At 44.3% G+C, this 144,179-nt stretch overlaps 1 protein-coding gene across 1 annotated transcript; it reads left to right on the plus strand.

Annotated features, from left to right (window-relative positions):
• The first annotated feature begins 3,852 nt into the window (after positions 1-3,852).
• On the plus strand, positions 3,853-101,134 carry LOC143773620 (carboxypeptidase A1-like). Its single transcript, XM_077261019.1, has 11 exons — positions 3,853-3,930; positions 37,672-37,753; positions 82,102-82,236; positions 85,258-85,356; positions 87,453-87,554; positions 87,783-87,881; positions 88,018-88,128; positions 88,952-89,042; positions 94,865-95,064; positions 96,318-96,402; positions 100,861-101,134. The coding sequence occupies exons 1-11, from the start codon at positions 3,866-3,868 to the stop codon at positions 101,046-101,048; spliced, it is 1,257 nt and encodes a 418-aa protein (XP_077117134.1). The 5' UTR covers positions 3,853-3,865; the 3' UTR covers positions 101,049-101,134.
• The last annotated feature ends 43,045 nt before the right edge of the window (positions 101,135-144,179 follow it).

The following is a 144,179-nucleotide window of genomic DNA, read 5'->3' on the forward strand; positions in this document are numbered from 1 at the left end:
TGTTAATTTGCCTCCAACACTTTTCCTTTCATTTTTTCCCCATTATGAAGATAGGGGCAAAATTGTTTGGTGAATTGGAAAGCGCGGGGTTAAAATTTCACCTCACAACATAGCTTTGACGCTCTCGGGGCCCAGACGTGTGACTGTGCAAAATTTTGTGCCTGTAGCTGCGACGCCTCCAACACTTTTCCTTTCACTTTTTCCCCATTATGTAGATAGGGGCAAAATTGTTTGGTGAATTGGAAAGCACGGGGTTAAAATTTCACCTCACAACATAGCCTATGACGCTCTCGGGGTCCAGACGTGTGACTGTGCAAAATTTTGTGGCTGTAGCTGCGACGGTTCAGATGCCAATCCCGGACATACATACATACATACATACATACACACACACACACATTCAGCTTTATATATTAGATATATATATATACACTCACTGGCCACTTTATTAGGTACACCTGTCCAACTTCTTGTTAACACTTAATTTCTAATCAGCCAATCACATGGCGGCAACTCAGTGCATTTAGGCATGTAGACATGGTCAAGACAATCTCCTGCAGTTCAAACCGAGCATCAGTATGGGGAAGAAAGGTGATTTGAGTGCCTTTGAACGTGGCATGGTTGTTGGTGCCAGAAGGGCTGGTCTGAGTATTTCAGAAACTGCTGATCTACTGGGATTTTCACGCACAACCATCTCTAGGGTTTACAGAGAATGGTCCGAAAAAGAAAAAAAATCCAGTGAGCGGCAGTTCTGTGGGCGGAAATGCCTTGTTGATGCCAGAGGTCAGAGGAGAATGGGCAGACTGGTTCGAGCTGATAGAAAGGCAACTGTGACTCAAATCGCCACCCGTTACAACCAAGGTAGGCCTAAGAGCATCTCTGAACGCACAGTGCGTCGAACTTTGAGGCAGATGGGCTACAGCAGCAGAAGACCACACCGGGTACCACTCCTTTCAGCTAAGAACAGGAAACTGAGGCTACAATTTGTACAAGCTCATCGAAATTGGACAGTAGAAGATTGGAAAAACGTTGCTTGGTCTGATGAGTCTCGATTTCTGCTGCGACATTCGGATGGTAGGGTCAGAATTTGGCGTAAACAACATGAAAGCATGGATCCATCCTGCCTTGTATGGAGCATCTTTGGGATGTGCAGCCGACAAATCTGCGGCAACTGTGTGATGCCATCATGTCAATATGGACCAAAATCTCTGAGGAATGCTTCCAGCACCTTGTTGAATCTATGCCACGAAGAATTGAGGCAGTTCTGAAGGCAAAAGGGGGTCCAACCCGTTACTAGCATGGTGTACCTAATAAAGTGGCCGGTGAGTGTATATATATATATATATATATATATATATATATATATATATATATATATATATATATATATGTTATTTTTTACAAAAATAAAGATTATTATTATTACATTTGAAAAATTACAAAAAGGAAGGTGGGCCTATGCAAAATTTTGGGTACCTGCTTGCTTAGTACCTAGTAGCACTCACTTTTGAAAGTAGCATAGCTTGTAAATGCCTTTTGTAGCCAGCCAAGAGTCTTTCAATTCTTGTTTAAGGGATTTGATTTTCACCCATTCTTTGTAGGAAAATTATTTTTCCTGTGAGATTACTGAGTTGTCTTGCATTTACTGTAATTTTGAGGTCTAGCCACAGATTATTAATCAGGTTCAGATCAGGGGATTGTGAGGGTCATTGTAAAACCTTTACCTTGCACCTTTTGAGATAGTGTATTGTGGATTTTGACGAGTGTTTAGGATCATTATCCATTTGTAGAAGCCATCCGCTTTTCAATTTCAGCTTTTTTTTACAGATGGTGTTATGTTTTCATCAAGAATTTGTTGAAATTTCATTGAAGTCATTCTTCCCTCTACCCGTCAAATGTTCACTGTGCCATTGACTGCAACACAACCCCAAAGCATAATTGATCCACCCCATGCTTATTGGTTGGTGAGATGTTCTTTTCCGGAAATTCTGTGCTCTTTTTTCTCCACACATACCTTTGATCACTGTGGCCAAAGAGTTCTATTTTAACCTCAGCGGTGCACAGGACTTGTTTCTAAAATAATCCAGGTTTGTTTAGATGTTCTTTTGCATACTTATGATGCTGAATTTTATTGTGAGGACGCAGGAGAGGGTTTCATCTGATGACTCTTCCACAAAGGCCATAATTGTGCAGGTTTTCTGAATGGTAGAACAATGTACCACAACTCCAGAGTCTGCTAAATCTTTCTGAAGGTCTTTTGCAGATGTTCTGATTTGCCTCTCTAGCAATTCTACGAGCAGCTCTCACTGAAAGTTTGCTTGGCCCTCCAGACCTTATCTCCTTATCTTGATTGCCACTTCTCCTGTTAACTGCCATTTCTTAATTTCATTTAAAACTGAGGAAACGGAAACTTGAAAATGCTTTGTTATCTTCTTATAACGTTTTCCTGCTTTGTGGGCCTCCACCATTTTCATTTTCAAAGTGTTAGGCAGTCGCTTAGAAGAACCTATGGCTGCTGTTTTTTGCACAAGGTGAGAAGAGGCGGGGTTTTAGAAAGCTGGGAAATTTGCATCACCTGGCCTTTCCTAACTGTGATAGTGAACAAGCCATAATCCTAATAGGCTAATTAAGGTCTGAAACCTTGGTCAAAGTTATCTGAGCACACAAATCTCCAAGTCTACCCAAACTTTTGCATTGACCAATTTTCCTTTTTAATTTTTAATATGTAAAAAATGACTTTTTTCCCCCTAAAATACAAAGGAAATGTGTCATCTTTAACTTTAGGCCTTTTCAAGATCATTTCATCTGCAACTTGCTTAACTGTTCACAATAACAGTAATTTTGACCAGGGATGCCCAGACGTTTACATGTCACTGTACATATTTGGTGTGGATCTTCAGCATAGATTTACAGTTGTGTGAAAAAGTGTGGGATGGCTAGGGAATTTGAACTCAGCTTCCCAAAAATGTGATTCATGTTTTAAGGGGGGAATCACTTTTTTCACACAGGGCCCTGTAGATTTGGATTTCTTTTTCCCTTAAAAATAAAGACCTTAACTAAAAACTGCATTTTGTGTTTACTTGTGTTGTGTTAGTCTAATATTTAAATTTGGTGATCTGAAATATTTGATTGTGATGAACATGCAAAAGAATACGAAATCAGGAAGGGGCAAACACTTTTTCACATGACTGTACATAATAAAAATCCACAGTAATATAGTGTCAGCTAACGAGAGCCCCTATTACTAGCTAAGACTCTTTTCACACACCCCTCGTGTTTCATCTATGATTAGAGAAAAAGAATTCCTGCGGAAAACAGATCAATTACAAACAGATGCATCTGATGGAGAAGGGTCCCATTAACTAAAATAGAGCGCAGCTTGCACTTGGTCTGTAACTAGACACAAAACCGGAATAAGATGAACCCTATTTTAGTTAATGAGACCCTTCTGCTTCAGTTTGCATCTGTTTTGCAGCGGATCTGTTCTTCATATGAAATCTGTTTCTCTGAACCTAAAACGCAACTGAGAAATGGAACTCATAAATGCAAGTGTGAATAGAACCTAATGTATTTTCAGCAGTTAGCAAATGTGTAGACACCTCAGATCTGAAAATCACATGGTCAGAGAGTCTCTAATCCAACGTAAATACACATATTACACATGAATGATTATGTAGATCATCAGCCAAGTAAGTGTGAAAGAACAGATGCCTTCTGTGAACAACGGTATTATCTATCATATGTAGCATGGCTGATGCCAGGACATAATTAATGACTATTGATATAAAAAGTCCTTGGTTAAGTCTCGCACTAAGCAATATAAATTCTCCTATACCTAGTTCTGTTGGTCCAAATACTAGACAAAATGAAGATTTTGATTGTTTTCACAATTTTCTTTGCAGCTGCCTGCAGCCAAAAGACTTTTGTTGGGTAAGTCCTCTTTTTATTTCAATAAAATCTTATTGCCAGTTGTAATGAAAATTCTTATTGGATTTTCTCATATTACTTATATGCATTGCATGCACACATTTGTTCTTTTCTGGTAGCAGATAGGTTAATTGATCAATAAATTCTCATCTATCAGAACCTAATGAGATATTAGATATTATGGAGGCACTCAATGTCCAAGACATGCTTTTATGGGAACAGTTTCTTATATGGCATTTGATGAAATATTCCACAACGGTTTCTCTATCAAACCAACAAGTCCTCAATCAGTAAGAATGCCCATAAACGAGGGCCAACACTTCCTACTAGTTTAACAATACAACCTTATTCTTCATGCACCATATTCAAACACAAGGAGCAAGAAAAAATCTCTGGAAGTTGACACAAAATTATCATTTTTTTTTAAACTACAATAGTTTATTAATTTATTCAAGACATGATAAAAAATGTTCAGGAGTATAATAAATACTGGAAAAACAGAGGTTGAAAGACTAATAGCAGATATGGCAAACAATTTCAAATATCAAAGCATAATACCAAATGGCAACCAATTAATAAATGGCAAATTATATGAATAAATTAAATATTAAATACTAATATCAAAATATTAATTAAAGTGCATAGTGCCAAGAAATTGTTTGTAGTATACCGTAATTATTACATTAATGCCATTAATATCACAATTGGGCTCTAGGTGGTGCTGTGACTCTCAAGAAAAGAGAAAAAAATAAAAAAAATAAAATGCATATATGCCAACATCTAGCCAAACACATCTATACCAGCGTTTTAAGTACAAATCTATATGTGAATGTTTAAATTATGCATATATTATAAGGTGCAGTGTCCAGTCCAAATAAATACATGTTGCTGTTTATAAATCAAGCCAGATCGTGTCCTGCAAAGTAGGAAATACAAGTGGCTGATATGATTAATGAATGGAATTTTTAAACACCGCAAATAATTACCTGTAAGAATCAAAGTCCGCTGAGTGTGTTGGTATTAGGACCTAAACCTCTCGCCTCCACGCGCACGTTTCGCCGCCCTGCTTCTTCGGGGGGCGTGAGGTTAATTGATCAATAAATTCTCATCTCTCAGAACCTAATGAGATATTAGGTTCTGATAGATAAGATTGCCATTGCAACATTTTGCCATTTAAAGGATGGAATTATTTTTATCTCAAGTCAGTTCTTCACAGACTTGCATGCATTTTCCTTACTTTGTGTTTAGAAGTCTTGATCAACACTGCAGAGCTGTATGTAGCAAGTCTTTATGGAGGCACACAATGTCCTAGATATGCTTTTATGGGAACGGTTTCTTATATGACATTTGATGAAATATTCCTCAACGGTTTCTCTATAACAACTCCATGCACGTTAGAGTAAAACTACTTTCACACATCAATGTGACACATTCTAGGACAGAACAAGGACCCATCAAATTGAATTGATACATATACAAGTTAATTTTGAAAACAGATCTGTGTACCCAATCTGTGAAACTCAGAGCATATCCTATTGTCATCTGTTTTGAAGATCAGACTCAGCCATTAAAGTGTAAGGGAATCGGTATTGGAACGGTGAAACACAGAAGACATACTTTGTACTTCAGTGTTTCATCCATTTTTAAAAATCCATTTAAAAGTTAAAGGGGTTGTCCAGGACTTTGACAACCCTTTCTCATTCCCCATGTTTGGCCACATTAAAATAAAAAAGCTTATACTCACCTCCTGTTTCAGTGGTGTCGGCTGTCGCTCTCCCGCGATGCGATGTTCTCCAAGGAGTCCCCGGATCCAAAATGGACGCGGGGCTCCTTCCGGGTCCTGAAGTGAGGTGGCTTCCTGGCGCCTGCTGAGAAAAGGCGCTGGAAAGCCTCCTGCACTGCCTGTCAGATCACTGATCTGACACAGTGCTATGCAAAGTGTCAGATCAGTGATCTGATGTAATATAGTGATGTCCCACCCTGGGACAATGCTAGAAAGTAAAAAAAAATAAAAATCCCCAAATAAAGAAAAAAATAAATAAATATTTTCCAATAAATCCATTTTTTCATGTAAATAAAAAAATCAATAAAAGTACACATATTTGGTATCGCCGCGTCCGTACCGACCCACTCTATAAAACTATCCCACAAGTTAACACTGCAAAAAAAGAAATAAAAAACGAAGCAAGCAACAATGCTTTATCATCATACTGCCGAACAAAAAGTGCAATAAAATGTGATAAAAAAGACGGATATAAATAAACATGGTACCGCTGAACACGTCATCTTGTCCCGCAAAAAAAAAGCTGCCATACAGCATCATCAGCAGAAAAATAAAAGTTATAGCTCTCAAAATAATGCGATGCAAAAACAATTATTTTTTATATAAAATAGTTTTCATTGTGTAAAAGCGCCAAAACATAAAAAAAAGAAAGAAATGAGGTATCGCTGTAATCGTACTAACCCGAAGAATAAAGCTGCTTTATCAATTTTACCACATGCAGAACGGTATAAATGCCCCCCCTAAAAGAAATTTAAGAATTGCTGGTTTTTGTTCATTCTGCCTCCCAAAAATCGGAATAAAAAGGGATCAAAGAAAGTCATGTGCCAGAAAATTGTATTAAAAAAAAAGTCAACTCGTCCCGCAAAAAAAACAAGACCCCACATGACTCTGTGGGCCAAAATATGGATAAATTATAGCTCTCAAAATGTGGTGATGCAAAAACTATTTTTTGCAATAGAAAGCGTCTCTTAGCGTGTGACAGCTGCCAAACAAAAACCCGCTATAAACAGTAAATCAAACCCCCCTTTTTCACCCCCTTAGTTAGGGAAAAATAATAAATGAAAAAAAAATGTATTTATTTCCATTTTCCCATTAGGGTTAGGGTTGGGGCTAACAATAGGGTTATGGTTGGGGCTAACGTTAGGGTTAGGGTTGGGGCTAACGTTAAGGTTAGGGTTGGGGCTAAAGTTACGGTTAGGGTTGGGGCTAAAGTTAGTGTTGGGGCTAAAGTTAAGGTTAGGGTTGGGGCTAAAGTTAGGGTTAGGGCTGGGGCTAAAGTTAGGGTTAGGGTTGGGGCTAAAGTGAGGGTTAGGGTTGGGGCTAAAGTTAGGGTTTGGATTATGTTTACGGTTGGGGTTAGGGTTGGGATTAGGGTTAGGGGTGTGTCAGGGCTAGGGGTGTGGTCAGGGTTATGGTTAGGGTTGGGATTAGGGTTAGGGGTGTGCTCAGGTTAGGGGTGTGGTTAGGGTTATGGTTGGGATTAGGCATAGGGGTGTGTCCAATCTCAATTCTAGCCAATTCTGCGTTGAAAAAGTAAAATGGTGCTCGTTTCCTTCCGAGCTCTGCCATGGTTCCCCCATATATATGGGGTATCAGCGTACTCAGGACAAATTGGACAACAACTTTTGCAATTCAATTTCTCCTGTTACCCTTGTGAAAATAAAAATTTGGGGGCTGAAATATCATTTTCGTGGAAAAAAATATATTTTTTATTTTCACAGCTCTGCGTTATAAACTTTAGCGAAACACTTGGGGGTTCAAAGTTCTCACAACACATCTAGATAAGTTCCTTGGGTGGTCTATTTTCCAATAAGGGGTCACTTGTGGGGGTTTCTATTGTTTAGGTACATCAGGGGCTCTGCAAACACAACGTGACGCCCACAGACCATTCCATCAAAGTCTGCATTCCAAAACAGAGCTCCTCCCCTTTCGAGCTCTGCCATGCGCCTAAACGGTATATGGGGTATCTGTGTACTCAGGACAAATTGGACAACAACTTTTGGGGTCCAATTTCTCCTGTTACCCTTGGGAAAATAAAAAATTGCGGGCTAAAAGATCATTTTGTGGAAAAAAAAAAGATTTTTTTAATTTTCATGGCTCTACATTCTAAACTTTAGTGAAACAATTGGGGGTTCAAAGTGCTCACAACACATCAAGATAAGTTCCTTAGGGGGTCTACTTTCCAAAATGGGGTCACTTGTGGGGGGTTTCCACTGTTTAGGCACATCAGGGGTTCTCTAAACGCGACATGGTGTCCGATCTCAATACCAGCCAATTTTGCATTGAAAAGTCAAACGGCGCTCCTTCCCTCCTGAGCTCTGCCATGCGCCCAAACAGTGGTTTACCCCCACATATGGGGAATCAGCGTACTCAGGACAAATTGGACAACAACTTTAGGGGTCCAATTTCTCCTGTTACCCTTGGGAAAATAAAAAATTGCGGGCTAAAAGATCATTTTGTGGAAAAAAAATGATTTTTTTAATTTTCACGGCTCTACATTCTAAACTTTAGTGAAACAATTGGGGGTTCAAGGTGCTCACCACACATCTAGATAAGTTCCTTAGGGGGTCTGCTTTCCAAAATGGGGTCACTTGTGGGGGTTTCCACTGTTTAGGCACATCAGGGGTTCGCTAAACGCGACATGGTGTCCGATCTCAATTCCAGCAAATTTTGCATTGAAAAGTCAAATTGCGCTCCTTCCCTTCCAAGCTCTGTCATGTGCCCAAACAGTGGTTTACCCCCACATATGGGGTATCGGCGTACTCAGGACAAATTGTACAACGACTTTTGTGGTCCAATTTCTCCTGTTACCCTTGGTAAAATAAAACAAATAGGATCTGAAGAAAAAATTTTGTGAAAAAAAGTTAAATGTTCAATTTTTTTTAAACATTCCAAAAATTCCTGTGAAGCAACTTATGGGTTAACAGGGTTAATAAACTTCTTGAATGTGGTTTTGAGTACCTTGAGGGGTGCAGTTTTTAGAATGGTGTAACTTTTGGGCATTTTCTATCATATAGGCCCCTCAAAGTCACTTCAAGTGTGAGGTGGTCCCTAAAAAAAATGGTTTTGCAAATTTTGTTGTAAAAATGAGAAATCGCTGGTCAATTTTAACCCTTATAACTTCCTAACAAAAAAAAATATGTTTCCAAAATTGTGCTGATGTAAAGCAGACATGTGGGAAATGTTATTTATTAAACTTTTGTATGATATGACTCTCTAATTCAAGGGCATAAAAACTAAAAGTTAAAAAATTGCAAAATGTTCAAAATTTTCACCAAATTTCCATTTTTTTCACAAATAAACGCAAGTCATATCGAAGAAGATTTACCAGTATCATAAAGTACAATATGTCCTGAAAACAGGCTTCGGGGTGAAGGGGCTAATGGAAAGTGAGGAATTGCATGCAAATAGTAGCTGTGCAAACTGTTTTTACTTTTTTTATGTAGTATTATATTACAAAGTTCACTTGCACTGAGCATTTTTGTACTTGATGGTTAGCACAGAGCAAAACTGTACATTTAATTCTGATTAGCAAGTGATATTATGGTACTAGCGTTGGTTTGTTGGGTATGTAACCTTCTACCACCAACTAATGGATACGATCAATTGCTTTACAAGCTATTAGGAACATGAAAGACCATGCTAGCCACAGTCCTACAACAGCATCTGTAGCTACAAGTGTAAGGGTACTGTCACACAGTGCAATTTTGATCGCTACGACGGTACGATTCGTGACGTTCTAGCGATATCGTTACGATATCGCAGTGTCTGACACGCAGCAGCGATCAGGGACCCTGCTGAGAATCGTACGTCGTAGCAGATCGTTTGGAACTTTCTTTCGTCGCTTGATTACCCGCTGACATCGCTGGATCGTTGTGTGTGACACCGATCCAGCGATGTGTTCGCTTGTAACCAGGGTAAACATCGGGTAACTAAGCGCAGGGCCGCGCTTAGTAACCCGATGTTTACCCTGGTTACCAGCGTAAACGTAAAAAAAACAAACAGTACATACTCACATTCCAGTGTCTGTCCTCCGGCGTCTCAGCTTCTCTGCACTGTGAGCGCCTGCCGGCCGGAAAGCGAACACAGCGGTGACGCGGTGACGTCACCGCTCTGCTTTCCGGCTATGGTGCTTACACAGTGGAGAGAAGCAGAACGCCGGGGGACAGACACCGGAATGTAAGTATGTACTGTTTTTTTTTTTTACGTTTACGCTGGTAACCAGGGTAAACATCGGGTTACTAAGCGCGGCCCTGCGCTTAGTAACCCGATGTTTACCCTGGTTACCCGGGGACTTCGGCATCGCTCCAGCGCCGTGATTGCAACGTGTGACCGCAGTCTACGACGCTGGAGCGATAATCATACGACGCTGCGACGTCACGGATCGTGCCGTCGTAGCGATCAAAATTGCACTGTGTGACAGTACCCTAAGTCTTGTGAGAGCACATGCGCCTCCTCAAAATTTTTCCTTGTCGTCTCTTCTATAAGCACTCTTTCTCTGTTAGTGACCGAAGCCCTACAAAGATCCCATAGAGTGAGCTGTTTAAAATGTGTTTTCACTCTTTTTTTCCCTCAAAGGTGGCAAACACAGTGAATAATAGTAGTAATAATAATAATAACAATAATAATAAAGAGCAGAAGAAAAAGTGCTGCTTTTGAGATCAGTGCTTTCCTTCAATCAGGGCCAGACTATGATGGCAAGTTGGTCAGTAGCCCATAAAGGGGATTGTTTAAGACAAACACCCATGGTCTGTAGCCCCCATAAAGAGATGTTTGTCTGTTCTTGCATCTTTTCTGCTGGCTTTACTATACTCCAACTTGATATGAAATGGAATTCAGAGGTAGTCAGAGTAAGCTCCAGATCCAGAGGGTCAGAGTGGGCAATTTATACTTTGCGGAGATTTACGTATATACTCGAGTATAAGCCGACCCGAGTATAAGCCGACCCCCCTAATTTTGCCACAAAAAACTGGGAAAACTTATTGACTAGAGTAAAAGCCTAGGGAGGAAAATGCAGCAGCTACCGGTGAATTTCAAAAATAAAAATAGATGCTCCATACCGTTCATTATGGCCCCATAGATGCTCCACATAAAGCTGTGCCATATATAATGCTCTGCATCGTTCATTATGGTCCCATAGATGCTCCACATAAAGCTGTGCCATATATAATGCTCTGCACCGTTCATTATGGTCCCATAGATGCTCCACATAAAGCTGTGCCATATATAATGCTCTGCACCGTTCATTATGGTCCCATAGATGCTCCACATAAAGCTGTGCCATATATAATGCTCTGCACCGTTCATTATGGTCCCATAGATGCTCCACATAAAGCTGTGCCATATATAATGCTCTGCACCGTTCATTATGGTCCCATAGATGCTCCATAGAAAGCTGTGCCCTATATATAATGCTCTGTACCGTTCATTATTGCCCCATAGATGCTCCACATAAAGCTGTGCCATATATAATGCTCTGCACCGTTCAGTATGGCCCCATAGATGTTCCATATAAATCTGTGCAATATATAATGCTCTGCACCGTTCATTATGGCCCCATAGATGCTCCACATAAAGCTGTGCCATATAGAATGCTCTGCACCGTTCATTATGGCCCCATAGATGCTCCATATAAAGCTGTGCAATATATAATGCTGCTGCTGCTGCAGCAATAAAAAAAAAAATGACATACTCACCTCTCTTGCTGCCCGCAGCTCCTCAGCGTCCCGTCTCAGCGTCCCGTCTCAGCGTCTCTCCGCACTGACTGTTCAGGCAGAGGGCTACGCGCACACTAGTATGTCATCGCGCCCTCTGACCTGCACAGTCACTGCAAGAGGACGGGAAGACAGAGCGGCGCCCGGTGTGTGGAACGTGGACAGGTAACTATGACATACTTACCTGCTCCCGGCGTCCCTGGCTCCTTATCCTGGACAGCTGGTCTCCGGGTGCCGCAGCCTCTTCCTCTGTCAGCGGTCACCGTTACCGCTCATTAGAGAACTGAATATGCGGCTCCACCCCTATGGGAGTGGAGTCCATATTCATAACTTTAATGAGCGGTCCCACGTGACCGCTGAACAGGGGAAGAGCTGCGGCACCGAAGACCGTGGGACGGGCAGGGGGAGCGCCAGGAGCGCCGGGACTAGGTGAGTATGCGACAGTCCTCTCTCCCCCTCACCCGCCGACCCCACCGCCGATCATGACTCGAGTATAGGCCGAGAGGGGCACTTTCAGCCCAAAAATTTGGGCTGAAAATCTCGGCTTATACTCGAGTATATACGGTAGTTTTCCTTGCCACAGCTGCATGATTTGTGGCTACTAGACAGCTTGATTACATGTGGGGATTCCCTAGCAACCAGGCAACCCCACATGTACTCAGGCTGGCTAGTAGCTGTAACTCATGCAGCTGCGTCAACAAAAACTAAATCTCTGAGCAATCACAAATACTCGGAGACCACCAGAGCAACGACTATATTTGCTCATCACTATTAAACATGCTTTGCTTCTATTAAGGAATTTCACTATCAGAAATAGATCTCATCTCATTGCATTTAAAACAAAGATGTTGATGTACAATATTGTTTAAGACAGTATATAATCATTCAGCCAAGGCCTGTATCCAAATGGAGGACAAAGACACCTTCCACTATAGCACAATGATTCTCCAAGATTAATGATTCATTGCTTATGCAAGATCTCAACTTGTGTGTACATGATCATCTTAATAGTTACTACAAGTCCTTTGTAATCCTGTTAGAATTTCCATCCTCTACAGCAGGAGTGCGCAAATAATTTTCCCTGGGGGCCACATGAGAGATTGTTACTGTTGTCGAGGCCTGAACCAATAGGTTGAAATTAATTTTGCTCAATATTAATATTAACATATTAATTATAATAATTTTATATTAATAATAATTGTATCACTTAATATTGATCTGAATTTAGTATGCTGACATTCCCCTATATATCGTAAGAGCCCACAGACAGCTCCCTACATACAATTTAAGCCCCCACATAGTCCCCTGTATATACAGTATGAGTCCCCACATAGCCCCCTGTGTACAGTGTGAGCCCCACAAAGCCCCTCAAATCCGCTGGCTCAAGACCACATGGACCAGGAATCATCCCACCGAACACCCTTTCTCCTTTTACTGTGGGCATAATACTACTCAGATAACACAGGGTAAGGGTAAAACAGTGTGGCAATACTTTATTAAAACATGAACAGACAATAACACATAGAACAATCCCAGCAAAATACCCAAGATGGTGCAAAATTACAGAGTCCCACTCTTCCGCTGACTCACCGAGATTAAAGCAGCTGCGACTTCCATGGACAACTACCCCACCTGTGGCACACACAATTAAGAGGTAATGATAAGCTTAGGAAGCTGACATTCCATTGAGGTTCAAGGCCAGGTGACCAGAAGGTCACAATCTGGCTTCTTCGAACATCTCCATGGAGCCAGGTGACCAGTGGGTCCCAATCCTGGCTTCCTCAAACGTATTCGTGGGTTCAGTGATGGTCAATGGAGCAGATATGCATTCTTCCAGCTGGGCCATGGTCCCCTAAGCTGGCATCCTGTAGAATATCTGTGTCCCTCGTGATGGAGCCATGATGTTCTGGCAGTTATCCTGTTGAGTGTTCCTGGCTGTGGTTTTGTAAAGAGTCTCTGCTTCTCTATTCTCTTAATACAGGGGCATATATCCCCCTTCATCTAGTTATTATTATTTATTATCATAGCACCATTTATTCCATGGCGCTTTACATATAAAAAGGGGTATACATAATAAAAAACAAGCACAGTAATCTTAAACAATACAAGTCAAGTCAGGAGAAGAGAGGGCCCTGCCCATGACGGGTCACAATCTACAAGTTCACAACTGTTGTCTTTCAGGCCATCATCCAGAGGTCAACAGGAAGGTGAGATAAGATTAACTCACATTTTTTGAGTATTTAATCAATTTGCATAGTTTTTCCTCCTCTGTTTTGCAAGGCAACAAGCCACAGGGTCCCACACAATGGTCAATAAACATAGTATCAAACATTCATTGTTCAATGACCCTGCATCCCTATCTTGCAAAGATGACAGACAATAATCTAGAGTAGCTGATATAAAGATGCAAACATCAGCCATTCAAAAATATATAAAAAAAATAATCAACATTTAAGACTCGTATGACAACAATCTATGGCTCTTGACCAACTGAAGAACAAACACATAAATTCAAAAGTCAACATAAAGATAACATTCTATGCCTCCTGGCTAACTGAAAATAGACATCTGGATAATTAAGATTAAATGCTGTGTCGTCACACCCTCTATAAACAGTATGAGCCCCCACATAGTCTTCTAAATACAGTATGAGATCCGCACATAACCTCCATATACAATATGAGCTCTCCCATATTCTCCTACATACAGTATAAGCTGTAACGAATGGAAATGGAGGCACAGATGTAGAAGTTCACATTCGTATTTATTGAAGTTAAATGTGGAACCACTAGACCACGGTCCGGGGGGCTCCGAAGGGGGCGTTACTGCGTGAGCCCCAGACACCCATAGTAAGTCCCCTCGAACAGGGGCAGAATGGTATGCCCAGAGGACACGGGTGCTACCTTCAGTTAGTCCCCATACTCGTGGCGGCTGTCCCAGTGGAACAGATAGACCAGCAGGGTTAGTGGATGCTGCAAAGCTGACCGGTGTTCAAGTAGAAGCTGGTACCGGGAGTACTGGCTTAGACTGGAAGAGTGGCAGGCAGACTGGTGGGACTAGATGGGTCCAGCGTAGATAGTGCGGATGCAGTCCAGAATAACCGGGTAACAGATAGCAGCGGATCTGTGGAAACAGACAGTGTAAGCGGAGTGCTTGACAGATACTTCAGACACAGAAGCACACATAAACAGGAACCGGAAGTAGCAACAGTGAATACTTGTTGCTTTGATGCCCTCCCTATGGTGGAGGAGCTAGAAATAGTAACCAGCCACACGCTATTGGTTAGAGACAACTTTTGGAAAATGCACACTGTCTCTTTAAGAGACCGGGAGCGAGCACGCTTGTGCAGCGCCCCAGAGTCCTGGTCGTTGCAGTACTGTGGCTTCGCCACTATGGGGAGCTATGGTACGTCTGATGGCACTGAAGGAGTTCATCGGATCAGGTATCACAGACACCAATACATTTCACAGCCGGGCCTCCGGGGGGAGCTAAGGGTGCTATTCATTAGGCCACTCCCCACCATAGTGGGTAAACTGGGGGTCAGGCAGGAAGTTAGATCAGAAAGCTGACTGGGTTGGAACCAGGCAACACCTTGTGGCAGAGGGTGTTGTGGGGGAAGATACAGTAGGGTCTCTGTCAGGGGTGGGATCCTGACAGAGGCTTGGCAACAAGAAAGAACGTAACGGGACCGCGCCTGCTCCGGGTAGCGGCGGAGCCCAAGGAAGGATTAGAAGCGAGATAGATTGTGCTGAGTGAGAAACGAGATCACGCAAAGGAGAAACACCAGTAGGAGTCGTGTTGTGAGACCGAAGCAACATCCTACTGAGGCGCACTACCGGTGGCCGGAACGCCGAGGGAGTATCATAACATTCAGCTTCAAGCAATACTCCAAACAGCGGCAGGTGTTGTGAATTTACCTTTTGGCTCCCTCTAGTGGTTACTAGTGATTTGACTCTGGGTATGTCATTCATCCCTTGTATGCTCACCTGGGTCGTTAGGTCAGGGGTGTTGCTATATAAGCTCCCTGGACCTTCAGTTCAATGCCTGGCAACGTTGTAATCAGAGCTAATCTGTTGTGCTCTTGCCTACTGATCCTGGTTCCTGCTAAATTAAGCTAAGTCTGCTTTCTTGCTTTTTGCTATTTGTTTTTGTTTGCATTTTTGTCCAGCTTGTACATAATCTGTATCCTAACCTTGCTGGAAGCTCTAGGGAGGCTGGAGTTCTCCCCCCGGGCCGTTAGACGGTTCGGGGGTTCTTGTATCTCCAGTGTGGAATTTTGTTAGGGTTTTTGTTGACCATATAAGTTATCTTACTACATTCTGCTATTAGTAAGTGGGCCTCTCTTTGCTAAACCTAGTTCATCTCTGTGTTTGTCATTTCCTCTTACCTCACCGTTATTATTTGTGGGGGGCTTGTATCCGACTTTTGGGGTCTATTCTCTGGAGGCAAGAGAGGTCTTTGTTTTCCTCTTCTAGGGGTAGTTAGTCCTCCGGCTGGCGCGAGACATCTAGCGACCAACGTAGGCATGTTCCCCGGCTACTTCTAGTGTTGGCGTTAGGAGTAGTTATATGGTCAACCCAGTTACCACTGCCCTATGAGCTGGATTTTTGTACGTCGCAGACTTACTTGTTCCTCTGAGACCCTCGCCATTGGGGTCATAACAGTTTGCCAGGCCAGTATTAAATGTTAAATGCATTGCAGAAGCGGGATTATAAGAAAGAAAGTTCTGAGTTTTTTTTTTCTCTCTCTCATTTTTTTTTTTTCTTTTCCCCTTTACCTCTGAGTGGCTTGTGTTTGCTGCAGACATGAATGTCCAGACCTTGATTACAAGTGTGGACCAGCTTGCTGCTCGTGTGCAGGGCATACAAGAGTATGTTATCAGAAATCCTGTGTCAGAACCTAAGATACCGATTCCTGAACCGTTTTCCGGAGACCGATTTAAATTTAGAAATTTCAGGAATAATTGTAAATTGTTTTTGTCCCTGAAACCCTGTTCATCTGGAGACTCCGCTCAGCAAGTAAAAATTGTTATTTCTTTTTTACGGGGCGACCCTCAGGATTGGGCTTTCTCGCTGGCGCCAGGAGATCCGGCATTGGCTGACATTGATGCGTTTTTTCTGGCGCTCGGTTTGCTTTATGAGGAACCCAATCTTGAGATTCAGGCAGAAAAAGCCTTGCTGGCGATGTCTCAGGGCCAGGACGAGGCTGAAGTGTATTGCCAAAAATTTCGGAAATGGTCCGTGCTGACCCAGTGGAACGAGTGTGCATTGGCTGCTAATTTTAGAAATGGCCTTTCTGAAGCCATTAAGAATGTGATGGTGGGTTTTCCCATTCCCACAGGTCTGAATGATTCTATGGCCCTGGCTATTCAAATCGACCGGCGGTTGCGGGAGCGCAAGACCGCAAATTCCCTCATGGTGTTGTCTGAACAGGCACCTGATTTAATGCAATGTGATAGAATCCTGACTAGAAATGAGCGGAAAATTCATAGACGCCAGAATGGCTTGTGTTACTACTGTGGTGATTCTACACATGTTATCTCAGCATGCTCTAAACGTCTTACTAAGGTTGTTAGTCCGGTCGCCATTGGTAATTTGCAACCTAAGTTTATTCTATCTGTAACTTTGATTTGCTCACTGTCATCGTATCCTGTCATGGCGTTTGTGGACTCAGGTGCTGCCCTGAGCCTTATGGATCTGTCATTTGCCAAGCGCTGCGGATTTGTTCTTGAGCCATTGGAAAATCCTATCCCTCTTAGGGGTATTGATTCTACGCCATTGGCAAAAAATAAACCGCAGTTTTGGACACAGGTTACCATGTGCATGACTCCCGAACATCGGGAGGTAATACGTTTTCTTGTTCTGCATAAAATGCATGATTTGGTTGTTTTGGGTTTGCCATGGTTACAGACCCATAATCCAGTCTTGGACTGGAAGGCTATGTCAGTGTCAAGTTGGGGCTGCCATGGAATTCATGGAGATTCCCTGCCCTTGTCTATTGCTTCTTCTACGCCTTCGGAAGTTCCGGCGTATTTGTCTGATTATCAGGATGTCTTCAGCGAGTCTAAGTCCAGTGTACTGCCTCCTCATAGGGAATGTGACTGTGCAATAGATTTGATTCCTGGCAGTAAGTTTCCTAAGGGGAGACTGTTTAATCTGTCGGTACCTGAACATACCGCGATGCGTTCATGTATCAAGGAGTCTCTTGAGAAGGGGCATATCCGTCCTTCTTCTTCCCCTCTTGGTGCGGGATTCTTTTTTGTGGCCAAAAAGGACGGATCTTTGAGGCATTGTATTGACTATCGGCTTTTAAATAAGATCACTGTCAAATTTCAGTATCCTTTGCCGCTGTTGTCAGATTTGTTTGCCCGGATTAAAGGTGCCAAGTGGTTCACCAAGATAGACCTTCGTGGTGCGTACAACCTTGTGCGCATTAGGCAGGGCGATGAATGGAAAACCGCATTCAATACGCCCGAAGGTCATTTTGAGTACTTGGTGATGCCATTTGGGCTCTCTAATGCCCCTTCAGTTTTTCAGTCCTTCATGCATGACATTTTCCGGAAGTATCTGGATAAAGTTTTGATTGTTTATCTGGATGATATTCTGGTTTTTTCTGATGATTGGGACTCGCATGTGGAGCAGGTCAGGATGGTTTTTGAGATTCTGCGTGAAAATTCTTTGTTTGTAAAAGGCTCAAAGTGTCTCTTTGGTGTACAGAAGGTTCCCTTTTTGGGGTTCATTTTTTCCCCTTCTGCTGTGGAGATGGATCCAGTCAAGGTCCGAGCTATTCATGATTGGACTCAACCCTCGTCAGTTAAGAGTCTTCAGAAGTTCTTGGGTTTTGCTAATTTCTACCGTCGTTTTATCGCAAATTTCTCTAGCGTTGTTAAACCGCTGACGGATATGACCAAGAAAGGCTCTGATGTAGCTAACTGGGCTCCTGCTGCCGTGGAGGCTTTCCAGGAGTTGAAACGCCGGTTTACTTCGGCGCCTGTTTTGTGCCAGCCTGACGTCTCACTTCCCTTTCAGGTTGAGGTGGATGCTTCGGAGATTGGGGCAGGGGCCGTTTTGTCGCAGAGAGGCCCTGGTTGCTCTACTATGAGGCCTTGTGCCTTTTTCTCTAGGAAGTTTTCGCCGGCAGAGCGAAATTATGATGTGGGCAATCGGGAGTTGTTGGCCATGAAGTGGGCATTTGAGGAGTGGCGTCATTGGCTCGAGGGTGCTAAGCATCGTGTGGTGGTCTTGACTGATCACAAAAATCTGATGTATCTCGAGTCTGCTAAACGCCTGAATCCTAGACAGGCCCGCTGGTCATTGTTTTTCTCCCGTTTTGACTTTGTGGTCTCGTATTTACCAGGTTCTAAGAATGTGAAGGCCGATGCTCTGTCTAGGAGCTTTGTGCCTGATGCTCCTGGAGTCGCTGAACCTGTGGGTATTCTTAAGGAAGGAGTTATCGTGTCTGCTATTTCTCCAGATCTGCGACGTGTGTTGCAGAGATTTCAGGCTGGTAGGCCTGACTCTTGTCCACCTGACAGATTGTTTGTGCCTGCTAGATGGACCAGCAGAGTCATTTCCGAGGTTCATTCCTCGGTGTTGGCAGGGCACCCGGGAATTTTTGGCACCAGAGATCTGGTGGCCAGGTCCTTTTGGTGGCCTTCCTTGTCAAGGAATGTGCGGTCAATTGTGCAGTCCTGTGGTACTTGTTCCCGAGCTAAGCCTTGCTGCTCTCGTGCCAGCGGGTTGCTCTTGCCCTTGCCTGTCCCGAAGAGACCTTGGACACACATCTCTATGGATTTCATTTCGGATCTTCCGGTGTCTCAGGGCATGTCTGTCATCTGGGTGATATGTGATCGTTTCTCCAAGATGGTCCATCTGGTTCCTTTGCCTAAGCTGCCTTCCTCTTCTGATCTGGTTCCTGTGTTCTTCCAGAACGTGGTTCGTTTGCACGGCATTCCTGAGAATATTGTGTCGGACAGAGGATCCCAGTTTGTTTCCAGGTTCTGGCGATCCTTTTGTGGTAGGATGGGCATTGATTTGTCGTTTTCGTCCGCTTTCCATCCCCAGACTAACGGACAAACGGAGCGAACTAATCAGACTCTGGAGGCTTATTTGAGGTGTTTTGTCTCTTCTGATCAGGATGATTGGGTGACCTTCTTGCCGTTGGCTGAATTTGCCCTTAATAATCGGGCTAGTTCCGCCACCTTGGTTTCGCCATTTTTCTGCAACTCTGGTTTCCATCCTCGTTTTTCCTCGGGACATGTGGAGCCTTCTGACTGTCCTGGGGTGGATTCCGTGGTGGATAGGTTGCAGCGAATCTGGAGTCATGTGGTGGACAACTTGAAGTTGTCACAGGAGAAGGCTCAGCGTTTTGCCAACCGCCGCCGCGGTGTGGGTCCCCGACTTCGCGTTGGGGATTTGGTATGGCTGTCTTCTCGATTTGTTCCTATGAAGGTCTCCTCTCCCAAATTTAAGCCTCGCTTCATTGGTCCTTACAAGATATTGGAAATCATTAATCCTGTATCCTTTCGCCTGGATCTTCCGGTGTCGTTTACCATTCACAACGTATTTCATAGGTCCTTGTTGCGGCGGTACGTTGTGCCTGTGGTTCCTTCTGCTGAGCCTCCTGCTCCGGTGTTGGTTGAGGGCGAGTTGGAGTACGTGGTGGAGAAGATCTTAGATTCTCGTCTCTCCAGGCGGAGGCTTCAGTACCTGGTCAAGTGGAAGGGCTATGGTCAGGAGGATAATTCCTGGGTGGTCGCCTCTGATGTGCATGCGGCCGATTTAGTTCGTGCCTTTCACGCCGCTCATCCTGATCGCCCTGGTGGTCTTGGTGAGGGTTCGGTGACCCCTCACTAAGGGGGGGGTACTGTTGTGAATTTACCTTTTGGCTCCCTCTAGTGGTTACTAGTGATTTGACTCTGGGTATGTCATTCATCCCTTGTATGCTCACCTGGGTCGTTAGGTCAGGGGTGTTGCTATATAAGCTCCCTGGACCTTCAGTTCAATGCCTGGCAACGTTGTAATCAGAGCTAATCTGTTGTGCTCTTATCTACTGATCCTGGTTCCTGCTAAATTAAGCTAAGTCTGCTTTCTTGCTTTTTGCTATTTGTTTTTGTTTGCATTTTTGTCCAGCTTGTACATAATCTGTATCCTAACCTTGCTGGAAGCTCTAGGGAGGCTGGAGTTCTCCCCCCGGGCCGTTAGACGGTTCGGGGGTTCTTGTATCTCCAGTGTGGAATTTTGTTAGGGTTTTTGTTGACCATATAAGTTATCTTACTACATTCTGCTATTAGTAAGTGGGCCTCTCTTTGCTAAACCTAGTTCATCTCTGTGTTTGTCATTTCCTCTTACCTCACCGTTATTATTTGTGGGGGGCTTGTATCCGACTTTTGGGGTCTATTCTCTGGAGGCAAGAGAGGTCTTTGTTTTCCTCTTCTAGGGGTAGTTAGTCCTCCGGCTGGCGCGAGACATCTAGCGACCAACGTAGGCATGTTCCCCGGCTACTTCTAGTGTTGGCGTTAGGAGTAGTTATATGGTCAACCCAGTTACCACTGCCCTATGAGCTGGATTTTTGTACGTCGCAGACTTACTTGTTCCTCTGAGACCCTCGCCATTGGGGTCATAACAGGCAGGACAGTCAGTTTAAGGCGGGCTGTCTAACCTAAATCACCTATGCAGTCTTGGGGGGCAACCTGTGGAGAGGGGCGACTCTAGGGTCCCGGAAGAGCTCCGAGCCTACCCGTCAAACGGGTGCCGTCCCAACCAGAACATCAGGGAGGGACGGAGGATTAGCAGAACATCATCTAATCGAGTTGTGAGGGAACTTAAGAAACAGACACAACAGTTGTGGGGGACTTTCCGTAAGCACAGCAGGGAAGGACCACAACACATAGTGCTAGAAGGAAGGCACCGATTTCCACCTGTGAAGAGAACTCTGGAGGTGCCATTGGACCGGCCGGACTTGCGCAGCCTGGTGAACCGTATTCCGGACTGAGGACTCAGAGATCTTCAGTAAAGAGGTAAAGAGACTGCAACCTGGTGTCATCGTTAATTACTGCACTGCACCACTACAGCGTCACCACCATCATCCATATTTATTATTCACTGTACGCCCCACGGCAGGGTCACGGACCGGGGCCTAGCCGCCGTGACAACCCCAGAGCAGAGACTCACAGGCCTGGTACCGGGTACCCCTCGGCCCTGCGGCAGTGGGGGCGCTGCAACTTGGCGTCACGAACAGGATCTACTTAAGCCTGAAGAATCAGGTCATGTGTGCCTAGGAACTGTGATTTACTGTACTTTATTGAGAGACTGTGTGCTGCGCCATTTACCGCCAAAAATCCGCCGCCATTGCAGCGCTGAGGAGAGCGCAGGAGAAGAGGAGGGGCGTGGAGTAGGCGTAGGCAAGCTGGAGAGCGCGAACAACGATGGCCGCCCAGTCTAAATATTTCTGTGTCCTGCGGACGTGTCCGTCAACAGCCGAGGTCCGCCTCCTGATCCTGTTTGGAGGGTGGAGACCATGGAGACGGGGCCGCCCACGAAAGAGACCGCGGGAAGAAGACATTGGAGAGGAGATAAAGATGGCGACGCCGGAAGCACCGCATGGGAATGATCAAACTCGGAGAGAGGCTGGACAGCCCGAGGTGGCCCAGGGTACGCCGTCACTGCGGGAGCTGACCCTTACAGAGCCAACGATGGGCCGACCTCCCCGGCCGCCGTCGGAAGAGTGTATGGCCGCGGCCGAAGCCCGGCGGATCGCTGCCCGCCTGGAGGCAGATGCCCGCGTGGTCGCTCGGCTGGGCCAGCCCACGGAGGTCTGCTTGTCTCCAGTGTCCCCTGCTCCTCCCAACCCGGTCGCGGCTGAAAGTGCGCTGCAGACACAAGGCCTGAAGCTCATGCCCGAGGCCGAACACCTGCGGCGCTTGATGGCTGCATGGCGAGCCCGACCACAACCGGTAACCCAGGTTGACCTAACCACCGTTGCGGAGGCCCCCTTGTCCCACTGGGGTGTAGTGGTCTCCTTCAACCCCCGACATGGACGCGGGGTTATACAGGAGATTGGGGAGCCGCTACAAGTCCACGTGGACCGGGAGGAGGTGGAGCCCTGCGGAGGAAGATTCCCTCGCGACCTGGAGCCAGGTGATGCGGTAACGTACACCAGATGGAGGAGGGCTACGGGAGAGGCTGGCTGGATGGCGCGGGGCGTCCAGCGGTGGGTCGCACTTCAAGCCGCTGCCAGAACATCAGAGGATGAATCTCCTACTAAAAAAACCGCAGAACCTGGCCCTGAAGAACAGCAGGGAACCCAGACTCACCATGTACCTTGGGGGCGTGCCGGAGCCTCGGCGAAAAGAACATCCCGGCGAGGGATCCTGTCGTTGTTGGGGCGGGACCCGATCCTTGAACCGGCCGGACGACCCGTTGGTCTGGTGAGGCCCGGGAGGAAACTACCCTCCCCGAAAGACGAGTAAGCATAATTGCTTTATTAATATGTAAATAGTTCTTTGACTGTGTGTTCGTTTCCTGATTTTGCTAAACCCGTTTAGGGTTAACTCTTTAGGGGATCCTTCTGTTGACTCGGGATCCCTATTGTTTTGTTTTTGTTTGTTTTCCAAAGTTTTTGCACAAGTTTCTAGTTGAAAAGAACTGCTGAAATCATGAACAGTGCATGATCCGAACTTCTTGTACATAGTTTTCACCTTATTAAAGGCGCTCCCTACTGGTTTTACTTAAAGAAGGACTCTTTGTGAAGATACCACACTGGAACCTTTGCTGAGTATGGACTGGTAGCTTGAGAAGATACACTACCTCACAGAGACTTGTTCCCCTCTTAAAGGGGATGTTCATTTGTTGCGCCTAAACCGTGATATTGCTTTAAGACTGGAAGCAATAATGTCTTGACCAAAGAACGTGATGATAATGTTTACATGAGAAAGTTATATGTATTTGACTAGTTAAATTGTGAAGAAATACTGATGATGTTCTCTAAGAAGAAGAAGTGAAAGATAGAAGGAGGATACAGTGGGCCCGTAGGGATAGACGTGGTGTCCAGCATGCATGATAGAAAGATAATGAGAAGGCTTAATGTTCAATAGGAAATGTTTTGATAAAGTTGATAGATAGTTAGGATAGAAGGTAAACCCCGAGTCCTCATAGGAGTCATGTAGAGATGGCTCAGTGCTCTTAAACTGAAAGTAATGTTATGTTCTATACTGTGTATAGTAGTTGAAAAGGCAGTAGGCCCTGGCTGAACGGGGCGGTCCTGTAACCGAAAGGAGAGGCAGAAGGTCTGGTGCCGATAGGACAGGCGGTCCTGCAGATCTAAAGAAGGAGAATGAAAAAGTTAAATTACTTTATAATGTGATTATAGGAAGGTCTTTAGTGGATTCAGAGTGTATGTCCTTAAAGGCAATGTTAAATTATTGTTCAACAATTTTGCACTTAGTAGAATACCCGGTTGGGTAAGAAGAGTTATTTATAGCATGTTGCTATGATATTTAACCATGTTTGTAACGTTCAAGTGTCCTTACCTCCCATAAAGGGAAGCCTGTTCAAGTATACTTATTGTTATTGCACTCAACAAAATTGTTTGTCTTTTTGCTAACTTGTATTGTTGTTTTCTTCCCAGTCCCGGAGTACTGTGTTTAACCAGGGGGGAGTGCAGCGCCCCAGAGTCCTGGTCGTTGCAGTACTGTGGCTTCGCCACTATGGGGAGCTATGGTACGTCTGATGGCACTGAAGGAGTTCATCGGATCAGGTATCACAGACACCAATACATTTCACAGCCGGGCCTCCGGGGGGAGCTAAGGGTGCTATTCATTAGGCCACTCCCCACCATAGTGGGTAAACTGGGGGTCAGGCAGGAAGTTAGATCAGAAAGCTGACTGGGTTGGAACCAGGCAACACCTTGTGGCAGAGGGTGTTGTGGGGGAAGATACAGTAGGGTCTCTGTCAGGGGTGGGATCCTGACAGAGGCTTGGCAACAAGAAAGAACATAACGGGACCGCGCCTGCTCCGGGTAGCGGCGGTGCCCAAGGAAGGATTAGAAGCGAGATAGATTGTGCTGAGTGAGAAACGAGATCACGCAAAGGAGAAACACCAGTAGGAGTCGTGTTGTAAGACCGAAGCAACATCCTACTGAGGCGCACTACCGGTGGCCGGAACGCCGAGGGAGTATCATAACATTCAGCTTCAAGCAATACTCCAAACAGCGGCAGGACAGTCAGTTTAAGGCGGGCTGTCTAACCTAAATCACCTATGCAGTCTTGGGGGGCAACCTGTGGAGAGGGGCGACTCTAGGGTCCCGGAAGAGCTCCGAGCCTACCCGTCAAACGGGTGCCGTCCCAACCAGAACATCAGGGAGGGACGGAGGATTAGCAGAACATCATCTAATCGAGTTGTGAGGGAACTTAAGAAACAGACACAACAGTTGTGGGGGACTTTCCGTAAGCACAGCAGGGAAGGACCACAACACATAGCGCTAGAAGGAAGGCACCGATTTCCACCTGTGAAGAGAACTCTGGAGGTGCCATTGGACCGGCCGGACTTGCGCAGCCTGGTGAACCGTATTCCGGACTGAGGACTCAGAGATCTTCAGTAAAGAGGTAAAGAGACTGCAACCTGGTGTCCTCGTTATTTACTGCACTGCACCACTACAGCGTCACCACCATCATCCATATTTATTATTCACTGTACGCCCCACGGCAGGGTCACGGACCGGGGCCTAGCCGCCGTGACAACCCCAGAGCAGAGACTCACAGGCCCGGTACCGGGTACCCCTCGGCCCTGCGGCAGTGGGGGCGCTGCACTTGCGACCTAAGAACCCTGCCTGGGAACCTGCTGGCCGCATGCCAGGAAGCAGAAGAGGAAGGAGGGGCAGGGGCTGTATTCAGACAGCATGGAGCCGGCACAGAGCGGGAGGCTGAACGGAGACCTCTTGGAGGTACAGGAAATGGACCGGGTGTAACATAAGCCCCCAGATAGTGGTACCAGAGGGCGAGGGCATGGTGTGGTCCGTGGGCCACTGTTTCAGCCATTTGGCTGTCTTGGTCTGCTGGCCGGACTGGAACAGCCAGAGGGTCGGATGTGACCCATGGGCCAGAGTATGCCCAGCTTTGCTCTACAGTCTACTTGACTTTTCATTGAGATTCACCAGTTGGCGTTACATTTAGTAGAAACATTCTGATTGATAGATATTGTATGGCTTCAATCACTTCTTCTGCCCCTAAGCTGTCAGTTAAGGGGCAATTCTGTCCAGCTGCCAAAGATTACTGACCTGGCTGAGGTATCAGGTCATGCAAATTGGTTCATACCTACTCTATTGTCTACCTTTATTTTTAGACTTTTACTTAGTGTATTGCTTTGTAATAATTTATATATTGGCTTGATGTTGTGTGGCTCTCTTTGTATTCAGACCTTTTATAATAGTAAATAAAGAATAAAAAACTGCATTTTTAATAAAGATATACTATTAAAATCTAGTTACACACATGGGTGTGTTGTCAAATTTTCAGACCATATCAGAAGATGTAATACGCGAACACACATCACTATGTTGTAACTTGTACGTATCTTGAGATGCCTTGAGTGATGCAGATGACTTCATGACAGAGTGGAGGGATGTACTGCAGGAGGGGACAGTGGGGCAATATACTGCAGGAGGTATGTGAGGAGCTTTGTAGTGCAAGAGGGGGGTGAATAGCAATGTATGAAGAGGACAAAGAGTGATGTACTGCAGGAGGGAGTTAAGGAATGATGTACTTCAAAATGGAGCCAAAAATTGTACTGCAGGAGGGGGCTGTGGATCGACAGGAGGGTGCTGGATGGAAACATATATAGAGGGCTGAGAAAAGAGAACTACTACATTTTGGCACTGTATATCAAGGAAGCTGAGAGAAGTGATGTACTGCAGGAGGGTATTACATATAGAAGTGCTATAGAGTGATATACTTCAGGGGTTGTATATAGATGGAGCACTCCTCTTCATGCTACTTACCGGAGATAAGCCCTTGTGGGCTGGAAGACACCATTTTCCTGACGATAGTGGAAATCAATCATTCATTTAGCAGTATTATTCATATTATTCATTAAATAGTATTCAGATTGCTGAGAGCTGATGTTGGTGTGCCACCTCTGTGTGTGTCTGGTTGTGTAGCACTGATTATGTACTTAATGTGGTTAATTACTTAATTTGGCAAAGTAGTGCTCTAGATCTTGGTACGCAGGTTATGGCAATTGATTTAGTGAAATATATGTAAATAAACAACTGGGGTGCATTTTGTTGAATGTTATTGCAGCGCTCCAGAGTGCTGGTCGTTGCAGTAATGTCGCTCTCCCACCAGGGGGAGTGATGGTACATCTGATGGTACTAAAAGAGTTCACCTGACCAGGTATCACAGTCACACACTACACTTCACACTCCGGCCACCAGGGGGAGCAAAAAGTTCTATCTATTAGGCCACTCCTCACACTCGGGTAAAACTGGGGGTTGGATAGGAAGTTAGTCAGAAAGCTACCTGGGTTCGACCCAGAGAAGACCTGTCAGGCAGACAGGGGGAGAAGCAGGAACATCTGAGCTGCAGACAGAGGTCCCTGTCAGGGGTGGGATCCTGACAGAGACATAGCAAGAGATAGAACGTTACAGAGCTGCGCCTGCACCTCATTGCGGCAGCATCCTAAGGAAGGACAAGAAGCGAAGTATATTGTGGAGAAGTGAGAAACGAGATCACAGCACAAGGAGATAATACCAGGAGGAGTCCTGCCTTAAGATCGGCAACATCCTTCTGAGGCCCGTAGCCGGTGGCCGGAACACCAAGGGAGTAATAGGCTCTACGCATTACTTCAAACAGCGGCAGGACAGTTAATTCCAAGTTGGCTGCCCAACCTTTAACCTAATGAATACAACGGAGGCAAATTGTGGGAGAGGGGCGTCTCTAGGGTCCCTATAAAATAGCTCCAGGCCTACCCCGTCATACGGGTCATCCTATCCATACCATCTGGGGGACGGAGAGAGAATATCAGAAACAGACACGACAGTTGTGAGGACTATCCCGTGGTGCTCAGCAGGGAACTACTACAACACACAGGCGCTAGTAGGAAGGCTACTGATTTCCACCTGCAAAGGGAACTCTGGATGTGCCTTCGGACCGGCCAGTCTCAGCCAGCCCTGTTAGCAGTGCTCTGGATTGTGGACGCTGAAGTCTACAGTAAAAGGTAAAGAGACTGCAACCTTGTGTCCTCATTATTTACTGCGACTTACACCATCATCATCTACCTTACTGGGAAGCCCTGAGGACATACTTCACCTGTGGGAAGGTATACCATCTAGCTGCCATAACATCACCCCAGCGGACCCCTCAGCAGCGTCGGTCATCCTGACCGAACACCACAGGTGGCGTCACGAACACTTGACAGACTAAACCTTTATTTGGGTGCCCCTTAGCAGGGCCACTGACCGGGTCGGGCCACCGTGACATCCCCAGAACCGAGACCGAGGGACCCGGTACCGAGTACCCCACTGCCCTGCTCCTGGGGGCGATCCATTATTATAACCGGGGGGAAAGGGATCATTAATAATTTAATAATAATTATTTAATAATTCAAATAGCAGCATGTTTCCTGCATTGAGCAGGGGTTGGACACAATGACACTTGAGGTCCCTTCCCACTCTAAAGGTACCTTCACACGAAGCGACGCTGCAGCGATAGCGACAACGATGCTGATCGCTGCAGCGTCACTGTTTGATCGCTGGAGAGCTGTCACACAGACCGCTCTCCAGCGACCAACGATGCCGAGGTCCCCGGGTAACCAGGGTAAACATCGGGTTGCTAAGCGCAGGGCCGCGCTTAGTAACCCGATGTTTACCCTGGTTACCAGCGTAAAAGTAAAAAAAACAAACAGCACATACTTACATGCGTCCCCCAGCGTCTGCTTCCTGACACTGACTGAGCTCCGGCCCTAACAGCACAGCGGTGACGTCACCGCTGTGCTTTCACTTTCACTTTCGGGCCGGCGCTCAGTAAGTGTCAGGAAGCAGACGCTGTGGGACGCATGTAAGTATGTGCTGTTTGTTTTTTTTACTTTTACGCTGGTAACCAGGGTAAACATCGGGTTACTAAGCGCGGCCCTGCGCTTGGTAACCCGATGTTTACCCTGGTTACCGGTGTAAAATATCGCTGGTATCGTTGCTTTTGCTTTCAAACACAACGATACACGGCGATCGGACGACCAAATAAAGTTCTGGACTTTATTCAGCGACCAGTGACATCACAGCAGGATCCTGATCGCTGCTGCGTGTCAAACGAAACGATATCGCTATCCAGGACGCTGCAACGTCACGGATCGCTAGCGATGTCGTTTCGTGTGAAGGTACCTTTACATTCTGTGATTTTATGTTTCCACTGTATAAGTAGAAATTAAGAGCAGACTTCTTGTTTGTTTGTTTTTTGCAGACATTTACAATAAGTATACCATTTGTGATTCATTTCTAATGATACAGCAGAAAGAGTCTGTCAGTTTCATAAATGAAGTGCTAGTAGTCGCACCTCAGACACACACTACACACACTGAGTTCTACATAAGACCGAAGCCTAAGGATGGGCCGCACCACTCATGGGCCAGTACTCTGTGCTTACCCCCAGGGCAAAATTTGCCAGCCAGCCTCTGGAGACATGGTGTAAATTGTACATGCAAAAATGCAGATTGTAATATTTGATAAAATATTTTATCATGCAGCAATTACTAAAAAATTGTTGAGGAATCAATGTGTTTCTCTTCATTTTATAGCAGGTTCATCCATCAGGGAACCATAAATTATAAAAATCCAGTGGACAGCAAAATATATAATTACAAAGTGTGAGTGGGATAATGCAGGTTATACACAGATGTATAAAGAGAAAAATATATTTCTCCAAAAGAGATACAATCCCTTAAGGCAATATACCTATTGCATGTTTACCCTTTCTGTAGAGCGGCCCAATTTTTCCTGTTTTTAAGTAGAAAAGTATTAACATAGTTTTCTTCGCCAAAGGTGTCCACTATCACCCTTATTGTTCGCTTTGGTTGTGGAGCCATTGGCAGAACATATTCAACTAAATAGCAAGATTAAAGGTATTCATGCTAGCTCTCGTCAATACAAGATTTGTTTGTTTGCAGACGATTATTTTATAATTTTCAGATCCAATGAATTCCATTAGAGAGGAATACACCATACTAGAAAAGTTCTCAAAAGTGTCCTACTATAAAATAAATGCAGAAAAATTCAAACATTTTACAGTATAATATAGATAACCAACTTTAAGAGATTATAAAAAATGAAAGTTAATATAAATGGCAAAATGAGGATATTACATATCTAGGTATTTATCTTGTTAAGCCCATTAATAGTGTTATATTACATAGTTACATAGTTATTAAGGTTGAAGGAAGACTTTAAGTCCATCTAGTTCAACCCATAGCCTAGCATGCCCTAACATGTTGATCCAGGGGAAGGCAAAAAAAACCCATGTGGTAAGAGTAAGCTCCATCATGGGGAAAAAAATTCCTTCCCGACCCCACATACGGCAATCAGACTAGTTCCCTGGATCAACGCCTTATCAAGGAATCTAATATATATACCCTGTAATATTATACTTTTCCAGAAAGGTATCCAGTCCCCTCTTAAATTGAAGCAATGAGTCACTCATTACAACATCATACGGCAGAGAGTTCCATAGTCTCACTGCTCTTACAGTAAAGAATCCGCGTCTGTTATTATGCTTAAACCTTTTTTCCTCCAGACGTAGAGGATGCCCCCTTGTCCCTGTCACCGGTCTATGATTAAAAAGATCAGCAGAAAGGTCTTTGTACTGTCCCCTCATATATTTATACATTAACATAAGATCACCCCTTAGTCTTCGTTTTTCCAAACTAAATAGCCCCAAGTGTAATAACCTATCTTGATATGGCAGACCCCCCAGTCCTCTAATAACCTTGGTTGCTTTTCTCTGCACCCGCTCCAGTTCAGCTATGTCTTTCTTATACACCGGAGACCAGAACTGTGCACAGTATTCTAAGTGTGGTCGCACTAGTGACTTGTATAGAGGTAAAATGATGTTCTCCTCATGAGCATCTATGCCTCTTTTAATGCATCCCATTATTTTATTTGCCTTTGTAGCAGCTGCCTGACACTGGCCACTGAATATGAGTTTGTCATCCACCCATACACCCAGGTCTTTTTCATTGACGGTTTTGCCCAGAGTTTTAGAATTAAGCACATAGTTATACATCTTATTACTTCTACCCAAGTGCATGACCTTACATTTATCCCCATTAAAGCTCATTTGCCATTTATCAGCTCAAGCTTCTAGTTTACATAAATCAGCCTGTAATATAAAATTGTCCTCCCCTGTATTGATTACCCTGCAGAGTTTAATGTCATCTGCAAATATTGAAATTCTACTCTGAATGCCCCCTACAAGGTCATTAATAAATATGTTAAAAAGAAGAGGGCCCAATACTGACCCCTGTGGTACCCCACTACTAACCGTGACCCAGTCCGAGTGTGCTCCATTAATAACCACCCTTTGTTTCCTATCCCTGAGCCAACTCTCAACCCACTTGCACATATTTTCCCCTATCCCCATTATTCTCATTTTATGTATCAACCTTTTGTGTGGCACCGTATCAAAAGCTTTTGAAAAGTCCATATACACTACATCTACTGGGTTCCCTTGGTCCAGACCGGAACTGACCTCTTCATAGAAGCTGATCAAATTAGTCTGTCATGATCGGTCCCTAGTAAACCCATGCTGATACTGGGTCATGAGGTTATTCCTCTTCAGATACTCCAGTATAGCATCCCTTAGAATGCCCTCCAGGATTTTACCCACAGTAGATGTAAAATCTAGAGAAATTGTATAAAACCGTTCAAGAGGACATTGCTCACGATAATAAAACAGACTTTAACTGATTAGGAAAAATAATAACTTTTAAAATGGTAACTTTACCTAAGATTCTATATTTATTTAGAACTATTCCCTTAAAGAGAACCAGTCAGTAGGATTTTGCTAAGTTATCTACAGGCATTGTCAGGTTGGCAGTGTTAAAATGAATAAAATGATACCTGAGATGAAGAAATCCATCTTGTGGTTCTTGTGTAATCAGTGTTAGAAGTTTTCAGTTAATGATAAGCTTGGCTCCAGGGCGGGACTGTAGGCAGAGTCTTACCTTCCTGCTCTACGTCAGAGAAACCAAGGAAACACCAGTCCACAGGCCACTCTGAAGCACAAATATGTTCCTCATCATAAAGACAGAGACAGAGACTGTGCTTCAGGGTGGGACTGTGGGCAGGTCTTTCCTTGGTTTCTCTGGCTTACAGCAGGAAGATAAGACTTTGCCTAAAGTCCCACCAAAGAGCATGGGCATATCATTAGCTGAGAACTTCTAGCACTGATTGCACAAAAACTACAAGACGGATTTCTTCAACCCAGGTATCATTTTAATCAGTAGGTATCATTTTAATTAGTTTATCACTGCCAACCTGACAATGCCTGTAGCTTACTTAGCAAAATCCTGCTGACAGGTTCGCCTAACGTATCCATAAAAAATGATTCAACAAGATTCAGACATTAATAAATATTTTTGCGTGGAGCAATAAGAAACCGAGAGTTTCTAAAACAATTTTAATTAAAAGCAAAAATTGAAGTGGTTTTAAACTACCTAAAATATTTTGCTATTACCTTACAAATCTAATTAAGGAATCCCAGAAATGGTTAGTCAATGGCACAAACACTAGTTGGGTGGTTATTGAAACTTTTTTTCAATAATAACTCTCCACTTAAATTATTATTAATAAAATATATTAACATTAAGCATACTAAAATCCTACCATACCAAACTATTTGCTTTTAATGGCATGGAAAAGTTTACAAAATGTACAAAATAAATTGAAATTAAGTAGATATGACCAAATAAAAAATATAAATCTTTCCTTTTTAGTTTTTATGAATAATTATTCCTCATTCACAGAAAGACCTAGGAATTACAATGATTAAACATTTACATAATGGAACAAATTTTGTTTCATTCTAACAGATTTTAAAAAAATATAACGTTCCCTATAACGGATATAATAGGTTATTAAATATAAGAAAAGAGATTGTGGATCTGCTTAACTAAAAAAAAATGTAACTACAGAACCTATTAGAATCCTGCTCAAAACTCAAAAAATAAAGTGCTATTGTCAATAAAGAATATCTATGATTTATTTTATGATGACACAGCTATGATTAAAACAAATAATATAAATAAATGGGAAAAAGAGCTTAAATTTACAGCTACTATGGAACAGCGGAAAAACAGTTTTAGACTTCCTTATGCAGCTAATTTATGTTCGACACTGCACGAATGTGGGTATGTTCACACGGTCAGTAAACACTGCGGGTTGGACACTGAGTACATCGGCAGTGTCCAACCAGCAGCAGCCAGATGTTACAGCACAGTGGATGGAATGTCCGTCTCCATAAGCTGTGAGCGTCGGTACACGCATAGTGGGCATGGGATTTCAAGAAATCCCATGTCCACTATGCTTGTACCGACGCCTGCAGTTTATCTGCGGAAACGGGCATGCAGCGCATCTTCAATGAACACATGCGAACATGTGCTGCATCCAAAGCGCTGCCAATTACTGACCATGGGGACGTACCCTAACGCCTAATAGATTGACATAAGCATATAAAGAACAATACCCTCTATGTTGGCGAGGATATGGAATCACGGGATATATACATAAAATTGTTTGAGATTTAATAACCTACAAAATGTTCTCCACTATTTTGAATTTCCCAAAAAGACAAACATGAACAACCAAAAAAAAAATGCTTTCAAGTCAAGATTATCTTTGCATGATCAAAATAATACTATTATAGAAATGCATATAAAGGATAACCAAATAAATAAAATAAAGTTTATTAAATACTTACAAAACAGTATATGGTACATATACTGTACATGGCAAGATATCTGTTAAAACAACAAACCAATCAGGATACAGATGAAAACATGATAGTATTAGATAAAATACATTCCCGGAAGGAAGAGACAAAAAGGTCCCCCAAAGAGGTACTACCCCGACTAATATATAATATACACAAAACGTTGGTACAAGCAATATTGAATGTAAAGCACCATGGAATAAATCATGATATAATAATAAATAATAATAATAATATTGACTAGCCATAAAAAGTTAGATCACATTGTATGACAGTAATAATGCAAACAAATATAAATCATGGTATATGGGAAATTACCTGGGCATCATATAATATGGATCTATATATAAAAACCATGTCCTGATTAGAATTCTAATCATAAACAAAGCAGATGTCATATACATACTGTATATAATGCATAGAGTGCCATTTTTGGGGGGATTGTCCTAATCTAAAAAACACATGGAATGACATAGCTTCACTGATCCACAATTAAAATAATTATTACCCCTAATCTTTTTAGTGGTTAAGAATTTAGTTGAAATGGAAATTGACAAATTCCTTCATTATCTGAAGCTATTGAAAAAGTACCTCTACATAGGCTATACAAACTTATTTATGCCATAAATAATGACGCTGCCCAGATATCAGAACAAACAGAACAGTTGGAATAAAAAATGTTCTCTTCGAAAAGAACCTTGAAACAAAATCAATACATGAATGTTAACTTACACGTTATTTCCCTTTTTCTGTTAACTATGATGCTAGAAACTATTTATATGATGTACTATTGTTCTATATCTTTGAATATGCATATACTTTATTTTGTTACTTTAGGTGTCCCTTAATTTTATTTTAAATAAAAATAAATAATAAAATAGTTTCCTTCATCTACTTAATTTTATGGTTTTGAAGTTTGACATAGGATCACAAATGTCCTAAGGTACTAGATTTTTTAGGTATTTTCTTGTATCGATCTGTGTATTGGGATGTAAAAAAATTACGGGAATCTCAAATGTTATTATTGTTTTTTAAATTAAATATTCTATAGTTTTTACATTTGACTATTGTAAAAGCTTCCAATAAAAGTTATTGGATTAAGAGACAGAATTCCCATACTGACACAGGAAATCTGACATGTATGACAAGTGGACGTTAAAAATCTGACCTTGCATCATCGAGTTGTGACCCAGTCTCTCGCACTTGCCCTGATTGACTGGGCTGTTGGTGGTGTTTCACTGCACCTCTCAAATGATAATTGTTATTTGAGAGGTGAAGGAAAGATAATGAAAGCAGTAAATTGAGCAACCGTGGAAATCTCTTTTTTATAGAATGTGTGAGAAGTTTGGTAATATATAGTTTCAGCAGGGACTCACCTGGTGACTATGGACTCACCTGGTGAGGTGTATTCTAAGCTGTAATGAGCAGCAAGGATCTGAGCCATTGAGGTAGTAGAGTGCGTCTTTATGGATTAAACGTGGATCAGCAAGGGCCAGGACAGCAGAGTATGCAGGATGGCCAACAATCATACTATCAGTCAGTGGCGGCATGGGGTTCCAAGTGTATTGAAGCAAATCTGCGCCCAGTGGCCGGGAGTATGTATAACGCATACATACCCTCCAGTCCCCAGTCAAAAAAACGCTGAGGGGATGCATGCGCTGAGGGGATTCATTAAGTCTGCAGACTTATCGATGTGGACCGGACAACCGTTTTAAATGAATCTATTATCTCCTTTATATGCAGTAAGACACAAAAGATAAAGGAATAATTTAAACAGGAGACAAAAAAGCAGACGTTGCCGACTCTATACCAAAGCTGTTGACTTTCTTTTTACCTGTTTACTGTGCAAAAAGCATTGCAGGAATTGTTAATAATTTTTTTTCTTTAAAATCTTACTGAGAACTCCAATGTTTTCTTGGTGCCTTGCATATTTTCATGATTCTCTAGGGCTGATGGGGAATTTGCAGTCACATTTGCTTTAGCAAGGAAGTGGGCAATTCATTTTCTCATGAGGTCATAAGAGAGACCGTAACAGTTACAGAGAGCAGAGCCAATACTTTGAAATTTTGTTCAATATTGTCATTAAGATATTATTATTTATTTGCATTAATTGTATTGCTTATTATTGAGATCAAAACCATAATTTACTGATTGTTATCAAGGTTATAAAAATGCAGTAAATCATACTGCTCTTGTTATGCGGCCCTTGTGCTATGATCAACATCTTCCTCCAAAATAGTATGATGTCCTCACTGCCTCCACACAATGTATGACACCCCCATAGTAAGCAACATAGTATAATGTTCCCACAGTCTGCACACATATTATGATGGTCATACAGCTCCCCACATAGTATACTTGAAACCTCAGCCCCCGATATACATTATGATAGCCCCACAGACCCTCAAAAACCATGATACTAAATAAAGGTTGATGGCCCTCACCAAACATGTATGCTTGCACAGTCCCCACACACAGTTTGATCTTTAAAAGCCTCCCCCGAGAATATGATGGCTCCCACACCTCCCTACCCAATATGGCACCAACATCCCCCAAAACAGTATGATGGCCCCCACAGCCCCTATAGTCCCCCCACACAATATGATCCCCCACTGCCCTCAAACACAGAATCATGACCCCCACAATATGATCCCCCACAGCCCCTCAACAGAATAATGGCCCTCACAGCACTATCAACACAGTATGATCTCCACAGCTCGGCAACACAAAATGGGGACCCCCACAATATGATCTCCCACAACCTCCAACACAAAATGAGAACATTCACAGTATGATTCCCCACAGCCTCCAACATAGAATGAGGACCCCTACAGTATGATACTCCACAGCCTCCTACACAGATTGAAAACCTCCACAACCTTCCAAAACAGAAGGAGGACCCCCATAGTACGAGAATCATAACCACCCAATATAGAATGAGGACCCCCTCAGTAGGATCCCCCACAGCTTCTAACATGGCATGAAAGCCACCACAACCCTCTTAAGCATAATGAGGACCCCACAGTATTATCCCTCACAGACTCCGACATGGAATGAGAACTCCCAGAGTATGGTCCCCCACAACCCCACAAAACATTATGATGTCCCCAACAGTCCCAAATGCATAATAGTGGCTGCACGTATTCCTCCTTCAAGTGAATACCCCCAAAAAACAAACACACAATACTCATCTCAACTCCGATTCCCCCAGCGTGCTGCTTGGCTCCGGTATTTGCCCTGCAGAGTGAGGCTTCTCAGCAGGTGCAAACTAATGACATTGCCGTGCTTGCTTTGGTGACACACTTAGTCACACAGGCAGAATGGTGAAAGACATAGTCAATGGATCCTTCCTCCACCATTATATTCACTGGTATCTGCATCCCGAGGATGCAGAGAGCAGTGAAATTAAGTCATCGGACTGAGGTTGGTAGGGTGGCCGCAGCATGCGACTCGTGAACCAATGATTACAGCCCTTTTGCTGTCCCCTTTCGTGGGCCTGATACGAACAATCCCCAATCCCCACAGTTTTAAGCGTGCCCTAAAAACTCATTTGTTCAAATTGGCCTACCGCCTCAACGCATTAACCTAACTATCCTTGTGTGGCCTATCATTAAAAAAAAAAAAAAAAAAAAAACATAATCAGGTTCCTCGCATCATGTTCTCATACACTTCATGCAGTTAATAGCCCTCTGTGTCTGTACTGCTACATACTTAGGCTGTTATCTGGTTCATGCAGCTTTACATGAACACCCGAGCCTTACACTATGGCTGGTCCGAATAACTAAAGCAATTGTTACCGTCCACCTCTCGTGTCTCCCCTTTTCCTCATAGTTTGTAAGCTTGCGAGCAGGGCCCTCATTCCTCCTGGTATCTATTTTGAACTGTGATTTCTGTTATGCTGTAATGTCTATTGTCTGTACAAGTCCCCTCTATAATTTGTAAAGCGCTGCGGAATATGTTGGCGCTATATAAATAAAAATTATTATTATTATTATAACAGCCAAAGGGCCAAATATGGTCTGCAGGTTGAAGTTTTCTAAAGTCTGCTTTAGCAGATAACGGCTACTACAGTCTTTAATTTTCCAGGTGAATAGAGAGGCCGTTATCTATTACCCAATGGCTTTCGCTAGTGGCCTATTTTATCCCTCTATGTACAAAACAGCAGGTTATAGACTCTCTATTTTACTATGTTTCTATTCAACATAGAATCTATGTCATGATATGCTTCCAGATATGTAACATACTATTCAAAATATTTGTATTTTCTGGGAACATAGAGATCAGGTTCTACGCGCTTATGTCAAAGATGAAACACAATTGGATATATTAAGAGAATTGGAAGCCATGAAGCATTTACAGGTACCTACTATGACCTTTATTACAAACTATATAGAATTAATTGTGCAGAACTGGTGCAAAAACAGGAATGACCAGCAGATGTCAGTTCAGCAATTCCTGCTTTATCTAAATCCTTTTCTGTGTTCATCTGCATTTCTAATGTGTAATGTTCAACATGTACATGCATATATTACGGTACCTATTTGTGACAACCTTATATTTGCAAAAGATGATTATGTATTTCAAGGGCACTTATCATTAGTATTTTTGCCTCCTAGAAAATTGCAGCATAATTAATTACTTTATTTATTTACTCATCAATCTACAGTACAGTCATGAGAAAAAGTAATTCCATGGTTTTATGCATGAGGACATAATAAAATAACATTCGGTCCTTAGAAGGTCTTAAAATTAGGTAAATACAACCACTGATGAACAACAACTCCTGAAAAATTGCATGGCGTAATTTATATAACATAAATTAGGCCAAAATGCAGAAGCCGTTTGTGAAAAATCAAGTGCATCCCATGAATCAATAGCTTGTAGAACAAAGACCGTCCATTATTATACGGTAATGCAGGAGTCGTTTTTATTGGATATTGCCATGAGACTGGCCCTCCGCTGGCATGGCACAACCCCCAGATGAAGGCTGATTGCTGAAACGCATGTCAGGTCTGGCACCATTTCATTGTGATAGGACAAGCGATGGTTATGCAGTTTTTCATTGTTTATATGTTGTATTCTTGATTAACCAATATTATTTACTATTGTTCTAAATAAAATATCTTGTAATTTAGGCATGTTATGAGGTAGCAAGTATATAATATAATAGGAAAAATATTATTTCTCATCTACAGTGGGTAAAATAAGTATTTGATGCACTTCTGATTTTGCAAGTTATCCCACCTACAAAGAATGGAGAGGACTGTAATTTTTATCGTAGCTACACTTCACTTGTGAGAAACAATCTAAAAACAAAAAACAAAATCACATTGTATTATTTTTAAATTTTTAAATAATTCAATTTCATTTTATTGCGTGAAATAAGACTTGATCACCTACCACCTAGCAAGGATTCTGGCTCTCACAGATCTGTTAATTTTAACCCCTTCACCCCCAAGGGTGGTTTGCACGTTAATGACCGGGCCAATTTTTACAATTCTGACCACTGTCCCTTTATGAGGCTATAACTCTGGAACGCTTTGACGGATCTTGGCGATTCTGACATTGTTTTCTCGTGACATATTGTACTTCATGTTAAAGGTAAAATTTATTCGATATAACTTGCGTTTATTTGTGAAAAAAATGGAAATTTGGCGAAAATTTTGAAAATTTTGCAATTTTCCAACTTTGAATTTTTGTGCCCTTAAATCACAGACATATGTCACGCAAAATACTTAATAAGTAACATTTCCCACATGTCTACTTTACATCAGTACAATTTTGGAACCAAAATTTTTTTTTGTGACGGAGTTATAAGGGTTAAAAGTTGACCAGCAATTTCTCATTTTTACAACACCATTTTTTTTTAGGGACCACATCTCATTTGAAGTCATTTTGAGGGGTCTATATGATAGAAAATACTCAAGTGTGACACCATTCTAAAAACTGCACCCCTCAAGGTGCTCAAAACCACATTCAAGAAGTTTATTAACCCTTCAGGTGTTTCACAGGAATTTTTGGAATGTTTAAATAAAAATGAACATTTAACTTTTTTTCACACAAAATTTATTTCAGCTCCAATTTGTTTTATTTTACCAAGGGTAACAGGAGAAAATGGACCCCCAAAGTTGTTGTACAATTTGTCCTGAGTACGATGATACCCCATATGTGGGTGTAAACCATTGTTTAGGCGCATGGCAGAGCTTGGAAGGGAAGGAGCGCCATTTGACTTTTCAATGCAAAATTGACTGGAATTGAGATGGGACGCCATGTTGCGTTTGGAGAGCCCCTGATGTGCCTAAACATTGAAACTCCCTACAAGTGACACCATTTTGGAAAGTAGACCCCCTAAGGAACTTATCTAGATGTGTGGTGAGCACTTTGACCCACCAAGTGCTTCACAGAAGTTTATAATGCAGAGCCGTAAAAATAAAAAATCATATTTTTTCACAAAAATGATCTTTTCGCCCCCAATTTTTTATTTTCCCAAGGGTAAGAGAAGAAATTGGACCCCAAAAAATGTTGTGCAATTTGTCCTGAGTACGCTGATACCCCATATGTGGGTGTAAACCATTGTTTGGGCGCATGGCAGAGCTTGGAAGGGAAGGAGCGCCATTTGACTTTTCAATGCAAAATTGACTGGAATTGAGATGGGACGCCATGTTGCGTTTGGAGAGCCCCTGATGTGCCTAAACATTGAAACTCCCTACAAGTGACACCATTTTGGAAAGTAGACCCCCTAAGGAACTTATCTAGATGTGTGGTGAGCACTTTGACCCACCAAGTGCTTCACAGAAGTTTATAATGCAGAGCCGTAAAAATAAAAAATCATATTTTTTCACAAAAATGATCTTTTCGCCCCCAATTTTTTATTTTCCCAAGGGTAAGAGAAGAAATTGGACCCCAAAAAATGTTGTGCAATTTGTCCTGAGTACGCTGATACCCCATATGTGGGTGTAAACCATTGTTTGGGCGCATGGCAGAGCTTGGAAGGGAAGGAGCGCCATTTGACTTTTCAATGCAAAATTGACTGGAATTGAGATGGGACGCCATGTTGCGTTTGGAGAGCCCCTGATGTGCCTAAACATTGAAACTCCCTACAAGTGACACCATTTTGGAAAGTAGACCCCCTAAGGAACTTATCTAGATGTGTGGTGAGCACTTTGACCCACCAAGTGCTTCACAGAAGTTTATAATGCAGAGCCGTGAAAATAAAAAATCATATTTTTTCACAAAAATGATCTTTTCGCCCCCAATTTTTTATTTTCCCAAGGGTAAGAGAAGAAATTGGACCCCAAAAAATGTTGTGCAATTTGTCCTGAGTACGCTGATACCCCATATGTGGGTGTAAACCATTGTTTGGGCGCATGGCAGAGCTTGGAAGGGAAGGAGCGCCATTTGACTTTTCAATGCAAAATTGACTGGAATTGAGATGGGACGCCATGTTGCGTTTGGAGAGCCCCTGATGTGCCTAAACATTGAAACTCCCTACAAGTGACACCATTTTGGAAAGTAGACCCCCTAAGGAACTTATCTAGATGTGTGGTGAGCACTTTGACCCACCAAGTGCTTCACAGAAGTTTATAATGCAGAGCCGTAAAAATAAAAAATCATATTTTTTCACAAAAATGATCTTTTCGCCCCCAATTTTTTATTTTCCCAAGGGTAAGAGAAGAAATTGGACCCCAAAAAATGTTGTGCAATTTGTCCTGAGTACGCTGATACCCCATATGTGGGTGTAAACCATTGTTTGGGCGCATGGCAGAGCTTGGAAGGGAAGGAGCGCCATTTGACTTTTCAATGCAAAATTGACTGGAATTGAGATGGGACGCCATGTTGCGTTTGGAGAGCCCCTGATGTGCCTAAACATTGAAACTCCCTACAAGTGACACCATTTTGGAAAGTAGACCCCCTAAGGAACTTATCTAGATGTGTGGTGAGCACTTTGACCCACCAAGTGCTTCACAGAAGTTTATAATGCAGAGCCGTAAAAATAAAAAATCATATTTTTTTCACAAAAATGATCTTTTTGCCCCCAATTTTTTATTTTCCCAAGGGTAAGAGAAGAAATTGGACCCCAAAAAATGTTGTGCAATTTGTCCTGAGTACGCTGATACCCCATATGTGGGTGTAAACCATTGTTTGGGCGCATGGCAGAGCTTGGAAGGGAAGGAGCGCCATTTGACTTTTCAATGCAAAATTGACTGGAATTGAGATGGGACGCCATGTTGCGTTTGGAGAGCCCCTGATGTGCCTAAACATTGAAACTCCCTACAAGTGACACCATTTTGGAAAGTAGACCCCCTAAGGAACTTATCTAGATGTGTTTTGAGAGCTTTGAAGCCCCAAGTGTTTCACTACAGATTATAACGCAGAGCCGTGAAAATAATTTTTTTTTTTTTTCTCAAAAATGATTTTTTAGCCCCCAGCTTTGTATTTTTACAAGGGTAACAGAATAAATTGGACCCCAAAATTTGTTTTCCAATTTGTCCTGAGTACGCTGATACCCCATATGTGGGGGGGAACCACTGTTTGGGCGCATGACAGAGCTCGGAAGGGAAGGAGCGCCATTTGGAATGCAGACTTAAATGGATTGGTCAGCAGCCGTCACGTTGCATTTGCAGAGCCCCTGATGTACCCAAACAGTACAAACCCCCCACAAGTGACCCCATATTGGAAACTAGACCTCCCAAGGAACTTATCTAGATGTGTTTTGAGAACTTTGAACCCCCAAGTGTTTCACTAAAGTTTATAGCGCAAAGCCGTGAAAATAAAAATTCCTTTTTTTTTTTCACAAAAATGATTTTTTAGCCCCCAGTTTTGTATTTTCACAAGGGTAACAGGATAAATTAGACCCCAAAAGTTGTTGTCCAATTTGTCCTGAGTACGCTGATACCCCATATGTCGGGGGGAACCACTGTTTGGGCGCATGACAGAGCTCGGAAGGGAAGGAGCGCCATTTGGAATGCAGCCTTAAATGGATTGGTCTGCAGGCGTCACGTTGCATTTGCAGAGCCCCTGATGTACCCAAACAGTACAAACCCCCCACAAGTGACCCCATATTGGAAACTAGACCTCCCAAGGAACTTATCTAGATGTGTTGTGAGAACTTTGAACCCCCAAGTGTTTCACTACAGTTTATAATGCAGAGCCGTGAAAATAAAACATCTTTTTTTTCCCACAAAAATGATTTTTAGCCCCCCAAATTTTTATTTTCCTAAGGATAACAAGAGAACTTGGACCCCAGAAGTTGTTGTTCAATTTGTCCCGAGTACGCTGATAACACATATGTTGGGGTAAACCCCTTTTTGGGCGCACGGGAGAGCTCGGAAGGGAAGGAGCACTGTTTTACTTTTTCAACGCAGAATTGGCTGGAATTGAGATTGGACGCCATGTCGCGCTTGGAAAGCCCCTGATGTGCCTGGACAGTGGAAACCCCCCAATTCTACCTGAAACCCTAACCCAAACACACCCCTAACCCTAATCCCAACGGTAACCCTAACCACACCCCTAGCCCTGACACACCCATAATTCTAATCCCAACCCTAATCCAAACGTAAATGTAATCCAAACCCTAACCCTAACTTTAGCCCCAACCCTAACTTTAGCCCCAACCCTAACTTTACCTCCAACCCTAGCCCTAACCCTAACCCTACCCCTAACCCTAACCCTAAACGTGACTGAAATACGTGGCACTGAAATACGTGGCACTGAAATACGTGGCACTGAAATACGTGGCACTGAAATACGTGGCACTGAAATACGTGGCACTGAAATACGTGATACGTGGCACTTAAATACGTGGCACTGAAACACGTGGCACTGAAATACGTGGCACTGAAATACGTGGCACTGAAATACGTGGCACTGAAATACGTGGCACTGAAATACGTGGCACTTAAATAAGTGGCACTGAAATATGTGATATGTGGCACTTAAATACGTGGCACTGAAATACGTGGCACTGAAATACGTGGCACTGAAATACGTGGCACTGAAATATGTGATACGTGGCACTTAAATACGTGGCACTGAAACACGTGGCACTGAAATACGTGATACGTGGCACTGAAATACGTGGCACTGAAATACGTGGCACTGAAATACGTGATACGTGGCACTTAAATACGTGGCACTGAAATACGTGGCACTGAAATACGTGGCACTGAAATACGTGGCACTTAAATAAGTGGCACTGAAATATGTGATATGTGGCACTTAAATACGTGGCACTGAAATACGTGGCACTGAAATACGTGGCCCTGAAATACGTGGAACTGAAATACGTGGCACTGAAATACGTGGCACTGAAATACGTGGCACTGAAATATGTGATACGTGGCACTTAAATACGTGGCACTGAAACACGTGGCACTGAAATACGTGATACGTGGCACTGAAATACGTGGCACTGAAATACGTGGCACTGAAATACGTGCAACTGAAATACGTGGTACTAAAATATGTGGCACTGAAATACGTGATACGTGGCACTGAAATACATGGCACTGAAATACGTGGCACTGAAATACGTGGCACTGAAATACGTGGCACTATGACTGTCAGAAAATGTTCATTAAACGGTTAGGGGTAGAGTTAGGGTTAGGGTTTGGATCCCTTTATCACCTTGATGGTGGTGGGTGGCTTTTCAGTGTGTTTTCTGTTTTTTTCGATAAAAATGCATGCGTTTTTAACGCAAACAAACGCATGTGCTTAAAAACGCAAGAAAATACTGCAGGTTGTATTTCTGAAAATGAACGCATGCAGAAAAAAACCGCATGCGTTTGAAAACGCGACCAAACGCGTACAAAAAAACCGCATGCGTTTTCAATGTTAAATATAGGGAAAAAACGCATGCGTTTTTTTGTGCAAAAAACGCTGCAGACAAAAACGGAAGTGTGAAACCAGCGACGCTTTTTATAGCAAAAAAGTTTTTGCGTCTCCACATTTTGAGACCTATAATTTTTCCACATTTGCTCCACAGAGTCATGTGAGGTCTTGTTTTTTGCGGGACGAGTTGACGTTTTTATTGGTAACATTTTCGGACACGTGACCGTTTTTGATCGCTTTTTATTCCGATTTTTGTGAGGCAGAATGACCAAAAACCTGCTATTCATGAATTTCTTTTGGGAGAGGCGTTTATACCGTTCCGGGTTTGGTAAAATTGATAAAGCAGTTTTATTCGTCGGGTCAGTACGATTACAGCGATATCTCATTTATATCATTTTTTTTATGTTTTGGCGCTTTTATACGATAAAAACTATTTTATAGAAAAAATAATTATTTTGGTATCGCTTTATTCTCAGGACTATAACTTTTTTATTTTTTTGCTGATGATGCTGTATGGCGGCTTGTTTTTTGCGGGACAAGATGTCGTTTTCAGCGGTACCATGGATATTTATATCAGTCTTTTTGATCGCGTGTTATTCCACTTTTTGTTCGGCGGTATGGTAATAAAGCGTTGTTTTTTGCCTCGTTTTTTTTTTTTTTTTCTTACGGTGTTTACTGAAGGGGTTAACTAGTGTGGCAGTTTTATAGGTCGGGTCGTTACGGACGTGGCGATACTAAATATGTGTACTTTTATTGTTTTTTTTTTTTAATTTAGATAAAGAAATGTATTTATGGGAATAATATTTTTTTTTTTTTTTCATTATTTTGGAATATTTTTTTTTATTTTTTTTTACACATTTGGAAATTTTTTTTTTTACTTTTTTACTTTGCCCCAGGGGGGGACAATACAGATCGGTGATCTGTCAGTTTGCATAGCACTCTGACAGATCACCGATCTGATTGAAGTGCAGGCTGCTTCACAGTGCCTGCTCTGAGCAGGCGTCTGTGAAGCCACCTCCCTCCCTGCAGGACCCGGATCCGCGGCCATCTTGGATCCGGGTCTGGAGCAGGCAGGGAGGGAGGTAAGACCCTCGCAGCAACGCGATCACATCGCGTTGCTGCGGGGGGCTCAGGGAAGCCCGCAGGGAGCCCTCTCCCTGCGCGATGCTTCCCTGCATCGCCGGCACATCGCGATCATGTTTGATCGCGGTGTGCCGGGGGTTAATGTGCCGGGGGCGGTCCGTGACCGCTCCTGGCACATAGTGCCGGATGTCAGCTGCGATATGCAGCTGACACCCGGCCGCGATCGGCCGCGCTCCCCCCGTGAGCGCGGCCGATCGGCTATGACGTACTATCCCGTCGGCGGTCATACGGGCCCACCCCACCTCGACGGGATAGTACGTCAAATGTCGGGAAGGGGTTAAAAGCCCTCCTACTCTGCACTCATTATCTTTATTAATTGCACCTGTTTCAACTCGTTACATGTATAAAAGACACTTGTCCACACACTCAATCACACTCCAAACTCTCCATCATGGCCAAGACCAATGAGCTGTCCAAGGACACCAGGGACAAAGTTGTAGACCTGCACAAGGCTGGGATGGGCTACAGGACAATAGGCAAGGAGCTTGGTGAGAAGGCAACAACTGTTGGCACAATTATTAAAAAGTGGAAGAAACACAAGATGACTGTCAGTCTTCCTTGGTCTGGGGCTCCATGCAAGATCTCACCTCTTGCGGTAAGGATAATTCTAAGAAAGGTTAGATTTCAGCTCCAGAACTACATGGGAGGACCTGGTCAATTACCTGAAGAGAGCTGGAACCACAGTCGCAAACATTTTTTTTTTAGATTCTGTCTCTCACAGTTGAAGTGTAAAGAATAAAGAATAAAGAATATATTTTTTTACTTTTTTTCATATTTTCTAATTTTTATCCAAATTAATAGGGGGAGGATCTGCAGTACTGTTTTTTGATCATTGAGGTTTATGGTCACTCGTATATGTACAGCTGTCTTAGGGTATGTGCACACAGTGGTTTTTTCAAACTGATTCTGCCTGAAAACCTTCTGTAAAAAACAGTAAAAAACCCCATAAAAAATAATGAACATATGCAGTGCAATGCCAAAAGTCTTGTGCATTTTTTGAGTCTTTTGTAACTTCTTTTAACTGCTTCAAGCTTCAAAAGTCATGAAACAGAAAGAAAATTGACCTGTCCATACTTAAGCGTCTTCTGCCAGTATTTTGTATATGAAATTAAAAAATAAGACACAAGAGCCAAACAACAGCAAAAAGAACAAAAAAGAAGAAAAAAAAAAGCGTCACGTAACGAACTGTCTTCTGCTTCAAAAACTCAGTGGCCATGTTGGCATCTAAAGGACATTGTGTGCGTATACCCTTAAGATCTCACCACAGCATTTCAATTTGGTCTGGACTTTGACTGGGCAACACCTCATAGATATGATGGTGTACTTGATATCATAGCCCTGCTGCATGGCCCAGTTTTGGCCAAACTTTAGCTTTGGATAGATGGCCTCACATTTTACTCTAGAACACTTTGGTACACAGAATAGTTCATGGTCAACCCGATCACTGCAAGGTGCCCACTTCAGATGGCTGTAAAATTCATCAAGGACTGACACTCTAATTTTGACAAAGATGGCGGCTGAGGTGGCGGAGAATGGCGCCAAAATGGGAGGTCACTGCTGTGCCTGCACCCTTCGATGGCGTGACCTCGCAGAAATGGCACGAAGATCCTTCAGGCGGCGCCTCCGGGAATGCGCCGAAGACACCTAGCCCCAGGCTTACTGAGACGACTTGAAAGAGAATGGGAGGAGCTTCTAGGAAACGACCCCACCATGGAATGGGTGGGGCCTGGAAGAAAACCTTGCGTGCAGCTAGACCACATTGGATGGAGATGGTGGCAGGAGGACGTAAGAACTCGGCCCGCCATACAGTGGGAAGAAATCGCAGAGCACCCCACTTACCAGCACCCGGAGAGTTCTTCAGCGCAGAGTCGGCAGCTGGCAAAGTCCTCTTCACGTTCTCTGGAGCTGGAACATCTTGCGGAGCCAGCGGTGCGCTGCCAAGAGGAAGAACCTCGTCGCCCGGTACCAAGGTTGTTAACTCAGTGGGGACCGGAAACAGCGACTGACTGCCTCGGAGGAGCCCGTGCCGGAAGTGAAGGCTGAGCCGGAACTTCAGTCAACATCGGAGTGCACAGCTGCAATCGCGGAGAGATACAGCGACTGCGGGAAGGGTGTGGTCAGGAAACAATAGCCGGAGGTGATGAGTACCCCTCAATCCTTGACCCCGGAGGGCTGGACTCCCCCTCCGCCTCTCGGCCCTGGGGCCCGGTCCATGCCAATACCATCCGCCTCGGGTGACTATTCCTTGAATGTGGGGTTGGGGGCCCCAGGATCTACACCTGCGCTTCGGGCGCCAGAAGGGGATTGGGTCTCCTTCTACAAAGAAGATTGCCCTCGGGGCTATTATGCAGTAGCCGTGACCCTGTGCACCCCAGAGGAGGTGCAACAACATGAGGGATCGAGCTTGGTCTAATCAGACTCCCACAAAGTTTTTGTTCTTCAAGCCCCCTACTGCAAATTGCTTCTTTGGGGCAATCCGTGGTCTCTGCGGCTGCAGAGCCACCCTCATCCCAAAGTTGAAGATGGAATTAACAGGACAGTGATATTTGTGGTGCTGTTGCACAATATATAAAAAATATATATATAAAGGACTGCTCCGCGTCCTTCCGGGCAAAGGAGAAGCCCCTGATGTTTTCTCCCAGAGGACTGGGGAGTTGTGTGGTCAGAAATGGCCACAAGGACATTTGTTGTTTTTCTCTTGTGTGTAAATATATTTGTTTCTAATTCAGAGGACTGCGAGCTGGATGTCTTCTTTTTATGGAGCCTATGGACTCTTGTTTTTGTTGCACCTTTTATGCCCCTTCTGCTGGAAAGCAGGACTTCTACTAAAAGTACTGTGTTTTAAGGTACAGGAGTACCACATTCAAGGAAAGGGGGGAGCCAAGAACATCTAACTCATACTGAGTTCTTTATTATATTTACAGTTTTTTATATTATGCATATATATTAAAGTTTGCAATGGTTGGGGAGAACCATATTGAAAGAAAGGGAGAATGTGGGGGAAGCTGCACCGGACAGAGAGACTTCTGCACCATTCTGTGACCGAGACAGAGTCCACGAGACCGTTCTGCTGACCATTGAGGAGGCCCCGCTCAGTATTACCCCAGCGGTGCACGCTGAGTGCTGGACTGCGCCTGCGGCTGTGACTGCTGAACTGTGTGCTTCACCCGCGGCCTTGATTACTGAGCTGCGTGCTACATCAGCTGTGCCGCGAGCTTGCTCCTGAACACCATCTCGTACCAGGACCAGAAGACCACGCGGCGAAGGACCCAGAGAATTCGTCACCGTACAGAGACAGTGTATTTCCTGCCTACGAGACTGGATTGGAGACTTCTCGCGCCGCCTGCTGCGCCACCGAGCGATCTTCCAGTCGCCTTCTTCCAGGACCCTAAGACTGATAAGTTGAACTCTTCCTTCCCCCTTATTGTTCTTCCCTGCACCTGTGAATCCATATTTTTTACCCCCCCCTGCTTTCACCTATATACCACCTGTGCGGAGAGACATTGCCACCTCTATAGTTTTGGTAAAATATACTTGTTAACCCTTGTTCTGCCTCCTGTCTGTCACTGCATCCTATGCACCTGCTAGCAACTTACACTTGGCGTAGTCGGCAGGATTCAGTCCAATAGCATGCAGGTGGCAGACCAAGCAGTAGAGGGTAGTCCCACGACCAGCATTTCACTGGGATCCATGTTGAGTAATTTGGCAAAATTCACGGGGAACAACACTATGCTGTGGAGCTGGACTAAGCGCATTAGGGGCATGATGAGAATACACCCAATGACCCCTGCACTGTAGACTGAGGTGGCAATCATGGCACTGGATGGGGAATTTTGTGAATTCCGTTCTCGGGCTCCCTCCTGTAGTCGTGAGTGGTACTTTGTGAGTTCTGTTCTTGGGCTCCCTCTGGTGGCTTTGAGTGTTACGGCTGGTCTGTAGCTGGACTCCAGCTGCCTCGTTTCCTGCTAGGCTTGCTGCCTATTTAACTCCACCTGGAGCTTTACTTGTCGCCTGCTGTCGTTGTATTCAGTACTGGTTCAGATCTCTCTGGGACTTCCCTTGTGACCTGTCTCCCCGTGGAGAAGCTAAGTTTATGCTAGTCTATTTTTGCTCATTGCTATTTGAAAATGTTTCTCAGTATATGATGAGTTCAGTCCAGCTTGCTTATATGCTATTTGATTGCTAGCTGGAAGCTCTGGGGTGCGGAGTTGGGCCCCTCACATCGTGAGTCGGTGTGGGGGTCTTTTTGTATTCTCTGCGTGGATAATTTTTGTAGCATTTTATACTGACCGCACAGATTCCTTGCTATCCTCTGACTATTTAGTTATTAGCGGGCCTCATTTGCTAAAACCTATTTTCATTTCTATGTTTGTGTTTTCCTCTTAACTCACCGTAATTATTTGTGGGGGCTGCTCTCACTTTGGGGAAAATTTCTCTGAGGCAAGTGAGGCTTTGTTTCTCTCTAGGGGTAGCTAGTTTCTCAGGCTGTGCAGAGGCGTCTAGGCCGAGTTAGGAACGCTCCACGGCTGCCTATAGTGTGTGTTGACAGGATCAGGATTGCGATCAGTAAAGTTCCCACATTCCCAGAGCTTGTCCTATTTTTTGGTTTACCTATCAGGTCAGTTCATGTGTTCTTACCACCAGAACCATAACAGTACAGCAGGCCAGTAAAGTGTTAATGCATCGCAATAGAGGGATAAGAGAAGCTCTGAGGTTTTTTTTTTTCCTCTGCAGTGTATTTAGCCTCTCTCCTCCCCTTAATCTCTGGGTGGTTCAGGACTCAGCTGCAGATATGGACATTCAAGGTCTGTCCTCTTGTGTGGACCAGCTCGCTACAAGGATACAAAGCATTCAGGATTATGTAATTCACAGTCCTATGTCAGAACCTAAAATACCAATTCTTGAGCTGTTCTCTGGAGATAGGTCTAGGTTTTTGAATTTCAAAAATAATTGCAAATTGTTTCTTTCTCTGAGACCTCATTCCTCTGGTGACCGTGCTCAGCAAGTTAAAATTATAATTTCTTTGTTACGTGGTGACCCTCAAGATTGGGCATTCTCCCTGGCGCCAGGAGATCCTGCATTGCTAAATGTGGATGCGTTTTTTCTGGCGCTTGGATTGCTTTATGAGGAACCTAATCTAGTGGACCAGGCAGAAAAGATTTTGCAGAGGTTTACTGTCAGAAGTTTAGGAAGTGGTCTGTGCTCACTCAATGGAATGAGTGTGCCCTGGCAGCGATTTTCAGAAAGGGTCTTTCTGAAGCCCTTAAGGATGTTATGGTGGGGTTCCCCACGCCTGCGGGTCTGAATGAGTTAATGTCTTTGGCCATTCAGATTGATCGGCGTTTGCGGGAGCGCAAACCTGTGCACCATCTGGCGGTGTTTTCTGAACAGAAGCCTGAGTCTATGCAATGTGACAGGATTCTGACCAGAATTGAACGGCAAAATAACAGACGTCAGAATGGGTTGTGCTTTTACTGTGGTGACTCCACTCATGTTATCTCTGACTGTTCTAAGCGCACAAAAAGGTTCGCTAAGTCTGTCACCATTGGTACTGTACAGCCTAAATTCATTTTGTCTGTTACTTTGATTTGCTATCTGTCATCCTACTCTGTTATGGCTTTTGTGGATTCAGGCGCTGCCCTGAATTTGATGGATTTGTCATTTGCCAGGCGCTGTGGTTTTATCTTGGAGCCATTGCAGTTCCCTATTCCACTAAAGGGAATTGATGCTACGCCATTGGCCAAGAATAAGCCTCAGTACTGGACTCAAGTGACTATGTGCATGACTCCTGCACATCAGGAGGTTATTCGCTTTCTGGTGTTACATAATTTGCATGATGTTGTCGTGTTGGGTCTGCCATGGCTGCAGGTTCATAATCCAGTCCTGGATTGGAAAGCAATGTCTGTGTGAAGTTGGGGTTGTCAAGGGGTACATGGCGATGTTCCTTTGGTGTCAATTGCTTCTTCTACTCCTTCTGAAGTCCCTGAATTTTTGTCGGATTACCAGGATGTATTTGATGAGCCCAAATCCAGTGCCCTACCTCCTCATAGGGATTGTGATTGTGCTATAAATTTGATTCCTGGTAGTAAGTTCCCTAAGGGTCGACTTTTTAATTTATCTGTACCAGAACATACCGCTATGCCGACTTATATAAAGGAGTTTTTGAAGAAAGGGCATATTCGTCCGTCCTCGTCATCTTTGAGTGCAGGGTTCTTTTTTGTGGCCAAGAAGGATGGTTCTCTGAGACCCTGTATAGATTATCGCCTTCTAAATAAAATCGCGGTCAAATTTCAGTACCCTTTGCCTCTGTTGTCCAATCTGTTTGCTCGGATTAGGGGGGCTAGTTGGTTCATCAAGATAGATCTTCGAGGAGCTTATAATCTTGTGCGTATAAAGCAGGGCGATGAATGGAAAACAGCATTTAATACGCCCGAAGGTCATTTTGAGTACTTGGTGATGCCTTTTGGGCTTTCTAATGCCCCTTCCGTGTTTCAGTCCTTCATGCACGACATCTTCCAAGAGTATCTGGATAGATTTATGATTGTGTACCTGGATGATATTTTGGTCTTTTCTGATGATTGGGAGTCTCATGTGAAGCAGGTCAGGATGGTGTTTCAGGTCCTGCGTGCCAATGCCTTGTTTGTGAAGGGCTCTAAATGTCTCTTTGGAGTCCAGAAGGTTTCCTTTTTGGGCTTTATTTTTTCCCCTTCTACTATCGAGATGGATCCAGTTAAAGTCCAGGCCATCTATGACTGGACTCAACCTACATCAGTGAAGAGTCTTCAGAAGTTCTTGGGCTTTGCTAATTTTTACCGTCGCTTCATCACTAATTTTTCTAGTGTGGTTAAACCTTTGACGGATTTGACTAGAAAGGGTGCTGATGTGACGAATTGGTCCTCTGCGGCCGTTGAGGCCTTTCAGGAGCTGAAACGTCGGTTTTCTTCGGCTCCTGTCTTGCGTCAGCCTGATGTCTCCCTTCCCTTTCAGGTCGAGGTTGATGCTTCTGAGATTGGAGCAGGGGCTGTTGTTGTGAATTTGGTTTCTGGGCTCCCCCGGTGGTCACTGGTGGTACTGAACTTGTGTGCTTCATCGCCTCTGTTCACCTGTTTCCATCAGGATGTGGGAGTTGTCTATTTAGCCTTGCTCCTCAGTCATTTCTATGCCGGCCAACAATGTTACCAGAAGCCTTTCTGTTGCATGTTCCTGCTCCTAGACTACTATCAGCTAAGTTGGACTTGTAGTCCTAAGTTTGTTTTGCATTTTTGTTCCAGTTCTCTGTGTTTGAATATTTCTGAGGCTGGAAGCTCTTGTGAGCTGAAATTGCCACTCTGGTGTCATGAGTTGATATTAGAGTCTTAAAGTAATTTCAGGATGGTGTTTTGAAAGGGTTTTCAGCTGACTGTGTAGTTCCCTTTTCTGTCTTCCTACTATCTAGTAAGCGGACCTCAATTTGCTAAACCTATCTTCATACTTCGTATGTCAATTTCCTCTAAAATCACCGACATTATATGTGGGGGCTACTGTCTGCCTTTTGGGGAAAATTTCTCTAGAGGTAAGCCAGGTCTGTATTTTCCCTGCTAGGGTCAGTCAGTTCTCCGGCTGGCGCTGGGCGTCTAGGGATAAAACGTAGGCACGCTACCCGGCCACTGTTAGTTGTGCGGTAGGTTTAGCTCACAGTCAGCTCGAGTTCCCATCTTCCAAGAGCTAGTCCTTTTGTATGCTTTACTACGGTCTCTTGCCATTGAGAACCATCACAGTTTGGCCGGCCAAGGGTTAAAATAATTGGCAGAAGAAAGGAGAGAAAAGAAGTCTGCAGAGAATTTTTTTTTTTTTTTTTTTCCTGAGTTTGTTCATTAGTTGATTCACTAGCATCTCTGCTTACTGCAGCCTTCATCTCTCTCTCCTTCTAATCCTTGAATGGTTCTGATTTCACCTGATGAAAATGGATTCTCAGAGTTTAGCTACAGGTTTGAATAATCTCGCTATGAAGGTTCAAAGTTTACAGGATTTTGTAATTCATGCTCCTATATCTGAACCTAGAGTACCTTTGCCTGAATTTTTCTCCGGGGATAGATCTCGCTTCCAGAATTTCAAACATAATTGTAAATTATTTTTGTCTCTGAGATCTCGCTCCACTGGAGATCCTGCACAGCAGGTCAGGATTGTAATTTCCTTGCTCCGGGGCGACCCTCAGGATTGGGCATTTGCTTTGGCACCAGGGGATCCTGCGTTGCTCAATGTGGATGCGTTTTTCCTGGCTTTGGGGTTGCTTTATGAGGAACCTCATTTAGAGATTCAGGCTGAAAAAGCCTTGATGGCCCTGTCTCAGGGGCAAGATGAGGCTGAAATATACTGCCAAAAATTTCGTAAGTGGTCTGTGCTTACTCAGTGGAATGAGTGCGCCCTGGCGGCGAATTTCAGAGAGGGTCTCTCTGATGCCATTAAAGATGTTATGGTGGGGTTCCCTGTGCCTGCAGGTCTGAATGAGTCCATGACAATGGCTATTCAGATTGATCGGCGTTTGCGGGAGCGCAAACCTGTGCACCATTTGGCGGTGTCTACTGAGAAGGCGCCAGAGATTATGCAATGTGATAGAATTCTGTCCAGAAGCGAATGACAGAATTTTAGGCGAAAAAATGGGTTATGCTTCTATTGTGGCGATTCAACTCATGTTATATCAGCATGATCTAAACGTACTAAGAAGGTTGATAAGTCTGTTTCAATTGGTACTTTACAGTCCAAGTTTATTCTATCTGTGACCCTGATTTGCTCTTTATCGTCTATTACCGCGGACGCCTATGTCGACTCTGGCGCCGCTTTGAGTCTTATGGATTGGTCCTTTGCCAAACGCTGTGGGTTTAATTTAGAGCCTCTGGAAGTTCCTATACCTCTGAAGGGTATTGACTCCACGCCATTGGCTAGTAATAAACCACAATACTGGACACAAGTAACTATGCGTATTAATCCGGATCACCAGGAGATTATTCGCTTCCTTGTGTTGTATAATCTACATGATGTGTTGGTGCTTGGATTGCCATGGCTGCAATCTCATAACCCAGTCCTCGACTGGAAAGCAATGTCTGTGTTAAGCTGGGGATGTCAGGGGACTCATGGGGACGTACCTTTGGTTTCCATTTCGTCATCTATTCCCTCTGAGATTCCGGAATTTTTATCTGATTATCGTGACGTTTTTGAGGAGCCTAAACTTGGTTCACTACCTCCGCACAGAGATTGCGATTGTACAATAGATCTGATTCCGGGCAGTAAGTTTCCAAAGGGTCGTTTATTTAATCTATCTGTGCCTGAACATGCTGCTATGCGGGAATATATTAAGGAGTCCTTGGAAAAGGGACATATTCGTCCTTCGTCATCTCCCTTAGGAGCTGGTTTTTTCTTTGTATCTAAAAAAGATGGCTCTTTGAGGCCGTGTATTGATTATCGGCTTTTGAATAAAATCACGGTTAAATATCAGTATCCTTTGCCACTGCTTACTGATTTGTTTGCTCGAATAAAGGGGGCCAAGTGGTTCTCTAAGATTGATCTTCGTGGGGCGTATAATTTAGTGCGAATTAAGCAGGGGGATGAGTGGAAAACCGCATTTAATACGCCTGAGGGCCATTTTGAGTATTTAGTAATGCCTTTTGGTCTTTCAAATGCCCCTTCAGTCTTTCAGTCTTTTATGCATGACATTTTCCGTGAATATTTGGATAAATTTATGATTGTGTATCTGGATGATATTTTGATTTTTTCGGACGACTGGGACTCTCATGTCCAACAGGTCAGGAGGGTTTTTCAGGTTTTGCGCTCTAATTCCTTGTGTGTAAAGGGTTCTAAGTGCGTTTTTGGGGTTCAAAAGATTTCGTTTTTGGGGTACATTTTTTCCCCCTCTTCCATTGAGATGGACCCTGTCAAGGTTCAGGCTATTTGTGATTGGACGCAACCCTCTTCTCTTAAGAGCCTTCAGAAGTTTTTGGGCTTTGCTAATTTTTATCGTTGATTTATAACTGGTTTTTCTGATGTTGCTAAACCGTTGACTGATTTGACTAAGAAGGGTGCTGATGTTGCTGATTGGTCCCCTGCTGCTGTGGAGGCCTTTCGGGAGCTTAAGCGCCGCTTTTCTTCCGCCCCTGTATTGCGTCAGCCTGATGTTACTCTTCCTTTTCAGGTTGAGGTCGACGCTTCGGAAATCGGAGCTGGGGCGGTTTTGTCGCAGAAAAGTTCCGACTGCTCCGTGATGAGACCTTGCGCGTTCTTTTCTCGTAAATTTTCGCCCGCTGAGCGAAATTATGATATTGGTAATCGGGAGCTCTTGGCTATGAAGTGGGCTTTTGAGGAGTGGCGTCATTGGCTTGAGGGGGCTAGACATCAGGTGGTGGTATTGACCGACCACAAGAATTTGATTTATCTTGAGTCTGCCAGGCGCCTGAATCCTAGACAGGCGCGCTGGTCGTTATTTTTCTCTCGGTTTAATTTTGTGGTTTCTTACCTACCGGGTTCTAAAAATGTGAAGGCGGATGCCCTTTCTAGGAGTTTTGAGCCTGATTCCCCTGGTAATTCTGAACCTACAGGTATCCTTAAGGATGGAGTGATATTATCTGCTGTTTCCCCAGACTTGCGACGGGTCTTGCAGGAGTTTCAGGCGGATAGACCTGATCGTTGCCCGCCTGGTAGAATGTTTGTTCCTGATGATTGGACCAGTAGAGTCATCTCGGAGGTCCATTCTTCTGCGTTAGCTGGTCATCCTGGAATCTTTGGTACCAGGGATTTGGTGGCTAGGTCCTTCTGGTGGCCTTCCCTGTCGCGAGATGTGCGAGGTTTTGTGCAGTCTTGTGATGTTTGTGCTCGGGCCAAGCCTTGTTGTTCTCAGGCTAGTGGATTGTTGTTATCTTTGCCTATTCCGAAGAGGCCTTGGACTCACATCTCCATGGATTTTATTTCTGATCTCCCTGTTTCTCAGAAGATGTCTGTCATCTGGGTGGTGTGTGACCGTTTCTCTAAGATGGTCCATTTGGTCCCCTTGCCTAAATTGCCTTCCTCATCCGAGCTGGTTCCTCTGTTTTTTCAAAATGTGGTTCGCTTGCATGGTATTCCGGAGAATATCGTGTCTGACAGGGGAACCCAATTCGTGTCTAGATTTTGGCGAGCGTTCTGTGCTAGGATGGGCATTGATTTGTCTTTTTCGTCTGCTTTCCATCCTCAGACTAATTTCCAGACCGAGCGAACTAATCAGACCTTGGAGACTTATTTGAGGTGTTTTGTGTCTGCGGATCAGGATGATTGGGTTGCCTTTTTGCCCTTGGCGGAGTTTGCCCTCAATAATCGGGCTAGTTCTGCCACCTTGGTTTCTCCTTTCTTCTGTAATTCGGGGTTTCATCCTCGTTTCTCTTCCGGTCAGGTGGAGTCTTCGGATTGTCCTGGAGTGGATGCTGTGGTGGAGAGGTTGCATCAGATTTGGGGGCATGTGGTGGACAATTTGAAGTTGTCCCAGGAGAAGACTCAGCATTTTGCCAACCGCCGTCGTCGTGTTGGTCCTCGTCTTTGTGTTGGGGACTTGGTGTGGTTGTCTTCTCGTTTTGTCCCTATGAAGGTTTCTTCTCCTAAGTTTAAGCCTCGGTTCATCGGCCCGTACAAGATATTGGAGATTCTTAACCCTGTGTCCTTTCGTTTGGACCTTCCTGCATCTTTTTCTATTCATAATGTCTTCCATCGGTCATTGTTGCGCAGGTATGAGGTACCGGTTGTGCCTTCCGTTGAGCCTCCTGCTCCGGTGTTGGTTGAGGGTGAGTTGGAGTATGTTGTCGAGAAGATCTTGGACTCCCGTGTTTCCAGACGGAGACTTCAGTATCTGGTCAAGTGGAAGGGCTACGGTCAGGAGGATAATTCTTGGGTGACAGCCTCTGATGTTCATGCCTCCGATTTGGTCCGTGCCTTTCATAGGGCTCATCCTGATCGCCCTGGTGGTTCTGGTGAGGGTTCGGTGCCCCCTCCTTGAGGGGGGGGTACTGTTGTGAATTTGGTTTCTGGGCTCCCCCGGTGGTCACTGGTGGTACTGAACTTGTGTGCTTCATCGCCTCTGTTCACCTGTTTCCATCAGGATGTGGGAGTTGTCTATTTAGCCTTGCTCCTCAGTCATTTCTATGCCGGCCAACAATGTTACCAGAAGCCTTTCTGTTGCATGTTCCTGCTCCTAGACTACTATCAGCTAAGTTGGACTTGTAATCCTAAGTTTGTTTTGCATTTTTGTTCCAGTTCTCTGTGTTTGAATATTTCTGAGGCTGGAAGCTCTTGTGAGCTGAAATTGCCACTCTGGTGTCATGAGTTGATATTAGAGTCTTAAAGTAATTTCAGGATGGTGTTTTGAAAGGGTTTTCAGCTGACTGTGTAGTTCCCTTTTCTGTCTTCCTACTATCTAGTAAGCGGACCTCAATTTGCTAAACCTATCTTCATACTTCGTATGTCAATTTCCTCTAAAATCACCGACATTATATGTGGGGGCTACTGTCTGCCTTTTGGGGAAAATTTCTCTAGAGGTAAGCCAGGTCTGTATTTTCCCTGCTAGGGTCAGTCAGTTCTCCGGCTGGCGCTGGGCGTCTAGGGATAAAACGTAGGCACGCTACCCGGCCACTGTTAGTTGTGCGGTAGGTTTAGCTCACAGTCAGCTCGAGTTCCCATCTTCCAAGAGCTAGTCCTTTTGTATGCTTTACTACGGTCTCTTGCCATTGAGAACCATGACAGGCTGTCTTGTCACAGAGAAGCTCTGATGGCTCGGTGATGAGACCATGTGCTTTCTTTTCTAGAAAGTTTTCGCCTGCCGAGCGGAATTATGATGTTGGTAATCGGGAGTTGTTGGCAATGAAGTGGGCATTCGAGGAGTGGCGACATTGGCTTGAGGGAGCCAAGCATCGCGTGGTGGTCTTGATGGATCACAAGAATTTGATTTATCTCAAGTCTGCCAAGCGGTTAAATCCTAGACAAGCTCGCTGGTCGCTGTTTTTCTCCCGTTTTGATTTCGTGGTTTCGTATCTTCCGGGCTCAAAGAATGTGAAGGCTGATGCCCTTTCTAGGAGTTTTGTGCCTGACTCTCCAGGAGTTTCTGAGCCGGCTGGTATCCTCAGAGAGGGGGTGATTTTGTCTGCCATCTCCCCTGATTTGCGGCGGGTGCTGCAGGAATTTCAGGCCGATAGACCTGACCGTTGTCCACCGGAGAGACTGTTTGTCCCGGATAGATGGACCAGTAGAGTTATTTCCGAGGTTCATTCTTCGGTGTTGGCGGGTCATCCTGGGATTTTTGGTACCAGGGATCTGGTGGCCAGGTCCTTTTGGTGGCCTTCCTTGTCGCGGGATGTGCGTTCCTTTGTGCAGTCCTGTGGGATTTGTGCTCGGGCCAAGCCTTGCTGTTCTCGTGCCAGTGGATTGCTTTTGCCTTTGCCTGTCCCGAAGAGGCCTTGGACGCACACTTCCATGGATTTTATTTCGGATCTTCCAGTCTCTCAGAAGATGTCTGTCATCTGGGTGGTTTGTGATCGTTTTTCTAAAATGGTCCATTTGGTGCCCTTGCCTAAGTTGCCCTCCTCCTCTGATTTGGTTCCGCTGTTTTTTCAGAATGTGGTTCGTTTCCATGGTATTCCGGAGAACATTGTGTCTGACAGAGGATCCCAGTTTGTGTCCAGATTTTGGCGGTCCTTTTGTGCTAAGATGGGCATTGATTTGTCTTTTTCTTCGGCCTTCCATCCTCAGACCAATGGCCAAACCGAACGAACTAATCAGACCTTGGAAGCTTATCTGAGATGTTTTGTTTCTGCTGATCAGGATGATTGGGTGACTTTTTTGCCATTGGCTGAGTTCGCCCTCAATAATCGGGCTAGTTCTGCTACTTTGCTTTCGCCTTTTTTTTGTAATTCTGGTTTTCATCCTCGTTTTTCCTCAGGTCAGGTTGAGCCTTCTGACTGTCCTGGGGTGGATTCTGTGGTGGATAGGTTGCAGCAGATTTGGAACCACGTAGTGGACAATTTGACGTTGTCAAAGGAGAAGGCTCAGCGCTTTGCTAATCGCCGTCGCTGTGTGGGTCCCCGACTTCGTGTGGGGGATTTGGTATGGTTGTCATCTCGTTACGTTCCTATGAAGGTTTCCTCTCCTAAGTTTAAACCTCGTTTCATCGGTCCTTATAAAATTTCAGAAATCCTCAATCCTGTGTCGTTCCGTTTGGACCTCCCAGCATCTTTTGCCATTCATAATGTGTTCCATAGGTCATTGTTGCGGAGGTATGTGGTGCCTGTGGTTCCTTCTGTTGATCCTCCTGCTCCGGTGTTGGTCGAGGGAGAATTGGAGTATGTGGTGGAGAAGATCTTGGATTCTCGTATTTCGAGACGGAAGCTTCAGTACTTGGTTAAATGGAAGGGCTATGGTCAGGAGGATAATTCCTGGGTTGTTGCCTCTGATGTCCATGCTGCCGATTTGGTTCGTGCCTTTCATTTGGCTCGTCCTGATCGGCCTGGGGGCTCTGGTGAGGGTTCGGTGACCCCTCCTCAAGGGGGGGTACTGTTGTGAATTCCGTTCTCGGGCTCCCTCCTGTGGTCGTGAGTGGTACTTTGTGAGTTCTGTTCTTGGGCTCCCTCTGGTGGTTTGAGTGTTACGGCTGGTCTGTAGCTGGACTCCAGCTGCCTCGTTTCCTTCTAGGCTTGCTGCCTATTTAACTCCACCTGGACCTTTACTTGTCGCCTGCTGTCGTTGTATTCAGTACTGGTTCAGATCTCTCTGGGACTTCCCTTGTGACCTGTCTCCCCGTGGAGAAGCTAAGTTTATGCTAGTCTATTTTTGCTCATTGCTATTTGAAAATGTTTCTCAGTATATGATGAGTTCAGTCCAGCTTGCTTATATGCTATTTGATTGCTAGCTGGAAGCTCTGGGGTGCGGAGATGCGCCCCTCACATCGTGAGTCGGTGTGGGGGTCTTTTTGTATTCTCTGCGTGGATAATTTTTGTAGCATTTTATACTGACCGCACAGATTCCTTGCTATCCTCTGACTATTTAGTTATTAGCGGGCCTCATTTGCTAAAACCTATTTTCATTTCTATGTTTGTGTTTTCCTCTTAACTCACCGTCATTATTTGTGGGGGCTGCTCTCACTTTGGGGAAAATTTCTCTGAGGCAAGTGAGGCTTTGTTTCTCTCTAGGGGTAGCTAGATTCTCAGGCTGTGCAGAGGCGTCTAGGCCGAGTTAGGAACGCTCCACGGCTGCCTATAGTGTGTGTTGATAGGATCAGGATTGCGGTCAGTAAAGTTCCCACATTCCCAGAGCTTGTCCTATTTTTTGGTTTACCTATCAGGTCAGTTCATGTGTTCTTACCACCAGAACCATAACAGGGGAAGTCAGGGATTCAGTCATGTTGCGGACCCCCAGATACCGAGATACCTTCAGTAAGGTGTTGCAAATCCTAGAAGAGACTCACGGAGATCCACAGACGTAGGGGAACTGAGGACATGTCTCTTTGGCTGAATGCAGAGGGAGGGGGAGACTGTAACCCAATATATGAATGCCTTGCCGGAGTTACACACTGCGATTGTTAGGAAGGATGGTATGGGAGTAGGCCCCATGGACATAATGTTACGAGACCTCTTAGAGACGGGTTTGTGGGACATGCTGACGAAACAGGCCCTGCAAGAGCGTGTGCGGGTAAACCCCTGTTATGACCCCAATGGCAGGGGGTCTCAGAAATAAATACCAAGTCTGCAAACACAAAAAAACAGCTCATAGGGCAGTGGTAACTGGGCTGACCGTATATCTAATCCTAACACCACAAATAGCAGCAGCCGGGGAACGTGCCTACGTTGGTTCTAGACGTCTGGCGCCAGCCGGAGAACTAACTAACCCTAGAAGGGAAAAGATAGACCTTTCTTGCCTCCAGAGAAAAGACCCCAAAAGTTGGATACAAGCCCCCAACAAATAATAACGGTGAGGTAAGAAGAAAAGACAAATGTAAGAATGAACTAGGTATTTAGCAAAGAGAGGCCCACTGACTAATAGCAGAATATAGTAAGATGACTTATACGGTCAGCAAAAACCCTATCAAAAATATCCACGCTGGATATTCAAGAACCCCTGAACCGTCTAAAGGCCCGGGGGGAGAATACCAGCCCCCTAGAGCTTCCAGCAAAATCAGGAATCACATTTAGTACAAGCTGGACAAAAAATAAGAGCAATGCAAATAACCAAAAGACAAGGAAGCAGGACTTAGCTTAATTTTGCAAGAACCCGGACCAGCAGACTGGAGCAAACAGAAAGAACTGATTACAACGATGCCAGGCACCAGACTGAGCATTCAGGAAGTTCATATAGCAACACCCCTGGACTAACGACCCAGGTGAGTGCCAAACTGAGGAAAGACAATCCCAGAGTCATATCACTAGTGACCACAAGAGGGAGCCAAAAAAGTCTAATTCACAACAGTACCCCCCCTTTAAGGAGGGGTCACCGAACCCTCACCAAGACCACCAGGGCGATCAGGATGAGCAGCGTGAAAGGCACGAACTAAATCGGCCGCATGCACATCAGAGGCAACCACCCAGGAATTATCCTCCTGACCATAGCCCTTCCACTTGACCAGATACTGAAGCCTCCGCCTGGAGAGACGAGAATCCAAGATCTTCTCTACCACGTACTCCAACTCGCCCTCAACCAACACCGGAGCAGGAGGCTCAACAGAAGGAACCACAGGTACAACGTACCGCCGCAACAAAGACCTATGGAACACGTTGTGAATGGCAAACGACACCGGAAGGTCCAAGCGAAAGGACACAGGATTAAGGATTTCCAATATCTTGTAAGGACCGATGAAGCGAGGCTTAAATTTAGGAGAGGAGACCTTCATAGGAACAAATCGAGAAGACAGCCATACCAAATCCCCAACACGAAGTCGGGGACCCACACCGCGGCGGCGGTTGGCAAAACGCTGAGCCTTCTCCTGTGACAACTTAGTTGTCCACCACATGATTCCAAATCTGCTGCAACCTATCCACCACACTCTTAATGGCTTCAGAAAGGCCATTTCTGAAATTTGCGGCCAGAGCACACTCATTCCACTGAGTAAGCACGGACCATTTCCAAAATTTTTGGCAATACACTTCAGCTTCATCCTGGCCCTGAGAAATAGCCAGCAAGGCCTTTTCTGCCTGAATTTCAAGATTGGGTTCCTCGTAAAGCAATCCGAGCGCCAGAAAAAACGCATCAATATTCGCCAATGCCGGATCTCCTGGCGCTAGCGAGAAAGCCCAATCCTGAGGGTCGCCCCGCAAGAAAGAGATAACAATTTTAACTTGCTGAGCTGAGTCTCCAGACGAACGGGGTCTCAGAGATAGAAACAATTTACAATTATTCCTGAAATTCCTAAACTTAAATCGGTCTCCAGAGAACAGTTCAGGAATAGGTATTTTAGGTTCAGACATTGGACTACTGGTAACAAAATCTTGTATGCCCTGCACACGAGCAGCAAGCTGATCCACACTTGTAATCAAAGTCTGGACATTCATGTCTGCAGCAAGCATAAGCCACTCAGAGGTAAAGGGGAGGAAGAAAGAGAGGAAAAAAAAAACTCAGAATCTCCTTTCTTATTATCCCACTTCTGCAATGCATTAAACATTCAATGTGGGCCTGGCATACTGTTATGACCCCAATGGCAGGGGTCTCAGAAATAAATACCAAGTCTGCAAACACAAAAAAACAGCTCATAGGGCAGTGGTAACTGGGCTGACCGTATATCTAATCCTAACACCACAAATAGCAGCAGCCGGGGAACGTGCCTACGTTGGTTCTAGACGTCTCGCGCCAGCCGGAGAACTAACTAACCCTAGAAGGGAAAAGATAGACCTTTCTTGCCTCCAGAGAAAAGACCCCAAAAGTTGGATACAAGCCCCCAACAAATAATAACGGTGAGGTAAGAAGAAAAGACAAACGTAAGAATGAACTAGGTATTTAGCAAAGAGAGGCCCACTGACTAATAGCAGAATATAGTAAGATGACTTATACGGTCAGCAAAAACCCTATCAAAAATATCCACGCTGGATATTCAAGAACCCCCGAACCGTCTAACGGCCCTGGGGGAGAATACCAGCCCCCTAGAGCTTCCAGCAAAATCAGGAATCACATTTAGTACAAGCTGGACAAAAAATAAGAGCAATGCAAATAACCAAAAGACAAGGAAGCAGGACTTAGCTTAATTTTGCAAGAACCCGGACCAGCAGACTGGAGCAAACAGAAAGAACTGATTACAACGATGCCAGGCACCAGACTGAGCATTCAGGAAGTTCATATAGCAACACCCCTGGACTAACGACCCAGGTGAGTGCCAAACTGAGGAAAGACAATCCCAGAGTCATATCACTAGTGACCACAAGAGGGAGCCAAAAAAGTCTAATTCACAACAAACCCCCAAATGACTTTCCCTGAGGTAGGGAGTGAAGCACGCGTGCGTGAACAGGAGCAGGGGGTGACAGTACTGGTGGGGAAGGTTCAGAGCATGGAGATGTCCGTAAACACAATTACTGAACCCCAATGGGTGGAAGAATTAAGGAGAGAACTTATGAGTATAAAGGGAGAATTGGCCGACATAAAGAAGAAAGCGGAGGCTATTAACAATCCACCAGGGGACAGAGAAGGCCCAGAACCTCGCCTGTCATGATCTCCATGGCCAGAGAACTAGCATAAGCCTCAATAGGAACAAGCTCTTGGAAGATGTAACTGTACTGACCATGAACTAAACCTACCGCATCATCTAGAAGTAGCCAGGTAGCATGTCCTACTTTTTATCCCTATATGCCCAGCGCCGGCCGGAGAACTAAATAATGCTAGCAGAGGGAAATATAAGACCTGACTCACCTCTAGAGAAATGCCCAAAAAAGGAGACAGAAGCCCCCCACATATATTGGCGGTGATATGAGATGAAACAACAAACGCAGCAGGAAAATAGTTTTAGCAAATTTGAGGTCCGCTTTCTAGATAGCAGAAGACAGAAAGCATACTTTCATGGTCAGTAGAAAACCCTAACAAAACACATCCAGAAATTACTTTAGGACTCTGGCATTAACTCATAATACCAGAGTGGCAATTCCTGATCAACAAGAGCTTTCCAGACACAGTAACGAAACTGCAGCTGTGAACTGGAACCAAAATACAAAAACAAAACATGGACGAATGTCCAACTTATCTAGTAGATGTCTGGGAGCAGGAACAAGCACAGAGAGGCTTCTGATAACATTGTTGACCGGCAAGCATCTAACAGAGAAGCCAGGTTATATAGCGACACCCAGATCTAATCAGAACAGGTGAACAGGGAAGATGATGTCACAAGTTCAATTCCACCAGTAGCCACCGGGGGAGCCCAGAATCCAAATTCACAACAGTACCCCCCCCTCAAGGAGGGGGCACCGAACCCTCACCAGAACCACCAGGGCGATCAGGATGGGCCCTATGAAAGGCACGAACCAGATCAGAGGCATGAACATCAGATGCAGTGACCCAAGAATTATCCTCCTGGCCGTATCCCTTCCACTTGACCAGATACTGGAGTCTCCGTCTGGAAACACGGGAGTCTAGGATTTTTTCCACAACGTACTCCAACTCACCCTCAACCAACACCGGAGCAGGAGGCTCAACGGAAGGCACAACCGGTGCCTCATACCTGCGCAATAACGACCGATGAAAAACGTTATGAATAGAAAAGGATGCAGGGAGGTCCAAACGGAAGGAAACAGGGTTAAGAATCTCCAATATTTTATACGGACCGATGAACCGAGGCTTAAACTTAGGAGATGAGACCCTCATAGGGACAAAACGAGAAGACAACCACACCAAATCTCCAACACAAAGCCGAGGACCAACACGACGGTGACGGTTGGCAAAAAGCTGAGTCTTCTCCTGGGACAACTTTAAATTGTCCATCACCTGCCCCCAGATATGATGCAATCTCTCCACCACCGCATCCACTCCAGGACAATCCGAGGATTCCATCTGACCGGAGGAAAATCGAGGGTGGAACCCCGAATTACAGAAAAACGGGGACACCAAAGTGGCAGAGCTGGCCCGATTATTGAGGGCGAACTCCGCCAATGGCAAAAAAGCAACCCAATCATCCTGGTCAGCAGACACAAAACACCTCAGATATGTCTCCAGGGTCTGATTAGTCCGCTCGGTCTGGCCATTAGTCTGAGGGTGAAAAGCAGACGAAAAAGACAAATCTATGCCCATCCTAGCACAGAATGCCCGCCAAAATCTAGACACAAATTGGGTTCCTCTGTCAGAAACGATATTCTCAGGAATACCATGCAAACGAACAACATTTTGAAAAAACAGGGGCACCAACTCGGAAGAAGAAGGCAATTTGGGCAGGGGAACCAAATGGACCATCTTAGAAAAACGGTCACACACCACCCAGATGACAGACATCTTCTGAGAAACAGGCAGATCTGAAATAAAATCCATCGAGATGTGTGTCCAAGGCCTCTTAGGAATAGGCAAGGGCAACAATAATCCACTAGCCCGAGAACAACAAGGCTTGGCCCGAGCACAAACGTCACAAGACTGCACAAAGCCTCGCACATCTCGTGACAGGGAAGGCCACCAGAAGGATCTTGCCACCAAATCCCTGGTACCAAAAATTCCAGGATGACCTGCCAATGCAGAAGAATGTACCTCAGAGATGACTCTACTGGTCCAATCATCAGGAACAAACAACCTATCAGGCGGACAACGATCCGGTCTATCCGCCTGAAACTCCTGCAAGGCCCGCCGCAGGTCTGGAGAAACGGCTGACAAGATAACTCCCTCCTTAAGAATACCTGTGGGGTCAGAGTTGCCGGGTGAATCAGGCTCAAAACTCCTAGAAAGGGCATCCGCCTTAACATTCTTAGAACCCGGTAGGTACGATACCACAAAATTAAACCGAGAGAAAAATAATGACCAGCGCGCCTGTCTAGGATTCAGGCGCCTGGCGGTCTCAAGATAGATCAAATTTTTGTGGTCAGTCAATACCACCACCTGATGTCTGGCCCCCTCGAGCCAATGGCGCCACTCCTCAAACGCCCACTTCATGGCCAAAAGCTCCCGATTCCCAACATCATAATTCCGCTCAGCGGGCGAAAATTTACGGGAAAAGAAGGCACAAGGCCTCATCACGGCGCAGTCAGAACTTTTCTGCGACAACACTGCCCCAGCCCCGATCTCAGAAGCGTCGACCTCAACCTGAAAAGGAAGAGTCACATCAGGCTGACGCAACACAGGGGCAGAAGAAAAACGGCGCTTAAGCTCCTGAAAGGCCTCCACAGCATCAGGGGACCAATTAGCAACATCAGCACCCTGTCTAGTCAAATCGGTCAATGGCTTAACGACATCCGAAAAACCAGAAATAAATCGACGATAAAAGTTGGCAAAGCCCAAAAATTTCTGAAGACTTCTAAGAGAAGAGGGCTGCGTCCAATCACAAATAGCTTGAACCTTGACAGGATCCATCTCAATGGAAGAGGGAGAAAAAATATATCCCAAAAAGGAAATTCTCTGAACCCCAAAAACGCACTTAGAACCCTTGACACACAGAGAATTAGACCGCAAAACCTGAAAAACCCTCTTAACTTGCCGGACATGAGAGTCTGTTGTGAATTTGGATTCTGGGCTCCCCCGGTGGCCGCTTGTGGAATTGGACTTGTCATCCTCTTTCCTGTTTCACCTGGTTCCATCAGTAGTGGGTGTCGCTATTTAAGCTCATTTCTCTGGTGGTTTCTTGCCGGTCAACAATGTTATCTGATGCCTCTCAGTGCTTGTTCCTGCTTCTAGACAACTACTGATAAGTTGGACTTTTGTCCATGTTTTGTTTTGCCTATTTGTTCCAGTTCACAGCTGAAGTTTTGTTACTGTGTCTGGAAAGCTCTCGTTGATCAGGGATTGCTACTCTGGCGTTATGAGTTAATGCCAGAGTTTAAGGTGATCTCTGGATGGTGTTTTGTTAGTGTTTTTCTGCTGACCATGAAAGTATACTATCTGTCTTCTGCTATCTAGTAAGCGGACCTCAAATTTGCTAAGACTATTTTCCTGCTTCGTTTGTTGTTTCATCTGAACTCACCGTCATTATATGTGGGGGGCTACTGTCTTCTTTGGAATATTTCTCTAGAGGTGAGCCAGGTCTTATATTTCCCTCTGCTAGCTATTTAGGTCTTAGGCCAGAGCTGGGCATCTAGCGATAAATAGGAAATGCTACCTGGCTATTTCTAGTTGCGCGGCAGGCTTAGTTCATGGTCAGTATAGTTCCATCTTCCGAGAGCTTGTCCCTCTATAGGCTTGCTATGATCTCTGCCTGCAGAGATCATGACAGTTTGACCGGCCAATAAAGTGTTAAAGACCCAGGTTGAGAAAGGAGAGTTATAAGAAGTCTGCTGGAATTTTTTTTTTTTTTTTTTTTTTTCCTTCAGTCTGCCTTGCTGCAGTCTTTTTTCTCTCTCTCCTCCTAATCTCTGTATGCTCTGTGTGCACCTGACAATAATGGATCTCCAGAGTGTAACTGCGGGTTTGAATAATCTCATCACGAAAGTACAAAATTTACAAGATTTTGTGGTACATGCTCCGGTATCTGAGCCGAGAATTCCTTTGCCGGAGTTCTTCACAGGGAATAGAGCTAGCTTCCAGAATTTCCGAAATAATTGTAAGCTTTATTTGTCCCTGAAGTCTCGTTCAGCTGGAGACCCTGCTCAGCAGGTTAGGATTGTGATTTCCTTGCTCAGGGGTGACCCTCAAGATTGGGCCTTCTCATTGCCAGCAGGGGATCCTGCGTTACGCGATGTGGATGCGTTTTTTCTGGCCTTGGGCTTGCTTTATGAGGAACCTCATTTGGAACTTCAGGCAGAAAAAACTTTGATGGCACTATCTCAGGGGCAAGACGAAGCTGAAGTTTTCTGCCAAAAATTCCGTAAATGGTCTGTGCTTACTCAGTGGAATGAGTGCGCCTTGGCGGCAACTTTCAGAGAAGGTCTCTCTGATGCCGTTAAGGATGTTATGGTGGGGTTCCCTTTGCCTGCAGGTCTGAATGAGTCCATGACAATGGCTATTCAGATTGATAGGCGTCTGCGGGAGCGCAAACCGGTGCACCATCTGGCGGTGTCTATGGAAAAGACGCCAGAAAGTATGCAGTGTGATAGAATTCTGTCCAGGAGCGAGCGACAGAATTTTAGACGGAAGAATGGATTGTGTTTCTATTGTGGGGATTCTACTCATGTTATATCAGCATGCTCTAGGCGTACAAAGAAGCTTGATAAATCTGTTTCCATTGGCACCATTCAGTCTAAGTTTATTTTGTCTGTAACCCTGATTTGCTCTTTGTCATCCATTGCCACGGACGCCTATGTTGACTCTGGCGCCGCTCTGAGTCTTATGGATTGGTCTTTTGCCAATCGTTGTGGTTTTGATTTAGAGCCTTTGGAGACTCTTATTCCTCTGAAGGGGATTGACTCCACCCCATTGGCTAATAATAAACCACAATACTGGACACAAGTAACCATGCGTATCAATCCGGATCACCAGGAGATTATTCGTTTCCTGGTGCTGTATAATTTACATGACGATTTGGTACTGGGATTGCCATGGTTGCAGTCTCACAACCCAGTCTTGGACTGGAGAGCAATGTCTGTGTTGAGCTGGGGATGTAAGGGTATTCATGGGGACGTACCTTTGGTTTCTATTTCGTCGTCCATTCCCTCTGAAGTCCCTGAGTTCCTCTCTGATTATCAAGACGTCTTTGACGAACCCAAGCTTGGGTCGTTACCTCCGCACCGTGAGTGCGATTGTGCCATAGATTTGATACCGGGTTGTAAATATCCAAAGGGTCGTTTGTTTAATTTGTCTGTGCCGGAACATGCTGCTATGCGGGAATATATAAAGGAGTCTTTGGAAAAGGGACATATTCGTCCATCTTCTTCTCCCTTGGGAGCTGGGTTTTTCTTTGTCTCAAAAAAAGACGGCTCTTTGAGACCATGTATTGATTATCGGCTTCTGAATAAGATCACTGTTAAGTATCAATACCCATTGCCATTGCTTACTGATTTGTTTGCTCGTATAGAGGGTGCTAAGTGGTTCTCTAAAATTGATCTTCGTGGGGCGTATAATTTGGTGCGGATCAGGCAGGGGGATGAGTGGAAGACCGCATTTAATACGCCCGAGGGCCACTTTGAGTATTTGGTCATGCCTTTTGGTCTTTCTAATGCCCCTTCAGTTTTCCAGTCTTTTATGCATGATATTTTCCGCGATTTTCTGGATAAATTTATGATAATATATCTGGATGATATTCTGATTTTTTCTGATGACTGGGACTCTCATGTCCAGCAGGTCAGGAGAGTTTTTCAGGTTCTGCGGTCTAATTCTTTATGTGTGAAGGGGTCTAAGTGCGTTTTTGGGGTCCAGAAAATTTCCTTTTTGGGGTATATTTTTTCTCCCTCTTCCATTGAGATGGATCCCGTCAAGGTGCAAGCTATTTGTGACTGGACTCAGCCCTCCTCTCTTAAGGGTCTTCAGAGATTTTTGGGCTTTGCCAACTTTTACCGCCGATTTATTGCTGGTTTTTCGGATGTCGTTAAACCACTGACTGATTTGACCAGACAAGGCGCTGATGTTGCTAATTGGTCCCCTCATGCTGTAGAGGCCTTTCAGGAGCTTAAGCGCCGTTTTGCCTCTGCCCCTGTGTTGCGTCAGCCTGATGTGAATCTGCCTTTTCAGGTTGAGGTTGACGCTTCGGAGATCGGAGCTGGGGCAGTGTTGTCGCAGAAAGGTTCCGACTGCTCCGTCATTAGGCCTTGTGCCTTCTTTTCTCGCAAATTTTCGCCCGCAGAGCGGAATTATGATGTTGGGAATCGGGAGCTTTTGGCCATGAAGTGGGCGTTTGAGGAGTGGCGCCATTGGCTCGAGGGGGCTAGGCATCAGGTGGTGGTATTGACTGACCACAAAAATTTGATTTATCTTGAGACTGCCAGACGCCTGAATCCTAGACAGGCGCGCTGGTCTTTATTTTTTTCTCGCTTTAATTTTGTGGTGTCATACCTACCGGGTTCCAAGAATGTTAAGGCAGATGCCCTTTCTAGGAGTTTTGACCCGGACTCTCCTGGTAATTCTGAACCCACAGGTATCCTTAGGGAGGGAGTAATTTTGTCGGCCGTTTCTCCTGATCTGCGGCGGTCCTTGCAAGAGTTTCAGGCGGATAGACCGGATCGTTGTCCGCCTGATAGACTGTTTGTTCCGGATGATTGGACCAGCAGAGTCATCTCTGAGGTACATTCTTCTGCATTGGCAGGTCATCCCGGAATTTTTGGTACCAGGGATTTGGTGGCAAGATCCTTCTGGTGGCCTTCCCTGTCACGAGATGTGCGAGTCTTTGTGCAGTCATGTGACGTTTGTGCTCGGGCCAAGTCTTGTAGTTCTCGGGCTAGCGGACTGCTGTTGCCCTTGCCTATTCCTAAGAGGCCTTCGACACACATCTCGATGGATTTTATTTCAGATCTGCCTGTTTCCCAGAAGATGTCTGTCATCTGGGTGGTCTGTGACCGTTTCTCTAAAATGGTCCATTTGGTTCCTCTGCCCAAGTTGCCTTCTTCTTCTGAGTTGGTTCCTCTGTTTTTTCAGAATGTTGTCCGATTGCACGGTATTCCTGAGAATATTGTTTCTGACAGAGGTACCCAATTTGTGTCTAGATTTTGGCGGGCATTCTGTGCTAGGATGGGCATAGATTTGTCTTTTTCATCTGCTTTTCACCCTCAGACTAATGGCCAGACCGAGCGGACTAATCAGACCCTTGAGACATATCTGAGGTGTTTTGTCTCTGCTGACCAGGATGATTGGGTTGCTTTTTTGCCATTGGCAGAGTTCGCCCTCAATAATCGGGCCAGTTCTTCCACCTTGGTGTCCCCGTTTTTCTGTAATTCGGGGTTTCACCCTCGATTTTCCTCCGGTCAGGTGGAATCCTCGGATTGTCCTGGAGTGGATGCGGTGGTGGAGAGATTGCATCACATCTGGGGGCAGGTTATGGACAATTTGAAGTTGTCCCAGGAGAAGACTCAGCGTTTTGCCAACCGTCATCGTCGTGTTGGTTCTCGGCTTTGTGTTGGAGATTTAGTGTGGTTGTCTTCTCGTTTTGTCCCTATGAGGGTCTCTTCTCCTAAGTTTAAACCTCGGTTCATCGGCCCTTATAGAATATTGGAGATTCTTAATCCTGTTTCTTTCCGTTTGGACCTCCCTGCGTCCTTTTCCATTCATAACGTTTTTCATCGGTCGTTATTGCGCAGGTATGAGGTACCTGTTGTACCTTCAGTTGAGCCTCCTGCTCCGGTGTTGGTTGAGGGTGAGTTGGAGTACGTTGTGGAGAAAATTTTGGACTCTCGTGTTTCCAGACGGAAACTCCAGTATCTGGTCAACTGGAAGGGTTACGGCCAGGAGGATAATTCTTGGGTCAATGCATCTGATGTTCATGCTTCTGATCTTGTTCGTGCCTTCCATAGGGCTCATCCTGGTCGCCCTGGTGGATCTGGTGAGGGTTCGGTGCCCCCTCCTTGAGGGGGGGGTACTGTTGTGAATTTGGATTCTGGGCTCCCCCGGTGGCCGCTTGTGGAATTGGACTTGTCATCCTCTTTCCTGTTTCACCTGGTTCCATCAGTAGTGGGTGTCGCTATTTAAGCTCATTTCTCTGGTGGTTTCTTGCCGGTCAACAATGTTATCTGATGCCTCTCAGTGCTTGTTCCTGCTTCTAGACAACTACTGATAAGTTGGACTTTTGTCCATGTTTTGTTTTGCCTATTTGTTCCAGTTCACAGCTGAAGTTTTGTTACTGTGTCTGGAAAGCTCTCGTTGATCAGGGATTGCTACTCTGGCGTTATGAGTTAATGCCAGAGTTTAAGGTGATCTCTGGATGGTGTTTTGTTAGTGTTTTTCTGCTGACCATGAAAGTATACTATCTGTCTTCTGCTATCTAGTAAGCGGACCTCAAATTTGCTAAGACTATTTTCCTGCTTCGTTTGTTGTTTCATCTGAACTCACCGTCATTATATGTGGGGGGCTACTGTCTTCTTTGGAATATTTCTCTAGAGGTGAGCCAGGTCTTATATTTCCCTCTGCTAGCTATTTAGGTCTTAGGCCAGAGCTGGGCATCTAGCGATAAATAGGAAATGCTACCTGGCTATTTCTAGTTGCGCGGCAGGCTTAGTTCATGGTCAGTATAGTTCCATCTTCCGAGAGCTTGTCCCTCTATAGGCTTGCTATGATCTCTGCCTGCAGAGATCATGACAAGAGTCCCAATCATCCGAAAAAATCAGAATATCATCCAGATACACTATCATAAATTTATCCAAAAAATCGCGGAAAATATCATGCATAAAGGACTGGAAGACTGAAGGGGCATTAGAAAGACCAAAAGGCATCACCAAATACTCAAAGTGGCCCTCGGGCGTATTAAATGCGGTTTTCCACTCATCCCCCTGCCTGATCCGCACCAAATTATACGCCCCACGGAGATCAATCTTAGAGAACCACTTGGCCCCCTTTATGCGAGCAAACAAATCAGTCAGCAACGGCAATGGGTATTGATATTTAACCGTGATTTTATTCAAAAGCCGATAATCAATACATGGTCTCAAAGAGCCGTCTTTTTTTGACACAAAGAAAAAACCGGCTCCTAAGGGAGATGACGATGGACGAATATGTCCCTTTTCCAAGGACTCCTTTATATATTCTCGCATAGCAGTATGTTCAGGCACAGACAGATTAAATAAACGACCCTTTGGGTATTTACTACCCGGAATTAAATCTATAGCACAATCGCACTCACGGTGCGGAGGTAGCGAACCCAGCTTGGGTTCTTCAAAGACGTCACGATAATCAGACAGGAACTCAGGGATTTCAGAGGGAATAGATGATGAAATGGACACCAAAGGTACGTCCCCATGAGTCCCCTTACATCCCCAGCTCAACACAGACATAGCTCTCCAGTCAAGGACTGGGTTGTGAGACTGCAGCCATGGCAATCCTAGCACCAAATCATCATGTAGATTATACAGCACCAGAAAACGAATAGTCTCCTGGTGATCCGGATTAATACACATAGTCACTTGTGTCCAGTATTGTGGTTTATTATTAGCCAATGGGGTGGAGTCAATCCCCTTCAGAGGAATAAGAGTCTCCAAAGGCTCTAAATCATACCCACAACGATTGGCAAAGGACCAATCCATAAGACTCAAAGCGGCGCCAGAGTCGATATAGGCGTCCGTGGTAATAGATGACAAAGAGCAAATCAGGGTCACAGACAAAATAAATTTAGACTGTAAAGTGCCAATGGGAATGGATTTATCAAGCTTTTTAGTACGCTTAGAGCATGCTGATATAACATGAGTAGAATCCCCACAATAGAAACACAACCCATTTTTCCGTCTAAAATTCTGCCGCTCGCTTCTGGACAGAATTCTATCACACTGCATGTTTTCTGGCGTCTTCTCAGTGGACACCGCCAGATGGTGCACTGGTTTGCGCTCCCGCAGACGCCTATCGATCTGAATGGCCATTGTCATGGACTCATTCAGACTTGCAGGCACAGGGAACCCCACCATAACATCCTTAATGGCATCAGAAAGACCCTCTCTGAAAGTAGCCGCCAAGGCACACTCATTCCACTGAGTAAGCACAGACCATTTACGGAATCTTTGGCAGTAAATTTCAGCTTCATCTTGCCCCTGCGATAGGGACATCAAAGTTTTTTCTGCCTGAAGTTCCAAATGAGGTTCCTCATAAAGCAAGCCCAAGGCCAGAAAAAACGCATCCACATTGCGCAACGCAGGATCCCCTGGTGCCAATGCAAAAGCCCAATCTTGAGGGTCGCCGCGGAGCAAGGAAATCACAATCCCAACCTGCTGTGCAGGGTCTCCAGCAGAACGAGATTTCAGGGACAAAAATAACTTACAATTATTTCTAAAATTCTGAAAGCTAGATCTATTCCCTGAGAAGAATTCCGGCAAAGGAATTCTCGGCTCTGATACCGGAGCATGAACAACAAAATCTTGCAAACTTTGTACTTTCGTGGCGAGATTATTCAAACCTGCAGTTACACTCTGTAGATCCATTATAGACAGGTGAACATAGAGCCATTCAAAGATTAGAAGGAGAGAGAAAAAAAAGAAAGACTGCAGCATAGACAGACTGGCAAGTGATCCAATTAAGAGCACAGAGAAAAAAAAAAAAAAAAAAAACTCTCAGCAGACTTCTTATTTCTCTCCTTTCTCAGCCAAGGATTTTAACCCTTTAACTGGCCGGTCAAACTGTCATGATCTCCATGGCCAGAGAACTAGCATAAGCCTCAATAGGAACAAGCTCTTGGAAGATGTAACTGTACTGACCATGAACTAAACCTACCGCATCATCTAGAAGTAGCCAGGTAGCATGTCCTACTTTTTATCCCTATATGCCCAGCGCCGGCCGGAGAACTAAATAATGCTAGCAGAGGGAAATATAAGACCTGACTCACCTCTAGAGAAATGCCCAAAAAAGGAGACAGAAGCCCCCCACATATATTGGCGGTGATATGAGATGAAACAACAAACGCAGCAGGAAAATAGTTTTAGCAAATTTGAGGTCCGCTTTCTAGATAGCAGAAGACAGAAAGCATACTTTCATGGTCAGTAGAAAACCCTAACAAAACACATCCAGAAATTACTTTAGGACTCTGGCATTAACTCATAATACCAGAGTGGCAATTCCTGATCAACAAGAGCTTTCCAGACACAGTAACGAAACTGCAGCTGTGAACTGGAACCAAAATACAAAAACAAAACATGGACGAATGTCCAACTTATCTAGTAGATGTCTGGGAGCAGGAACAAGCACAGAGAGGCTTCTGATAACATTGTTGACCGGCAAGCATCTAACAGAGAAGCCAGGTTATATAGCGACACCCAGATCTAATCAGAACAGGTGAACAGGGAAGATGATGTCACAAGTTCAATTCCACCAGTAGCCACCGGGGGAGCCCAGAATCCAAATTCACAACACTCGCCGTGACTCCAGAATGTTTCGCCGGCAGAGACTGCTCACTTGCTTCAACTGCGGAGAGAGCGGACACATTGCGCAGGAATGCACCTGTCGAGGAAGAGTGGTGTCTCGTAGCCCATTAAACTAGAGGGCTCTGAGCTGGGGGGACGCTGCCCAGAGCCAGAACAGGTGAGGAAGAGTAGTGGAAGTCCAGCAAGTTTAGTGTCAACATGCCCTCTGATATGGGCTGAGATGGACGGTCGTGCAGTGCAATGCCTAGTAGACACAGACTCACAGGTGACAACGATGCCAGAGACTTATTTCCAGCGACATTTTCCCAGAGCAAAACGGCCTGAGTGGGGCCCTGTGATAAAGTTAATGGCTGCCAACCAACTGCCCATCCCAGTCACAGGGGTGGTATGGATGCAGGTGTCTATTTGTGGGAAAGACCTGGGACAGAAAGGTGTGATACTGACCCAGGGAGAAGTGAATAACGGACACACCATTACCTTGGTGATGAACATGCTAAAGGAGTTCGGCAGCCTTCTCATTGGAGAGCCTTCTAATGAGACTCTAAAGCAGTGGGACCCACATACCCCCAAAGGAGAATTTTTCAACAGCTGGCATGAGTGGCTCAAGTACAAGAGTCTGGCCATTAGGGAGGAGTGCTCGGAAAAGTGATTGTCCCTGTATCCACCAAACTTGTTCTTCCACCGGGACAAAAGGTGCTAACTTGGCTTGTCCATGCTCGTGTCCCCTTGGAGGGGGTTGAGGTCCAGATTGAACCATCTCTTCCAGAACAATTACCTATGGGACTCCTAGTAGCGCATACCTTAGCGATTGTACAAGAAGGGATTGTTCCTGTATGGTGCATTAATTTAGGAGATCAGGACATTACCATAGTTCCCAAAAGGCCGGGGTAGTGAGTCCACCCGAAGAAATGATATCCCCCCAAATGGTGCAACTGGAAATACAACCAGGGAACCCCTGGACTGTCAGTAAATTCCATTTTGGTACCGGAGCCTCATTACATCAAAGAGAGCCGACCCATACTGGAACAAATGCAGGCCGAGCTGACCGAGCTTACACACACCCAGGTGAAGCAGGTGGAAGCTCTGTTGGGGCAATTTAAAGATGTCTTTGCTCACCACGAAGATGATTTTGGCTACACCATGGCCATTATACATAAAATACCGAGTGGGAATACCTTGCCCATAAAAGAGCGTTACCGACAAATTCCACCACAGCTGTACCAGGAAGTGAACAACATGTTGAACCAGTGTTGCAGGCTGGCGTAATTAGGGAAAGTCAGAGTCCGTGGGCTGCCCCAATTGTGCTTGTGCGGAAGAAAGATGGAACCTTACGCTTTTGTGTATATTATCGGAAGCTCAATGCCTGTACCGTGAGAGACTCATATCCATTGCCCAGGATTGAAGAATCCCTGTCTGCACTGGGAAAAGCCAGATTCTTCACTAAATTAGTCCTCACCAGTGGATACTGGCAAGTACCCATGTTGGAACAAGATCGGGCAAAGACTGCCTTTATTCTGCCCATGGGGCTGTACGAGTTCAATCAAATGCCGTTAGGCTTAACCAACGCTCCAGGAACTTTTCAACGTCTCATGGAGAGGTGTCTGGGAGATTTAAACTTTGAATCCACGCTCATCTACTTGGACGACATTATAGTCTATGTGGCTTCATTTGCGGAACACCTACAGCGCTTAGAACAAGTGTTGGACTGCCTTCAGAGACACGGACTAAAAGTGAAGCCTCAAAAATTACATTTGTTTTGCACACAGATTGAATACTTGGGTCATGTCGTTTCCGCTGAAGGAGTGGAGCCCTCCCGAGAAAAAGTCACCGTGATACAAGACTGGCCCATTCCAGAGACCGTGAAGGATGTCGGGGCATTCCTGGGACTGACCAATTATTGCAGACACTTTGTGAAGAATTTCGCTCGATGAGCAAAACCTTTACTGGAGCTGTTGAAAGGAGTACCTTCAGGTGCTAAGAACTGGAAGATTTGTTGGAAGAAATCTCAGGAGGAGGCATTTCAGGATCTCAAGAGAGCATTCACAGAAGCTGCTGTATTGGCTTTCTCTCAACCGTTGATTCTCCACACCGACAGAAGCCTGCTGGGACTTGGGGCTGTGTTGTCACAGATGCACGACGGAAGAGAGTGATCGCTTACGTGAGTTGGTCCATTCACAATTCTGAGTGTAATCCGGACAACTACAGCTCCTTTAAGTTGGAGCTGCTGGCATTAGTGTGGGCTATGACGGAGAAATTTGCAGAGTATTTGTCCGGCTCTGAAGTATTGGTGTGCACTGACAACAGCCCGTTAGCACATCTGGAAAATGCGAGACTGGGGGCTTTGGAGCAGTGATGGGTGGCCAGAATGGCAAAGTTTCGATATAGGATTGCCTATAAAAGGGGAGCAGAGAACACTGATGCCGATGCTCTGTCCAGAAGAAAAAGTACTAAGCAAGAGTGGGACAGAAATGAAGAGCTGTAAGATGAAGAAGTCCCTAAATTCTTGAGACCCACCAGGACGATGGTGGCAACACAGGAACAAATACACTCTTCGAACCAGGAAGGCATTCTGGGATGATCCCGGGATGAGTGGGTTCAAAGGCAACAGGAAGATAGCGAACTAGTCTTGCTAAGATGGTGTGTGGCTTCACAAAAACTCCCCAGTTCAGCAGAAAGGGGTACTCTGTCTCCAGAGACGCTACGGATTCTTCGACAGTGGGAACAACTTTTGATGAAGAATGGACTACTATATTGAAAAGCACAACTACGGACTGAGCTGAGTGTGACCTGGCAAGTCGTAGTTCCAACAGCGCTGTTACCCCAGATTGCCATTGCTGCGCACGAGCAAGGAGCCCACTTTGTTCCAGAAAAGACCTTTCAATGGTTACAATGGTTCATCTTCCACCCTCATTTGAAAATAAAAGTGGAAGAGGCCTGTAGGACGTGTCAGACATGTGAACTGGCTAAGCCGCCAGAGCAGAGAGCTCCCGTCCAGTCCATTGTAACCTCCCCCCTCTAGAACTCTTGATGATAGACTATCTGACCATTTTTCCAGCCCATCAGGACTATGAGCACTGTCTGGTGATGGTGGATCATGTTACAAAGTTTGCCGTGGTGACTCCGACTCGGGACCAGACAGCAGAGTCCGCTGCGTATGCAATCTGCAAGAACTTCATCCAACTCTATGGATGTCTGAGGAGGATTCACTCTGATCAAGGAGCCTGTTTCTTAGGGAAAGTAATGGATGAGCTGCATCGCATGTACCGGATCGACAAGTCCTGCACCACACCTTACCATCCTCAGGGTAATGGCACCTGTGAACGGTTTAACCATACGCTAATTCAGATGCTAAGAACCTTAGAAGAAGATCGAAAAGCCCGGAGGCCTGAAAACGTTTCTGAACTCATGTGGATATATAATAATCGAGTACATCGGACCATGGGATATACGCCTTACTTCCTTCTGTTTGGCCGAGATGGAAAAGGAATCACTGAGTTGGTATTGGATCCAGAAGAGAACTACCCACGGACGGGGGTGTCCTCCTGGGTTCGGGAACATTGACATCGTTTGCAAACCTTACACCGGTTGGTCCAGATGAGACTACAGGAGTTAGAATATGCAGAGAAGACATCATCTGGAACAACAGAGTTTCAAGTTGGAGACTGTGTCTTAGTGCGGGAGAAACGTCCTCGGGACAAGCTGGAAAATCGTTGGGAGAAAGACCTGTACTGGGTGAAGAGATGAGTTAGTCCTGAGGGACCTGCATATGAAGTCCAGCCTGAGAGAAAAGAGAATGCTCCCACTCGAACTCATCACCGGAATATGCTCTGACCCTGTCTGTCTAAAAACCCTGTACAAGCGGAAGAAGAGTCCGAGACCCCAGAGACAATCCACACACCGGTAGAAGAGGAAGAAGAGTGTGATGAATTAAGTCCCGGGGCCCCCAAAGGGTTGAAATCGGGGAATACAGGCTCATCCATGACTCCTCCCCTACGATCAGATTCTGCTCCGCAAGAGGACTTCACTACTTCTTCTAATCTGAGGCGCTCCAAACGAACAATGGCTGGCAAGCCCCCCAATCGTTATGATAGAGAAAATTTTATCTGGCAGCAAACCACACAGAAGGAGAAAAGACAGCCATGTATTCCTCAAAGAACCTCGCCCATGGAATGGCGAGCAAAAAGAGAGTAGGGAAATGGACCGGGCTAACGGTCACCCTTGTTCTGCCTCCTGTGTGTCACTGCATCCTACGCACCTGCTAGCAACTTACAGCTGCACTATGCTGTGTGTGGGGGGATACATTATACTGTGTATGGGAGGCTGCACTATACTGGGTTTGGGGAGGCGGCACTATACTTTGTGTTGGGAGGCTGCACTATACTCTATGAGGGGGCTGCAGTATACTCAGAAGGGGGCTGCATTATACTCTGAGAGGGCTGCATTATACTCTGAGGGGGGTTGCGTTATACTCTATCAAGGACCATAGGGAATGCATTATACTATATGTACTATATGGGACCTGCATTATACTGTATCGAGGACTATCTGTGCCCATCATTCTTCCTCAGCCGTAGTAAAGAGGCCAGGAAACAAGCGTTGAATGACTTCATTAATGTCGATCACGTCATTTAACGGCCTGAACTCAGTGCATGTAAATACAACAGACATGTTTCTTTGTGATGGTGCAATATGTGAGAATTTGGGGCCCCACTTTAAACTTTTGCCCAGGGATCCACTTTGTCTAAAACCGGCCCTGCCATGGATATGGGGATAGATGATCACTTCTTTTCTTTGGACAACCCCTTTATAGTTTATGGGAAGGTCAACCTCCTTTCATATGTTAGTAAGTTACTTATCTGTTGCTTAAAAAAATAACAAGTTTAAAAATTCCTCCTGGTACCAGAAAACCCAAGGTACATAATTATGGTGCTTGAACCCTCCTAGGTTCAAGCAACATATTGTAATCCGATTTCTTATATTTTATTATTCTTCTCCGCGTTTTCCGATTTAATGCGGCCCGAACCGCTCGGCGCAGAGACCCCGTTCAGGCGGCGTTTCGAAGGCCTCGGTGGGGACAGGTGTGCTATGACTTTTATAGTCGATCTGATATGTAGATTTTATTTAAATCGCATTTAAAAAAAAAAATTCCCATAGGAAATAATGGCGAACTTTCCATTACTCCCAACTTGACCTTCCAAAGATGGCAGCTATGCAAATGTACGGTGTCCATTTTAGGACATGATCATTTATCAAAGTCAAACATCAGAATAAAGTGACTATGACACCCTCTCGTCCCGTGTGTGAAAAGTAAGTGCCCCCCCGGCCCCGTGTGTGAAAAGTAAGTGCCCCCCGGCCCCGTGTGTGAAAAGTAAGTGCCCCCCCGGCCCCGTGTGTGAAAAGTGAGTGCCCCCCGGCCCCGTGTGTGAAAAGTAAGTGCCCCCCCGGCCCCGTGTGCAAAAGTAAGTGCGCCCCCGGCCCCGTGTGCAAAAGTAAGTGCGCCCCCGGCCCCGTGTGCAAAAGTAAGTGCGCCCCCGGCCCCGTGTGCAAAAGTAAGTGCGCCCCCGGCCCCGTGTGCAAAAGTAAGTGCGCCCCCGGCCCCGTGTGCAAAAGTAAGTGCGCCCCCGGCCCCGTGTGCAAAAGTAAGTGCGCCCCCGGCCCCGTGTGCAAAAGTAAGTGCGCCCCCGGCCCCGTGTGCAAAAGTAAGTGCGCCCCCGGCCCCGTGTGCAAAAGTAAGTGCGCCCCCGGCCCCGTGTGCAAAAGTAAGTGCACCCCCGGCCCCGTGTGCAAAAGTAAGTGCGCCCCCGGCCCCGTGTGCAAAAGTAAGTGCGCCCCCGGCCCCGTGTGCAAAAGTAAGTGCGCCCCCGGCCCCGTGTGCAAAAGTAAGTGCGCCCCCGGCCCCGTGTGCAAAAGTAAGTGCGCCCCCGGCCCCGTGTGCAAAAGTAAGTGCGCCCCCGGCCCCGTGTGCAAAAGTAAGTGCGCCCCCGGCCCCGTGTGCAAAAGTAAGTGCGCCCCCGGCCCCGTGTGCAAAAGTAAGTGCGCCCCCGGCCCCGTGTGCAAAAGTAAGTGCGCCCCCGGCCCCGTGTGCAAAAGTAAGTGCGCCCCCGGCCCCGTGTGCAAAAGTAAGTGCGCCCCGGGCCCCGTGTGCAAAAGTAAGTGCGCCCCCGGCCCCGTGTGCAAAAGTAAGTGCGCCCCCGGCCCCGTGTGCAAAAGTAAGTGCGCCCCCGGCCCCGTGTGCAAAAGTAAGTGCGCCCCCGGCCCCGTGTGCAAAAGTAAGTGCGCCCCCGGCCCCGTGTGCAAAAGTAAGTGCGCCCCCGGCCCCGTGTGCAAAAGTAAGTGCGCCCCCGGCCCCGTGTGCAAAAGTAAGTGCGCCCCCGGCCCCGTGTGCAAAAGTAAGTGCGCCCCCGGCCCCGTGTGCAAAAGTAAGTGCGCCCCCGGCCCCGTGTGCAAAAGTAAGTGCGCCCCGGTCCCGGGTGTGGAAAAGTAAGTGCGCCCCGGTCCCGGGTGTGGAAAAGTAAGTGGCCCCCTGGTCCCGTGTGTGAAAAGTGCTGCTGTAAAGCTGGCAGCGCTGTTCAAGCACCATGTATTTCCTTCAGGAAATGCCCATCTAGTTTTAAATGTGTTCCCCAAAATGATAGATTTAATAATATTATCATGAAGTAACTTCTTTTCCTTTAGGTTGATTACTGGCGCAGTCCTTCAATTCCTGATCTACCTGTCGACATGATGGTTCCTAATGCCACTTTACAGCAAGTGAAGGAGTTTCTAGAGTCTAACAGCATTGATTACTCCATTATGATAGAGGATGTTCAGGTACCTAACATATGTAACCTCACATGATTTTTATTGGTGTTCATCCAGTGAACATTTCAATGGAAAATAAGACTATTACTGAGACTGACTCCTTGCTATTCAAATTCAAGGAGAAAATCGAGTCCAAATTGCCAATAAAATTACACCAAACTTTTATTAAAACAAAAAATAACACACAAAAACAAATTGTATCCAAAGGAATGTACAACTTATACAATACATGTGTTTTAAGTCACTAGGTGATTGAATCCACAAGTGTAAAAATAGGGCCAAAGCAAGGTCAGGATATATATATGCATTGGGTGCAACAACAGGGCATATAATCTATTATAATGAACTGGAACATGTCACATGTGTATAGCCAAGTATGCCTTAACAGACCAACATAGCGTATAGTATAGCGATCCCCAAATCACACTGCTGCATCCAACATCAATGCATGATCATATTTAGTAAAAAAAAGTTTAATTACTCATAATGATGGTTTGTCCTGCCTTTGCCTCGGCCACGTACCCCGACGCGCGTTTCGCATTCAAATTATCGCTTCCTCAAGGGGCATGGCCTAGGCAAGGTATCAGTCTGATATAAATATTGATCTGTTCCGCTAAAGTGACCAGACGCTAGCCTATAAGAGGGTGATCGTGCTCGGATCAATATTTATATCGGACTGATACCTTGCCTAGGCCACGCCCCCTGAGGAAGCGATAATTTACATCTTGACCTTGCTTTGGCCCTATTTTTAAACTTGTGGATTCAATTACCTAATGACTTAAAACCCATGTATTGTATGAGTTGTACATTCCTTTGGATACAATTTGTTTTTGTGTGTTATTGTTTGTATTAATAAAATTTGGTTGTAATTTTATTTGCAATTTGGACTCCATTTTCTCCTTGAATTTGCATAATTTAGCGAGTAGCTTTGTACATGGGTAAACATTATTATATTACTGGTAAATATATGTGACTGATTGCTATTGTTGTATGAAAAAAAATAATCTGTACAAAAAGCAGACTAAAAGAACAGCAATTGAAAGCAATAATAAATTGTAACCCTGAATCCTGTACATATTTTTTAAAAAACCATTATATATGCTGTTCATACATCAAAATTGTGTATTCTGTGCTAAATGCATATCACAGCACCCAAGCTGCATTACATATATCATACTTACCTTGCCACCACAAAATCACAGGCATAATTAGGCGCAAGATGCTAGAGAGTACGTTAACCAACTATTATTTTGTATTAAATATAAAATTAAAAACAATCACAGAATAAGTCAGAGCGTAACTAAAATAAATGCAGAGATATGCCGTATGTAATTACCAATCAGAAAACCAGAAGTTTATAAGTAGTAACAAAATATATAATTATATTCAATTTACAAGTTCATATAAAAACCGGCATTTTCACACCTACTTCAAATCTTTAATACTATGAGACAACCATACATCAGGCAGGCAGTGTCAAACCATAGTTAATACAAGATAAAGTGAATAATAATTGTGCAGGGGAACCAAAGTAAAATGACTATGGAAATTGAAATTACAAATACAGGTATGTAATAGCCAACCTACCAAATCTGTATTCAGGCAGTGTCTGATAATGTATTGTAGTGTAGACATTAGCAAACAGTAATTATGCAGAAGAGGAGATAGGAATTAATTTTATAGCATATATGTCACGATTCGACTGGCGAGTGATCTGGGACCAGGGGCACCTTTCCTGGCCCTAACACTAGGGGAAGCCCTAGCTCGCCCTGTTCCCCGGGATACTTCAGATGGTGAAGACACCAGGGCCTCCGCCCTTTCCCTATCTCCTAGATTAGCCCTTCGTCAGTCCCCTTCCCCCACCCAGTGAAGAGGGGGCGCTACTGTGCACCGCAGTACACCAACCTGACAGGGTAACAAAGACAAGGGGAAACTGAAAACTCCACACACATAAAATATACACTCACATATAACAGTGGTATTCACCAGGGTGTGTATTGGGGGGTAAAGATAGCAAAACAGGGAAGGATAAGGAATTACCAAGCGTACAAACCAGATAACAGTCGCTAATTAACTCTTCCAGCACTCCTTCTCAAAACCAACTTCTCCCACTCCTATGTCTTGCAGCAATTGCTAACTCAGACAAGGACTTGCTAATCGAGCCCAGATTTTATAGGGAAAAGGAATGGCTAGCCGAGCACAGCTGAATGCAGGAATTTCCAATATGGCCGATTAACCCCCGTTCTGCTGGAAGAAATAAACATGTTTAATACATTGGAGGAGTGCTTCTTCTCAGCGGCGGAGTAGGAGCCACCAGACGCCACGGTCTTCTGGCTCTGCTCTGTTGCGGTAACCCGGTGACAATATGGATACGGTACTTACAAATCGATGTCGGTAAAGTGCTTTCCCCACCACCGCAATGCGCGTTACGCCCGTTCTTCATCATATTCAAAGCAGATTTGGTATGTTGGCTATTATATACCTGTATTTGTAATTTCAATTTATATAGTCATTTTACTTTTATTATTTGATATGTGGTTTGACATTGCCTGCATAGTGCATAATTGTCTCATAGCATTAAAGATTTGAAGCAGGTGCAATTAGGCTGGCTATTATATGAACCTGAAATTTTAATTAAATTATATATTTGATACTACTTATAGACTTCTGGTTTGTCAGGATTGAGTTATCACAACTAACTATTAAGCGTACTAATCTGCAGATTTATTGCATTCACTATAAGGGAAAGGGTACTGTGAAAACCCTTTTTTCTTACACTGTACTGTACAATGCAGGTTACACAACTGAAATCCAATGAAAAATACATATGGGAAACTGAAATAAATGTTCTACTCTTACATGAATTGGTTGTTTAGGGAAGTACACAAATTACATAAATATGAGCTACAGTATATCTGGCATTATTACCATATGTGATGGGTTATGGTAAAGTAAATATTGTCCTCATCTTTATTCTTTTCTGTATGTTGCCGTCGTATTCAGTCAACTTTATTTTCTATTTCTTCGCAGGCAATAATGGACCAGGAGCAGGAGGAAATGCGATCCGCAAAGTTCCGTGGGAGAAGCATTAACAGCTTTATTTATTCCACGTATCACACAATAGAAGAGGTTAATTCACTTTTCGTTCTTAAAAAATAGGACCTGTTCTCTAGTGGATCAGTGATAGACACTGCGGCTAGGACCATCTCATCGCATATTCTCTTATCTGAGAGAATCGGGACGATTCTGCTACTCACACTCTGATCAGAGTTTGATCACAGTGTCAGCAGAGAGTGCTCCTATTTTCTTGGATGAGAAGAAGATGGGAAAAAAAAATTAGCCATCTTCTCCATGGTATCAGTCTGTAAAAATCGGACTGCAAGCAAATGTCATCCAAGTGCAGTCCAATGTTTTCCCACAGACTCATTGAGTTACATGGCCGACAATCTGATTTACCTTGGGTATGCTGCGATTTTTTTTCCTGGGATTGGCTGGGTCTGAGCAAAAAAAACGGACATGTGCATGGCCCCAGAGAATAACATTGGTCCGAGTGCGATCTGATTTTTTGTCAGTTAATATGGTCGTCTGCACGAGCCCTAAATGTGACCGTAGTCATTCATTAAAAATTCACAAGACTTTTCTTTCTCTCCTCTTATCATGGGACCAGACGTTCACTACTATGCTACTTCAGTTTAGAAATTTCTTTTCTGTTCTATAATTTTTATGGAAAAGATGGTTAAATAATTACAGTACACAGTAAACCCCCGGTAAATTTCATGCATATGCCTAGCTATAAGTTTAAGTTACCGTATTTTCCGGCGTATAAGACGACTTTTTAACCCCTGAAAATCTTCTTAAAAGTCGGGGGTCGTCTTATACGCCGGGTATCGTCTTGTACGCCGGGTGTATATGGTGGGTGGGGGGGGGGGAGTAGTCCTGATGACGACGAGGGGGCGTCTCACAGGAAAGTGCATGGAGTATCCCCCATTACCTCATCGTAGCGCTGCAGCGTGGGGTCTCTGTGCTGGGAGCGGCGGCTGCTGCTCCTCTTTGTGCCGCGTGGGTGCTGTGCTGTGGGGCAGCGGCTCCTCTTCTGCAGTGTGGGGCCTCTGTGCTGTGGGGCGGCGGCGGCGGCGTATTTTCATGCAGTCAGTCGGGGCTCCTCCGGCATCTCTTTAAAGCCCGGAGGCCCCGCTGGCAGCTCCATTGCTATGATGCGGTGGCCTCCGGGAAAATGGCCGCTGCTCAGATTCAGATCTCGTCTCTCGAGATCTCGGGACGAGATCTGAATCTGAGCATGCGCCGCCCCCAGCGGCCATTTTCCCGGAGGCCACCGCATCGTAGCAATGGAGCTGCCGGCGGGGCCTCCGGGCTTTAAGAAGATGCCGGAGGAGCCCCGACTGACCGCATGAAAATACGTCGCCGCCGCCCCACAGCACAGAGGCCCCACACTACAGAAGAGGAGCCGCCGCCCCACAGCACCCACGCGGCACAAAGAGGAGCCGCCGCTCCCAGCAGAGACCCTACGCTTCAGCGCTACGATGAGGTAATGGGGGATAGTCCACTCACACTTTCCTGTGAGACGTCCCCTCGTCGTCATCGGGACCACTCCCACCCAAAAGGCACATTAGTCACCGGCCCTATAAGACGACATATGGCGTATAAGAAGACCCCCGACTTTTAAGAAGATTTTATATTTTAACTGGAAAAGTTGGGGGGTCGTCTTATACGCCCAGTCGTCTTATACGCCGGAAAATACGGTACATTGAAAATGGCAGAATGAGGCCACATTCACATGGCCATATTTTTGGTCTGAGTGCTGTCCGGGAAAAATCAGACAGCACTCGGACCAATGTTATTCATTAGGGCTGTTCAGATGTTTGGTTTTTTAAGGACCAAATGTTCAAGTGAAGACAAATCACAACATGTAATAATATATTCAATATTTCAGATGAGACTCACCTGTTCAAGTCTATGGGTGCACAAAAAAAAAATGGAATTTCATATGGAGACACCATATAGCATCCGATTTTTCATGAATGCAGTTATTACCATAAGAAACTGAATTTGGTCTTGTATATTTTAATAATTGCTGATGCATAAAAACGGAAGACATACAAGAGATATGAAAAATCATTTGGTTTTTTTCTGGATGAGAAACATACTATTTTTAGAAGCTCATCTGAACTTAGTCTTACAGTCATCTATTTCCTTTTTTTTTTCAGATTTACAGCTGGATTGACAGTTTAGTGACGGAGTATCCACAATTGGTCAGAAAGATTGATATTGGTCAGAGCTATGAAGGTCGTCCAATATATGCTTTGAAGGTAAAGATTGCAACAAGGAGATAGAAGTGGCTGATCTCCTGGGACACCATAAGAGAAATCATATTTATACCAGTTTTGAATGTACAGTATTATGAGGCAAAATCTGATCAAGGTAGAAGAGGAGACTAAAGGAAGATAGCCAGGACTTCGGAAAAATTATTTTGTGTATTTTTGGGGGGCGTTGTAAACTAAGATATTATTTGAATACATATTTGTAATCTGTTCTAGTTCAGTACAGGTGGAAACAAACCAGCTATATGGATCGACACAGGAATTCATTCTCGTGAGTGGATCACCCAGGCCACAGGTGTATGGACAGCTAAAAAGGTTATGGTCAATAATAATCATAATTATATATTTACTGTAATCCATCTATGTCATGTAAACTTTCAGTAGATAGCTGCTAAAAGGATATTGTATACCTTGGTCAATAAATGGATGCATCTTCCAATTTTATTTATAGATTGCAAGCAGCTATGGTGTCGACTCATCACTTACTGATATTCTAAACCATTTTGACATATTTTTGGAGATTGTTACCAACCCTGACGGCTATGCATACACACACAGTACGGTAAGATTTGTGCTGTTAATTAAATTAATAACCAGAGATTGTGTAATTGTCATAGTACAGCAGGAAAGCTCAACTTTGTAACAACTTTCCTCTGATTTCCTTCACACAATAGTAAATTAAATAGGTAACCTGATACACAGTATTGGGGGTGTAGGGATCCACTCACTCTTTGGCAGCAATTTCAGGAAGGCACATACACAAAGTCAGACATTAAATGAGGCAGGTGAACTGCCTTTTATAGCCTGCTCCTAGACCTGGAACAGGAGGCAAGTGAGCAGCCGATCCCACGCCGCTCTTTCAGCTGCTCCAAAAACTTGGACCCATGAAAAACCCTTCAGCACTATATGCACCAGAGCCTTCTTCTCCGGGTCCTACATCACCGAGGCTTGGCACCTTGGCGACACATACCTCTTGTCCAGGATCTGTCCAGCTGCCACCTTACAGAGGACATATACTGCTACTAAATTTCATCTTTGATGGTTCTTCACAGCACTGTTAAAAAGGTTTTATTTCAAGATAATAAGTTATCCCCTATCCATTGGGTACCCAACAATCCCAAGAACAGAGCTGTGGAACCCAGAAACCAGGATCATGAATAGAGTGGAGGTGAGCATACTCAGGCCCATTCTCGAGATAGCAGAGTGTCCCATAGGTCGGACTCCGTTCTGTCAGTTATCTCCTATTCTATGAATTGTGGACAACTTACTGTCTTGAGAATAAGCCATTGAGTTTGGCTACTGTTGGAAAATGTAATCACAGTTCACACTTTTGTGCTGTTTCTTTCATGGCTTATTTAAATTATTTAATATATGGGTTTTTTCAGAATCGCATGTGGAGAAAGACCAGGTCGATCAATGTGGGCTCTTCTTGTATTGGTGTGGATCCCAACAGGAATTGGAATGCAGGTTTTGGAGGTACAAAACTTGATTAAATGATTCATATTTATATCATAGAAAAAGTAGACATGAAAGGAATTTATATTACAACCTACGTCATACTTAAATAATTGTTTCTGTAATTTAATGCTACATTTCTTTGATAAATCTTGTTAAACACACCATTTTTTATTTTGAATCAAGTAAAATAATGTTTTTGTGTCTAGATATTGATATTACTTATTGTGTATAGTCATGTATAAGCAGAGTTTTTCAGCACATTTTTTTGTGCTGAAAAAACCCTCGGCTTATACACGAGTCATTGTCCCAGAATGTCGGCGGGGGAAGGGGAGCGGCGGAGCAGTGGGTCACAGAGGCATGAGTCAGCGGCTGCAGGTAAAGCCTGTGCCAACTGCTAAAGAGAAATGAATATTCACTGCGCTGGCAGTAAATATTAATTTCTCTGATAGCGCGCAGTTACAGCCGCAGCCGCCGGCTTCCAGCACACATCCTATTTACGGTACCTTCCCTGTGTGCCTTCGCTGCATCTTGTTCCGGCTGGCGCAAGCAGCTCTTCTGGCCGAGTGATCATGTGTCCCTCGCTCATTAAGGTAATGAATATTCACATCTCTTCACTCCCATAGGCGTGGAGTGAATATTCATTACCTTAATGAGCGGGGACACGTGATCGCTCAGCCGCAGGAGCTGCTGGCGCCGGAACGAGATGCAGCGAGGGCACGCAGGGAAGGCAGGTAGGATGAGTTGTTTTTTTTTATAGGAACCATGCATAGGGATAGGGGATAAGGACAGGGATGGGGAGCCATGCATACCAGAATAGGGATGAGGGGTCAATGCATATCCGGCTTATACTCGAGTCAATGTGTTTTCACAGTTTTTCGTGGCAAATTTAGGTGCCTTGGCTTATACTCAGGTCGGCTTTTACTCGAGTATATACAGTACTTATTATGGCGCCTCTTGGTGATTTTTACATTTCCTGTCAGAGGGTCCACTTACTGCATCTAGTCCTAATGGTGACAATTTCAGTAGCTCAGTGCTATGTCCTAGACCTTTATGTACATAGGTCGCTGAAGGATGTCTGTTGTTGGGCAGCAAGCCACTAGAACTCTGAGCACTAGGAGCAAAGATGGTAGACATTATGAAAGGGGATCAAAATTACATCAAGGGGCACCATAAAAAGTATGTAACAGCACTATCTAAACACAGGAGCCTTTCTTTTTAATGTTTTGTGATCTAATAGAAAAATGTTTATTTATTTTTTTTAATTGTAATTTTTATTGTTATTGTTTAATGTTTCCAATTTTTACGGGAACAGAAATAATAATTAGGCATTTTAGATTTTTCGCTATCATTTATAGGTTAACAACTGATCTTATACTATAGTAATAGCTAAACATTTTCAAGTAGATAAAGGGTAAAATTTTACAAACAAATACACAGACTCAGACAAAAGGAAAGCAAGGGAAATTATGTGGAATGTTATGACCTAGTTATATTCATCTAATAGATGTCATATATTTAACCTGGACCAAAAGGAATCCCAAAGTTAAATCTTTCTACAGTAAAAATGTTTTGGTTTTTGCAAACTGGACATGTGGTCTAAACTACCACTGTCAGTTGTGGGTCGCACCAACTTGGTCAAGATGATCAGGATGCCACAATTGCTACACACACGTGGTCAAAATTGTTGGTGCCCCTCGTTAAATGGTCACAGAAATAACTTTGAATCTGACAAAAGTAATTAAAAGATCTATGCAAATGAACAAATGAAAGTCAGACATTACTTTTCAACCATGCTTCCACAGAATTTTTAAGAAAATACAACTCATGAAATAGACATGGACAGAAATGATGGTACCCCTGAAAATAATGTGACAAAAGGGACATCTTAAATCAAAGTGTGTCCACTAACTATCATCACAGGTGTGTACAATCTTGGAATCAGTGAGTGGGCCTGTATATAGGGCTCCAGATATTCACTGTGCTGTTTGGTGACATGGTGTGTATCACACTCAACATGGACCAGAGGAAGCGAAGGAAAGACTTGTCTCAGGAGATTAGAAAGAAAATTATAGACAAACATGTTAAAGGTAAAAGTTATAAAACCATCTCCAAGCAGCTTGATGTTCCTGTGACTACAGTTGCACATATTATTCAGAAATTTAAGATCTATGTGACCCACCCACTGTGGGTTTTTCTGTCATTAAACGAGGGGTACCGACAATTTTGACCACGTGTGTATGTGTTGCATAATGCTCCAATTTGGCTGCCCAAAATTAATGGGATGTTCAGAGACTTAATCTGGGGAAGACAATCTCCAAGAATTAAACTGGAAACTCTGCAAAGAGATAAAACAATGGGTGGCATTGCAGTCCCCAATTCATGGCTTATACATGGCAGCTCAGCTCCAGCACATTCGTGGGTGGGATGACCCTGGAAGGGTAGAGGGAGTTCAACGTTTACCACTTCAATCACATTTTAAATCACTCAGACTCTATGAAGCATTGGAGGCTCACAAATGTAAGATACCCTCTTCTAGAACCCCCAACTACGCTGTTAATATACAAACTTTGGGGGACGGTGAAGAAACTACAAGGTATACAAGGAATTTCACAATTTACGTCATTGTGGGAAATGCCATGGCTAATCTATATAATTTGGAAGGGTTTAAAAACTAAAGTGAAAAAGGAGTAGAAAGATTTACACATGTTTTAGAGGGAAATACACTCAAGGAATTCTCACAAATACAGAATGAATATGGACTACCCAACAATGAATTTTATAAGTATCTTCAGTTACGACATGCATATCAGGCTGAGGGTCCCATCCTAAATAACGGAGTGACCAAAAATGATGTAATACACAGAATAGCCAGCTCACATAACTCTGGAGGACTAATCTCATTACTTTATAGATATCTGGACGCAATGTCTAGTGTTACCCGATCATCCTAAGTTTGTATTCAGGAAAGCCCAATCTGTAGGTATGGTAATTTGATAGCTCCAACTATGAAAACGGCCAAGTCGCCACTCACCCGTTCCAGCTATACAGCAGTATCGGATGCTACCCCACCACCCAGGGAGGACACTGCCCCGGTGGCACAGTATACCTCCACTTATCCCCGCTAGTAACTCCATCAAGCTCCATATGGGACTACGCTGGGAGTGTACTCCGCATCATCCGCATTCAACAGGAACCATGACATATTGTCCTGCTACCCTGCTATCCACTGAGCACAAGTTTGTCCTCACTCTTTAACAGCACCCCTAATCATATGTCCTTGGGTTAATTACAGGTACTTTCAATACTAGTGGGATTTGATCACAGGGGATTTCTGCACCAGTATAGCAGTGATTATAACAGTCCATCTGTTAATAGCTACTTCTGTACATACGTACTTTCTTCTTCAGTGCAGATGTCTCATTTATAGATATTTACACTTTATAGATATCTGTTGGACCTGGTATTAACAAAACACCCCATACAGTCAAAAGAAAAATGGGAGGGCATGATAGGCCCTATTGAAGAGGGGTTGTGGTATGAAATACTGGAAAGAGTTCCACAGTTATCTTTGAGTGAGCCCCATATATTTTCTCACTTACAGGTACTACACCAGTCATATAGAACACCCCAATTTATCCATGATAAAGGGCTCCATCCAGACCCCATATGTGCTAGATATAAAACATCCCCGGCTAATATGCTTCATATGATGTGGACATACTCTGCTTTGGAGATCTTCTGGAGGGATGTAATATCGATCATTAATAGAACGGTCAATACAGATCCCGCACCATTAGTACGTATACTGGGAAATATAGATGATCTGAGCACTGACGAACATGGCAAAATAGCGGTAGCACACATGTTATACATGGCCAGGAAACTGATAGCCCAACATTGGTTATCAGAGCAGGCGCCCACAGTAACAGAATTTATAAATAAGATTAATTGGCTATTAAATCTGGAACAAACCATATATTTGAAAAGGAAGGCCATCTCCAAATTTGAAAAGATATGGCCTCCATGGATTGATGGCTTCGGCCTAGCATCCAGAGAACTGCAAACATTTTGACTAGGTTGATTTTGACTTATGTATAGATTCAATATAAAGACATGATAGGTGCTATATTCCATATTGGGCAGCTATAGACACGTATATAAATGTGCCAAACCAAGATCTAGATTCCCCATTAATATTGTTATGTTAGTGGTTACTCATATTTTAAGACTTCTAATCTGCTGTGGGCAGAACTGTGAAATATTTATCTTAAAATGTTATGTTTAATAGAGTTTCATGTTGTGGGGGGGGGATAGAAGAGGGACTGGGTCCCTTTCATGGTTGTGTTGTTGTTTTGTACTGCTGTGTTATAAAAATAATTTTAAGAAATATTTGATTTAAAAAAATGTTTTGGTTTTGACAGTTTCTTACACTATGTTGTCCAGTATTTTTCAGGTGGATAGTAATTTTTAGGAAATCTGTCACCAGACTTTTTTGTTACCCTATATGAGAGTAGCATAATGAATATGCAGAAACCCTGATTCCAGCAATGTATCACTTACTGGGCTGCTTGCTGCAGTTTTGATAAAATCACTGGTTTATCTGTTGCTGATCTGCCAGTGCTCTGAATGCTGAGCTCTGTATAGCCCTCCCACACCACTAATTTACAGCTTTCTGTGTACACTGAGCATATGGAGAAAGCTGCCAATCAGCTGTGAGGGCTAATGGAGGGATTATATAGAGATCATGAATATGGACGACGACATTGCGTAGATAGTATGAAGACCTTATTACAGAGTGTCAAGATGGGAAGCTCGATCATGGGACTCCTACTCAATACAAAGAATACAAAGATATTGACTACTGCCAGGTATGATTGGGACATATTTGAGACGGACGGCGACAAACTGGAAGTTGTAAAGGACTTCAACCTTCTCGGATCAATGATGCAGCGACGACACCTGAAGTCAATAGGAGAATAGCTATGATCAAATCAACAATGAAACCATTGGAAAAGGTGTTCAAATCGAGGAACATGTCACTGGTGAATAAGACACGGCTCTTACATATTCTGGTCTTTTTTGTAGTAACATACAGATGCGAAACCTGGACAATAAAGAAACACGACAGATGAAAAATCAGGACTGTTGAAATATGGTGCTGGAGAAGGATGTTATTAATACCATGGATGGCAAGAAGAGCAAGCAAATCAATTTTGGAACACATCAAGTCAGTCATGTTACTCGAAGCAAGGATCACCGAGCTACGACTTGCCTCTTTTGGACACATCAAGAGAGCAATCACTGGAGAAGGACATCATGGTTAGAAGAATAGAAGGAACAAGGCAAAAGGGAAGATCAGCAACTTGATGGCTTGATACTATCAAGATAACAGTGCAGAAGACCCTGGAGGACCTATCTAGGCTTGCACAACATCGATCTTCCTACAGAGCATTCATCCATCAAGTCGCAATGGCGTGAGACTGAGCTGAAGACTGACTTAAAATAAAAATAAACACTGCAACATGTTTAATAGGCCTCTACTGATAATCTCCTGCTGATAAAACAAGCAGCCTAGTGACACATAGCTGGAATCAGAGTCTTTGTCTCTACATGCTCTCACATTAGGTGACAAAAACCTGCTGACAGATTCCCTTTAAGCTAAGCTGTGTGAGTCTATTGCAAACAAAAAATTGCAGACACTGGTCACTAACATTAAGATTAGACTGTTCTCATGGAATTATTTAGTGACAATTTTTAGAGGATTAGATTGTATTAGGTATATTTACAGCACCTACAGGACATAAGGAAACTATTGGACATGCGGTTTTATTGTTTTGCAGGCCCTGGTTCCAGCAGCAATCCTTGTGCTGAGACGTATCATGGAGCACATCCTCACTCTGAGCCTGAGGTTAACTCTGTTGCGGACTTTATTTTGGCTCATGGCAATGTGAAAGCTATGCTTACCATACACAGCTACTCGCAGATGCTTCTCTTTCCCTATGGCTACACTACTAATCTAGCACCTGACCACGAGGAGCTGGTAAGAATGAACAAGCAGTGACCTGACCTCCTTTATTCACGTGACTTCTGTGGCCTATCACTGGTGTCATACATGCAAACGTCACATTTATTTCCCTACTCTTAGCAAATTTTGAAAAATCCTGGAAAATTCTCTTGTTGAACAAAATAAAAATCTACTAGAGAACAGTCAAGTATGCGCAACAGTGCGAAGTTTAGTGTATTTAGCTAGATGCTCAACTATGAAGACAGGCTTTTACCTTTAATACTTTTATAGATATATCCTTCCTTTATATAATATAGCAGGGGATTGGGGAGTGTGCAGGGCCATGTTAGTCCAGCACAAGAGAAAAATCTCAAAATACCAAATGCCACATAATGGGTGATAATGGTATTAACGCTGAAACTATATGTATTTCCCATTGGTTATGTGACTTTGGCTTACTCTTAGCTTTTAGCCCCAATGGGCTCACAAATGTCTTATCTCATATACTGTTGGGGCAATCTTATAGCAAGTCAACTAATTTATCAGTATAATATGTGATAAGCTCATATTATCTGGCAATTCATAGATATACGGGAAGAATGTGCACTACAACCTGTACATTCTCAAATGGTGCTCCTGGCTGGATATTGACCTGGAACACAAGGGCTGAAATGTCACCGATCCACCTCTACATGTACTAGTGAGGAAGTATAAACTACAAATTTTAAGTTAAACGTTAAACTGAGGACATCTTAGGTAAGGATGTGGATTATAGTGTGTGCTATTGCTCACATTAGAAAGACAAAAAGGACGAAATAGGTTATATGAATATTGTACGCTTGCGAACTTTTGAGGCTGGTTAGCTTCAGCAAAATTTTGTAACCCCTTTTTTTACTTTTTACTTTACTTTTACTTTACATTCAGATAAAAATAAAGAACATAGTAGACACTTGCTCTCCTTTGTATTTTCAATAACTGAAAATACAAGAAATATGAGATTACATAGTTACATAGTTATTAAGGTTGAAGGAAGACTTTAAGTCCATCTAGTTCAACCCATAGCCTAACCTAACATGCCCTAACATATTGATCCAGAGGAAGGCAAAAAAAAACCATGTGGCAAAGAGTAAACTCCACCTTGGAGAAAAAATTCCTTCCCGACTCCACATACGGCAATCAGACTAGTTCCCTGGATCATCGCCCTATCAAGGAATCTAGTGTATATAACCTGATTTGTGGTTTCAGAAATATATTATTTCTACACCTAATAATATTCATTATGTTCTTAGATGGAACTGGCTAAACAAACGGCGGTGTCCTTGGCATCCTTGCATGGAACGCGATATACTTATGGAACCACTATTGCTACCATTTGTAAGTACTACACTACTATAATAATTGTGTAAGTTATGGGATAATGTATTAGAGGTGGATACAATGGTATCCTCTAAGAACAAATTTTGGCACAAATATTTGTCCCTTCTTAAAGGTGCTTTTATACTGCACCATTGTTCCTAGAAACCTAATCTATATATATAATTGTCTAAGTCTAAGGGGTACTTCCGTCTTTCTGTCCTCATCTTCCGTCACAGATATCCCGCGTCGCTGATTGGTCTTGGCAGCTGCCTGTCATGGCTGCCACGACCAATCAGTGACGGGCACAGTCCGATTAGTCCCTCCCCTACTCCCCTGCAGTCAGTGCCCGGCGTCCGCTCCATAATCCCCTCCAGTCACCGCTCACACAGGGTTAATGGCAGCGGTAATGGGCCGCGGTGTAACGCACTCCGTTACCGCTGCTATTAACCCTGTGTGTCCTCAACTACCGTATATACTCGAGTATAAGCCTAGATTTTCAGCCCAAATTTTTGGGCTGAAAGTGCCCCTCTCGGCTTATACTCGAGTCATGGTCGGCGGGTGAGGGGGAGAGAGGACTGTCCCATACTCACCTGCTCCCAGCACTCCTAACGCTGTCCCAGCCTGTCCCATGGTCTCCCACGCTGCAGCTCTTCCTCTATTCAACGGTCACGTGGTACCACTCATTAAAGTAATGAATATGGACTCCACTCCCATAGGGGTGGAGCCGCATATTCATTACTGTAATGAGCGGTACCATGTGACCGCTCATTACAGGAAGAAGCTGCGGTACCATGGGACAGGCAGGGACAGCGTCAGGAGCACCAGGAGCAGGTGAGTATTTCATAGTCACCTGTCCGCGTTCCATCCGCCGGGCGCCGCTCTGTCTTCCCATCCTCTTGCAGTGACTGTGCAGGTCAGAGGGTGCGATGACGTATTAGTGTGCGCGCCGCCCTCTGCCTGAACAGTCAGTGCGGAGAGACAGGACGCTGAGCAGCAGCGACGAGAGGTGAGTATGTGATTTTTTTTTATTGCAGCAGCAGCATTACATGTGGCACAATCCTGTATGGAGCGTCTATGGGACCATAAAGAACTGCATGGAGCATTATATGGGGCATCTATGGGGCCATAACTGCATGGAGCATTATATGGGACATCTATGGGGCCATAACTGCATGGAGCATTATATCGGACATCTATGGGGCCATAACTGCATGGAGCATTATATGGGGCATCTATGGGGCCGTAACTGCATGGAGCATTGTACGGAGCATCTATGGGGCCATAACTGTATGGAGCATTATATGGAGCATCTATGGGACCATAACTGCATGGAGCATTATATGGGACATCTATGGGGCCATAACTGCATGGAGCATTATATAGGCCATCTATGGGGCCATAACTGCATGGAGCATTATATGGAGCATCTATGGGGCCATAACTGCATGGAGCATTATATGCGACATCTATGGGGCCATAACTGCATGGAGCATTATATGTGGCATCTATGGGGCCATAACTGCATGGAGCATTATACGGGACATCTATGGGGCCATAACTGCATGGAGCATTATATGGAGCATTTATGGGGCCATAACTGCATGGAGCATTATATGGGCCATCTATGGGGCCATAACTGCATGGAGCATTATATGGAGCATCTATGGGGCCATAACTGCATGGAGCATTATACTACGTGGCTGGGCAATATACTACGTGGCTGGGCAATATACTACGTGACTGGGCAATATACTACGTGGCTGGGCAATATACTACGTGGCTGGCCAATATACTACGTGACTGGGCAATATACTACGTGGACATGCATATACTAGAAAACCCGATGCGTTAGAATCGGGCCACCAACTAGAGAGTTCCCCCATACATATGTATATATTAATAAACAAGGTTCATTATCATAGTTTACATAGTCCCCTGAGGAAGGAAATATCCGAAACGCGCGTCGGGAAGTACTCCCACTTGGAATTTTACTTTTTCCATTTGTAAACTATGATAATGTACCTTGTTGATTAATATATATATACAGTATATGTATGGGGGAACGCTCTTTGAATGTTTCTAAATGTTTCTTGGTACTATATGATGTGTTTTTTATATAACATCCGAGTCGGTGTAAGCATCATGATGAGCCTCACTTTGTTAGAGCAGATGTGGCACCCTGTCTCCCTTGCCATGTAGTGTGCATATGATTGCCAATTTTAGCCGACCTAGCTGCTAGACACTTTTTTTGTATTCTTATATTTAAATAAACTTTGCAATATTTATTCATTTCCTGGACTATTGCACTGATTTTTTCCTGCCGGTTTCTTTGTTCTAATTTCCAGTGTGTCCCACACTTCCTGGTACTAAGGCTCTATAATTAGATTCTTGTAATTATAATGCTTGTATATTGTTTTATGAACCTTATGTGTTTTCCTTGTCTTTATGTAAATGAACCAAATTGTCTGCAGCACTAGCCTAGATGTGTATAGATTTTTATTCTCTGGATGCTTTGGATTTAATTTTTATCCATTGACAGTAATGAGAGGTCTTGAAAATGGTAAGCTATTGACATATAAAGTATGCTAGAAAGTTGCAGAACTTTTCATTAAAGGTGTTGTCCGGTCTAAAATGAGAAGTCTGCAGTAACTCTGTAACACTGTGCGCTGCGAGGATTTGCCACTTTCTGAATTGAGACCGGACAACCCCTTTAACTACATATTAATCTTTATTAACATGAACCAAATTCTGAATAAGACAAAACCATTTCCAAACATTTGCTGAATGTGATTAATATACAAATATTTAATGCAAAACTATTATATACAGGTCCTTCTCAAAAAATTAGCATATAGTGTTAAATTTCATTATTTACCATAATGTAATGATTGCAATTAAACTTTCATATATTATAGATTCATTATCCACCAACTGAAATTTGTCAGGTCTTTTATTGTTTTAATACTGATGATTTTGGCATACAACTCCTGAAAACCCAAAAAACCTGTCTCAATAAATTAGCATATCAAGAAAAGGTTCTCTAAACAACCTATTACCCTAATCTTCTGAATCAACTAATTAACTCTAAACACATGCAAAAGATACCTGAGGCTTTTAAAAACTCCCTGCCTGGTTCATTACTCAAAACCCCCATCATGGGTAAGACTAGCGACCTGACAGATGTCAAGAAGGCCATCATTGACACCCTCAAGCAAGAGGGTAAGACCCAGAAAGAAATTTCTCAACAAATAGGCTGTTCCCAGAGTGCTGTATCAAGGCACCTCAATGGTAAGTCTGTTGGAAGGAAACAATGTGGCAGAAAACGCTGTACAACGAGAAGAGGTGACCGGACCCTGAGGAAGATTGTGGAGAAGGACCAATTCCAGACCTTGGGGAACCTGAGGAAGCAGTGGACTGAGTCTGGTGAGGAAACATCCAGAGCCACCGTGCACAGGCGTGTGCAGGAAATGGGCTACAGGTGCCGCATTCCCCAGGTAAAGCCACTTTTGAACCATAAACAGCGGCAGAAGCGCCTAACCTGGGCTACAGAGAAGCAGCACTGGACTGTTGCTAAGTGGTCCCAAGTACTTTTTTCTGATGAAAGCAAATTTTGCATGTCATTCGGAAATCAAGGTGCCAGAGTCTGGAGGAAGACTGGGGAGAAGGAAATGCCAAAATGCCTGAAGTCCAGTGTCAAGTGCCCACAGTCAGTGGTGTGGGGTGCCATGTCAGCTGCTGATGTTGGTCCACTGTGTTTCATCAAGGGCAGGGTCAATGCAGCTAGCTATCAGGAGATTTTGGAGCACTTCATGCTTCCTGGCACCTGCTCACAGTGCCAAAACCACTGGTAAATGGTTTACTGACCATGGTATTACTGTGCTCAATTGGCCTGCCAACTCTCCTGACCTGAACCCCATAGAGAATCTGTGGGATATTGTGAAGAGAAAGTTGAGAGACGCAAGACCCAACACTCTGGATGAGCTTAAGGCCGCTATTGAAGCATCCTGGGCCTCCATAACATCTCAGCAGTGTCACAGGCTGATTGCCTCCATGCCACGCCGCATTGAAGCAGTCATTTCTGCCAAAGGATTCCCGACCAAGTATTGAGTGCATAACTGAACATTATTATTTGATGGTTTTTTTGTTTGTTATTAAAAAACACTTTTATTTGATTGGACGGGTGAAATATGCTAATTTATTGAGACAGGTTTTTTGGGTTTTCAGGAGTTGTATGCCAAAATCATCAGTATTAAAACAATAAAAGACCTGACAAATTTCAGTTGGTGGATAATGAATCTATAATATATGAAAGTTTAATTGTAATCATTACATTATGGTAAATAATGAAATTTAACACTATATGCTAATTTTTTGAGAAGGACCTGTATTATCATACAGTTAGAGACGCAATAATGCATCATTTTGTAAATTGTTTTTGTTTTCTTTTTTTCTTTGAATGTTTTGCGCTCTCTTCAGACCGAGCAGATGGTACAACGACTGACTGGGCATATAACAATGGCATTAAGTATTCCTACACCTTTGAGTTAAGAGACACAGGAAAATATGGCTTCCTCCTTCCTGCTGAGCAGATTGTTCCCACAGCAGAAGAGACGTGGCTGGCACTCATGACAATTATGGAACATGTGAAGAATCACCCCTATTAACTCTCTGTGTTTGTCTGGACAATACAGAATTAAACATCATTGCATCTTACCTGAAACAATAAACGTATATTTACCTTTGTCACTGGGCACTTTTGGTCATTTCATTTTAATTTCTGCTACCAGGGAATGGGTTATCTATTAACATACAGATTGCAGAAGACCTCTCATTTCACTGCTTATCCTAACTTTATAAATAAATTATTTTGTAGTGCTGTGACAGCAAAGGACTATAGTTTGACATTAATTAATAAATTCTGTGGCTCATTTTGTGAAGGAGAGAATGGCTAATGAAATCAATTATTAACCTTACATAAGCTAGTTCAGATGTGGTGTGGCAAGATGGCGCCTACATCCTGGAACTGCGCCCTGGAATCCTTGGAATGTGAAGTGGATACACTGAAGATCATATATGGAACAGGCCTAACATGGACCTATCACAGACTGACACGATGGCTGCTGTGAAGCTGTGCGACTTTTTGCCAGCTTTTGCCGAGAGAGGAGCACATATCTGACTTTGTGTCCGAGATATTTCTTCTATGCATGCACTTGGCTCATATTTATTAGGTCAGGGGCCTTCAATCTCTAAGATCTCAGCTTAAAGAGATCCCCCAGCTATTTTAAAGGAAGCCACAAGCAAAAGGCTGTGTGAAATAATGATTACACTGCAAGGTATTAATAATTGTCAATGAGGGACATTTAGTAAGAGAGAAGGGCTAAAATGTAGTCTCAAGTAGCAACAGAAAGCTGACATACATGCTTTGCAATTTTTGCATTCTACTTGGCAAGGGGGTGGTGTGATTTAAAGGAGTTGTCAACTACTCGGACAACCCCTCCTCAATGCCTATGTTTCCCTTTTGTAATTACCGCTGGCTTCACCCTCCCCGCCTTCGGATGAATCACATACATCAGGAGAAAGTGATGTATGTGAAACATAGGGATTGAGAAGGGGTTGGCCAAGTAGTGGACAACCCTTATAAAGGAAAAGGGCATGGCTAATTGGAAATAGGTTGTAGCTTCGAATACATAATTCTGTGACAGAATTGTGCCAAAAATATTATACAAATTATTGGGGCAAAGTAAGTCAAACAATAGGTTTTGTAAAGTTCAACTTTTTGATGACCCAGTCACTTTTCTGAATAAAACTTATTTAATTGCAAGCAAGCAGCTTGCTGGCAGGTTCCCTACAAGAAATCTCAGGGACTTCGTCACTGATGGCCTATCAATGTTATGATAGACCAGACCTCTCAGATTCCTGATAATCAGCAAATGAAAGTGCTGTTGGGAATTATCGTTATATAACCACAGTAATGACACCAAGATAATGCTGAGAATAAAGCTATAGTCCCTTATAGGGAATGTGTAATTTACCTCTTTTCAATTTTTAAACAGCAGGGGGAGCAGCTGCTCAAATTTGCCATGAAAACCTAGGGTACTCCTAGCTCACATTATGCCTACAGATAAATTCCTGTTTGATGACTCTCTTGTTGAGAACCTACAGTTCATGCTGGATCCTCACAAGATCTCCTTCTCCACTCCCCTCTTATCTCTTCTTCCCACAACCGCATTCAAGACTTCTCCCGTGCTTCCCCCACACTCTGGAACTCTCTACTCCAACACATCAGACTCTCGCCTACCATAGAAACCTTCAAAACGAACCTGAAGACTCACCTCTTCGGACAAGCCTACAGCCTGCAGTAATCCTCAACCTACTGAACCACCACACGACCAGCTCTACCCTCTCCTAGTGTATCCTCACCCATCCCCTGCAGACTGTGAGCCCTCATGGGCAGGGTCTGTCTCTCTCCTTCTGTACCTGTTTGTGCATTGTTATTGCTCATGTTTATTGTATTTGTCTATATTTGCCCCTTTTCACATGTAAAGCGCCATGGAATAAATGGCGCTATAAAATTGTATAATGATAATAATAATAGATACTCAAATGAGATGTCATAAGGGGGCATTGTCAGTGCGCATTGTGAGGAGATAAACAGGGAGCAGAGAAAGCGGAGACCAACTTTTCAACCTTTTCCCACATATCATGATTCAAACATAAAGATACCAAATGTAAATTTTTGGTGAAGAATCAATAACAAGTGGAACACAATTGTGAAATTGAACGAAATGTATTGGTTATTTTAAATTTTTGTGGAAATTCAAAAACTGAAAAGTGGGGCGTGCAATATTATTAGGCCACTTTAACTTAATACTTTGTTGCGCCACCTTTTGCTGCGATTACAGCTGCAAGTCGCTTGGGGTATGTCTCTATCAGTTTTGTACATCGAGAGACTGAAATTCTTGGCCATTCTTCCTTGGCAAACAGCTCGAGCTCAGTGAGGTTTGATGGAGATCGTTTGTGAAAAGCAATTTTCATATCTTTCCACAGATTCTCGATTGGATTGAGGTCTGGACTTTGACTTGGCCATTCTAACACCTGGATACGTTTATTTGTGAACCATTCCTTTGTAGATTTTGCTTTCTGTTTGGGATCATTGTCTTGTTGGAAGACAAATCTCCGTCCCAGTTTCAGGTCTTTTGCAGACTCCAACAGGTTTTCTTCAAGAATGGTCCTGTATTTGGCTCCATCCATCTTCCCATCAATTTTAACCATCGTCCCTGTCCCTGCTGAAGAAAAGCAGGCCCAATCCACAATGCTGCCACCACCATGTTGACAGTGGGGATGGTGTGTTCAGGGTGATGAGCTGTGTTGCCTTTACGCCAAACATATCGTTTGGCATTGTTGCCAAAAAGTTCGATTTTGGTTTCATCTGACCAGAGCACCTTCTTCCACATGTTTGCTGTGTCTCCCAGGTGACTTGTTGCAAACTTCAAATGACACTTTTTATGGATATCTTTGAGAAATGGCTTTCTTCTTGTCACTCTTCCATAAAGGCCAGATTTGTGCAGTGTACGACTGATTGTTGTCCTATGGACAGACTGTCCCTCTTCAGCTGTAGATCTCTGCAGTTCATCCAGAGTGATCATGGGCCTCTTGGCTGCATCTCTGATCAGTCTTCTCTTTGTTTGAGATGAAAGTTTAGAGGGACGGCCGAGTCTTGGTAGATTTTCAGTGGTATGATACTCCTTCCATTTCAATATCGCTTGCACAGTGCTCCTTGGGATGTTTAAAGTTTTGGAAATCATTTTGCATCCAAATCCAGCTTTAAACTTCTCTACAACAGTATCACGGACCTGCCTGTTGTGTTCCTTGGTCTTCATGATGCTCTCTGTGCTTCAAACAGAACCCTGAGACTATCACAGAGCAGGTACATTTATATGGAGACTTGATTATACACAGGTATATCATATTTATCATCATTAGGCATTTAGGACAACATTGGATCATTCAGAGATCCACAATGAACTTCTGGAGTGAGTTTGCTGCACTGAAAGTAAAGGACCCGAATAATATTGCACATCCCACTTTTCAGTTTTTGAATTTCCACAAAAATTTAAAATAACCAATACATTTCGTTTAACTTCACAATTGCGTTCCACTTGTTGTTGATTCTTCACCAAAAATTTACAATTAGTATCTTTATGTTTGAAGCATGATATGTGGAAAAAGGTTGAAAAGTTCCAGGGGCTGAATACTTTTGCAAGGCACTGTAGATAGATAGATAGATAAATACTGTATATAGATAGATAGATAGATAGATAGATAGATAGATAGATAGATAGTGTAACGAATGGAAACGGAGGCACAGATGATGAAGTTCACATTCATTTTTATTGTAATTAAACGTGGAACCTCTGGACCACGGTCCGGGGGGGGTCCAAAGGGGGCGTGACTACGTGAGCCCCTGACACCAGTGGTAAGACCCCTCGAACAGGGTCAGAATGGGAAACCTAAGGGACACGGGTGCTACCTCCAGTAGTGGGTACGGGGGTACGGGTTGAAGCTGGTTCCTGCGGTACTGACGTCCTGAGGTTCAGGTGACTGAATGGTGGGGCGAGATGGAACTGGAGTAAGCAGATTGGAGATCGTCCAAGAAAGCAAGGTAACGGGTAGCAGATAGTCTGTGGAGACAAACAGTGTAAGCAGAGCACTGACAAAGAACTTCAGAAACAGAAGCACATGCTAGCAGGAACTGGAAGTTAGCAACTGAGGATACTTGTTGCTCCGGAACCCTCCCTATGGTGGCGGGGCTAGAAATGGTAATCATTAACATGCCATTGGTCAGAAGCACCTTTTGGAAAATGTGCACTGTCTCTTTAAGACCTAAGCACACAGCCCGAGGACCTGCTGGCTGCATGCCAGAAAGCAGAAGAGGGAGGGGAAGCAGAGGCCCTGTCAGGACAGCGTGGAGCCGGCACAGAGCGGGAGTCCCGACGGGGACCCGCGAAGGTACAGGGACCGGACCGGGTGTGACAGATAGATAGATACATTGATAGCTCTATAGATAAATAGATAGATGATAGATAGATACATTGATAGCTCGATAGATAGACAGATAGATAGATAGATGGATGATAGATCTATATATATAATTGTCTAAGGGTTTAATTGTCTGTCTGTCCTGGAAATCCCGTGTCTCTGATTGGTCGAGGCCAGCCGGCCTCGACCAATCAGCAACGGGCATTGTCCTCCACTGCTGTCAAGTGCCGCCATTGTGTTGTCTAAGGGTCTAATTGTCTGTCTGTCTCAGAAATCCTGCCTTGCTGATTGGTCGAGGCCAGGCGGCCTCGACCAATCAGCGACGGGCACAGTCTGCCGCGAATTCTGGAATCATCATTGTCCTCCACTGCTGTCAAGTGCCGCCATTGTGTAGGGTGTGTGCCTGCGTCTCCCTGTATGGGCGGCATCCCCCTGTGTTTCTATCTTAGAATGGGTCGTAAACGAAAATACGCCAATGAGGATGACAGAAAAGCAGCAGCAGCAGCAAGAAAATGACAACATCGGGAACAGGAGACACCACAACAAACTGCCGCAATCAAGCCCAGGATGTGGAATCTCACAGACAACGTCGCCAACAGGAGACACCACAACAAACTGCTGCTAGACAAGCCCAGGATGCGGAATCTCACAGACACCGTCGCCAACCGGAGACACCACAACAAACTGTTGTACGACAGGAACAACATGATCGCCAAATTCATAAAAAACGAATGCTCTACCAACTAAGGCACGACCAGGACAATATTCAACAACTTGCACATTACGTAACAGACAATGAAAGTACAATTCATGAACACTACTGTGGGAATATGAATGCAGTTTGCTCTAAATGCGACTCTCTGAATTTCATTGATGAAAAACCATCTGACAATCAGTTTACTCAATGCTGCCAAAAAGGAAAAGTTATGCTACCGAGACCTCACTACTCAGATCTGTTTGAGCAGTTAATGAAAGGAATGCATCAACACAGTAGAAATTTCATGGAAAATATCAGAAGCATCAACAGTTCTCATGCGTTTGCTTCATTCGGTGCCAACATTGCACCGCCCCCTGGATTCGGACCGTATTGTTTTAAAATTCACGGCCAGATCTACCACCGCACTCTGGAACACTTCACCCAGAAATAGGACAACCACCAAAATTTGCACAATTATACATCATTGATACAAATGAGGCTACAGAACAAAGGATGAACCTAAAAGAAAACGAAAAGTGTGATGCTGATGAACCAAATTGCTGTACATTTACAAAAAATAAGCCCATTTGCTGCCGCATATCGCATGCTAAAAGACGTTCAAGCTGAGGAGGAACAGAGGGCTATACAAAATGGTACTGAAATGCCTTCTATTGTCATGGCCATTAAACAAGAACGTAAACAGAATCCTCGACTTTACAACAAACCACGTGTAAGTGAGGTCGCAGTTGTTTTTCAAAACGATGATGGAGAACCTCCTTTTCAAAGGGATATATTAGTCCATCTTAAGCCAGACCAAAACAACCCTTTGGTTCCTAAGACACAACAAATTAGCATTTTGCACAGCAACCTTGATGCTCTTCTGTATCCGCTATTCTTTCCAAGAGGTGAACAAGGGTGGCATGAAAACCTAAACCAACAAGGAACTTCAAGAAGAATTACACAGTTTTCGTCTGTCTGTCCGAAATTACTTCAATCCTATTTTAAACGGTGGGAAACTGACACAACAGTACTTAGTTGAGGCATATGTTAAAATTGAAGCTAATCATCTAAATTTCATAAAAATGAACCAAAAACAACTTAAAGTTGAAGACTACTGCGTTCTTCAAGAACATTTGCAAAAACAATCAATTGAAAAGGGAATTCCAATTGGAAAAACAGTAATCCTCCCGTCGTCGTTTGAAGGTAGCCCCCGCAACATGCAACAGCGTTATCAAGATGCAATGGCATTAGTAACAAAGTTTGGAAGACCTGACATTTTTGTGACAATGACCTGTAATCCTAAATGGCCGGAAATTACCGAAAATCTAGAACCCTGGCAAAAAGTTGAACACAGGCCGGACTTAGTCGCACGCGTATTTCGACTGAAACTCATCAGCCTTTTGAAAGACATAAAAAATGGGCTTTTTGAAACAGTCGTAGCAATGGTACACGTCATAGAGTTTCAGAAATGAGGTCTCCCACATGCGCATATACAATTATCTTAGACACGGAGTCCAAGATTCGTACGGAGGAAGAAATCGACAATATAGTGTGGGCTGAAATTCCTAACCAAGAAAAGTATCCTGAACTGTATAATATTGTACATATGGTTCATGGCCCATGCGGTGTAGCAAATCCAAAAGGTCCATGCATGGAAAACGGAAAGTGTACAAAAGGGTTTCCAAAGGAGTTGAAACAGCACACTGTTAAAGACTAGGATGGCTACCCATCCTACCGGCGACAACACATTGATAACATTGCTTGCAACAAAAAAATTATAAATAACTCATGGATAGTCCCATACAACCCGTACTTATCAAAATGGTACAACTGTCACATCAACGTAGAAATCTGTGCTTCAATAAAAAGTGTAAAATATCTCTTCAAGTACATCTACAAGGGGCATGACAAAGCTAACATCGAAATACAACAGAAAACAGTCAATCACGATGAATCATCAACTTTTGTTGACTCAAGATATGTCAGTGCTCCAGAAGCTGCTTGGAGGATATTTGCATTTCCAATGCATTCACAGTCCCATGCCATTATACGTTTAGATATTCATTTACCAAATCAACAGCAGCTTTATTTCTTTAAAGATGCTGAAGTCAAAGATGTCTCAAAAACTTTAAGCACGACATCAACATTAATGGAATGGTTTTTGCTGAACCAACGTGACGAAAACGCAAGGCACTATTTGTACCGAGAGATTCCAGAGCATTACATTTGGAATAAAACTTGGAATCCAAGACGAGGAGTTAGCAGAATAATTGGACGCATGTATACTGTTAGTGTCAAGGATCATAAAACAATATTGAATTCGGCTGTTACTACTACATATCAAAGGAGCTAAAACTAATGACGATTAGAAAACAGTTAACGGAGTATTGCACGATACATATAAAGCATGCAGCATAGGCTAAAGGACTTCTATTGGATGATACTGTGTGGAAACTTACTTTAGAAGATGCAGTTACCCTACATATGCCTAAGCAACTTCGTGAATTGTTTGCCTACATCTGTGTATTTGGACCGCCTACAAATCCAGCTCAACTTTGGACAAATTTTAAAGAACATTGTCACGGGAAGCCTAGGTAGGCAAGAGCTAATAACCCAGGCCCCTGCGATTTCCCTCAACTCTGGGAAACCCTGACTGACCCTTCTCCCAGAGTTTACACTGATGGTGTGCATGTCTGGGCCTCCATCCTCACCCTGTCTCCTGTTTCAACCCTAGGCTGAAACCACCACCCACCACCCAGTGAAGAGACCACACAACAATACCCACAGTTAGCACAGACAAGGATAACGGAAAATAAGCACCACGCCGCAGTCACACAGGAATACACCATAAGTGCACAGGGCAAAACAAGTACAAATAAAGGAAGGAGAAAATATGACGAAGGGAAATACAACACCAGATACGAGACTCCTTCTCCTAGACCACCACTCCAGACCGAGATAACCAAGCACAAGACAGAAGCTATAATCGGCGACGCCCAATGTTCAGAAGAACTATTTAAAGGCAGTGGGCTTGACCTAGGTTCCAATCCGAGCACCAGCTAAACTAACCCCGGACCAGCTAGATAAAATCTAGCCGACGCCACTGAGCGCATAGTGGACAAAAGCGGAATTACCCCTGTCTGTCGAACGCCCTAGTATGAACAGCGTCTGACATGACAGTACCTCGCCTTCTACGAGTGACCCCAGAGCCCTCACGACTTATAGGACCCGGCTTGTCCGGATGGCGGCAGTGAAACATACTGACCAGCTGATCCGCATGAATGTCCGAGGCTGGTACCCAAGACCTCTCCTCAGGCCCATAACCACGCCAGTGTACCAAGTATTGTAAAGTGCGGCGCACTACACGAGAGTCAACCACCTTGGAGACTTCAAATTCCAAATTACCATCCACCAAGACTGGAGAAGGCATCATTGTCGCGTCCCCAAGACCCATCATCTTTTTTTAGCAATGACCTGTGGAACACGTTGTGTATCTTATACACCGAAGGAAGCTCCAAACGGTACGCTACTGGGTTAATGACAGCGGCGACCCTAAATGGACCAATAAACCTAGGACCCAATTTAAGGGATGGAATTTTGAGTCTTATGTTTTTTGTGGATAAACACACCCAGTCATCCACACTCAGGTCCGGACCTGGCACACGCCTACTGTCAGCCACACGTTTGTACCTAGCACCCACACTCAACAGGCGCTGTTTAACTCTCCTCCAGACTGATGACAGTTGTGCTCCTAACTGGTCTTCCTCCGGGACGCCGGAAGAGCCCCCCTTACTCAAAGTACAAAATTGAGGATGTAGCCAGTAAACACAAAAAAACGGAGACTCCCCAGAAGACTTATGGCGGTGATTATTGATGGCAAACTCAGCCAAAGGAAGGAACGTCGACCACTCCTCCTGGTTATCAGAAACAAAACAACGTAAGTACTGCTCCAAATTTTGGTTCATACGTTCGGTCTGACCATTTGACTGAGGATGAAACGCCGAAGAATGAGACAACTTGATCCCCAGCCGACGCCACTGAGCGCATAGTGGACAAAAGCGGAATTACCGCTGTCTGTCGAATGCCCTAGTCTAGTATGAACAGCGTCCGACATGACAAACATCTAATCGAGGACTACTGCTTACGTCTTCACATCAGAAGTGGAAGTTGTCAAAATTGCAAATCTTATGCCATGCAAGATGTCCAAAATATCTTACTACTACATGGAAAAACGTTTTCAGACTTTAATTTGCCCCAGCCTGCCATTCAAGTTCCACAAGTTCCAGAGTATGACGGAGCTTACGAATTATTGTTGGCAACAGAGAAGACAAACTCCTTAAATGAACAACAACGGATTGCATATGACACTATTGTGAGCGCTATAGAAAACCAAGCAGATGCAAGGCCAAAATGTTTCTTTATTGACGGTCCAGGAGGGAGCGGTAAAACATACCTCTATGAAGTTATAATGCATCACGTTAGAGGGTTGGGAAAAGTCGTATTGCCGTCGGCTACAACAGGGATTGCAGCAAACCTTTTACGAGGAGGGCGCACTATCCATTCACTCTTTGGGATACCAGTACCAGTCAATGAAATCTCTATTTCCAGAATAAAACAAGACACATTTCCAGGAAGACTGTTAAAAAATGCACATGTTTTCATACTTGACGAGTGCACCATGGCACCCAAATATGCTTTGAGCTTAATTGACAGACTTCTGCGTTAAGTAATGACTACAAATGTTGCTGAAAAAAATAAAATTCCGTTTGGAGGTAAAGTTTTTGTCATTGGCGGAGATTTTAGGCAATGCCTTCCAGTCATACCAAATGGAACAAGAACAGATGTTATCGAGTCCAGCTTAAAAATGGCTGACCTTTGGAAACAGTTCAATAAACTCCAACTAATTAACAATATGCGATCTTCGGACCCAGAGTATAGCAACTGGCTTCTTAAACTTGGCAACGGTGAACTTAGCAACGAATACAACCTTGGAGAAGATATTATTGAAATACCAGAAGACATGTTGTGCACTGACTGCATCGTAACTGATGTTTTTGGACAATGCATTGAAATTGATGTGAACGACCAAAGCAGTGTTGAGAGGGCCTCTTCTCATGCAATTCTCTGTCCCAAGAATGATGACGTGGCTCTGCTAAATTCCCAGGTGATGGATAAAATGCCTGGTGAGTATAAGTTGTATAAAAGTGATGATTCAGTGGATGTAGACAATGAAGATGAACGAGAGCATTATCCAGTTGAATTTTTAAATAGTCTTACGCCATCAGGAATGCCATCCCACAGACTTCAACTGAAAGTTGGAACAATCATAATGTTGCGGCGGAATCTAAATACGAAAAATGGTCTATGTAATGGAACTCGCCTTATTGTTACTGGACTCCGTTCTCACGTCATTCAAGCAAGAGTGATCACTTGATCAGCAAAAGGAGATGAAGTGTTCATTCCACGCATTGATTTATGTCCTTCAGACACGGGTCTTCCATTTAGGCTTCGGCATCGACAGTTTCCAATAAAACCAGCTTTTGCCATGACAATAAACAAGGCACAAGGTCAAACTCTACACCGTGTTGGCATATATCTACCGCAGCCCGTTTTTTGTCATGGACAACTCTACGTTGCATTTTCAAGAGTTAAAATGAGATCCAACGTCAAGGTGCAAGTTCTTCCTACCCCTTTACAAGGAAAGTTGCTTATAGGTAGTCAAAAGGTATTCACAAGAAATGTGGTGTACAAAAATATTATTGTTAATAAATATATTATAGTGTCAATGTCCTTCTTTTGTCCGATGATTTATTTAAATACAGTTACAGTTCATGTAATGTGGTTTATATATTTTGATGATCTGTTTCATAATTTCATTCAATTGTATTAAGTTCTATGACTAATAAAATTTAATGATAATAAATATATTTTACCCATTATTGCATTATTCTTCAATGTTCATAAAGATATACTGTGCTATATACTACATGGGCAGTGTTATATACTATGTGGGCTGTGTGATATACTGCAGGGGCTGTACTATACTACATGGGCAGTGTTATATACTACGTGAGGTGTGTGATATACTGCAGGGCTGTGCTATATACTACATGGGCAGTGTTATATACTTAGTATATAGGAGACATGTAGTATATAGCAGACAAATAGTACGTGGCCTGTGCTATATACTATGTGGCTGCTATATACATACATACATATTCTAGAATACCAGATGCGTTAATACAGGCCACGCACTATATATAACACAGCCCACTTACTATATAACACAGCCCACGCAGTATATAGCAGCCACGCAGTATATAACACAGGCCACGCAGTATATAACACAGGGCACATAGTATATAGCACAGCCCACGCAGTATATAACTGCGCCGCCCTCTGCCTGAACAGTCAGTGCGGAGAGACGGGACGCTGAGGAGCAGCTACGAGAGGTGAGTATGTGATATTTTGTTTTTATTGCCTCAGCAGCAGCATTACATGTGGCATAATGCTGTATGGAGCGTCTATGGGGCCATAAAGAACTGCATGGAGCATTACATAGGGCATCTATGGGGCCATAACTGCATGGAGCATTATATGGGCCTTCTATGGGGCCATAACTGTATGGAGCATTATATGGGCCATCTATGGGGCCATAACTGCATGGAGCATTATATGGGCCATCTATGGGGCCATAACTGCATGGAGCATTATATAGAGCATCTATGGGGCCATAACTGCATGGAGCAATATATGGGGCATTATATGGGGCATCTATGGGGCCATAAAGAACTGCATGGAGCATTATATGGGGCATCTGTGGGGCCATAACTGCATGGAGCATTATATGGGGCATCTATGGGGCCATAAAGAACTGCATGGAGCATTATATGGAGCATCTATGGGGCCATAACTGCATGAAGCATTATACTACGTGACTGGGCAAAATACTACGTGACTGGGCAATATACTACAAGGACATGCAATGTACTGCGTGGGCTGCGCAATGTACTGCATGGGCTGCGCAATGTACTACATGAGCTGCGCAATGTACTGAGTGGCTGCGCAATGTACTGCGTGGGCTGCGCAATGTACTGCGTGGCTGAGCAATGTACTAAGTGGGCTGCGCAATGTACTGCGTGGCTGTGCAATATATTACGTGGGCTGTGCTATACACTACGCATACATATTCTAGAATACCCGATGCGTTAGAATCGGGCCACCATCTAGTAGATAGATAAATAGAGATAGATAATAGCGAGATAGATAATAGATATGTTAGATAGATGTCACATATGTAAAGCCACATGGTTTCAACAGGTGAAAATTAATTTAAAACATGTATTGTATTGGAGGGGTACAAATATTTTTAAACTGACAATTTCCTCCTGGATCTGTCTGGAGAATACTTTTTTAACAGGCAAGAAGTGTAATGCTTAAAAAACTCGTTGCTATAGAGCTTGTATGTGCTGCTCAGAGGCTGGCTGCATCATGGATCTGGCCAGTGTCCATGTTCTACTGAAGATGCAAAACAAAAGATGCCTCTGCCTGCAAATTTGGAAAGTGCATAATTCAGGTCCATGGCATGGCAATGCCACCAAACTGACCTGCCAGTCAATCAGGAGCGCACCACCTCCTGGCAAGCAGGAAGCCAGGAGACAGGAGAGCATTGTGCTCCAAAAAACACATGATGATAAAACCCATTAAAACAAGAGTAAAAACAACCTTAAAGAGGTTGTCTGGTCTAAAACAACAAGTCTGCAGTTACTCTATGTTACTGCAGACTTGTCAATCCTCACATCACATGCACTGGGTGATGTAAGGATTCTCCGATGTCAGAGCCAGGAACGATGGTCATGTGACCGCAAGTATGCGATATGTAAACTCCTGGCCACATGACTACTAGACTGCCTTTGCCTCCGCAAGTGAGTGACATGACTTGCGGGGTCGGCGTTGGTCTCTTCACATCGGGTATTCCTACAACGTGCTCTGCTGCCAGCTTGTCACTGCTGATCTGAACCGGCAAAAGAGCGCGCTGTCATTTTGTACATCACACAGAGCACATCATGTAGGGACTAGCCCATCCTCTGAAACAGGCATTGCTCATGATGCTTCGTTTTAGGAAGGGGTAGAGGCTGCAATAGTTACTGCTGTCTCTGCCCCTGATGAAGCTTTGGCTGAGTTTCCCAGCATTCACTGGGATTCTCAAACGAAGCAACATTAAAAAGGAAATAAGGGAATAAAAAAGATATCAGTTAGATAGTGTAGTTAGGGAAGCATAGGGATTTTCTAATTTGAGTATATTAGAGAATGGTTTAGATCAGGGGTGTCAAACTGCATTCCTCAAGGGCTGCAAACAGGTCATGTTTTCAGGATTTCCTTGTATTGCACAGGTGATCATTTAATCACCTGCACAGAATGATTCCAGCACCTGGTGCAATGCGAAGGAAATCTTGAAAACACGCATGGTTTGAGGCCCTCGAGGAATGCAGTTTGACACCCCTGGTTTAGATTATGACATTAACTAGATAGGGATTAATTATGAAAATTACTTTGGATTTCAGACCATCCCATTAACCTCTTTCTGACATTGGACGTACTATCCCGTCGAGGTGGGGTGGGCCCGTATGACCACCGACGGGATAGTACGTCCAGCGCGATCGGCGGCGCTCACGGGGGGAGCGCGGCCGATCGTGGCCGGGTGTCAGCTGACTATCGCAGCTGACATCCGGCACTGTGTGCCAGGAGCGGTCACGGACCGCCCCCGGCACATTAACCCCCGTCACACCGCGATCAAACATGATCGCGGTGTGCCGGCGGTACAGGGAAGAATCGCGCAGGGAGGGGGCTCCCTGCATGCCTCCCTGAGACCCCCAGAGCAACGTGATGTGATCGCGTTGCTGCGAGGGTCTCTTACCTCCTCCTCGCTGCAGGTGCCCGGATCCAAGATGGCCGCGGCATCCGGGTCCTGCAGGGAGGGAGGTGGCTTACCAAGTGCCTGCTCAGAGCAGGCGCTTGGTAAGCCTGCAGTGCTGTAAGTCAGATCGGTGATTTGACAGAGTGCTGTGCAAACTGTCAGATCAGCGATCTGTGATTTCCCCCCCCTGGGACAAAGTAAAAAAGTAAAAAAAAAAATTTCCACATGTGTAAAAAAAAAAAAAAAAATCCTAAATAAAGAAAAAAAAAATATTATTCCTATAAATACATTTCTTTATCTAAATAAAAAAAACAAACAATAAAAGTACACATATTTAGTATCGCCACGTCCGTAACGACCCCACCTATAAAACTATATCACTAGTTAACCCCTCCAGTGAACACCATAGGGAAAAAAAAACGAGGCGAAAAACAACGCTTTATTATCATACTGCTGAACAAAAAGTGGAATAACACGCGATCAAAAAGATGCATATAAATAACCATGGTACCGCTGAATACGTCATCTTGTCCCGCAAAAAACGAGCCACCATACAGCATCATCAAAGAAAAAATAAAAAAGTTATAGTCCTCAGAATAAAGCGATGCCAAAATAATTATTTATTCTATAAAATAGTTTTTATCGTATAAAAGCGACAAAGCATAAAAAAAATGATATAAATGAGGTATCGCTGTAATCGTACTGACCCGAAGAATACAACGGCTTTATCAATTTTACCAAAAGTGGAACGGTATAAACGCCTCCCCCAAAAGAAATTCATGAATAGCTGTTTTTTTTGTCATTCTGCCTCACAAAAATCGGAATAAAAAGCGATCAAAAACTGTCACGTGTCCGAAAATGTTACCAATAAAAACGTAAACTCGTCCCGCAAAAAAAAAGACCTCACATGACTCTGTGGACCAAAATATGGAAAAATTATAGGTCTCAAAATGTGGAGACGCAAAAACTTTTTCGCTATAAAAAGCGTCTTTTAGTGTGTGACGGCTGCCAATCATAAAAATCCGCTATAAAAAATGCTATAAAAGTAAATCAAACCCCCCTTCATCACCCCCTTAGTTAGGGAAAAATAATAAAATTAAAAAAATGTATTTATTTCCATTTTCCCATTAGGGTTAGGGTTAGGGCTAAGGTTAGGGCTAGGGTTAGGGTTAGGGTTAGGGTTAGGGCTAGGGTTGGGGCTAGGGTTGGAGCTAAAGTTAGGGTTAGGGTTGGGGCTAAAGTTAGGGTCAGGGTTGGGGCTAAAGTTAGGGTTTGGATTACATTTACGGTTGGGATTAGGGTTAGGTGTTGTGAATTTGGATTCTGGGCTCTCCCGGTGGCTACTGGTGGAATTGAACTTGTGACATCATCTTCCCTGTTCACCTGTTCTGATTAGATCTGGGTGTCGCTATATAACCTGGCTTCTCTGTTAGATGCTTGCCGGTCAACAATGTTATCAGAAGCCTCTCTGTGCTTGTTCCTGCTCCCAGACATCTACTAGATAAGTTGGACATTCGTCCATGTTTTGTTTTTGTATTTTGGTTCCAGTTCACAGCTGCAGTTTCGTTACTGTGTCTGGAAAGCTCTTGTTGATCAGGAATTGCCACTCTGGTATTATGAGTTAATGCCAGAGTCCTAAAGTAATTTCTGGATGTGTTTTGTTAGGGTTTTCTACTGACCATGAAAGTATGCTTTCTGTCTTCTGCTATCTAGAAAGCGGACCTCAAATTTGCTAAAACTATTTTCCTGCTGCGTTTGTTGTTTCATCTCATATCACCGCCAATATATGTGGGGGGCTTCTGTCTCCTTTTTGGGCATTTCTCTAGAGGTGAGTCAGGTCTTATATTTCCCTCTGCTAGCATTATTTAGTTCTCCGGCCGGCGCTGGGCATATAGGGATAAAAAGTAGGACATGCTACCTGGCTACTTCTAGATGATGCGGTAGGTTTAGTTCATGGTCAGTACAGTTACATCTTCCAAGAGCTTGTTCCTATTGAGGCTTATGCTAGTTCTCTGGCCATGGAGATCATGACAGTTTGACCGGCCCACTAAAGGGTTAAAATCCTTGGCTGAGAAAGGAGAGAAATAAGAAGTCTGCTGAAAATTTTTTTTTTTTTTTTTCTCTAGTAGTTAGTGTGCTCTTAATTGGATCACTTGCCAGTCTGTCTATGCTGCAGTCTTTCTTTTTTTTCTCTCTCTTTCTAATCTTTGAATGGCTCTATGTTCACCTGTCTATAATGGATCTACAGAGTGTAACTGCAGGTTTGAATAATCTCGCCACGAAAGTACAAAGTTTGCAAGATTTTGTTGTTCATGCTCCGGTATCAGAGCCGAGAATTCCTTTGCCGGAATTCTTCTCAGGGAATAGATCTAGCTTTCAGAATTTTAGAAATAATTGTAAGTTATTTTTGTCCCTGAAATCTCGTTCTGCTGGAGACCCTGCACAGCAGGTTGGGATTGTGATTTCCTTGCTCCGCGGCGACCCTCAAGATTGGGCTTTTGCATTGGCACCAGGGGATCCTGCGTTGCGCAATGTGGATGCGTTTTTTCTGGCCTTGGGCTTGCTTTATGAGGAACCTCATTTGGAACTTCAGGCAGAAAAAACTTTGATGTCCCTATCGCAGGGGCAAGATGAAGCTGAAATTTACTGCCAAAGATTCCGTAAATGGTCTGTGCTTACTCAGTGGAATGAGTGTGCCTTGGCGGCTACTTTCAGAGAGGGTCTTTCTGATGCCATTAAGGATGTTATGGTGGGGTTCCCTGTGCCTGCAAGTCTGAATGAGTCCATGACAATGGCCATTCAGATCGATAGGCGTCTGCGGGAGCGCAAACCAGTGCACCATCTGGCGGTGTCCACTGAGAAGACGCCAGAAAACATGCAGTGTGATAGAATTCTGTCCAGAAGCGAGCGGCAGAATTTTAGACGGAAAAATGGGTTGTGTTTCTATTGTGGGGATTCTACTCATGTTATATCAGCATGCTCTAAGCGTACTAAAAAGCTTGATAAATCCGTTCCCATTGGCACTTTACAGTCTAAATTTATTTTGTCTGTGACCCTGATTTGCTCTTTGTCATCTATTACTACGGACGCCTATATCGACTCTGGCGCCGCTTTGAGTCTTATGGATTGGTCCTTTGCCAATCGTTGTGGGTATGATTTAGAGCCTTTGGAGACTCTTATTCCTCTGAAGGGGATTGACTCCACCCCATTGGCTAATAATAAACCACAATACTGGACACAAGTGACTATGTGTATTAATCCGGATCACCAGGAGACTATTCGTTTTCTGGTGCTGTATAATCTACATGATGATTTGGTGCTAGGATTGCCATGGCTGCAGTCTCACAACCCAGTCCTTGACTGGAGAGCTATGTCTGTGTTGAGCTGGGGATGTAAGGGGACTCATGGGGACGTACCTTTGGTGTCCATTTCATCATCTATTCCCTCTGAAATCCCTGAGTTCCTGTCTGATTATCGTGACGTCTTTGAAGAACCCAAGCTGGGTTCGCTACCTCCGCACCGTGAGTGCGATTGTGCTATAGATTTAATTCCGGGTAGTAAATACCCAAAGGGTCGTTTATTTAATCTGTCTGTGCCTGAACATACTGCTATGCGAGAATATATAAAGGAGTCCTTGGAAAAGGGACATATTCGTCCATCGTCATCTCCCTTAGGAGCCGGTTTTTTCTTTGTGTCAAAAAAAGACGGCTCTTTGAGACCATGTATTGATTATCGGCTTTTGAATAAAATCACGGTTAAATATCAATACCCATTGCCGTTGCTGACTGATTTGTTTGCTCGCATAAAGGGGGCCAAGTGGTTCTCTAAGATTGATCTCCGTGGGGCGTATAATTTGGTGCGGATCAGGCAGGGGGATGAGTGGAAAACCGCATTTAATACGCCCGAGGGCCACTTTGAGTATTTGGTGATGCCTTTTGGTCTTTCTAATGCCCCTTCAGTCTTCCAGTCCTTTATGCATGATATTTTCCGCGATTTTTTGGATAAATTTATGATAGTGTATCTGGATGATATTCTGATTTTTTCGGATGATTGGGACTCTCATGTCCGGCAAGTTAAGAGGGTTTTTCAGGTTTTGCGGTCTAATTCTCTGTGTGTCAAGGGTTCTAAGTGCGTTTTTGGGGTTCAGAGAATTTCCTTTTTGGGATATATTTTTTCTCCCTCTTCCATTGAGATGGATCCTGTCAAGGTTCAAGCTATTTGTGATTGGACGCAGCCCTCTTCTCTTAAAAGTCTTCAGAAATTTTTGGGCTTTGCCAACTTTTATCGTCGATTTATTTCTGGTTTTTCGGATGTCGTTAAGCCATTGACCGATTTGACTAGACAGGGTGCTGATGTTGCTAATTGGTCCCCTGATGCTGTGGAGGCCTTTCAGGAGCTTAAGCGCCGTTTTTCTTCTGCCCCTGTGTTGCTTCAGCCTGATGTGACTCTTCCTTTTCAGGTTGAGGTCGACGCTTCTGAGATCGGGGCTGGGGCAGTGTTGTCGCAGAAAAGTTCTGACTGCGCCGTGATGAGGCCTTGTGCCTTCTTTTCCCGTAAATTTTCGCCCGCTGAGCGGAATTATGATGTTGGGAATCGGGAGCTTTTGGCCATGAAGTGGGCGTTTGAGGAGTGGCGCCATTGGCTCGAGGGGGCCAGACATCAGGTGGTGGTATTGACTGACCACAAAAATTTGATCTATCTTGAGACCGCCAGGCGCCTGAATCCTAGACAGGCGCGCTGGTCATTATTTTTCTCTCGGTTTAATTTTGTGGTATCGTACCTACCGGGTTCTAAGAATGTTAAGGCGGATGCCCTTTCTAGGAGTTTTGAGCCTGATTCACCCGGCAACTCTGACCCCACAGGTATTCTTAAGGAGGGAGTTATCTTGTCAGCCGTTTCTCCAGACCTGCGGCGGGCCTTGCAGGAGTTTCAGGCAGATAGACCGGATCGTTGTCCGCCTGATAGGTTGTTTGTTCCTGATGATTGGACCAGTAGAGTCATCTCTGAGGTACATTCTTCTGCATTGGCAGGTCATCCTGGAATTTTTGGTACCAGGGATTTGGTGGCAAGATCCTTCTGGTGGCCTTCCCTGTCACGAGATGTGCGAGGCTTTGTGCAGTCTTGTGACGTTTGTGCTCGGGCCAAGCCTTGTTGTTCTCGGGCTAGTGGATTATTGTTGCCCTTGCCTATTCCTAAGAGGCCTTGGACACACATCTCGATGGATTTTATTTCAGATCTGCCTGTTTCTCAGAAGATGTCTGTCATCTGGGTGGTGTGTGACCGTTTTTCTAAGATGGTCCATTTGGTTCCCCTGCCCAAATTGCCTTCTTCTTCCGAGTTGGTGCCCCTGTTTTTTCAAAATGTTGTTCGTTTGCATGGTATTCCTGAGAATATCGTTTCTGACAGAGGAACCCAATTTGTGTCTAGATTTTGGCGGGCATTCTGTGCTAGGATGGGCATAGATTTGTCTTTTTCGTCTGCTTTTCACCCTCAGACTAATGGCCAGACCGAGCGGACTAATCAGACCCTGGAGACATATCTGAGGTGTTTTGTGTCTGCTGACCAGGATGATTGGGTTGCTTTTTTGCCATTGGCGGAGTTCGCCCTCAATAATCGGGCCAGCTCTGCCACTTTGGTGTCCCCGTTTTTCTGTAATTCGGGGTTCCACCCTCGATTTTCCTCCGGTCAGATGGAATCCTCGGATTGTCCTGGAGTGGATGCGGTGGTGGAGAGATTGCATCATATCTGGGGGCAGGTGATGGACAATTTAAAGTTGTCCCAGGAGAAGACTCAGCTTTTTGCCAACCGTCACCGTCGTGTTGGTCCTCGGCTTTGTGTTGGAGATTTGGTGTGGTTGTCTTCTCGTTTTGTCCCTATGAGGGTCTCATCTCCTAAGTTTAAGCCTCGGTTCATCGGTCCGTATAAAATATTGGAGATTCTTAACCCTGTTTCCTTCCGTTTGGACCTCCCTGCATCCTTTTCTATTCATAACGTTTTTCATCGGTCGTTATTGCGCAGGTATGAGGCACCGGTTGTGCCTTCCGTTGAGCCTCCTGCTCCGGTGTTGGTTGAGGGTGAGTTGGAGTACGTTGTGGAAAAAATCCTAGACTCCCGTGTTTCCAGACGGAGACTCCAGTATCTGGTCAAGTGGAAGGGATACGGCCAGGAGGATAATTCTTGGGTCACTGCATCTGATGTTCATGCCTCTGATCTGGTTCGTGCCTTTCATAGGGCCCATCCTGATCGCCCTGGTGGTTCTGGTGAGGGTTCGGTGCCCCCTCCTTGAGGGGGGGGTACTGTTGTGAATTTGGATTCTGGGCTCTCCCGGTGGCTACTGGTGGAATTGAACTTGTGACATCATCTTCCCTGTTCACCTGTTCTGATTAGATCTGGGTGTCGCTATATAACCTGGCTTCTCTGTTAGATGCTTGCCGGTCAACAATGTTATCAGAAGCCTCTCTGTGCTTGTTCCTGCTCCCAGACATCTACTAGATAAGTTGGACATTCGTCCATGTTTTGTTTTTGTATTTTGGTTCCAGTTCACAGCTGCAGTTTCGTTACTGTGTCTGGAAAGCTCTTGTTGATCAGGAATTGCCACTCTGGTATTATGAGTTAATGCCAGAGTCCTAAAGTAATTTCTGGATGTGTTTTGTTAGGGTTTTCTACTGACCATGAAAGTATGCTTTCTGTCTTCTGCTATCTAGAAAGCGGACCTCAAATTTGCTAAAACTATTTTCCTGCTGCGTTTGTTGTTTCATCTCATATCACCGCCAATATATGTGGGGGGCTTCTGTCTCCTTTTTGGGCATTTCTCTAGAGGTGAGTCAGGTCTTATATTTCCCTCTGCTAGCATTATTTAGTTCTCCGGCCGGCGCTGGGCATATAGGGATAAAAAGTAGGACATGCTACCTGGCTACTTCTAGATGATGCGGTAGGTTTAGTTCATGGTCAGTACAGTTACATCTTCCAAGAGCTTGTTCCTATTGAGGCTTATGCTAGTTCTCTGGCCATGGAGATCATGACAGTTAGGGGTGTGTCAGGGTTAGGGGTGTGGTTAGGGTTACCATTGGGATTAGGGCTAGGGGTGTGTTTGAATTAGGGTTTCAGTTAGAATTGGGGAGTTTCCACTGTTTAGGCACATCAGGGGCTCTCCAAACGCGACATGGCGTCCGATCTCAATTCCAGCCAATTCTGCATTGAAAAAGTAAAACAGTGCTCCTTCCCTTCCGAGCTTTCCCGTGCGCCCAAACAGGGGTTTACCCCAACATATGGGGCATCAGTGTACTTGGGACAAATTGGACAACAACTTTTGGGGTCCAAGTTCTGTTGTTACCCTTGGGAAAAATATAAATTTGGGGGGCTAAAAATCATTTTTGTGGGAAAAAAAGATTTTTTATTTTCACGGCTCTGCGTTGTAAACTGTAGTGAAACACTTGGGGGTTCAAAGTTCTCACAACACATCTAGATAAGTTCCTTGGGAGGTCTAGCTTCCAATATGGGGTCACTTGTGGGGGGTTTCTACTGTTTGGGTACATCAGGGGCTCTGCAAATGCAACGTGATGCCTGCAGGCCAATCCATCTAAGTCTGCATTCCAAATGGCGCTCCTTCCCTTCCGAGCTCTGCCATGCGCCCAAACAGTGGTTCCCTCCCACATATGGGGTATCAGCATACTGTAAGGCAGTGACCGGTGTCATATGCGAGGGTCGCTATGTATCCCCCAGGATGTGCTTAGAAGCATATTAGGTCCGCTGGAGTGCCCTGTGCTCACAGCAGGTTTGCCTGTGAGACACAGGGAAGAATAAAAGTGAGTGTGAACTGGATCAAGTTATTTGACCCAGAAATTATTCAGGAAAACCCGGTATGGGCTTTTATTTTTGAAACGGACTGCAGGAAGGTAGTGGGGCCGGTCCGTTTCCTCCAGCCCAGATCTTATAGTGGCTCATGGCCATAGAATCTGGAGGAAAGAAAAAAAAACCCTGCAAGAGAGTTTGGGTGTGTCAGTGTTGGTCTGGGAGTCAGACCTAGCAGGAGTTTTATGAGGAGCTCTGTCCGTGTGGTGCAACACGGGCCAGGCAAAGCCTAAAAAGCCTGACATCCCAGCGTACACGGGGGTGTATTACGTTCACGGCAACGGATTGTGGACTGTCATTATTTTTCCTGGCTGCATACTGAAGGACTTGTTTGCTAATTTGTCCGGTGTGTGAGTATGCTGTGAAATAAACAAGACTTTATTTGAACTTTATATGGGTCACTGCCTATTCACTGCACAGCAAGGACATCGCTGCATCACATTTGGTTGGAGAATGCGGAGCAGTGTGAATTAAGGCATACCCCATCACCATTTGCATGTCTGTTATTATGTCTGCTATATTACAATTCAGGCCTACAGACAAAATGGAGGAGATCCTGAGGCAGCTGGTCCTCACACAGCAACAACAGCAACAAACTAATAACCTGTTGCTGCAGCAAATTACAGCCCTGCGTGAGGCACCTCCAGCACCGACCCCGGAACGTCGCGATGCCCGAGACAAGGTCCGCTCCGCTTTGAGGAAATTGAGTCCGGAAGATGACGTGGAAGCTTTCCTCACCGTCTATGAGCGCACAGCAGAGCGGGAGAATCTGCCAGCAGCACAGTGGGCTGAAGTTGTGGCTCCGTTCCTGAGGGGTGATGCGCTAAAGGCCTACTTTGACCTCAGTCGGGAGGATGCCCAGGACTATTCCAAGCCAAAAGGTGAGATCCTTGCCCGACTGGGGGTTAATACTTATGTGAGAGCTCAATGGGTGTTTTCTTGGACTTTTGTGGAAGCCCAGCCTGTCCGGTCTCAGATTTTTGACTTACTGCAGCTTGTGAAACGGTGGCTCCAACCTGAAACTTTAACCACAAGTCAGATAGTGGAGAGGGTGGTGGTCAACCGACTGGTGAGGGCTCTGCCAGCAGCCATACAGCGTTGGGTGGGTCAAGGGGACCCGGGTACCCTAGACCAAGTTGTAGGTCTGATAGAGCGATATAAGGCCACCCAGGACTTTATACGGGACACTGCTCCGCTTCGGCTGTCACGTAAGGCTCCGCCAGCTCAGGAGTCTGAGAAAAGTCCACGACCCTCCACTGGGACAAAACCGGACCGAGTCCGTGCTGAGGGGTTTTCTCGGAAAGAGAGTGACCACGGGCCTGTGACCCCTAAACTGGCCCCAAGGTTACCTCGGGCCACAGTCATTACGTGTTGGCGATGCCAAGAACCTGGACATGTGGTTGCTAATTGCCCTCTAACAACAGAACCCATGGACTGCGGGTATACCCGTCGGGTGTCTATGTATGCCCAGCCAGTCTGCATTGTCACTACAGACCCTGCCGGTACCGAACCTCAGCTGTGTAGAGTACTTGTTAACGGGTACCAGACAGATGCTCTCTTGGACTCAGGGAGCTTGGTGACCCTGGTACACGGGTCCCTGGTTGCTGGGGACAGTCCTAATGGACAAAAGGTGGGGGTAGTGTGCATACATGGGGACCTCCGAGAGTACCCGACTGCGGAGGTCACTTTCTCCACCCCATGTGGAGAGATAAAACATGTGGTGGGTGTGGTAAAGACTCTTCCGTATGGGACTGTGATCAGTAGAGACTTGCCCCTGTTCTGGTCCCTCTAGGAGAACAGAGTTAACCCTCTCAGGGTAAAAAGCATTCCAGGTGCAGAACCTGAAGATCCCGAGTCAGGGATACCTGCCGTAGGGGTCGCCACGATAGGGACAGTGTGTAATCCCGATAGGTTTCCCCTAGAGGTGTTGGCAGGAGAAGTGGAAGAGAATCCACCAATTCCTGAGCTGGAGGTGTCACCTGGTAAGTTTGGGACTGCCCAGCTCCAGGATCCCACTCTGACCCGGGCAAGGGAAAGAGTAATCGAAGTGAATGGGGTGGCACAACAACCTGGTGCAGAAAAGGAGTTTCCCCGGATGATGTTCAACCAGGAGTTACTGTACAGGGTTGATAAAATCCGGGATGAGGTGGTGGAACAACTGGCAGTGCCCCAACCCTATCGTCGGGCGGTGCTCTACATGGCTCACACTCACATGTTGGGGGGGCACTTGGGGGCCAAAAAGACGTTAGAGCGCATAATACAGAGGTTTTTTTGGCCTGGTGTCTACGCTGAGGTTACAAAGTACTGTGACACATGTCCTGAGTGTCAACTAACATCACGAAAAGCAGCAAAGGCTTGTAATAAAACTAGCCGTGTCTGAACCCTCAGAATCAATATGGAAATAGCTATGGAGGATATTCACTAGTTTAAAATATAACTTTTAATAAATATGCAATAAAATACTCGGGTCCTAAAAAGACATATACAACGACAGTGAAACAACGTGCTCATGTGAACCAGTGCTCAAGATAAAAAAATTGGAACAGTCTTACCAATTTGGACGGACAAATGGAAGAAATTTCTCAATTTCTGTACGGAAGGTGGCTCCAATATAAACAAAGAAAGAAAAACCGGGCCAAGGGTAGGGAATAATGCACTGTCTTCCCTGTGAACCCTTAAAGAGCTCCTGTCCTCACAAGGACAGGCCCCAAGTGAGCCCTACTACGGACACCCACCAACCAAAATGTAACCTAAATGTCTCTCTTCTCCCTACGCGTTTCAACTCCAATAAAGGAGAATCATCAGGGGAGTTATATACAGGGAGTACCAATGGGTTTCCTAAAAGATCCAGAAAGAATAGTCCATTAAAGTCCATACTGGTCCGTATGCATGTGTATAAATTGGGTCCTGAGGATTCATTTGCGGACACAGCTATCATTTTGCTGATTCTTGCCGGGAATCCTAGCCACTGCGGGACCCAATTTATACACATGCATACGGACCAGTATGGACTTTAATGGACTATTCTTTCTGGATCTTTAAGGAAACCCATTGGTACTCCCTGTATATAACTCCCCTGATGATTCTCCTTTATTGGAGTTGAAACGCGTAGGGAGAAGAGAGACATTTAGGTTACATTTTGGTTGGTGGGTGTCCGTAGTAGGGCTCACTTGGGGCCTGTCCTTGTGAGGACAGGAGCTCTTTAAGGGTTCACAGGGAAGACAGTGCATTATTCCCTACCCTTGGCCCGGTTTTTCTTTCTTTGTTTATATTGGAGCCACCTTCCGTACAGAAATTGAGAAATTTCTTCCATTTGTCCGTCCAAATTGGTAAGACTGTTCCAATTTTTTTATCTTGAGCACTGGTTCACATGAGCACGTTGTTTCACTGTCGTTGTATATGTCTTTTTAGGACCCGAGTATTTTATTGCATATTTATTAAAAGTTATATTTTAAACTAGTGAATATCCTCCATAGCTATTTCAACTAACATCACCCACCACGAACTACCGGAGTCCATTAGTGCCTCTACCCATCATAGAAGTACCTTTTGAGCGGATAGCGATGGATCTGGTAGGACCAATAGTAAAATCCGCCCGGGGCCACCAGCACATATTAGTAGTTGTAGACTACGCCACCCGGTATCCAGAGGCAATACCGCTCCGGCACACTTCGGCTAAACTAATAGCCCGTGAACTGTTTGCCATGTTTTGTCGCCTTGGGCTTCCCAAGGAGATCCTTACAGATCAGGGAACCCTTTTATGTCTAAAGTGACTAGGGAGCTATGTAAATTGCTCCAAATTAAACAGTTACGTACGTCAGTGTACCATCCACAAACCGATGGGTTGGTCGAGAGGTTTAATAAGACCCTCAAGGCCATGCTCAAAAAGGTGGTCGCCAAGGATGGGAAGGATTGGGATATGTTATTGCCATATTTAATGTTCGCCATACGCGAGGTACCGCAGGCGTCCACGGGGTTCTCCCCGTTTGAGCTATTGTATGGCAGGCACCCGAGGGGACTGCTGGATGTAGCCAAAGAGACGTGGGAACATGAGCCCACTCCACATAAGAGTGTTATCGAGTATGTGGCAAGTATGCAGGATCGGATTGCGGTCGTGCAACCCATAGTAAAGGAGCATCTGTTGGATGACCAGGCCGCTCAGAGCCGTACATAAAATAAAAGGGCCACGGTCAGGACCTTTAACCCCTTCCTGACGTCGGACGGAATAGTACGTCCGACGTCAGGTCCCCTGCTTTGATGCAGGGCTCCGCAGTGAGCCCGCATCAAAGCCGGGACATGTCAGCTGTTTTGAACAGCTGACATGTGCCCGCAATAGCGGCGGGTGAAATCGCGATTCACCCGCCGCTATTAACTAGTTAAATGCCGCTGTCAAACGCAGACAGCGGCATTTAACTACCGCATCCGGCCGGGCGGCCGGAAATGACGTCATCGCCGACCCCCGTCACATTATTATTATTATTATAATTATTTATTGTTATAGCGCCATTTATTCCATGGCGCTTTACATGTGAGGAGGGGTATACATAATAAAAACAAGTACAATAATCTTAAACAATACAAGTCATAACTGGTACAGGAGGAGTGAGGACCCTGCCCGCGAAGGCTCACAATCTACAAGGGATGGGTGAGAATACAGTAGGTGAGGATAGAGCTGGTCATGCAGCGGTTTGGTTGATCGGTGGTTACTGCAGGTTGTAAGCTTGTCGGAAGAGGTGGGTCTTCAGGTTCTTTTCAGGTTCTTTTCAGGTTCTTCAGGTTCTTCAGGTCACATGATCGGGGGTCGGCGATGCTTCAGTATTGTAACCATAGAGGTCCTTGAGACCTCTATGGTTACTGATCGCCGGTGGCTGTGAGCGCCACCCTGTGGTCGGCGCTCACAGCACACCTGATTTTCTGCTGCATAGCAGCGATCTGATGATCGCTGTTATGTAGCAGAGGTGATCGAGTTGTGCCCGCTTCTAGCCTCCCATGGAGGCTATTGAAGCACGGCAAAAGTAAAAAAAAAAAGTAAAAAAAAATGTGAAAAAAATAAAAAAAACATAAAAGTTTAAATCACCCCCCTTTCGCCCCAATCAAAATAAATCAATAAAACAAAAATCAAACCTACACATATTTGGTATCGCCGCTTTCAGAATCGCCCGATCTATCAATAAAAAAAAAGCATTAACCTGATCGCTAAACGGCGTAATGAGAAAAAAATCTGAAACTCCAGAATTACGTTTTTTTGGTCGCCGTGACATTGCATTAAAATGCAATAACGGGCGATCAAAAGAACGTATCTGCACCAAAATGGTATAATTAAAAACGCCAGCTCGGCACGCAAAAAATAAGCCCTCAACCGACCCCAGATCATGAAAAATGGAGACGCTACGAGTATCGGAAAATGGCGCAATTTTATTTTTTTTTTTTAGCAAAGTTTGGAATTTTTTTTCACCACTTAGGTAAAAAATAACCTAGTCATGTTAGGTGTCTATGAACTCGTAATGACCTGGAGAATCATAATGGCAGGTCAGTTTTAGCATTTAGTGAACCTAGCAAAAAATCCAAGCAAAAAACAAGTGTGGGATTGCACTTTTTTTGCAATTTCACCGCACTTGGAATTTTTTTCCCATTTTCTAGTACACGACATGGTAAAACCAATGATGTCGTTCAAAAGTACAACTTGTCCCGCAAAAAATAAGCCCTCACATGGCCAAATTGACGGAAAAATAAAAAAGTTATGGCTCTGGGAAGGAGGAGAGTGAAAAACGAATACGGAAAAACGGAAAATCCCACGGTCATGAAAGGGTTAAAGAAGGAGACCGGGTGTTGGTACTAGTACCCACCCCAGAGAGTAAACTCATGGCCAAGTGGCAAGGGCCTTATGAGATACGGGGGAAGGTGGGGGAAGTGAATTACAAAGTGTACCAACCCAGGAAAAGAAAACCCAAGCAGCTGTACCATGTAAACCTGCTAAAGGCCTGGAAGGACCGAGAATGTTTGGTCACAGAAGCAACTACGGTCATACAATCGGAGATCCCTCTGGCACTCGCCAAGGACACGGCCGGGTGTGAGGTAAAAGTCAATGATGACCTCACAAAACAGCAGCGGCGGGAGGCTCGAGCTTTGGTACAGCAGAATATGGATGTATTCTCAGAGCGGCCGGGGCGAACCTCAGTGGTTCAGCATGACATTGTCACTGAGCCCCGGGTAAAGGTGCGGATGAAACCCTACCGATTGCCAGAAGCCCGAAGGCAAGCCATCGCGGCCGAGGTAAAGCAAATGCTTCAGTTGGGAGTCATTGAGGAGTCCCGAAGTGAGTGGGCTAGCCCCACTGTACTAATACCAAAACCTGATGGGTCATTACGCTTCTGTAATGACTTTAGGAAGTTAAATGAAGTGTCAAAATTTGACCTGTATCCCATGCCACGGGTGGACGAGCTAATTGAGAGACTGGGGAAGGCACAGTACTTCACCACGCTGGATCTCACGAAAGGTTACTGGCTGGTTCCCTTAACAGTGTCAGCGAAAGAAAAGACTGCTTTTATAACCCCAGAGGGTCTCTTTCAATACGTTGTCTTACCTTTTGGGTTACATGGGGCTTCGGCCACGTTCCAGAGGCTGATGGACATTGTGTTAGCGCCACATAGAGATTACGCGTCGGCCTATTTGGATGACATAGTCATCTTTAGTACCGACTGGGATACCCAGCTGTCCCAGGTACAAGCAGTGCTGGAGTCTCTTAGAGCCACAGGGTTAACAGCAAACCCAAAGAAATGCGCAATAGGTCTCACGGAAGCCCGGTACTTAGGATACGTGATCGGCCGAGGGGTGATCAAACCTCAAGTGAACAAAATTGAGGCCATTCAAAACTGGCCCAAGCCCTTAAGTACCAAACAAGTGAGGGCATTCCTTGGCATCATTGGGTATTACCGTCGATTTATACCCAATTTTGGTGGTAAATCGGCTTCCCTAACGGACCTGTTAAAAGGGAAGAAAACGGTGATGGTCAAGTGGAATCCTCAAGCAGAGGAAGCTTTCCAGTCTCTGAAGTCGGCGTTGTGTGGACAGCCGGTCCTCATCAGCCCCGACTTCAAGAAAACCTTTATTGTGCAAACCGATGCCTCAGAGGTAGGCTTAGGAGCGGTGCTGTCGCAAGAGGTGAACGGGGAGGAGCATCCAGTCACCTATTTAAGCAGGAAACTGACCCCGGCAGAGAAAAATTATAGCGTAGTGGAGAAGGAGTGCTTGGCGATTAAATGGGCCTTGGAGTCCCTACGCTACTATTTGCTCGGGCGTCAGTTTCGGTTGGTAACGGACCATTCACCCCTTGTCTGGATGAGAAATGCAAAAGAGAGGAATGCCCGAGTCACCAGATGGTTCTTGTCCCTACAAAACTTCAGCTTCTCTGTGGAACATCGGGCTGGGAAATCACAGGGAAATGCGGATGCCCTGTCACGGGCACCATGTATGCTGACAAATGTTCAACCCCACAAGTCTGAACAGGGGGGGGGGGTATGTAAGGCAGTGATCGGTGTCATATGCAAGGGTCGCTATGTATCCCCCAGGATGTGCTTAGAAGCATATTAGGTCCGCTGGAGTGCCCTGTGCTCACAGCAGGTTTGCCTGTGAGACACAGGGAAGAATAAAAGTGAGTGTGAACTGGATCAAGTTATTTGACCCAGAAATTATTCAGGAAAACCCGGTATGGGCTTTTATTTTTGAAACGGACTGCAGGAAGGTAGTGGGGCCGGTCCGTTTCCTCCAGCCCAGATCTTATAGTGGCCCATGGCCATAGAATCTGGAGGAAAGAAAAAAAAACCCTGCAAGAGAGTTTGGGTGTGTCAGTATTGGTCTGGGAGTCAGACCTAGCAGGAGCTTTATGAGGAGCTCTGTCCGTGTGGTGCAACACGGGCCAGGCAAAGCCTAAAAAGCCTGACATCCCAGCGTACACGGGGGTGTATTACGTTCACGGCAACGGATTGTGGACTGTCGTTATTTTTCCTGGCTGCATACTGAAGGACTTATTTGCTTATTTTTCCGGTTTGTGAGTATGCTGTGAAATAAACAAGACTTTATTTGAACTTTATATGGGTCACTGCCTATTCACTGCACAGCATGGACATCGCTGCATCACAATACTCAGGACAAATTGGACAACAACTTTTGGGGTCCAATTTCTCCTGTTACCCTTGGGAAAATACAAAACTGGGGGCTAAAAAATCATTTTTGTGGAAAAAAATATTTTTTATTTTCACAGCTCTGCATTATAAACTGTAGTGAAACACTTGGGGGTTCAAAGTTCTCACAACACATCTAGATAAGTTCCTTGGGAGGTCTAATTTCCAATATGGGGTCACTTGTGGGGGGTTTCTACTGTTTGGGTACATCAGGGGCTCTGCAAATGCAACGTGACGCCTGCAAACCAATCCATCTAAGTCTGCATTCCAAATAGCGCTCCCTCCTGAGCTCTGCCATGCGTCCATATGGGGTATCAGCGTACTCAGGACAAATTGGACAACAACTTTTGGGGTCCAATTTATCCTGTTACCCTTGTGAAAATACAAAACTGGGGGCTAAAAAATCATTTTTGTGGAAAAAAATAAAAAATAATTTTTATTTTCACGGCTCTGCGTTATAAACTGTAGTGAAACACTGGGTTCAAAGCTCTCAAAACACATCTAGATAAGTTCCTTAGGGGGTCTACTTTCCAAAATGGTGTCACTTGTGGGAGGTTTTAATGTTTAGGCACATCAGGGGCATCAGGGGCTCTCCAAACGTGACATGGCGTCCCATCTTAATTCCAGTCAATTTTGCATTGAAAAGTCAAATGGCGCTCCTTCCCTTCCGAGCTCTGCCATGCGCCCAAACAGTCGTTTACCCCCACATATGGGGTATCGGCGTACTCAAGACAAATTGCACAACAACTTTTGTGGTCTAATTTCTTCTCTTACCCTTTGGAAAATAAAAAATTGGGGGCGAAAAGATATTTTTTGTGAAAAAATATGATTTTTGATTTTTGATTTTTACGGCTCTGCATTATAAACTTCTGTGAAGCACTTGTTGGGTCAAAGTGCTCACCACACATCTAGATAGGTTTCTTAAGGGGTCTACTTTCCAAAATGGTGTCACTTGTGGGGGGTTTCAATGTTTAGGCACATCAGGGGCTCTCCAAACGCAACATGGCGTTCCATCTCAATTCCAGTCAATTTTCCATTGAAAAGTCAAATGGCGCTCCTTCCCTTCCGAGCTCTGCGGTGCGTCCAAACAGTGGTTTACCCCCACATATTGGGTATCAGCGTACTCAGCAGAAATTGTACAACAACTTTTGGGGTCCATTTTCTCCTGTTACCCTTGGTAAAATAAAACAAATTGGAGCTGAAATAAATTTTGTGTAAAAAAAAAAATGTAAATGTTAATTTTTATTTAAACATTCCAAAAATTCCTGTGAAACACCTGAAGGGTTAATAAATTTCTTGAATGTGGTTTTGAGCACCTTGAGGGGTGCAGTTTTTAGAATGGTGTCACACTTGGGTATTTTCTATCATATAGACTCCTCAAAATGACTTCAAATGAGGTGTGGTCCCTAAAAAAAAATGGTGTTGTAAAAATGAGAAATTGCTGGTCAACTTTTAACCCTTAAGTCCCTAAAAAAGTGCTGATGTAAAGTAGACATGTGGGAAATGTTACCTATTAAGTATTTTGTGTGACATATCTCTGTGATTTAAGGGCATAAAAATTCAAAGTTGGAAAATTGCGAAATTTTCAAACTTTTTGCCAAATTTCCGTTTTTTTCACAAATAAACGCAAGTTATATCGAAGAAATTTTACCACTATCATGAAGTACAATATGTCATGAAAAAACAGTGTCAGAATCGCCAAGATCCGTTGAAGCGTTCCAGAGTTATAACCTCATAAAGGGACAGTGGTCAGAATTTTAAAAATTGGCCCGGTCATTAACGTGCAAACCACCCTTGGGGGTAAAGGGGTTAAAATGGCCCCAGTCCAAAAATCTATGCAACTTTCTTCTATTGATTGGATGGGACCTAAAACTTTTAAGAAGGGTGGGTCACCCAGGATTAGACTGTCATCAAGAATTGGGCACCACACTTTTGGACTACAGGGAGTTGCTTATTTTAATTCCAACTTGCATAGTTAGTCACTCTTCCACTGTATAAATAAGGAGTAAACTCCATCCTACAGGATAAAATCTGCAAGAAAGTACATCAATCAATGCAGGAAAGAGGAGGGAACAGCTCTGATCTGACAGTGGCTTTGTCCTGTGGGCCCCACAGAGCAGCGCTGTAGAATAAGTGAAATTCACTACATGGAGCAACAGGTACACATAATAGGGAAGAGAAAACCTCAAGCACCACAAGGCAGTCATGATGTCCAAAATTATTAACACCTTATTATAGTCAATAGAAAGTAAAACAAAATATACCAAACAGACAGATACAATGGGGCTAAAAAAAAGATGACAAAGGATGTCATCAGCATCAAGCCAAGCCAAAGGTAGGATGTATCCCTAGAGAAGGTAATTGCATACAAGTAATCCACATAGTATAAAGTGCAAAGTGCAATAATGGTGGCAGCCACCGACTTATATAGCTATGATAGCCGTGCGAACAATCAGTGGGTAATCCAATTCATATATTCCATAGCTACGGTGCCAGCGAATCTAGTACTAACATCTATATATGAATGCACATTACCTAGTACAGATGGCGAAAACACAGGGACACCCGTCCACCCCTCATCAGAATATTTCTTTATAATAGGGAAGAGGTAGATTTTTCAAAGCGGAATAATACAACAACTGATGTCCTTTCCAGAGGAAAACCCATATTTGCTTTGAGCACATAATTGGATCAAAAAGTATTTATATTATTTCTCTTTGAAAATATTGCATACCACTAAAAGCAAGGATGTTATATAAGTGACTCAGATGAAAACATTAGTTACCTTTGAAGTGTGGGAAAGAAGCACATTGTGATTTTCCATTTTAGGAACAGATTAGTAAATATAATTTTGCACTTGGCCCGCTAACCCATGTGGCCTTGTTTCGATACAAGCACATGAAAAGAAGCCTCATCTCGATAAGCTGTGCAAGCTAAGGAATACTGCCGCTGTGATGAATACGTCTTCTGCTCAAAAGGGTGATTTCTTTTAAAGGCAATGTACAATTTTAAAACAATTTTATATTGTCCCAACTAACAGAAAATTAAGCAATTTTGCAATAGCCTTAGGTAATAATTTCTTATTGTGTTTCTACAGATCCTACATGTACTATGCTTCTCCATGCTATCAAACAGCAGATACTATGAAGTGTGATCCTGCCAACTCTCATACTTTCTACCATTTTTTCCCACACTGTCAAAACAAATAAATTTGCTAGGTAGGATAGCCAAATCTAGAGTATAGCTAGAAATGAATTGGACTCCAGACTTGGAAGATTCTGGAGTGACCGTCACGGTTGCCTAACTTGAACCCCGTAGATGAAGACATTTACAGCACAAACCCCAATAATATTAGTGAGCTGGAAGTCATTGAGAAATGAACTAAGATTCCCCAAGAATGCTGCCAGAAGCTGGCGTTTGCCTAGGCACAGCCTTTCCAGCAGGTCGTAACAGCCAAATATGCTCTACACAGTTGCAGCACTCATCTCCTGTGCAAAATATTTTTTTTTTATATACGTTATTGCATAATTTTAAAATCCAGTGCAATAAACATTTACAGACAGTAATACAAATGTACACACATCTCAAATCCATATTGGTAGGTTCTTAGTCGTGGCATAAAATCTTAAGTAATGAAGATACTTGTCAGGAAGGGGTTGAATAATTGTAAAACTGCGGTAGTCAGTAAAAGTGGCATTTGATATCACTTATCATATTAGTTGAGTTGAGCTATTTAAAACATTATTGATCCACTGATTTATTGCAGACAGCAGAAAATTTGTACATTTAACTAATAAACCTGATTTAATCTGGGGGGGTTGAATAATTTTGATTGCAACGATATTACACATTTGTTTAGGTTTTTACTGTATAAGCCTTAAAATAATAATAATTATTATAGTAAAAAAAAATGTGTGATGGTTGCCACAGCACTTACTGGTTTACTAAACATAAAGTTTATCTGAAAGTAATCCATGATGGATTCTGCCAAAATTCCTTTTACACTGGTTCTACCTAGCTTACTATACTTTCAGAGACAAAGAAATGTTTAACACAGAGACACCTCTATATCAGAGAGAACGCCCTGTGTTAGTTTTTATGAATAACACTTATAAAGCTAATATTTAAATACAGAATTATCAAAGATATATAGGTTTTATATTTAATTGTCCAAATAATAATCAAAGCAATGTATAAATATTTACCCTAACACTAAAAAACTTGCGACATTCACCTTTACAGCACTCTATAAAAGGAAAGCAGACAAGAAAAGTAACTGCGCTCGAGCTGCACATCTAATTTTAGATTCTTTTATCAAAGGCAAGGTTAAATACAGCAAATATTAGTGGAGCAAATGTACAGCAACTTATGCCAGAGTAGCAACATATTTCAACACACGGTTCCAGATATACCAGATTTATTAGGAGGAATGTGCCGTTAATAAATTAGGTGCAGTTCTCAGCAAGAAACCTTTCCAATTTCATCAGTGCAAAATACTTCATTGACCCCTTTCCGACATCAGGTGTAATAATACGCCGATGTCGGACTCCTTCCCTTTGATGTGGGCTCCGGCGGTGAGACCACATTTTTTCCGGCACATGTCAGCTGTTATGAACAGCAAAAAACAAAAACGCAAAAATGAAAATTGGGTTAACAGCTGCCGCAGACAGTTTTTGCCTCTATGAAATAGCAATTTTTTGTGCGTTTTTTCATCTCTGCGTTGTTTTTTTTAGAGCAATAATGTAACCTTCTATTGGCTGGTCTTTTGCAGGACGGGGTCATGTTTTCGTTGGTTCCCTTTTAGTGTACGCACGACCTTTTTTATTAGATTTTATTGATATTTTTGGGTGACGAGTTAAACTAAAGGCAGATACCATGTTTTTCATTTTAGTTGCAGACTCCACTGCTTCAATATGGCAATAAAATTTAACTTCGATCTTAACATAAAACTACATTTCACAGCAGGGCCGTATTTGCCACTAGGCACTTGAGGGCTCGTGCCTAGGGCGGGGACAATGGAGGGGGCGGCACCTGAGCAAGGTTTGTTTTTTTATAAGTCCTGGGTCACCTCCTGACCGACCAACACCCCCGCCCCCCCCGGCCGCCCGCCCGCCTCCCACCCACCCTCCTTGAAGACGATACTCACCCTGCTCCAGCGATGCCTGGTCTCGGCGTACACAGCTTGTCCTGAATGAGCGGCAATGTGGTACCGCTCATTAAGGTCATGAATATGCGCATATTTATTACCTTAATGAGCGGTATCACATGATCGCTCATGCAGGAAAAGGTGCTGCGACGGGAGTCGGGACAGAGCGAGAAGGATGTCGGCGTGGCCGCTAGATGTGGGACAGGTGAGTATGAGGGACGGGGGGGATGAAGGAGGACATAAGCCAGCGTGCCATGCAAGATGGGAGCAGGAGCGGGAGCGGGGGGGTGGAGAGATAAGCCATGCATCCGGGGGGGGGGGGAATATGAGCCATGCATTCAGGGGGGGAATATGAGCCATGCATTCAGGGGGGGAATATGAGCCATGCATTCAGGGGGGAATATGAGCCATGCATTCAGGGGGGAATATGAGCCATGCATTCAGGGGGGGAATATGAGCTATGCATTCAGGGGGGGAATATGAGCTATGCATTCAGGGGGGGAATATGAGCCATGCATACAGGGGGGGAATATGAGCCATGCATTCAGGGGGGGGAATATGAGCCATGCATTCAGGGGGGAATATGGGCCTTGCATTCAGGGGGGTAATATTAGCCATGCATACAGGAGGGGAATATGAGCCATGCATTCAGGGGGGGGGGATATGAGCCATGCATTCAGGGGGGGAATATGAGCCATGCATTCAGGGGGGAATATGAGCCATACATTCAGGGGGGGATATGAGCCATGCATTCAGGGGGGGATATGAGCCATGCATTCAGGGGGGGGGGATATGAGCCATGCATACAGGAGGGGGAATATGAGCCATGCATAATGGGGGGGGATATGAGCCATGCATATGGGAGGGGGAATATGAGCCATGCATACAGGAGGGGGGGATATGAACCATGTATATGGGATGGGAGGGAGATGAGCCATGCATACAGGAGGGGGGTCATTATACAGTATTGAGCATCATGTGGGATCATTATACAGTATGGAGAACTGTGTGTGGCCGTTATACAGTATGGAGCACTGTGTGGCCATTATACATTATGGAGCATCATGTGTGACCATTATACAGTATTGAGTATCATGTGTGGCCATTATACAGTATGGAGCACTGTGTGGCCATTATACAGTATGGAGAACTGTGTGTGGCCATTATACAGTATGGAGCATCATGTGTGGCCATTATACAGTATGAAGAACTGTGTGTGGCCATTATACATTATGGAGCATCATGTGTGGCTATTATACAGTATGGAGCACTGTGTGGCCATATTTTTTTTTGTTTATAATTATTGTATATAAAACAGTGTGATCAGCAGTGCTAAATGGCTGTGGTTGGGATGTGGATATGGGTGTGACTACTTGTGAAATGGGTGTGGTCAGAGGCGTGGCCTAAAATTTGCCATAGCGCACTATGCGTGCCGCAAACTTTATACCTCCTTCCCTTCTTCAAAAGTTGGGAGATATGATACCGCATTTGCCAGATCATGGCAAGTGCCACAAATCCCATAGGGAATGAATGAAGCCGAACGCAGTGTTGCCGTAAGTGATCCTTTACACGGCAGATGCAGAAAAACTGCCCGAATCTGCTGCAAATGGCTACTTTCACATCAGCGATTCTTGCGAAAATCACTGCCGATAGTGTCATACTCACCAAAGGGGGAGGCAGCACTAAGGCTGTGTTCACACGTTGCAGATTATTCGCGGTTTTTTCGCGTTTTTTCCCTATAAAAACGCTATAAAAACGCAAATAATCTGCTTATATTATGCATCCTATCATTTTTAATGAATTCTGCACTTTTTGTACACATGATGCGTTTTTTTCCGCGGTAAAACGCATCGCGGTAAAAAACGCAGCATGTTCATTAATTTTGCGGTTTTTTTGCGGATTTCCCACTTAAAATGCATTGGGAAGTGTCCGGAAAAAACCGCGGCAAAAACGCGTCAAAACCGCAGCAAAAACGCGGCAAAACCGCGGCAAAAATGCACGCGGTTTTCTTGCGGATTTCTTGCAGAAAATGTCCAGAATTCTCCAGAATTTTCTGCAAGAAATCCTGAACGTGTGCACATAGCCTAAAAGTGCCTAGGGCAGCAGAAACTCTAAATACGGCCCTGTTTCACAGGTATAAAGATAATCAAAAAGAGTTTCTTCTATCGCTCCCCTAAGGTGAAATAACAGCAATGTAATGCATAAACAGAATAAAATGGTGAAAAAAAGGGACAATGGAAACCAAAAATTATAGGTTATTAAACCATAAATGATAACAAAAAAATACTATACAAAATATGGTAAGAAAGAGGTATGGCTAGAAACAAATGGTGTATAATAGTAACGACCTAAAAAAAGAGGGAGATCATACACTCACTGGCCACTTTATTAGGTACACCTGTCCAACTTCTTGTTAACACTTAATTTCTAATCAGCCAATCACATGGCGGCAACTCAGTGCATTTAGGCATGTAGACATGGTCAAGACAATCTCCTGCAGTTCAAACCGAGCATCAGTATGGGGAAGAAAGGTGATTTGAGTGCCTTTGAACGTGGCATGGTTGTTGGTGCCAGAAGGGCTGGTCTGAGTATTTCAGAAACTGCTGATCTACTGGGATTTTCATGCACAACCATCTCTAGGGTTTACAGAGAATGGTCCGAAAAAGAAAAAAAATCCAGTGAGCGGCAGTTCTGTGGGCGGAAATGCCTTGTTGATGCCAGAGGTCAGAGGAGAATGGGCAGACTGGTTCGAGCTGATAGAAAGGCAACAGTGACTCAAATCGCCACCCGTTACAACCAAGGTAGGCCTAAGAGCATCTCTGAACGCACAGTGCGTCGAACTTTGAGGCAGATGGGCTACAGCAGCAGAAGACCACACCGGGTACCACTCCTTTCAGCTAAGAACAGGAAACTGAGGCTACAATTTGTACAAGCTCATCGAAATTGGACAGTAGAAGATTGGAAAAACGTTGCTTGGTCTGATGAGTCTTGATTTCTGCTGCGACATTCGGATGGTAGGGTCAGAATTTGGCGTAAACAACATGAAAGCATGGATCCATCCTGCCTTGTATGGAGCATCTTTGGGATGTGCAGCCGACAAATCTGCGGCAACTGTGTGATGCCATCATGTCAATATGGACCAAAATCTCTGAGGAATGCTTCCAGCACCTTGTTGAATCTATGCCACGAAGAATTGAGGCAGTTCTGAAGGCAAAAGGGGGTCCAACCCGTTACTAGCATGGTGTACCTAATAAAGTGGCCGGTGAGTGTATATTGCCTATAATAAGAGGCAAAAAGAGTCCCGCCTATAACAAAGCTCCAGAGATATGCACCATGTATAGGATAAAATTTGATATTCATAATGTGCATAATCCACTACAATATACAATATAGTTTAAGTTAGATTATATGCAGTGCATTAAAGTCAGTGCAGCAGGGTATGAAAAAGGAATATCAATAAAAATGTAGCTGGTATGCTTAAAGGGAACCTGTCACCCCCAAAATCGAAGGTGAGTTAAGCCCTCCGGCATCAGGAGCTTATCTACAGCATTCTGTAATGCTGTAGATAAGCCCCCGATGTATCCTGAAAGATGAGAAAAAGAGGTTAGATTATACTCACCTGGGGGGCTGTCCGATCAGATGAGCATCGCGGTCCGGTCCGGGGCCTCCCATCTTCATAGGATGACGTCCCCTTCTGGTCTTCACGCTGCTGCTCCGGCGCAGGCATACTTTGTCTGTTGAGGGCAGAGCAAAATACTGCAGTGCGCAGGTGCCGGGCCTCTCTGACCTTTCCCTGCGCACTGCAGTACTTTGCTCTGCCCTCAACAGTGCAGACAAAGTGCGCCTGCGCCAGAGCCGCAGCGTGAAAACAAGAAGAGGACGTCATCGTATGAACATAGGAGGCGCTGGACCGGACCTGGACCACAGCAGGGCCGCCCCTGGGTGAGTATAATCTAACCCCTTTTTCTCATCTTTCAGGATACATCAGGGGCTTATCTACAGCATTACAGAATGCTATAGATAAGCCCCTGATGCTGGTGGGCTTAGCTCACCTTAGATTTTGGGGGTGACAGGTTCCCTTTAAGTGGAGGCCCGAAGAAGGTCATGACTACAAAAATACCACTCATAAAAAGAAGACTTACCAATAAAAGTGAGAATAAAGGTCATTTGCTGTTAATACCCTAAGACATGGTGTACAATTAGAGCCAAGAGGCTCACAGAAGGCGGAGCACAAACACATCAACACACTTTTCACCGCACTGGGCTTCATCAGGAGACGCGGCTAATGCTTAAAGATGGGCACTATTTATATAATGAAAGTGCAATGTACAACAAATCAGCACGCTGCCCATCATGATGTTCTACCCCTGTGATGAAGTGGGTCGGCCAGCGCCCCATATGATAGGAGAGAGGTCATTGTCATCATGCCCATCACCATAGCAACGCTACAACGACCTGCACCACAACGGAGATAGAACAGTGCATGTCGCTGTAGCGCGGTGCGGGGCGTTAGCTGCAGGCAAGGCACTGGTCTTCTCCTGTCACGCCCCTGTGCGCAACATAAAAGAGTGGGTGCTGATGTTGGTGATGGGAGGGCCTTTCGCCTGTGCAGTCCAGCTGTGGCTGATGGCGTTTGCCGACCAGGACCATAGCTTTCAAAGTTTAATAAAGGAGACTCTCATTCTAAAACACAGTCTTCACTGAACAGTAACTTGGTAAGGATTACGTAGTAGGGAGAGTGGGTGCAAAGTCTTAGGCCGGCATCACACTAGGCGTAGTTAAATACGGTTCGTATTTTACAGGCGTAATGTGCAGAAATGATCCCAAAACAGTGATCCGTATGTCATCCGTAGGCAGGGTATGTCTGTGTATTTTACCCATGTTAACCTCCGTATGTAATCCATATGGCATCCGTACTGCGTTTTTTTCACGCAACCTTACAAAATGGACATTTTAACGGTTTTGAGGCCTGAACAGAATTTAAATAATCAGCATAATCCTATTTAAGGCCTCTACAACAGCTGAAACCCTCCCATATGGCCATTTTGTTGCTGTGCTTGTGTAGGTGTTTTGGTGGTACTTGGGCAACATAAAAATAAAAAAGAATCATCATAAAACAATTATCAATACAGATTTCTGTAAGTTGGTGGAGGTGATGGCGGAAGCTTAGGGTCCTGGTCAGGTGGCCTTTGTTGGGCCAATTGTCCATCATCCTGTGTGTATGATGTCTGTCCCTGCTCAAAATGATGCCCTTGCTTATATTGGCCAGTTGGGTATTGGCTATAATAAGGGTTTTGAGTATGGCCCTCATGAGGTTGAAAATAAGGCCTTGCCTCATAACCCCCCCCCCCCCCCCCCTATATGGCCATGTCGACCAAACTCAGGTTGGGTCCAGCCTCCAGCACTGGTTCTGGACAAGTGGCCATATTGGGAAGGTTGATGGTATGATGGCATATGGTAATGTGCTGGCCTTGGTGGGTTTTGGGTGGGAACAGGTAGAGGTGTAGGCACACGTGGAGGGGGTGCTTCAAATACTTGTTGAGCATGCACCTGTTGATATGATGGAAGGCACAGGACGTTACGTGCTGACAGCTGTCACCTCTCAATGAACTCAAACAAATCATAAGGTTCATTTGGGGGGGTACATGCATCAATAAGTATTTGAAAACACCCTCTCACACGTAGCCTCACCTCACGGGGTATGGGACGGAGGTACCGGGCCAGGCTCCTCGCAAAGGCCTCCTCACCATCATCCTGTGTAGCCCTGGCCAAATAATTAAGGACCCCAGTGTCCACATTCCTGCAACTTTCTTGCAGCTCTCTCCTTCTGCGGCCACGGTGGGAAATGACAGCAGGCTGTGGGGAAGTCTCCAGTGGAACAGTAGGGCTGCTACTGTTTCCTGGATCATCCTGGCTTATTACTGGAACTGGTGCTGCTGTGGGTGGTGGTGCAGCTTCTTGGCCAGTTGTTGCCGGATCTTGTGGTGCAACTGAAGATGTAGCAGGAGGGATGTCACTGGAAGGATGTGAAGATGGGTCAGCCACTTCTTATCCTTCCCCACCCGGATCTATCAGGGCCTCCGAGTCTGAGCCGGTCTCCCTTTAAGTGAGGTTTGACTGTGTTCTGTTAGTAAAGTATGAGAATAATTAAATTAAATGGAAAATTTTACCTTTATAAAACATATGTGTAATGTGTTTTGATGTTTTTACTTACGGTCTCAGATCCATACTGGGATCCAAAAAGGAGAGTTGGTCATAATAAATATATTTGCACTTTTTTGCAGACGCTGCTGACCCACTCCTGGCCCGTTGCTGCCTTTCTCGCCTATATTGGTCGTGTATGCTGCGCCATTGTCTCATAACATCTTCCACTGCAATGAAAGAGAAAAAAATAATGTATAAAAGGCCATTGTGCACAGTAGTACCACAAGGTGTCAGTGATTTAACAGATTTTAATGTGGCCTAGTAACCTGCATTTCTTAAAAAATATCATCAACATAAATATTGTTAACACAAACAGCACAATACGATATACTGGAAAATACATAGAATTTCAGGCCATAAGGACAGGGTCCTCTCCCCTCTGTAGCAGTATGTCATTGTAAATTTGGTTAATGTAAACGACATCTATAAACTCTGTACGTAACCCCTTTCTCATGTCCAGCACCTTGTAATTAATGGTGCTATATAAATAAATGATATTAATCTTAATGAAAATAACAATAGGCCCAAATTCATGTAGGTAATGCAGTTTGCAATATTAATTCATAGAGAAACATGAGTGTACTTAGTACTTGTACAACTAAACACACCTATATACAGTGTGAGCTCCTATATAGCCTCCTGTATAGTGTGAGCCCCTATATAGCCTCCTGTATAGTGTGAGCCACTATATAGTTTCCTGTATACAATGTGAGCCCCTATATGGCCTCCTGTATAGTGTGAGCCCCTATATAGTCTCCTATATATAGTGTGAGCCCCTATATAGCCTCCTGTATAGTGTGAGCCACTATATAGCCTCCTGTATACAGTGTGAGCCCCTATATAGCCTCCTGTATAGTGTGAGCCACTATATAGCCTTCTGTATACAGTGTGAGCCCCTATTTAGCCTCCTGTATAGTGTGAGCCAATATATAGCCTCCTGTATACAGTGAGCCCCTATATAGCCTCCTGTATACAGTGTGAGCCCCTATATAACCTCCTGTATAGTGTAAGCCCCTATATAGCTTCCTGTATACAGTGTGAGCCCCTATATAGCCTCCTGTATAGTGTGAGCCCCTATATAGCCTCCTGTATACAGTGTGAGCCCCATATAGCTTCCTATATACAGTGTGAGCCCCTATATAGCTTCCTGTATACAGTGTGAGCCCCTATATAGCCTCCTGTGTAGTGTGAGCCCCTATATAGCCTCCTGTATACAGTGTGAGCCCCTATATAGCCTCCTGTATACAGTGTGAGCCCCTGTATAACCTCCTGTATAGTGTGAGCCCCTATATAGCTTCCTGTATACAGTGTGAGCCCCTATATAGCCTCCTGTATAGTGTGAGCCCCTATATAGCCTCCTGTATACAGTGTGAGCCCCTATATAGCCTCCTGTATAGTGTGAGCCCCTATATAGCCTCCTGTATACAGTGTGAGCCCCTATATAGCCTCTTGTATACAGTGTGAGCCCCTATATAGCCTCCTGTATACAGTGTGAGCCTCTATTTAGCCTCCTGTATACAGTATGAGCCCCTATATAGCCTCCTGTATACAGTGTGAGCCCCTATATAGCCTCCTGTATACAGTGTGAGCCCCTATATAGCCTCCTTTATACAGAGTGAGCCCCTATATAGCCTCCAGTATAGAGTGAGCCCCTGTATAGCCTCCTGTATACAGTGCAAGCCCCTATATAGCCTCCTGTATACAGTGTGAGCCCCTATATAGCCTCTTGTATACAGAGTGAGCCCCTATATAGCCTCCTGT

The sequence above is a fragment of the Ranitomeya variabilis genome, chromosome 5 (assembly GCF_051348905.1).
Source record: "Ranitomeya variabilis isolate aRanVar5 chromosome 5, aRanVar5.hap1, whole genome shotgun sequence".
Lineage (NCBI taxonomy): Eukaryota > Metazoa > Chordata > Amphibia > Anura > Dendrobatidae > Ranitomeya > Ranitomeya variabilis.

What these genes read in the sequence shown, in the direction of transcription:
- LOC143773620 (XM_077261019.1), top strand. Translation starts at nt 3,866, where the DNA reads ATGAAGATTTTGATTGTTTTCACAATTTTCTTTGCAGCTGCCTGCAGC. An exon ending in ATGCATACACACACAGTACG is followed by an intron (nt 88,129 to 88,951) that starts GTAAGATTTGTG and finishes GGGTTTTTTCAG; the next exon opens with AATCGCATGTGGAGAAAGAC. An exon ending in TTGGAATGCAGGTTTTGGAG is followed by an intron (nt 89,043 to 94,864) that starts GTACAAAACTTG and finishes ATTGTTTTGCAG; the next exon opens with GCCCTGGTTCCAGCAGCAAT.